Genomic DNA, 123,980 nt, shown 5'->3' with positions numbered 1-123,980 from the left:
TTGACAAAATCCGATGAGTATAACAAATATAAAATCAAAACTGAATACATGAATGTTGGATAGCAAAATATCGTGACACGTCTTATAACAATGCGAATTCTCACTCAAAACTACTAAATATATGCAAAGACTATGGACAGTCCAAGTGCCGATGGAGATTCTAGAGATTAAGGCCTAGGTCACTAAGGTTGTCAGTTACCGCACTGAAGTTGTCAATTACCGTTATAAGGTATAGTTTTACTGCGACGGTAAGTGGATACATTACAACGGTAAATGGTAACAGTGTTGCCAATTACCGTTGTAATGTATCCACTTACCGTCGCGGTAAATGAATACTGTAGTGGGGTAAATGGATACAGCTTTGGCGTAAATGATTTTTTTTTTGCAGTAGTTGGCTACTTTATTGCAGTAGTTTGCTACTTTATATGGGTAATTGACGACCTTAAGAAGCTTAATTTTAACCTACAAAAATGTTGTCCGTTCATTGTTGAAGACTTGATTTTCTTTTCAACGATAGTATGTTTGTCTTTGGCTATTAAGGGTTGGTGCATGTCCAACTTGCACTTTTACAATATATCTAGTGTTGTGTTTTCTTTAAACTGAAGCCATAAGGATACTGCTATTTTATGCATATGCATTCAAACTTTATTTCTTCTACCTTCATGGATAATGTGCTTTTACATTTCGTATAATGAGAAAAATTTACTTACAAATCTCTGTTGAAGTTACACAATCTCTGAAAATACTGAAAATGAATAAAAGCTATATCATATATAATACAAAGTTTAAATACATTGATGTTTACACCATAACAAATCAGGAAATCAAAAGAAAGGAGATATAACAAATTAAAACCTTTATAGCAAATCCGTACAGACGAACTAACAAACAGACAGACGGGCGAACATATGAAAGGACAGACGGACGAACGGACGGGTAAACTTAATATCGGGCATTTTATAACCCTTACATAGAATCAAACTTGTTAAATATCGCTTGGCTTTTAAAATCGTAAAACATCACCTGTAAACAAAAACCTTATGGAAACACTAACCCTTCGGTTCCCCTTACGACGCTCCATTGTGACGTAATCAAATACACTTTTAAAAGAATAGTAAAAAATGAAAAGTTCAATTTTATTTCTAAAAGAAATTTTTTTTTCATATTAATTGTTTAGCTGAAAAATTAGTCAAATAAATTCTACACATTTAAAAAAAAACCTCACAGAGATCTGTCCAGTAATAAAGAAGTTACTAAAAAAAGGGGACCTACCTTTTCAAGTCTGTACCCTTTGAATTTTCAGCATCAAAAGACTGAAATATGGAGGGCACCGAGGTTTTATGATAAATTAGTGACTAGAAAAAGGCATTAAATTTGCTTTTACCCAATACATTTCAAATCCCTGCAACTTAATCAATTCTTAACGGATTTTCATCATCTTGGCGTCATTTTAAAGCTAATTATTTCAGCTGTAATGCTATATTCATTATGTAGGTTTATCGTACTGTCAAAAAGAGTAAAACAAGATCGAAACAAAGGGTTAATAACACCTTTAAATATATCTTTCAAGGCAATAACCATCTTTCAGGTATATTTCTAAGGGCATGTAATCAAATAAACGTATTAAAATAGCAAATATATTGGGGTTTTTTAATCTAGTACATACATTTATGTGTATGTATGTATGTGAGTGTATCTGTAAGATTGTGTATATATGTGTATGTATGTGTATGTGGATATGTTTGTATGAGTATATTTGTATATATATATATATGTATGCATGTATGCAAGAGTGTATGTGTATGTATGTATGTGTGTATGTTTATTTGTGTAATGTATATGTGTTTGTTTATGTACGCGTGTGGATAAATATGAATATATATATGTGAGTTTATATATATATATATATGTGTATGTATTTATGTGTATGTGTGTATTTAAGTGTGTGTGTGTGCGTGTGAAAATATGAGTGTGCAGAGATGTGTGTATGTATGTGTCTATGTGTATGTTTGTGTATTAGTGTATGTACGTGTGCGTGTATACGTGAATGTATATGCCCGAATATATGTGTATGTCTGTATATTTGTATCTTTGAGAGTGTATATGTGTGAACGTATGTGTGTTTGTATGAAACAGTGTATGTATGATTGTGTGTATGTGTGTGTTTGCATGCATTTACATTTGTAAATGTGCATTTGTGTGTGTATGTGTGTCGTCCGTGTGTTGATATGTGTATACGCGGGTAGGTTAAGGAACTTTGAAACGTAAATGGTGGCTAAAATATCATATTTTGAGAATAAAATTGTGTAAACTAAAATTCAGGAATCTAAGTTGTTTAATTTATATATTTTTGCAGTAAGGATTCAGTAAACCGAAATTTTGGTCATGATCCCTTAGGTCACGTGACTACTACAAGGGTAAAATGCCTCAACCAAATTGGCAACAAACGGATGACTACACTGCATAAAAATCATCAAACTTTTTTTAAACGAATCCTTGTGCTTTCGCGTTAACTAAAAGTACTGCACTATTTTCCAGAAGTGAACATATTAAAAAAAATAATATTTTTAGATTACCCGGCAGCATAGGACGATAAATTTGTTCATAGTTTCGTTTCTATTTTGATTACAATTGCTTATTCAATAAGCACGCAGCACTATTCTATTAGGTTATATCTATAGCTTTCTATTTCAGTTTATTTTTTTTGAGAAAATATCGTCTCTGGTAACCCGTTTTTTGTAAATTTAGAATTGTAACTATGGTTTCGATAAATTTGTCTATGTTATTCAAGCGCACTGAAGACTCGTACAATCATCAAAGTTCCGCAACTCTGTGGTCACAGTTGACGATGCGGGAATATTGGCATTATTACACATCAACATAAATTGGCCTTATTGATGATATCTGTTGAAATTGTTTGACCTGTGTAGTAACCAGCAATAATAAAACAAGTTGTCTGTGTTTGATGCCCCTCTTTAGTCTTTAATTGTATGTAGAATGTTGAATTTACCCAAACACGGCTACAGTACAGGACTGTCAAAATATGTGCAGTTCTACCTTCAGCATGAACATAATTTGTACTATTAATCTCTATGCAAATTTGGTCGATTAAAATATTAAGAGTAGTCTTATGGTGTATAGTTTGGTGATCTGAGTTCTGTGTATATGTTATGTTTTGTCCTTGGTTCTTTTTATCAACCATTTACTTTCCTCCTTTAATTAACAGGTGATTATTAATATTCATGTCCGACTGTATTTATTTTGTGTATAGCAAGAATTTATATAAGATCTTGCTATATAAATCCTTGATCTCTGATCTCTGACTATATAAATCCTTGATCTCTGACTATATAAATCCTTCATCTCTGACTATATAAATCCTTGATCTCTGACTATATAAATCCTTGATATCTGACTATATAAATCCTTGATCTCTGACTAAATATATCCTTGATCTCTGACTATATAAATCCTTGATCTCTGACTATATAAATCCTTGATCTCTGACTATATAAATCCTTGATCTCTGACTATATAAATCCTTGATCTCTAAATCCTTGATCTCTGACTATATAAATCCTTGATCTCTGACTAAATAAATCCTTGATCTCTGACTATATAAATCCTTGATCTCTGACTATATAAATCCTTGATCTCTGACTATATAAACCTTTGATCTCTGACTATATAAATCCTTGATCTCTGACTATATAAATCCTTGTTCTCTGACTATATAAATCCTTGCTTATATAGGGTTCTGTAAATGCTAATCATGCTAATGGTATAGATGTTGGTATGTATTATACCCGGCATTATATCACAGAACTGTCAGAAGAATAAAAGAAAACAAGCAGTTCTGACTTATTCAGTAGCAGAATAAGTTTGGAAATGATTATGACATGTGCAATCAGAAGTCTTGAAAAGTGTAGAGAAACACTTTATTTTAAACTGAAGAGAATCTGGTATTCAGGGTGGGAATGGATTGGAATGTTCCTTTTCATCTGTTGCTACACAGACCTATTTTTTTCTGGGGTTTGCTGTTGTTCCAAATATAATGCATTTGTCCCCTTTTAAGTTAAAAAATCTAAGTTTTTCTTTTTTCTTTTCTAAAACAGTAAAATGACCCCTTGCCTGAGGGACAGTTCCTCATTTAGGGGATATCCCTCATTTTGGGGGTTGTTCCCAACCTGTTCTTACCAGGCCAGGATATTCATTTTCAAAACAGTCAGTACTCGTATACATATCTTCTATATTGTGTTATTGAGCATCGCATTTCATTTTGTGACAAATATAATGACTTTGTGTTGTTGTGTTACAGTATTAAAGGAAACATTTGTTCATTGGTTTCCTTTGGTTCATGTCTGTCATATTTGTTTTGTTATACATTAGGCCGTTAAGTTTCTCAATTGAATTGTTTTATATTTTTTTATGTCTGGGCCATTTATAGCCAACTATACGCCTCCCGGTGCGGGATTTTCTCGCTGTATTGAAGACCCATTGGTGGCCTTCGGCTGTTTTCCGCTCTTTGGTTGGGTTGTTGTCTCTTTGACACATTCCCCATTTCCATTCTCAATTTTATACGGTATGGATTTTCTCATTGTCGAAAGCGGTAGTTGCCTATAGAATCATTGGTAACATCCACTTCATTTGAACTTTGGTGGATAGAAATTGTCTCATTAACGGTCATACCACATCTCCTTATTTTGATATAATAGTAGACAAATGGCATTAAAGTCTTTGTGTGACCATGTATTGCTCAATAGATTTCTTGTTGACCCCTCTTGTAAACAAATCTGGATGTACTTATATATTATAATTACTAACACAAGAAAGTATTCAAAATGGGTTTTAACAAATATATATGTCAATTTTCAAAACTTTTCATTATTAAAAAATAACTTATTATTTAAAATAAAAAGTTTATCTATAAAATCAGGATACCCAGCAATTTTTCAAAACTGGAAATACTGAATTTTTGCGTGCATTTATTATTGCAATTATTCAAGAATGGACAAAAATACGTTTATCTATTGTGATTTTTGTGATTTCGAAAAAAAATGCATAAAGGTGTATGTTTCAGTTATAAGAATGTGAGTTCTTATTATTGCGATACTAACCTAGTCGCATTATTTGCATTTATAAAATCCTAGCAATAATTTCTGCATTAACAGTATATAATGTTTGAGTGGTTTGAAAAGGGCTATATGTGTAATGGAACTTTACGGAAGAAAAAAAAATAACGGTCTCATCTGTGTCCAATTTTGATAATTGAATGGCAATACTTGATGAATACATGCATCTGTAAGTTTTGCACGACTGAAAGTATGTTTTCTGTACAAATACAATCTAAAGGAGCATATTTGTACAAGTTCATCTTTTTCCCTGGGATTCATATGGATGTTACCAAATCGTCGATTTTATTTTCAATGTCTTTCAATATTTCTTTTACCATAGCTGATGTCCTTTTGTGTTTTTGACATCAATTTTGATTGAGCCATTGATATATTTATTTTTTTTTTTCTCTCTGTCCATGGAATTTGAATTTGTTAATTACTGGTATTCTTTGATTTCTAATCACCAGGGTTTTGATTATCGCTCATGTTGACAGACACTTTTCCCCTTATATTAGGTACTTTTAAATATATTACAAGAATACATGAATTTTGAGAGTAACACCCTCAAGCCAACGAAATCCAACTAAAATTTTCAAACAATTGAGCTTCGTGCTTGTGGACTCAAAAGTTAATCGTGAAGGCTGCAATCAAACCATATTTTCTTATTTTCATATGTACCCATCCATGATATTTAATGCCCTTTCTTAATCATGTTAATGTCACAGTAAAACTCTCAAAAACATGTTTACTGTGTCACATTTTATATGCCAGTATCTCAAGCCAGTATTGTTCATGTTCATGTTGATGTTGTTGTTTTTTTGGTTGCTGCCTGTCATTATTTGTTAATTTTTTTATTTTGTAGCATAACTCTGGCGATTAGAAAGATTTTTTCAAAAGAATTAATTTGTATCCACATTTTTTCATCCTGGGCCTCTTTAGCCAAGTACAATGTATGTTTTACTCATTGTTTAAAGCTGTACATTGACCTATCAATAATATAAATAAAGACCCAATAACTGCCATAAAAGTCTGCAATTGATCTGACTTAATTACTCATGAAATTGTATATACAGTGTATAAAAAGAAATATTTAATTAAATTAATGTCTTCATACACACGCTTGCAAAAAAAATAATGAATGAAGTTATTGTTTCACTTGAATAAAAAGTTCAAATGTTGATACTGCTTATCTATTTATAAATTTACAGATTTCGCCAATTTTCAGCCCTTTTATGTTGGTCTTCCATTTTTGTAATGACTTGCACATGTAATTTTTCAGCCATACATGTGCACAAATTATTTTCGATTCAATCGTACTTGTTTAGATTGATCTCTTCGTTCACGTTGAAAGTTACACATCAATGTAGATCGGTTCACTTTAGATCAACCCGTAGCCATCAGGTTCTCTACGAGGCTACTAGTAGATGTTGAATTAATCCATTAATTGGATAAAGTTCTGCTTTACACACGTATCCATCTGTAGGTTCCATTAATTTTACAATTAAACAGTCAGCAATTAGCCCTATCTTTCACAGGCAAGAAATGGTGAGTGTCAATAACTGGTTCGTCCTTTTTCCGTTAAAGCTGATAGTCTCATTAGATTTTTTTAACCAATTTTAACATGCATGCTGTTTGACATCACCATGATCACACTCTGGAATTTCTGGTCGAAGCGTTAACTGTTTACTCCATTTCAATAAGTTCTTTTGCCTTGAACACATTGTTTTCCATGTTTTCTGGATGACGATAAAATATGTGTTGAAAAAGAAGCATTTTGACACAAAGCTTATGGATTGACAATTGTTGATACATTCTGCAGTCACTTATTGTTATGTACATGTAAGGCTTATCTTTTACACTATTGTTTTCGTCATTGCCATCTTGAACCTGTAATAATAAAAAAGAAACAATATACAGTTATGTACAAAAAAAATTACTAAATTGTTGCTTAACATCCAGTAAGCAGTGTTACAGATACAAATATTTTTCATATATAGATATAAGAAGATGTGGTATGAGTGCCAATGAGACAACTCTCCATCCAAGTCACAATTTGTAAAAGTAAACCATTATAGGTCAAAGTACGGTCTTCAACACGGAGCCTTAGCTCACACCGAACAGCAAGCTATAAAGGGCCCCAAAAATGACTAGTATAAAACCATTCAAACGGAAGAACCAACGGTCTAATCTATATAAAAAACTAGAAGGGTTAGGGTAAGGGTTTAGGGTTAGGGTAAGGGTAAGGGTTAGGGTTAGGGTTAAGGTTAAGGTTAGGGTTAGGGTTAGGGTTAGGGTTAGGTTTAGGGTTTAGGGTTAAAGTTAGGGTCTTTGGCTCCGGCCACGGCTTCGGTTTAGGCTTCGGCTTAGGCTTTGTCTTTGGCTTCGACTAAGACTTCGGCTTCGGCTTCGGCTTCGGCTTCGGCTTTGATCTAGACTTAGTCTTAGGCTAATGATAAGGCTTAGGCTTCGACTTCAACTTAGGCTTCGGCTTCAATTTAGGCTTATGCTGAGGCTTAGGCTTAGGCGTCGACTTCGGCTAAGGCTTTGGCTGTTGCTTCGACTTAGGCCTCGGGTTTGATCTAGACTTAGTCTTAGGCTAACGTTAAGGCTTGGGCTTCGACTTCAACTTAGGCTTCGGCTTCAAGTTATGCTTAAGCTAAGGCTTAGGCTTAGGCGTGGACTTCGGCTTAGGCTTCGGCGTCGACTTCGGCTTAGGCTTTGGCTTCGGCACCGACTTAGGCTTTGGCTTTATCTTCGACTTTGGCTTCGGCTTCGGCTTCAGCTAATGCATTGGCGTCGGCTTTGACTTATGCTTAGGTTTTTGCTTCACCTTCTGCTTCTGTTCTGCTTCAACTTAGGCTTCGTCTTCGACTTCGGCTTATGCTCATGCTTATGCTTATATTAAGGCGAAGTAGGCTTAGACTAAGAGCTTATGGTTTAGTATTAGACTGATTGTTTAGGCTTAGACTTAAGCTTAGGCTCAGGCTTCGGCTTCGGCTTTTTTTATTAGTTCTTTTTGAATGTGATTAAGATTACGGTTATGGTTAAGGTAAGGGTTAGGGTTTCGGGCTAGGGATAGGTGGGGGTAAGGGTGGGGTGGGGTTAGGGTCCTTTGCTTCGGCCTCAGCTTCGGCTTAGACTAAGGCTTAGGCTTTGGCTTCGACTAAGACTTCGGCTTCGGCTTTGACTTATGCTTCGGCTTTGATCTAGGCTTAGGTTCCAAGTTAGGCGTAAGTTTAGGCTTCAACTTAGGCCTTGATTTAAGCTTCGGCTTTGCCTTAGGCTTCCAATTATGCTTCAACTAAGGCTTATGCTTAGACTTAGGATTAAGCCTCGACTTCGGCTTATGCTTTGGCTTCGACTTTGACTTAGGATTTGGCTTCAGCTTCGACTTAGGTTTCGGTTTTGGCTTCAGCTAATGCATTGGCGTCGGCTGTGACTTCTGCTTATGCTTTGGCTTCACCTTCTGCTTCTACTTTGGCTTCAACTTATGCTTCGGCTTCGACTTAGGCTTATGCTTATGCTTAGGCTTATACTAAGGCTTAGACTGAGGGTTTATTGTTTCGTATTAGGCTTATGGTTTAGGCTTAGGCTTAAGCTCAGGCTCAGGCTAAGGCTTCGGCTAAGGCTTAGGCGTACGCTTAGTAAACATTAACTTTTGAGACTTTTTTTACTAGTTCTTTTTTGGCTGTGATTAAGATTACCATTACATTCAATAAGAACACAATAAAAATTGGGTATTTTTATATTTACCAAAAGATTTAATAAGTTTTATGCTTTTGTTCTGTAAAATCTAAGTTTTAGTTTTGTTTACATTAAATTTTAGTTGCCATTTATTACAATAGTCTTTCAAATTATTACGGCTATTTGGCAACAATTCTTTTTTATCTGATAGTATCAGAAGATTGTTTGTAAACATAAAATAATTTACCTCAGAAGAAACTCCTTGCAAAGGATAGCTATCATATTTGAAGAGGTAGGGTTAGGTATATCATTTATAAAAAGATAAATCAAAAAGGGACTCAAAGAATCTCCTTGTTTACTCCTCTTTATATTTCAAACAAGAGGCTGTCAGAGTGACAGCAAACCGGATTTTCCTGCAGAGGTCGAACCCTGACCAGTTGAGCAAGTATGGACACTACATTTAAGCTTAAAACAGCTCTGAATTTGGATTGTGATTAAATATTTGACACAGCATAGGTTTGTGACACAAAATGAATGTGGTCAAAGAACTGAAATATTTGAAATTGGATATTTACCTATTATGATCATCCAAAATCTAAGTACATATTAGAATCAGCATATCAAAGAACCCCAAGAATTCAATTTTTGATGAAATCAGACAAAAGTTTAATTATGGACTCTTTGGACATCAATGTGGGCCAATTTAATAAAGGAGCCCACAATTCAAAATCTCTCAATACATGGTTAGGTTCAGCATTTCAAAGAACCCCATAAATTCAATTTTTGTTGAATCAAACAAAGTTTAATTTTGGACCCTGATTTGGACCAACTTGAAAGCTGGGCCCACAAATCTAATATTTAAATACAGGTTTAGATTCAGCATTTTAAAGAACCCTATATATATTTAATTCATGTTGAAATTTTATCCATAATATTTTCTGTGCAAAGGGAAATAACTCAAACTCAAAATAGTTCTCTAAAATAAGATATGATGCAATTTTTCAAATTATAATCAATAATATAATAACAACAACCAGTGATGACAAAGTTCTCTAAAATTAGATATGATTTAACACTCAAACATTGTTAGAATCAGCATATCAAAGAACCAAAGAATTCAATTTTTGATGAAATTAAACAAAAGTTTTATTTATGACCCTTTGGACCTCAATGTGGTATTATCTTATTAATAATGAAAAGGAATACAGGTTTAGATTAAGCATTTCAAAGAACCCTATATATATTCAATTTATGTTAAAATCAAACACAGTTTAATTTTGGACCCCGATTTGGACCAACTTGAAAACTGGGCCCAAAATCAGAAATCTAAATATATGTTTATTAAAAGACAATATAAGCTTAGTTTTTAAAGGAGTTCACTTCATCAAAAAAAATATATAGCATTCAGAAAATTAGTTTTTACAGAATAACAAACAAACTTGCCACAAAATTCTTCAAACAATTTACCACAGAAAAGAAGAAAAACATCCAAATTTTTATTTATCATTAATACAATGTCTTCTCAAAATCTATAAAACTAAACAGTAACAAGAAAAAATTGTAACAGGATGCTGTTACGAAGTCTCCCAAACAAAGCTAAATTAATTCGTCATTCCCAAGTCCAGTGCAAATTGGTTTGTGATATGCATAAGTGACGCCTATGGATTGACCCTGTATGTCGGTCAAATCTTCTTGAAATGACGAACAGGAATGTATATGGTTTAGGGGTGGAGATCTCGACCGTTTACAAGTTCTCAAAAAGGGGGGGGGGGGGGTGATCCCCAGGGGACTCGCCCTTTATTTCATATGATTTGTTTTTGTGCCATACAAGAATATATATGGTTTAGGGGTGGGGATCTCGACCGTTTACAAGTCTTAAACAGGAGGGGGTGGAGTGACCCCAGGGGACTCGCCTTTTATTTCATTTGATTTGTTTTATTGTCCCATACAAGCATATATATGGTTTCGGGGTGGGGATCTTGACTGTTTACAAGTTTTCAAAAAGAAGGGGGTGGGGGTTGCCCCAGGGGACTTCCCCTAAATTCCATTTGATTTGTTTTCTTGTCTCATACAAGAATATATATGGTTTAGGGGTGGGGATCTCGACCGTTTACAAGTTTTCAAAAAGAAGGGAGTGTGGGTTACCCCCGTGGACTTCCCTTATATTTCATTTGATTTTTTTTATTGTCCCATACAGGAATATATATGGTTTAGGGGTGGGGATCTCGACCGTTTACAAGTTCTCAAACAGGAGGGGTTGGGGGTGACCCCAGGGGACTCGCCTTTTATTTCATTTGATTTGTTTTTTTGTCCCATACAAGAATATATATGGTTTCAGGGTGGGGATCTTGACCGTTTACAAGCTTTCAAAAAGAAGTGGGGTGGGGTGAACCCGGGGACTACTCCAATATTTCATTTGATTTGTTTTATTGTCCCATACAAGAATATATATGGTTTAGGGGCGGGTATCTCGACCGTTTACAAGATAAAAGCACATTCTCAAATTGAAGGGGGTTGGGGGTTAGAATATATGGTGTAGGGAGACTTAATTATCTACAAAATGTCTAATAATGAACAGTAAATTTCAAACTTCATTTATACAGTCCTACTAGTAAATTTCAAACTTTATATATACAGTCCTACAGATCTTATCTGGAAACAGAAAATTTTCAAATAAATCTGTCACTCCAATTTTTATTGTGAGATAAGACATTATGCTTAGTCATAATATGATAACAAGAGAAAAATATTTTGAAATACCACTTTTGGATATTAAAAATGGCGATAACTCAAAAAGGAGAAATACCAAAAATCGTGAAAATTTAACTTAACCTTCATTTAGTCACAAGAAACAACATATCTAAATTTGAAAAAAAAAAATCATCACAGCGTTTTCATGTTATTGAAGAGACACTGTTTGGCAGTCGCCCGCCCGCCGTACATCCCCAAATCAATATCTGATATTTCCTTCGAAAATCCGGTTAAAACTTCTAACGTAAGTGCCGATTTTGCACTTTAATGGCTGAATGAGTTTAAATATATTGTTGTTTAATTATTTTATACAAAATTTTACCAACCCCCTAGGTTTGGCTCAATCATTGATAAAAGTGAAATATTGAAATAATAATTCGCTTTTAGCAGCCAGTTTGGTTCAATTTTGTCAAAGCAAGCAAAGAAACATCGCTGATGAATTATTCACTTGCAAGCAGACTTGGGGTAATTGTAATTGTAATCTGATTACATGTAATTTAATTTAATCAATTAGTTTGCAAGATACCTTGTAATCCTGATTACTTTTTGATTGCATTCTGATTACAACAAAAAATCTCAAATTGTGTTTATGGTCAATATATAATGTATTAAATGAATGTTTTTATTATTCATATTTTATAAATATATAACTCAGGGTTGGCAAAGTATTACTCAGACAGGAAACCCAGGGTTTTCCAGTGCTGGACAATACGCTCATAAATTGGTAATACTGTGCAATGTGATTTTTTAAGCTTTTATTTTACACAGAACAGTAAAGACTTGTTTCTGCTTCATATTATAATAGCTAAATATATACATTTTATACAGCTAACCATTGAAAGTAATTTTAAGGGGATTGAATATTCAATTTCTTCCTTTTATCCTATTATTCTGTGTAGTTTTGCACAATTTAGGATACCTTGTTCATTTCCATGCTTTGTTTTAAATAATAAAAACTTTGAAAAAATGCATCTTATTGTAGTGTTTAAGTGAATTGTAAATTTTGATTATTATGCAATCATATTGCTAAATAAACACCCTAAGGGGACATGTCATGAACAATTATATGAAAAGGCTGGTGTTTGTTATCTAAACTTAGAACATACTCACCCTTTCTCGTCTAATGAAAAGTCAGTTTTTTCCCTTCTAATTTTTATAGTACATGGCTTTCCATGCACTATAAAATGCTTTACATGAATGACTTTTCATTGTAGATTAATTATGAAAGTGAGCTCTTAATAACTACACTTACGAAGTGTACAATCTCCTTAGGCATTTTCCTTTGGAAAATAGCCTACTGATTAAAGATGACAGAGATTATAATTATAAAAAACATTTATAATTTTGCAAATGTTTATCATGGTACATATATATAACAAACAAAAAATGAAATGGGGACAAAGATGTAGGTAAAATACTCTTTTATTCAATTTTGATAGCAGACATTCGAGTCAATTTTTTTTTTTTTCTTTCAAGAAAACAATGTCAGACTGCTTATATATAAAGCAAAGGATTTTTTTTCGAGAAAAAAAACACAATACATGTACATTCATCAATAGAAAGTAAGCATCTGATGTTGAATGGTTATAATTCAAATATTTATAGAGTAAGTTTTATAATTATCAAAATATACAAATTTCAAAAAGCTGATTTATATATTGTGTGCTTTTTAAAATCAAGAAATTTAAGGTATATAAGTATTAAATTTTACCTGAAGCAGAAGAACAACTCAATGTTTAAACAATTTATCCTTTTTGTCCTCACAAAACTATGTTAGTGCTATTTCATTCCATCCATTGAAATGATCATTACTTATGTTATACATTCCTTTTATTAACCTAGTTAACACTTCATTATAAAAAGTGAATTCTTATTAAGGTTTGAATATTACAATGGGAAAGGATAAGTTTGTAAGGTCACTCGAAAGTGAATATGTTCTAAATTGGTCAGACAACACTTGGTCATGTTTTATGAACATTTAAAACCCTCGGCTACGCCTTGGGCTTTAAATCTTCATAGCATATACTTACAACTTTTCGTCCAATCAAATTGTTAGAATTTGCCTTCTAATTTTCAAACTACATACTTTTTCCGTGTACTAAGTAACTATGCATGAATGACCACAAGGGTAAAATTTCATTGTATCGTAATCAAGATATTAAAACAAAAATTGCCACTGGCTATTTTGAAATAAAGTGTTCCAAATTAAAATAAATAGTTTGCAATATAGTTTTCACATTGATTTTTAAATATTCTGCTATTAAAATCTTTGGATCTAAAAAAATTTTTTGACGATTGCAAGTTTCTTTCAATTAAAGAAAGAGTAACAAATATGGTTCTTTATACCTTGATTAGAGTACAACGCCATCTTAAAATTGTGATAATTCATCATCCATGCAATTACTTTGTGCATAAAAAAGTGTGTACTATGAAACCTTGTGAAGGGAAATTAAGGCAACTTGATCTATTTCGTCATGAATTGGTTGCTTAATGTCCAGTGGCAAATATTTCATGCATGTTCAGGACAATGTCATGAATTGAAAAACCGTAATAATGTCTGATACATCTTTGAGTTTTTACTTTGAAATAAAAAAAAACACATAAACCCTAGTATCTTTGATCTATTGGTAGTTGCTTTTAATGACTATCTATGGGGACATACCAGGGGCGGATCCAGCCATTTTTAAAAGGGGGGTTCCAACCCAGGATAAAGGGGGGGGGGGTCCAACCATATGTCCCCATTCAACCCCCCTACCCACCTCCCTTCCTGGATCCGCCACTGCATACTATCTATATGTTTCAAATTTATTATAGCTTTAGTTTTACTGTGAAATTGAAAAATGTTTTCAAGACATGTAAAGCTTCCACTGCAATTTAATTATTGCCTGCTTTTGGTCAATTTATTTTGTCATCTTACCATGTAAGGAAGTACATGTATAGTAAAACACCGCTTTATACCAATAAACATACTATCACCAGCAGCTACCATCTTTTCATTCAGGAGTCAAGGGCCTTTTGAATTCACATATTTTACAATGATACTAGTGAGTAGATTTACAAAACTTCGTTAATGAGCTCCGTTTTACAAACACCTGTGATACAAGTAGTCAGCCAAAATAAACTATCAATAGATCAATTAAAAGGTTACTCGAGTTGTAAATATGTGCTAAATTGGATAGTCTATGAAAAGGTATATACTATGAAATTAAGAGCTCGGGGCAAGCCACTCGCTCTAAATTTCATAGTATATACCTTTTCATAGACTAACCTAGACATAAAACATGGCCAAGTATTGTCTAACCTTTACAAATCTGTAATATAATCTGATAATTACTTATTAATTAGTGATGTACATATAAATATACTGCTTAGACAACCTTTTTAGTAATGAACAAAAATTGTTAACAAGCATATATGTTTAATATTTCTATGAAAACCTCATGTTTCACCATTGCTGTGACCGAGGGTGACTTTGTTACTATAGTTTTCTGATAATACATAGTTTTCTGATAATACATAGTTTTCTGTTAATTCTAAATTAATAGTAATATATATAGTTTTAAAAAATTCAAATAGAATTATTTGGCTTTATGTTAACAGTTTGACAAATCTTGACAGAATGTTGAATTAATAGATTTTTAGGGGGATTATTGAGAAATGCTTTTCAGATTTGTTTGTCTATTGTGTATTCGTGTACACTTGTCTTTAGAGTTGCTGGAACTATACTTTTTCAGATTTTAACATTTATAAAAGAAGTCTCTAACGAGTGAACTTATAAATTAAAATACTATGTTTTATTTTTATAAATATCTTTAATGTATTGCATTTGTGATATATCACTGAATCCTCTATTAAAAATCAGGCCAGTATTGCGCAGTATTACCAGGGTTTCCAAGTATTTCCCATTGGGCTGGGCAGTTGTCATAAAACCATGGTTTGTCAACCTTGATATATAACTTGTTAAAATAGTTTTTTTCATTCTAAGCATGTTAAGATTTTATGAAATACGAATATTATGCATGATATTTGATACAAACAAAATGTCATTTAACCTTTATTCATTAACATCATTCAAATGAGTTATTTCAAAATTCATTGTAATCAAATGTAATCATGATTACTTGCCAATGTAATCATTAATTTAATCAGCTACTTTGCGCAATGGTGTAATCATTAATTTAATTTAATCGTACAATATTGACAAAGTAATTGTAATTTAATCAATTACATTGAAAGTAATCGGACCCATCTCTGCTTGCAAGTGAAAAATTCGATCTCATTGAATCCGTATTCATGTGACCTTCAATCTAACCCATTAGCTAGAGATTGGTTAAGCATGTATTAGTCGTGTTCAGTCATTACAAGGAAAAGAATGTCAACATTGAAAGTGAAACAAAGGTGAACCATTTCGTTGACTGATTCGATCCATGAAAAAAAATATTCTGATACAGGTAAAAAAAATAATTAACTTATTTTTTTTTTTTGACTTATAAAGGCAATAGTATTATGTTTTCCGCTTTTCAATAGTCATAAATCGATCAAACTGAAACAAATCCGGGTCACAAATTAAAACTGAGGGAAACACATCAACTATATGAGGAAAAAAAACGGAACAACAGAAACACTGAACGCCTACAAAAACAAACGCAAACATACATAGAAACGGACTATGTGATAACTGCCATATTCCTGACTTGGTACAGGACATTTTAAGAATAAATGGTGGATTGAACTTGGTTTTATGGCTAGCCAAACCTCCCGCTTATGTAGCAATGTTAAAAATACCGCTGAAATGACAACATTACGTGACAGGAATACCGTACAAATAAATGCAAGAACATACAGGAGAGAGAAATACATAAATAAATAATATAATAGTACATTTCAACATGTAAACCACAGAATAACAACGAACACCTGAAATTAATTTACGACAGAACACAAATACAGCATAATAGAATAATGAACTATGCGTCACACGAATCTATCAACGCCACAAAAAATGACATCACAGGTACATTTCTAGAAATAAAATATAAGATTGGGATTAAGTTGGTAATGGTGTTATTGGATGTATTATCTAACCTTTACAGGAATATTGATATAGAGTTGTGCTAGTAATGGTGTAATTATTTGTAATTTACAACCATGTCGGTTTTTTTTCTAAATCAAACTTTGAAAAAACAAATAAATCATGTGCATATAGTTGATTTAAACTAACAAGATTGCACACAGACATGTACACCTTACAATCAATCTATGCATTGAATATAGTTGCACTATTGCTTATAGTATCTAAGAAACAAACGTAACCATGAAACTTGAATGTCCCCCGCGTTGCACTTATTTAATTATTTCCAAGGGGCTAACTCTTATAAAAAAAAAGACGATCGTCCACCATTTTAAAACTTGTCCGAGATATTGCTGATATAAACCTATAGTATCAGTTTTATAGAAATCTGGCAAGAATTGTACCCGTGAGAGCTCTAATAAGGCCTTTTTCCATAAATTTTATATTTTCAAGGGACATAACTCTTTTAAAAAAAGTCGATCATCCACCATTTTAAAACTTGTCCAAGATATTGCTGATTTTAACCTATAGTATAAGTTTTATAAATATCTGCCAAGAATTGTACCCGTGAGAGCGCTAACGAGGCCATTTTCCATAAATATAATATTTCCAAGGGAAATAACTCTTTAAAAATAAAATGCTTCGCTGAGCACAGCCTGATACGACCGCAGAGGTCCAACCCTGAACAGCTGGGGCAAATTTGGACACAATAATTCAAGCTTGATACTGTCTGAATTTGGATTGTGATCAAATTTTTGACATAATATAGGTTTCTGACACAAAATAAATGTGGTCAAAGATCTTATAAATCCATTGTGCAATACTGTGCAATTGAAGATTTCTTCTTGAAACTTTTCAAAAATTCGAAATTTTAAAAATTTTGAAAAAAAAAATATGAACATGATGAACCCCTTAAAAAAAATTGGAAAAAAAATCCCCCCAAACTTTTTGAACCCCCCTTGGAACAATTACCCCCACTCAATCCAAGCCTTCCCTTTGTAGTATGGAACCTTGTAGTACAATTTTAGAGAGATCCATGCACTTACACACAAGTTATTGTCTGGAAACTAGAAAAATGCTTGTTTTTGGCCTTTTTTTGGCCCCTTATTCCTACATTTTTGGGGCAATTAACCCCAAACTCAATCCAAGCCTTCCCTTTGTCATATGGAACCTTGTGGTACAATGTCAGAGAGATCCATACACTTACACACAAGTTATTGTCTGGAAACTAGAAAAATGCTTATTTTGGGCCCCTTTTTGGCCCCTTTTTCCTAAACTGTTGGCCCCATAACCCCTAAAATGAATCCCAACCTTCTACTTGTGGTATTAAACATTGTGGTACAATTTCAGAGCAATCGAAATACTTATACACAAGTTATTATCCTGAAACTAGAAAAATGCTTGTTTTGGGCCCCTTTTTGGGCCCCTAATTCCTAAACGGTTAGGACCATCATCCCCAAAATCAATCCCAACCTTCCTTTTGTGGTATTGAACCTTCTTAAAAGAGATCCATTCACTTAAACTAAAGTTATTGTCCGGAAACCAATGTGTCTTCAGACGACAACGCAGACGACGACGACACAGACGAAGACATCATACCATTATACGATCCCAAAAATTTGTTTGCGGTCGTATAAAAAGTCGATCGTCCACCAAACTTAGAACTTGTCCAAGATATTTCTGATATTGAATTATAGTATAAGTTTTATAACTAGAGGCTCTAAAGAGCCTGTGTCGCTCACCTTGGTCTATGTGCATATTAAACAAAGGACACAGATGGATTCATGACAAAATTGTGATTTGGCGATGGTGATGTGTTTGTAGATCTTACTTTACTGAACATTCTGGCTGCTAACAATTATCTCTGTCTATAATGAACTTGGCCCAGTAGTTACAGTGGAAAATATTTTGTAAAAATTTACAAAAATTTACAAAATTTATGAAAATTGTAAAAAATTGACTATAAAGGGCAATAACTCCTTAAGGGGTCAATTGACCATTTTGGTCATGTTGACTTATTTGTAGATCTTACTTTGCTGTACATTATTGCTGTTTACAGTTTATCTCTATCTATAATAATATTCAAGATAATAACCAAAAGCTGCAAAATTTTCTTAAAATTACCAATTCAGGGGCAGCAACCCAACAACGTGTTGCCTGATTGGTCTGAAAATTTCAGGGCAGATAGATCTTGACCTAATGAACAATTCTATCCTCGTCAGATTTGCTCTAAATGCTTTGGTTTCAGAGATATGAGCCAAAATCTGCATTTTACCCTATGTACTATTTTTTAGCCATGTCGGCCATCTTAATTCACGCGTGGGGTCATTGGACACATTTTTTAAACTAGATACCCTAACGATGATTGTGGACAAGTTTGGTTAAATTTGTCTTAGTAGTTTCAGAGGGGAAGATTTTTGTAAAAGATTACAAAAATTTACGAAAAATGGTTAAAATTGACTATAAAGGGCAATAACTCCTTAAGGGGTCAACTGACCACTTTTGGTCAAGTTGACATATTTGTATGTGTCAGATTTTCTCTAAATGCTTTGGTTTCAGAGATATAAGCCAAAATCTACATTTTACCCCTATGTTCTATTTTTAGCCATGGCAGCCATCTTGGTTGGTTGGCCGGGTCACCGGACACATTTTTTAAACTAGATACCCCAATAAATTGGTCAAATTTGGCCCAGTAGTTTCAGAGGAGAAGATTTTTGTAAAAGTTAACGACGATGGACGACGATGGACGACGACGACGGACGACGGACGCCAAGTGATGAGAAAAGCTCACTTGGCCCTTTGGGCCAGGTGAGCTAAAAATCTGGCAATAATTGTACCCTTGAGAGCACTAACGAGGCCATTTTCCATAAATTTAATATTTCCAAGGGACATTACTCTTTAAAAAAATGTCAATCGTCCACCATTTTAGAACTTTGTCCAAGATATTGCTGATATTAAATTATAGTATAAGTTTTATAAAAATCTGGCAAGAATTGTTACCATGAGAGCACTAACGAGGCCATTTTCCATAAATTTAATATTTCAAAGGGACATAACTCTTTTAAAAAAAGTCGATCATCCACCAATCTTAGAACTTGTCCAAGATATTGCTGATATTAACGTAATGTATAAGTTTTATAAAAATCTGGCAAGAATTGTACCTGTGAGAGCGCTCAAGAGGCCATTTTCCATAAATTTAATATTTCCAAGGGACATAACTCTATAAAAAAAAGTTGATTGTCAACCATTTTAGAAGCTGTCCGAGATATTGCTGATATTAACCTATAGTATAAGTTTTATAAAAATCTGGCAAGAATTGTACCTGTGAGAGCGCTAACAAGACCGGATGGATGGACAGACAGACGGACGCCCAGTATAACCATGTCCCAGTAACGCGTTAACACAGGGGACAATTAAAATGGATATTTTTTTAAGAACTTGTCCCCTGAAAATGATAATGTGCCCATTATCTTACTGAGGTTTTACACGAGGTGGTATAGATTCTAATACACGATGGTCTTGAAGTATAGATTCTAGGTACTGACGTTGTTTATCATCTTATACACTGTTAAAGTGTTCTTTTATTTGTCTTTGTAAATTTATACTTTAACTGTTTAGTCTAGTTTTGGTAATATTGATTTGACGTGGCTAGGTGCTTATACATCCAGTCATTGTGTTATTGTGCTATGGTCATTTTTTGTATTCATGTCTTAAGTTTTTGCTAATGTGCTTTGTCTATATGCCTTTTTGTTTTTCTTTGTTGACACATTTGTTGCTTTTTTTAGTAATTAAGATTACAACACAATGTTGACTGATGTACCCTATTTTTGACATTTTTACCTGATATGTCTGTTTGTTTTGTTCACACATTGTTGTCAATATAATGGAATTTTATGTGACTGTCATGCAAGTGAGAGGTTTAGCTAGCTATAAAACTAGGCTTAATCCACCATATTCTACAAAAGAAAAAGCCTGTGCCAAGTCAGGAATATGACAGTTGTTCTCCATTCTTTTGATGTGTTTTGAGCTTTTGATTTTGGAATTTCCATTTTGAATTTTCCTAGGAGGTCAGTATTTCTGTTATTTTACTTTTTTGGGGGGGAGTAGACACCTTCATGGAAATTTCAAGAGGATCACATTTAAAATGAAGGCAATTCTTATGACAACAAAGTGATAGCAGATGGAAGAATGAACGGATAGACTGATGAAAAGTATCATATCCTCTATAACATCATTGGTTGGGGTATAATAAGAACAAAATCAAAGGATAAATTGCTTCCTCATTAATATTGCTCAGGAGGACATTCTGATCAACAAAAGCATATTAAAAGTTATTATCAAACAAAAAACAAAAGACAAACTGCAATTTAATATTTTTATTCTTAATTGTCAGAAGCTCTTAAATGACAAATCCAACTTTTGTTTTGTCAAGTACAATAATACAATTCAAAAAAATGTGAACAAAAATATACACCAAAAAAAATCTGACCATTCAACGAGCTTCAAGTTTATCATCACAGTGTATAGAGCTGTCTACCATAGACACAACAGCTAAAGATTGAAATGTTCTAACACAATATAATTACATAATCAATAGTAGATAGTGCACCCTCAGTAAAGTGCCCCTTTTCTGATCCAAAAGCTATTTATCTGGTATGGGATAAAAACTAAAATGATAGAAAAATAACTTGACAAATTTCTATTGTTATATATAAAGATGTTACTTAAATAGTGGATGGTTTCAATAATTTGTTGTAATAGGAATTCTTGTAATTTTCCACCAACAGTAGACAATGGTGAATATCTAAGTAAAATAAAGCAAGCTGATATGAGGGAGCAGTGATTTATAAACATGACATTTCAATCAAGTATCTATTTTCATTTCTACTCTCCCGTACAAAAAAAAACTGTTGAACACGAGATGTCGCGCCTTAATGTAATTTTGATAGTATACCATGTAAATATGGAAGTTAAAATTGCATGTAAACTATAAAATTCATCACTGAAGGTACATGGCCAAATAATCTATTAAAATTAAAAATGCCAATGCTTATACCACTGCATATCATATACCATTGACTTATTATAAGTGGTTCCCCTTAAACCTGACCTAAGCACAACTTCAACATGTAAATTAAGGAAGTTTCAAAGTCAATAGAACATGACTGAGTGGGGGGCAAAAAGTCTACATGGAAATGAGGTGTGCCAATGCTAATACAACTGCATATTAAATATCATTGAACTACCACTTGTGGTTCCCCTTAAACTGATCTAATCACAAACTAATTCATTGTTGCCGCTGCAGCCAAAACCACCATGAACAGCATGCCCCTAAGTCTGGCCTTCTAGACTTGTTGGAGCATATGCCCCTAAGTCTCGTCTTTGAGACATAGTGGAGGCATGACAAAAACCAGGTTTCAGGACTTCACTTCAACTGAACCTAATTTTGTTTTTAATCATACTTTATGACTTTGCAAAGCACTTTCTTTAGTCTGTTAATGTTATACTTTTTATTTTGTGAATAAAGAAAATCAATGAAAAACATATATTAAAACCAACTCAAAAATCAAATATTGACCATATACAAGAAGTTTCCAACATGAAGTTTTTCTTTCCTTTCACTGTTCTTACTTTGTAAAGAAAATGATATTCATTATACAATTACTGCTTAAAAAAATAACAAAAATTCCTACTCCCAAAACACTGCTTATCAACTTTCCTCATCATTAATACCATGTATACAATGATATCAAAAAAAAATATTACACATACACAGAATATACAGTATAAATAGTAAACAAGTCTTGGTGTCCACAACAGGAATGTTCAAAAATGAACTGAACTGGGATGAAATATTTCTTATAGTAGTGATAAAATGTTTCCATTGGCCACAATAATTAAACCTCCACATTTCATCCTGATTTATCTCCCCTTCTTTCAATCTCATTTCATCCTGATTTACCTCCCTTTCTCTCATTAACTTGTATTGAACATCGTTTTTAGTTATTATTTTCTAGGTGGGACAAGCCTTTATGGTACTAACATGGCAACATAAAATGTAATTTTTCTGTGAAAATTCAAGATGAAATTATTTAAGTGTTAATTCATTATGGGTAAAAATTAAAATAAATTCTTATTTCTTTGTAAACTAATGTATATATTCATAGTGACATAATATTCATGACCAATTAATTCATATTCAACACAATTCACTTAAAATATAATGTTAACCTAAAGAATGGAAAAATGTGAATACGGTTAAAATTGTAACTGGTACCCAAATTTACAACAGGGAACAGGATGTCCGTACTCCACGTCAATACTACACCAATACTTCAGCAGCTCAATATTTATATATTTAGGCATCAATACTTTTCAAACAAACAAGATTGTTTTATTGTGTCAGTCTAGATTAAGGGCTGTTCCATTGAAATGCCTGATACCTAGGGTAGGCACTTTGAAAATTTGATTACCATCTATAATGGCAAGTTTATACCCTTTTCCAGTACAGACACCTTCAAGTAGATGAAACTTTGAAGTGACTTGTGAAGGTCCATGTATGTTTTTATGAAACAGCCCCGATTTTTCTGTGCAAAGACCATTTATTCTTTCATCCTAGCCCCTTTTTATTTTCCAAGGCAGGTCACATTAGTTTTTTGTGTGAATACCTTAAAACTATGCCTATATCTGTTGATGAAAGTAGAGTTGCACTACTTGCAGTAAAATTTAGGCAAACTGGAAGGCTCAATATTAATGACACATTTTAAAACTTTCATATTTGCATTGAGTACAAGTTCATAATTAATCTGCTTAAGTTCTAATGTAATATTAACACAACAAAACCGAGACTGAAAGCTTCTGAACTAACCCCTCACAGACAACGATCACTATATGGAAGTGAAATTATTATGAAATAGAATAGAATTTTTCTCACACTTCACGAGTGAACTCAACCTGGCAAACCAATCATCCGTCCATATTTACACAATCCCAAGCATACAAATTACAACATCATGAACCTGAGACAAATATCACAACTAAGAGTTCTTTTCTCAATCAAACTTCTTTTTAGAAAGTGTTGTTCCTTTCAAAACAAGCTACTGTGCGTCAGAAGACAAATCAAGGAACTGTGTGTCCGAAGATGCTTAGTTTTTCATGAAAATTTCTCTAAGAGAAGCCCAAAAATTATGGTTTTAAGATACATTTAATTAAACTGTACCCTTAAATTTCCCTCAAATTATCATTACCATTATACTGTATGCCATCATTTTTCGAGCAAGATGTTTCTTCTAGGAATTCAAATGGTGTTGTTTCTGTGGACAGAAATGACAATACAAACTTGTATGATTACAGTCTAAAATCCAAACCAGTGAAAGTTGTCCTGTCAAAAAATTTAAGGTTTATTAATTTTGTTTAACTTTTATTTACAGCTTATGAGAGCTTATAAACTTAGTAATCGGAATAATAATGTTTTACTTTTCTTAAAAATCATCTTGACGAAGTACACACAGTATCAGAGAAATCTATAGAACTCCATCAAAATATAGATTAATCCTAAAAATATTTTTTGTTAGATTGGGGAATATAAATAGAACTTCTGAAGAAAGAAATTTAGTATACATAACCTTTCTTAAATAGATTAAACTATGTATAATACCTCCCCTTGTTTCAGAAAAAGTTTAAATAAATTAAAAAAGAATATAGTACCCATTTATTAAATAATACTGAAATTCACTACTTGCATAAAACATATAAAATAAGTATTTTTCTCTTATCACCAAATTTACACAAACATTTTTACATTAAATATAAATCACATCTATCAGTAGAAGAAGTGTACCCTTCCCTTGTTAGAACTCTTTTAACAGAACAATTTCCATGCAGTAATTAATTTTAAGGATTTTAGTGTCTCTTTCTTTGATGGCAGAGATTAAAATGAAACATTTCAATGTTGCTTCCATTACAGCTTAAACATATCTGATGTCATGGAGTATTCTACATCATTCAAATATTTACAAGCATTTTAAACACCAACCTTCAGTTCTATGGTGTGCATTTTAGTGTATAAATTTACAGAACAAAAGTACCACTTTTTACATCAGTGAATGGCTAGGTATTTTACGACTGGATGAGAAATTTTATTGTATCGCCCTCATTCTGTTTTCTAAGGAAGAATTTTATTTTCTAACACTCTTGGCAGTCAACCTTAACCTCTACTAGAAGTGAAAGAATTTAATTTTTTGGAAAAATTATGATTTTCAAATTAATATTATTGATTGATTGTTGGTTGCTTAATGTCCCGTGTCTAAAATAATATTACATACCAAAGTTAAATTATTTGCATACTCTACTTATAGCATCAGGACAATCTTTCCTCATCAGTGGATTTATAAACAACATATTTACTCAAAATCATAAAATACTGCAAACACAGTCACCCTACTTGAACATTTTATTGATTTTCCTTTTTTTATACATTTTAAACTTTAATAAAAGATAAAAGACAAAATTACATTGCAAGCACTTTTTTTCATAAATACACAAATTTACTTTGAATATAACACTTAATACTAGATATGTCAACATAATCTGATAAAAACAGAAAAAAACACCATACACACATACATGTACACATACAACTGCAACTTCCTTCCAAAATCTCACATTGTGTACCCTTTCCTACCAAAAAAAACACACACAATATTTCACAAAAAATGAGTATAGGGGTATCTCAAAGTGTCATATGTTTCCTAAACTTGTTCTAACCAATTCCTGCTAGTGCTCCTTTCTATTTAACTTTTATTAAAAAGTATTTTAAAAAAATTTCACATGTTGAAATCAGAGTCTCTCCAACAGAACTCTGCTAAATCTAAGGTTCAGTCACCTGAATCAATATGTTCCACTTAAGCAGTATTGATTTTAATACCATGCTTGCAAAGTCCCAGAATTTGTAAGAATTGAACAAAAAACTATCTTCTTTTGCTAAAAGTTAGCCATTACTTTCCATTAAAATATGCCCAGTCAAAACAAGAGATGTTGTTACCTTTGAAACTTATAATCCATGTTAATGAGATGGCTATTGCAATAATAAAAGTTGTTTAAATGTTTTGATTGACTAATAGAGTAATCTCCCTTGAGCGTTTAGTATTCCCCTTAAATCTGAAAGATAAATACTTGGAGAGAAAAATTATTTAGAAAAAAACCAGATGTTTCAAAAGACTGAGAAAATCACAGCAAAACTTTATTATCTAAATGACATTTTGAGACACTCGGTACATATTGAAAATGAAAATAAATTCTTACATCGTCAAGTTTATAACATTTTTGTACTATTTACACACTATTTACAAGAATTTACTATACTGTTACAAAAGAAATATGTGCAAAACTGAAAATGACCAAAATGATAGCTTGTGATACTGAACTGTTATATAAAGGTATATCAATTGCACAAAACGACCTCCAATATAATATGCCATTTATTTTTTAGTATTTATTTATGGGCAGTTGACATTGATTTGAAAGGGGAAGACAAAAATATCTAACAATTTGAATAACAGTAAGGTATGACATTTCTATTTATAAACACCCATTTCTATTTATAAACATCCATTTCTAATTATAACACACACATATTATTTACACAAAACAGAGCAATATATAGACAATACATACATGTACAAAATAAACAAATAACAATAAATGACTATTAAGATGCACACCCAAGAAATACTTTATCTCTCGTCCATAGTTCTAAACAGTTTTATCTTCTTTATAGTATGTTTGAACAAAATGATCCAAGTAGAAACTTTTTTTAAATAAAAAAAATATATTTACAGTGAAATCATGGAAAAAATCTATACTGAATATTTAGAAACAATTCTAATAGTGAAATTAAAACACTTTTCTAAATTTCACAGAATTCTACTAGTCTATGTTACTCTCGTTCCAGAAGAAAAATGCATCTATCAATAATGAACTTGTATCATAGTTAATACGAAAAATGCCCCTAGTGTATTGTTACATATTGATCTTATGGTAATTCCTATGTAAACAAAGTTATCATATAAAGTTCAATGAAAGTATTGGAAAATAATATTTACAACATTATATAAAGGATAAAGATTCTATAAAATCTCAATTCTGTTAAAGAACTGGTAAGTCATAAATACTGGTGTTTGTCTTTGTGTATCTCTTGTTTCAGAGGCAAATTTCCTGAAGATGTTGTTAATTTCATACATTTCCAAATAAAATTGAGATTTTATAGAAACAGAAATGTTCTTTAAAACTGAGATCATAAGAAATATTCAAACAAGTTTCATCAGTTTTCTCTCAGATTTCTGACATTTACAAAAAAGGGAGTTTTCATAGGCCAAGCAGATTTATAAAATCAAGTATTCTCACAAACCCTTTTTTTTTTTAAATAATGTCATACATTTTGGCTTACTCAGGGATGTTTTTGTCCACAGAAATAAGAAATGGCACTACAGGAAGCCAATCACTGAGTTCAATAAATCATTGTTTTAGATAAATCATAAATGGCAATAGCAAAAATCTGCTGAAAAGTTCTGATTCGTGCTAATAATTGTCGTGATTGTATTAACAAGTCCATGTATACCTCTACTTAGTCTGTTTGTATGACATTCAGATAAACCAAAGACTTTGTATGACATTCAGATAAACCAGACTTTGTATGACATTCAGATAAACCAAAGACTTTGTATGACATTCAGATAAACCAGACTTTGTATGACATTCAGATAAACCAGACTTTGTATGACATTCAGATAAACCAGACTTTGTATGACATTCAGATAAACTAAAGACTTTGTATGACATTCAGATAAACCAGACTTTGTATGACATTCAGATAAACCAAAGACTTTGTATGACATTCAGATAAACTAAAGACTTTGTATGACATTCAGATAAACCAAAGACTTTGTATGACATTCAGATAAACCAAAGACTTTGTATGACATTCAGATAAACCAGACTTTGTATGATATTCAGATAAACTAAAGACTTTGTATGACATTCAGATAAACTAAAGACTTTGTATGACATTCAGATAAACCAAAGACTTTTGTTTTGTTATCTGCTGCATTTCTGCCAAGTATATGGCATTTAGGAGTGAGAGCAAAGATTTGTCTGAGCTGAATCACAATAATGTGTCCAGTTTGTTTGTACATAGCTGTATAAAACTATGTTCAGAAAAATATGTGACAGATTGAACATGGTCAGCTAGCATATTAAAAATCTTACCAAACCTGAGTCTAATACAAAGCAGGGTATATTTAGACCTGATTTTGCATATAAAAAGTAATTACTGAACATTATGCAGCTATCAGCCAATCCATCCATGTTTTGTTTTTTGTTAACTTTAATTTCAGGTGAAACAACTTTAAATAGCCGATATGAAAATAAACAAATCATTCATAATCTGTGCCTGAGAAACACAATTAAATTTGCTTGGCCTTTGATTTAACAGAATGTAAAAAATAAATTTTAACACAAGAAAAAGGTATCAAAATAAAACAACTGTTAAAACACAGTATTAAAAACTTTACTAGAAAACATATTCACAAAGAACTGAACAGACCAAAATAAGTGGATGTTATATAATATTAAGCACTGTACAACAAAAACATATCAAGTTCACTTATTCTCGTCCTGTGATCACATATTTATACATGTAAATACCATATTCCTAATGATAATGTAATTGTGAAATACTATCCCATGAAGAAATTATTGAATTATTTCAGGTTTAATTGACTATTCTTAATTTTAATGCCAAACCAATGGATTTCTATTGTTTAATTTCATTTGAAACTTAAATGTTTACTTCCCCATGCAATACTAGATTCAATTTTTTTTAATGTCTTAAAATTACTTATGACAATAAAAAATGACAAAAAAAAATTTAAGGTGAATTAATCTTAATGATAGTGATGTTACCAAAATTACACATATTGACTGAAACGTTAGCTTACATTTTCATAAAAACAAACCCTAGTATATCAATTTAAAACATTGCTTTTTATACAAAAATATAACAGGATTAATTTAAACACTGAAAACAAAAACAGAGTATCCTAAGGGTCTGAAGTCACTGCTTCAAGGATCATATATCTATTTCTGTAAGCATGCTTGAAGCAAACCACATATTCCTCAAAGCAAGCTAGAAGCATACAATTTATGATGGCTTTTTAATGTATTGTACATCATGTATGCTCGAAGCTTGAATAATGTTAAATATATGCTCCCTAATGCAGATAGGCCAAAAAAGTTTTTAACTGATAAAGGACAACTAAATACATAAAACATTAAAAATCTTGTATGCATGAAAAAGTTACTAAAATTTTTTCAGTGGAATAAGCTATGCATGTATTTATTTTTCTAACATACAAAAGTAAATATATAACATCATTCTATACAGCTATGTACATACAACAATGATTTTGTTTGCAAAATCTAAACTGAAATTTTATTTGTCAGATACATTTTGATGTCCATGTATCTTTTTTTAATTAAAATCCGCTTTTAATAAAAAAAATTTTAAACATGTAATTTACCGAACCTACTGTACATCTATCAGCCCCAATCATATTCAAATTCAAACTGAACAGGATTGTGTAACACATCATCTACTGTATAGAATACCATCAATTCAAAAACAACACTACCTTTCTAACACAGTTACATGTAGCTTATACTTGGCAGTGACTTTTTTTTTTTTAACATATCAAAAAGGAGGCTAACACCATTGATAAGACCTCTGACTTGCTTCAACATTTGTCATGTTTGTTGATACTGAGTACAGAGTAGAAATATGTTAATTCTTTTACAAACAAAATCAAAACAATAAATAACACCGAAGACTATTTACAAATGTACAGAAAGATGACTTTGTCAAAAAAATTTAATAAAACAAAAAATATATATATAAACATCTTTTACAAATGCCAAGCACTTTTCCTGTGTTCAAAAATAATGAAATGACTAGTACAGACTAAACTGGTCTGTCTTCCAATACAGAAACAACTCTCTAGCACAAAAATAACATTTAAGTTTCTAAATTACATTCGAAATATTCATGGAGGTTTTAACTGAGAGATGATATACCTATTATTTACAGTGAAACAGACGAGTTGATTGTGATATGTTACATCTGCCCTCTAAACGACAAAAAAAGACATTTTATTTACAAAATCAACTAAATCGAAAAGAAATTAACACATATATATACATACAGATTCATTTTAAGGATATACAATATTACATATTAATGGAAAGAAAAAAATATACACTCACAAAAAAATCTGAGCGATACAAGCATTTCTGTACACACAATTGATATTTACAGAGACAAAGAAAGTTTCCGAGTTGTAACTAAGCAATCGAGCAAAAAGTATGTATCACTGTTTCATGTATTAGGTACCACACTAATGAAAACCTGTAATTTAAATTGACAAAAAAGCTTATATAAAACCTTGTGCCAAGCTTACAAAATCGTTGGATTAGATAACAAAGTTGATGTAATTATACATAAATTTATAACTTGTTCATAGGAGTCCGTCTGAACACCACATGAATCCATCATCACTATGCAATTGTTCCTTTCCCTCTTCCAATGACAATTACATTGTAAGTAATGGGAAGTCTATTGTAAAATGAAGCCACCATATTTCCTGTTCATTAGGAAATAGTGCATCATTCCACTGAATTTAACACCGTTCAATTTCGTCAACAGTCATGACTCTGGTTCCCTGTTGAGGAAGCGGTGGCATGTTGGGAATTTGTCCTTTCAACACATCATTACCAAACCACTTGAACAGATTTGGTTCTCCTGGTTTTGTCAGGTTGTTGTTCCCATTATATAATCCTGGAGAAACAGGGCCACCCATTGCTGAAATTTTTAAAAATATATATGAAATTACTAAAACACAAAAGACCATTGCCATCTTAATAAATCTGAGGTAGAATTTTTTTTCTAGAACAAAACTTTACTGAAAATTACTCTTTTTCAAAAGTACATCATTAAAATAAGTTTGTTGATGATTAATTAGATGCATGGTAAAAAAAAAATTTCCTAAAGCATAAAATATAAAAAAGCTGCAATTTTCAGTCTATTGCTGTTGTCAGAGAAGACCTTTGACATAGTGAAGGTTGTCACTGACCTGAAAATCTTTAAGGGTTTTTTATTACCCCAAGACAAAAATTGTCACTAATGTCAGTTTATAAATTGCTATATTCATCTTGAGCTTTGAGTCTTCTTAAAATCAAGACATATTATCCAATAGAGATTGTTAAGATCTAATTTATGGCTCAGAAGATATTGTCCACAAACATTTCCCCCCAAAAAAATGTTGTCTATTATAGGCAGTGACCATGACCTTTAACTTACTTGCCTAAAAATCTATAAGACTTGTTCTTTCCAAGGTTCATTTTCAAACTAAGTTTGGTGAAGGTTGGATATATTTTTGAAAGTTATCATGTAAAAACAAAAAACAAAAATCACCCCAATATCAGTTTAAAATTGATATAATGACATGACCTTGACCTTTGATACAAATATCAATAAATGTGGTCTTTTGAAACCCATCGTAAATTATCACACGTTAGTTTGGTAATACATTTACATGATTCCAAAATTTTGTTTTGTTTAGGAACAAAAATGATGATGTATATGTAAGACAAGTTGGACTATGTACAAGTACCACAGAGTACAGAAATTGAAAGAAATAAAGCATTGAAATCCCCCCTCCCGTCCCCTCTTGAGCAGAAAAGTACCACTAACATTGTTTATGAGATGGTGCCTGTGGTGACAAAGCATTGAAATCCCCCCTCTTATACAGAAAAGTACCACTAACATTGTGCCTGAGATGGTGCCTGTGGAGACAAGGCATTTAAATCCCCCCTCGTAAGCAGAAAAGTACCACTAACATTGTTTCTGAGATAGTGCCTGTGGATACAAAGCATTGAAATCCCCCCTCTTAAGCAGAAAAGTAGCACTAACATTGTTTCTGAGATGGTGCCTGTGGTGACAAAGCACGGCTCATGGCAACGTTGACTCCCATTGGTAAAGAGTTGGGAATATTAAGTCCCGCCGACGGCAAAGAGCTCCGTGGACTCATTGTAGAAGGTGGATAGATTCCACGAATACCTTGAAGTCTAGGGTCCATCATCCTCTGCTGCTGTTGCTGTGCTTGTATAGCCATCTGATTCAGGTGGTTTATTTGGTTTATCTGATTCAGTGCATTCACTACAATGTTAATATAAACAACAATTAATAATACTGAGCATTCATAATTATTCCTGGGTACATATATTCCTTGATTTCATGGGTAAAGGTTAAACAATGATTAAATTGATCAACAAAATACAAATGTTTCTATAGCTTTGTGTGCAGAATTTCTTAAAACTACAAATTGTTATTTTTCCCCAACCTAGAAAATTAGTGCCAATGAAAATACATGAATATACAATTTCAGCTGGGTTATTTGGTTTGTCTTATAATAAAAATATACATATTTAATGATTAGAAATAACATTCTGAGATCTAGTGAATACATATACGCTCAGCTACAATTCTCATTAAAATATCTCTTTAGCAGCAAATCTCTGATTTTTAGGGAGAAAGATATGTCAAATCAATTAAAGTTAACTAAACCTATATTTAAAGTTCAAGAGAGAAAAATCAGCTAAAAAAGGGTCACCATTGTCAAACTGCAACAATCAAAATCAACCAAAATCGAATAGGCCAATTTTTAAAAACACTTGTCAACTCACCCCCTCTTGTTCAATAGAGACTCTTAATCCATAAAAAAGCACAAAATTTACTCTAAATATATCTGCAGAAATTACCTCTAGCTGTTGCCGGTGAGATACCTCCCTGCATCATCTGTTGTAGAACAAGAGGACTAGGAGTCATATTTACTCCTCCCGGTGGGATAGGCATCCGTCCAGTTATTGGAATGCCCATTGAAAAGTTCTGTGACACCGGTGTCCCAACAATGGGTCTCGTGAGTGGATTAGGAGATAAGTTGATTGGTCTTTGTGGCATGTTAGGTGTTGACGTCTGTAACGTATTCTGTCCCATTATAGCCCTCTGTTGAATACTTGCAGATGATAGTGGAGTATTTAGCTGCTGAGACACAGAGAACTGTCGAATAGGTACCTGGTTTGGTGTCATTACACCTGTTACACTACTAGTACTAACATTCACTGCTGCAAAGAAAAAGAGGAAATGATAGAAAGGAAAATGGAGTAATTTTATATCCATCCCATTCTTCCAATGCACTACAGGTAAATGCCCTACCAATAAAGTATAGGGACCCCTAAAATAAAATATGGCCATGGCCATTTAATGCATGGCCATTAAAATCTATAAAATATATTACCTGCTAGATCAGTTGGCTATATTTGTAATACTATTGAAAGGGCAATTAGATTTCATTAAAGGCTGATTAACTGGAAAAAAACTTCCCCACCGAAACAAAGCACTTGAAGATTAATGAATTGATGGGTGTTTAATGCCACTTTCAGCACTATTATGCTATTTCACGTCAGCTTTCCTTGGTGGAGGAAGCCAGAGTGCCACGAGAGAACCTGAAGAAAGGCTTAGCAGTAATGTAATTTTTGATAGACAACAATTCTGAAATCCAAATTATATCTTTACATTTCACACTACACAATCTTTAAAACATCATCTTAAGGTCAGGTTACAGTAAATGGGCTGCGTCACAATAATAATACAAAGGTTCACCTATTTTGAGAGAATTCAATCAGTAATATTTCAGAAAATAAAAGAGATAAATGCATTATTTTTTCGATTTTCTGTTACAGCTCAACATTGCAAAGTTGTATGCAAAATTTTACCAAAATCTGTGACCAAGCCCATTTACTGTTCCTTGACCTTAAATGACATTTTGTACTATTAGAAATATTTTAAACAGTGACCTATCATTAATGCTACACAATTTCTAAATTGGTCCCCAAAAAATAGGTCAAACTGTTCATTCTTGGTCAAGTCTTGAATGTAGAACACACCGTTGCCAGTATTAGTTTATTTTGAAGAATGTATGTTTATTCAGATAAACCAATTAGAACAAACCTTTGACAATTGGTCTGCCAGAAGTTGGGAACTAGTCAAGATATTAATGTATTAAAACAAACCTTTGACAATTGGTCTGCCAGGAGTTGGGAACTAGTCAAGATATTAATGTATTAAAACAAACCTTTGACAATTGGTCTGCCAGGAGTTGGGAACTAGTCAAGATATCAATGTATTAAAACAAACCTTTGACAATTGGTCTGCCAGGAGTTGGGAACTAGTCAAGATATCAATGTATTAAAACAAACCTTTGACAATTGGTCTGCCTGGAGTTGGGAACTAGTCAAGATATCAATGTATTAAAATAAACCTTTGACAATTGGTCTGCCAGGAGTTGGGAACTAGTCAAGATATCAATGTATTAGAACAAACCTTTGACAATTGGTCCTCCTGGAGTTGGGGACTAGTCAAGATATCAATGTATTAAAACAAACCTTTGACAATTGGTCTGCCTGGAGTTGGGAACTGAACTAGTCAATATATCAATATAATAAAACAAACCTTTGACAATTGGTCTGCCAGGAGTTGGGAACTAGTCAAGATATCAATGTATTAAAATAAACCTTTGACAATTGGTCTGCCTGGAGTTGGGAACTAGTCAAGATATCAATGTTTTAAAACAAACCTTTGACAATTGGTCTGCCTGGAGTTGGGAACTAGTCAAGATATCAATGTATTAAAATAAACCTTTGACAATTGGTCTGCCAGGAGTTGGGAACTAGTCAAGATATCAATGTATTAGAACAAACCTTTGACAGTTGGTCCTCCTGGAGTTAGGGACTAGTCAAGATATCAATGTATTAAAACAAACCTTTGACAATTGGTCTGCCTGGAGTTGGGAACTGAACTAGTCAAGATATCAATATATTAAAACAAACCTTTGACAATTGGTCTGCCAGGAGTTGGGAACTAGTCAAGATATCAATGTATTAAAATAAACCTTTGACAATTGGTCTGCCTAGAGTTGGGAACTAGTCAAGATATCAATTTATTAAAACAAACCTATGACAATTGGTCTGCCTGGAGTTGGGAACTAGTCAAGATGTCAGTGTATTAAAATAAACCTTTGACAATTGGTCTGCCAGGAGTTGGGAACTTGTCAAGATATCAATGTATTAAAACAAACCTTTGACAATTGGTCCTCCTGGAGTTGGGGTCTAGTCAAGATATCAATGTATTAAAACAAACCTTTGACAATTGGTCTGCCTGGAGTTGATAGTTGTGTTGACAACAGTGGTGGTGGCCCACTCATCTGTGGAAGTGGTCCATTGGCTGGCATCATGTTAGACATCATATTTGGCCCAGGACGAGCATTTTTGTTTGCACCTGCTCCCTGTAAGGTAAGATGAAGAATAGTTTAATTTTTCTGTCAGTTTCCAATGTGGATTTTGTGTCAGTATTCATAAAGATATGAATGAGCACAAGAAAACTTATTCAATGCCTTCTTTGCTGTTTGATTGACCATTCTTGGTGTAAAAGATCACATTGTAAAGTAGATTGAAACAAGCATTCTGTAGTCCCCTACCAGTTCAAAAATCATTGTACTGAAACAAAATGCTTACTTGATCAATAACTTGTCATGGTGTAAACTATATAACAAATATCAAATCAATATCTTCAAGCATGACGAAAAAAGTATGGAAAACTGATTACTTGCGCGAATATCCAAGGACCATAACTCTGCACAAAATCATCATACCAGAAACAAAATTCAAACTTGATCTGTAACTTGTCATGGTAAAACTGTATACCAAATATCAAATCAATATCTTTAAGCATGACGAAAAAGTGCAGAAAACAGATTACTTGCACGAATTTTTAAAGTCCAAGGACCATAACTCTGCACAAAATCATCACACCGGAACAAAATTCAAACTTGATCTGTAACTGGTCTTGATTAAACTATATCAAATCCATATCTTAAAGCACAAAGAAAATAAATAGGGAAGTGTCTATGGGACACAGATGATGCCCCCGCTTGCATATAATGTTATAAAGGGACATAACTCAAGAACGGTATTAGTGACGCAACCCAAATTCATATTTGATCAGAGCTTTGTGGTAATAACATTATGTAAACGTTTCATAACATTTGGTTGAGGCAAAGTAAAGTTCGAGAACGGAAATGAAAAATTCAGCAATTTGTCCATTTGTAAAGGGGTATAACTCTAGAACAGTAAAAGTGACACCACCAAAATTCAAACTTGATCTGTGTTTTGTGGTAATAAGCATTGTGTATAAGTTTCATAACATTTGCTTGATGCAAACTAAAGTTAGAGAACGGAATAGAAAAATTCAGCAATTTTTACATTTGTAAAGGGGCATAACTCTAGAACGGTAAAAGTGACCCCACTAAAATTCAAACTTGATCTGTGTTTTCTGGTTATAAGCATTGTGTATAAGATTCATAACATTTGGTTGAGGCAAACTAAAGTTAAAAACGGAAACGAAAAATTTAGCAATTTTCCATTTGTAAAGGGACATAACTCTAGAAAGGTAAAATTGACGCCACCCAATTTCAAACTTGATCCGTGTTTTGTGGTAATAAGCATTGTGTATAAGTTTCATAACATTTGGTTGAGGCAAACTTAAGTTAGAGAACAGAAACCAATTTCGGGACATACAGATGGACAGACGTATGGATGTATAGTCCGTAGAGATGGACAAAGTTACAACTTATTGCCCCCTCCGCTATGGCAGGGGCATAAATAGTGTGGAAAATTGAATTGCCGGACTGACGGATGGACAGACTACAAGTGGACGGAGTGCAAACCTAAAAGACCCCTTTGACTTTGTCGGTAGGGGATTAATAAGAAAGCAGAAAGACACCTTGCTTGATTTACATGGAAAATATCCAAATAATGATTATGAGTCAAATGCATACATGTACATGGACTCCATGTTGTAATAGGTTTAATGTCAGGTGAATTTAAATTTCATGACCTGTGTTTTTGTTATACATCATGTTGATCTTCAATAAAGATCAAATTCACATGAGCAGTCTATCTTTGTGATTTTATCTTGATTCAGAAAATTAGTGAAAATAAATCCATTTATAAATTTTCCACCTTCCAGTACAACTAGAGCTCCTGTAATGAATATCAGACTCCAAAATATGAACATGGAGGTTTTAATTTACCTGTTCAGTGTTTCCTGTACTGGACCCCATGGACCCTGAATATCCAGGAGGAGGCACATGAGTGTTGAACTGTTGCTCTGTCTGAGAATGAGGACCATTCCTCGACTCTTGGTACTTGTTGTTCAGGTGTCTATCAATTTCATTATTTGGACTGTTGTGGTCTTCATCATTTAACGATCCATCAGGTCGTATCAATTGTCTGATTGGTGGAGGTGGTGCTGGTGTTCCTAATAAATGGAGTGAGATCTTGATTAGAGAATGTCAACCCAAATGGTCAAAGATCACTCACTGCATTAAACATAGGGTGTCATGTTAATTGTTTAACTCCTATTTTTGACAAGGCTAATTACATACCAAAATTGCAAATGCATACTTTACTGTAGAACAAGGTTGGAGAAATTTCCACATTAAGACTAAGTTTATCTATTGATTTTTTTTGTCATATTGTATTCTCTTTCAGATGACTAAAAGTATAATTGCTGGAGATAAAACTATTTATTACCATAAAGAGTTGTAATAATGGAAAAGAAATTAAAGAAAATATGTAAACAGGAAGAATACTAAAGTTTTGTTGTCTGCTGGGACATTAAATGCATTCATGCTAATCAGTAACAATTCTATTATCCATTTAAAGATTATACTATAGTTTGAATGCTGATAGGCTAATTGAAGTCAAATATGATAATTGATCAATACTCAATGGTTTCTCAGTTCTATGGATTTAATATGTAGAGGCAGACCAAATTTTTCTAAGCAAGGAAATAAATAGTCCTAACAGAACCAATTATTCAAAAAACAAAATTAACAATCCTATACAAAGCATTGTTTCAAAATATAAAATCTGAAACATCAATAGGATTGCATATACATTTTCCCGTTATCTTACCTTCTCCCATCTCTGGTTTCTGTTTGTCCTTTTCACTTGCTTTGTCTGAATGCATCTTTCTCATCACTGAAGTTGGCGTAAAAGCAACTGAAACTGCAGGCTGAAACAATAATAAAAAATTGTTTTTAATTATGAACCCATCTTCCCTCCTATATTTGCAAAATCTTTATTTGGAGCAGGATAGGTTACGAAGAAAATATGTCTGTATTTTAATGTTAGATATTTTCATTTTTGGTGCGAACTTAACAAATAGATTTAAGAAAGAAAATGTATCCATAGGTTCAGTGATTTGGGAAATATGGGTCAAAACTCTTAATTTGGCATACGATACTAGCCTGTAATTTTGTCTGTCTTATAATTCCATTAATTTAAGATTAGGTTAACGAAATTGATGGACTTCTAGTACAAATGAAATTACAAGAATTGAGGGTATGATTTAATAAATTCACATCATAATGCACATGTGTACTAAATTTCAAATGAACTACCATAAACCTCACTTTTAGCCTGATACCTGACGGACCAAAAAACATAATGCCCTTACTATTGCAGGTAGGGCAAGAAAACAAAAACAAACAAGATAACTTTGATAATACCCACCTTAATCTTATAAGTCATTGTAGTAACCCTGTTTACAAATTATAAGGACATTTTCAGAACACAATTTAGCATAAAAAAATATATATAAAATTTATAAGTTTCAAAATTTGCTTAAAGTAACTAACATTTCTCTCGTATTTAGTGTTCATTTGTTAAAAGTGTGACAAGTGTGAAACTAAATACAGTGAAACCTGTCCAAATTGAACACCCTTGGGACTTGGTGTTTTGTTCAGTTTTCACAGGTGTTCGGATTGTAGAGGTAAACAGAAGTGGGTAGTTTAAAACCATTTTGAAACTGACTGACAACTGGTACCAGGTGACACAACAGCCGACAATCGGTTTATGATGATTTCAATGTTAAAGAAAATAAAATGAAAAATATGAAAAAATGTCCAACCCTGGTATTAATTTAATATTCCCGCAAGTCTACATTGTCGTCTGATTCAATTAAGTTTTCCCCCGTAATTTTACTGTTTAAGTCAGATTCATAATCCCTGTACATGTCATATTCGGATTCCGTCGTTTGTCATCAAAATCGTGTTTCTATTATCTAACACTCAGGTCCTTCGAAATGTTGAACCTCAGATATTTATGTTGAAATAATCGGATAATGGAACATCATCATCCGGGTCTTCAGACTCATTTGCATTCAATGGGGTTTCTAAAGAGTTACGAATTACGAAAACATTGAGCATGGTGTATTGTTTTGATTGCTATTGATCCATTTTGACAGGTAAACGTTCAATACACATTCACTTACGAGACTTCAAAAAGTGTTCTGAATTCAGTATCAGCAGGGTTTGGTTTGTTCAGGTTGAATTAACATTAATAGGGAAATTTCATAGGACTTTGGAAATTGTTCAGTTTAAAGTGAAATTCGGTTTAATCAGGGTTCAGTTTTCTCAGGATTCACTGTATGAAATTTCAAAATTAGTTCATAGAATGTCAGAGTTGTCCAAGACTTGACTTACCTTTGGTTGATTATTAACAATAACTGGATTGTTAGACATAGGCATTGACATCATACTTGGCGACTTTGATGAATTTGGTGTTGCTGTAGGGTTTGGCGACTTGGCCCTAGAAATATTTGTATTGTATATTATTAGAACTTCTTTTTGCAAAATCAACTATTATTTTTATTTTCATTTAATACAAGTTATATCTTTCATTACTGTTTTTATAGGAAGAACAAGATGTATATTTTCCTGTGAATTGATAAAATTAAACCAGCATAATCGAATATTTTGACAGTAGAAGTTGAAAAAATTAAAGTATGTTTTTTTCTTGTATCAAACATTGACAAGAACAAAATATTGAATAAAAATTTGCTATAAGACACAAGCTTGGTTCAATTTTGTCCCAATAAAAAAAAGGTTTCCCTGATACATTATTGTCTTGCAAGACATAAATATGACCTCATGTCCTCAGTATGCATGCTTAGTTATAGTACTTAGCCACTATTGTCACTGTAATTTGGAAAAAAAAAATTGAGAAGAAATAAAATCCTAGTTCTATAGAACCAACTTTCAAACATGCAAGTATAAAATTAAAAAAAAGCCCATTTAGAAATACTTAAACTCAAATTAAAATGCGATTGGTGGTAAATTTACATGTAATTCTGTTCAGATAGTTGTTAACCAGCTACTGCAACCTTTATCAATGTTCTTTTGAAATAAAAAATACTATTAGAAATACCTCTCTTGTTGTTTCTTCATAAATCTTTCTTTTTGATCTTCTAATTGTTTCTTAAGTAAAGCTGTCTGCATTATGGCTTGTGTATGAGCTATTAATTCTTGGGGACTTGGTCCACGGTGGACAACAGGTGGCCTTATTGAAGCAGTCGACTGAAAATGTATGGTTAGATATGTAAAATAATGCACTTGTTAAGCTTTCTTGAAATAACAAAATCAGACATTTTAAGCTTTTATTTGATCAACAGAACCAATATGACATTTAACAACTCTATTACAGGTTTTTATCATTGTTGAAGGCCGTACATTTGCCTATAATTGCTTTCATCCACTTCATTTGATCTTTGGTGGATAGTTGTCTCATTTGCAATCATACCACATCTCCTTATTTTTATATCTATTAATTATTTAACTTTAAAATAATTAGTAATGGAGTAACAAGTCTGTATATATTTAAAATATTTGGATTTCTTTCTGTGACAAGTGAGTACTTGCTTGAACATCTATCATTGTCTATGTACTGTGGATTCATTTATTTTCATGGGTGCAAATTTTTGATTAAGGAAAAATTGTATTTTTGTGGATTTTGATTTTGTGGTTTTCCAAAAGTTTGCAAACAACAAGCCTATAGAAATTTTGTACTTTGTTGAACATTTAAATTTGTTGTTCATCTGTCATCCCATGATATCCACGAAAATTAGGTATACCACGAATAATAATAAATGCACAGTATTAGTCTTGTTAAGAGTGGTTTACTTCATGTATGGAAATACTAAAACACCAAGGAGGTTCTTATAGACATGGAAATACTAAAACACCAAGGAGGTTCTTATAGACATGGAAATGCTAAAACACCAAGGAGGTTCTTATAGACATGGAAATGCTAAAACACCAAGGAGGTTCTTATAGACATGGAAATGCTAAAACACCAAGGAGGTTCTTATAGACATGGAAATGCTAAAACACCAAGGAGGTTCTTATAGACATGGAAATGCTAAAACACCAAGGAGGTTCTTATAGACATGGAAATGCTAAAACACCAAGGAGGTTCTTATAGACATGGAAATGCTAAAACACCAAGGAGGTTCTTATAGACATGGAAATGCTAAAACACCAAGGAGGTTCTTATAGACATGGAAATGCTAAAACACCAAGGAGGTTCTTATAGACATGGAAATGCTAAAACACCAAGGAGGTTCTTATAAGACATGGAAACTGCTGGATCATTTATGTACTTGTTTACTTTCATAGTTTTCTTAGACTGATTGATTGACTGGTGTAAAACACTATTGTGCTTTTTCGTGGAGGAATCCAGAGTGCCCAGAAAACCACCAACCTTCAATAAGAAAACTGACAATCCTAGTCAATTAAAATTGGCGCCGATCACACCTGCTACGTGAGGGATTCAAACTAACAACCTGTGTTGACAGGCTTGTGATACAGCAGTTTGACTTCTTAGACCACTTGGCTAACGAGGCCCCCAGGTTTTCTTATACATGACATTGGGTCGTGTGTTTGTCAACTGTAAAGGATTTACTTACCGACATAGAGACTGCTGGAACATTGATGGGTGATGTACTTGTCAACTGCGATGGATGGATCGGTGATGGTGCATTGAGATGCATTGGTGGTTGCTGACTGAACACTAAAATCACAAAGCATAAAAATAATAAACAACCATTTTTAGATATTTTCTTAACAATATATAGTAAAATTAATTGAACAGTTTATGAATTACTTAAAAATGTAAGACTAACCATTGAAGATATATTAACCAAATGTTTTAACTTCATAGTTATTTACTTCATGGTAGCTGACTGATATTCATCTGTATCTCTTTTATTTTGGGAAAGTTTTGATCTCTTCAGCATTGCAGAATTTGAAATTTGACAACCTACACATAAATATTTTTTGCAGTAATCTGCATTCAATATGTCACATTTCTGCATTGGTCGATAAAAAACAAGAGTGCACACGCTGAAATTTCTCGCCTTCTTTACTAACCATTGATTTTATGTTGATAGTCCTAAATATAAAGCTTTACTACAAGTAACACATAAACTTAACATGATCCAAGAAAATGAGGTCAAGGTCAGATAAACCAAACGAGAAATACATGTACACCTTACAATCATTCAATAAACCAAACATACTTGACCTATTGCTTATATTTTCTAAGAAACAGTCTTAACCAAGAAAACTTAACATTGACCAATGAACCATGAAAATGAGGTCAAGGTCAGATGAACCATGCCAGACAGACATGTACACCTTACAATCAATTTATGCATTAAATATAGTTGACCTATTGCTTATATTTTCTAAGAAACAGTCTCAACCAAGAAAACTGAACATTGACCAATGAACCATGAAAATAAGGTCAAGGTCAGATGAACCATGCCAGACAGACATGTACACCTTACAATCATTTTATGCATTAAATATAGTTGACCTAATGCTCATAGTATCTAAGAAACAAACTTAACCATGAAAACTTAATATTGACCAATGAACCATGAAAATGAGGTCAAGGTCATATGATACCTCCCAGACAGACATATACACCTTACAATCCGCTGCCGGATCACTATCCCTATGTCGAGCTTTCTGCGACAAAAGTCGCAGGCTGGACAAAAACAAATCATTAAATAAAATTGTGTGTTACTGAAGAGAAAGAACCATAACTATGGAGTTGCTGAATTTGTTAACCTGTTCCAAAAATCACTAACCATGCAGAATTCTGAGATTTCCAGCTGTCATTCATATTTTCTGATTTTTAAAGCTTTCCAATTCAATTGACACATCATCTTTGAATTTAAATACCATTAAGGGCTGTTCCAGAAATAAATACATGGGGGAAGGGGTCAGAAGTCACTTTTAATTATACCCTGCCATACATAAAATTTATTAGAATATTTCCTATAATTGGTCTTTCCAAAATAACCACCACTTATCATATTAAAATAAAAATGCCCTCCAAATATGCAATTGACATATTTGAAGTAAAGCCACCTAATTAAAATCGGAACTTTCTGCTCCTTCAGATTTGTTCTATGCAGCTTGTAAGATCTAAGACCTTCAATAACCGTACAAATTTTTGACAGTAAAAAACCCAAAAATTTCCGAAAGATATCTTCAGATATTACACATCTGCAACAAACAAGTCTAACAGAGTATAGTAAAAGATCTTATCTAAATCATATTGACAATAATGTGAAGTTCACTGTTATAAACTCTACGTGTTCTAAATCTATATTCCTCCATCTATTTTACATAAAATTAAACAACTTTCCAACTTACTGATTGGTGAAGGTACACGAGGTGAAGATGTTGGCTGTGGCATGAAGTTTGGAATGACTTGTGGTGTCGGTGATGGAGCTCTAGGTGTGGACGTGTTCTGTATGATATTCATCATGGTTGGAGCCTGTGGCTGTTGAGGGACAGTCTGAGGCGGAGGGGTTGGGGAGGCTGATTTTGTAATGATGGTTGGGTTCTGTTTGATATAGTTTGCCAATGATTCGGGCAAGGTTGTTCGTAAGCCACCTGGTGTCTGCTGACCTAAAGGTGTTGGCTGGGCAAGAGGCGTGGATTGTTTTGTCATGTAGCTCATCTTCATTTGAGCCAGAGCCTGCTGTCTTATCAGGTTCTGTTGTTCCTTGTTACGAAGTAAAGCCTGAAAAGAAACCATAGTACTGTAATAAAATCTTGTTAACTACGAAGTAAAGCCTGAAAAGAAACCATAGTACTGTAATAAAATCTTGTTAACTACGAAGTAAAGCCTGAAAAGAAACCATAGTACTGTAATAAAATCTTGTTAACTAACAGATGATGGTTGTCCTTGTGATGCAATTGAACTCCAATGAAACACATTAAAATTTGGACACAGGTGAACACATTTTAGTTTCAAATATGTTAAAGGGGACTTAAAAAAATAGACTTATATTGAACTGTCTACTCCAAAATCATATATACATTTAATCGAATAAATAAATTTTACACTTACATGCATGCATCTTCATTTTTCAAATGATTCATATATACCTCAGGCCAATGCCAGCCTGTGTATATCATTTAGAAGCCATATCCTGTGACTTGAAGAATGTTTTTTTCTCTCTCAAATAACTTGTGTGAAAAATTTTCAATTTACAGGCAATTTGACATGACCTTTGCCTATGACCTTGCAGAAAGTCTACCTACTATATTTGGTATCACCTAGTTCTGTATTTATCCTTAGGCTCCTCTATATATAGTTCTTAGTCTAAAATGTACATGAATGTCCCCCATTAGTGAACAGCAAATTGGTAGTTATGTAATAATGTTTAGTCAGTACCTAATAAACATAGTGTCAACAAATTGTGTGACTCCAAATAAGATTTTCTATAAATCTATTCAATCTGAAAAATAAAGCTGTCAAGAATAAGATTGGAAATCTCAAATACACTCCTTCCTGTTATGGTAAAAAATATGAGCTAACCTGCAAGAATTCATTTTGTGCAATTTGAGCTTGCGTCTGTTGACTGTTTGGAGTCTGAGGTCTAGCCTGCATCATCTGTTGTGGTGGGGAAGGAACTCTGGTCTCCTGTCGAGTCTGAAATAATAACAATCTGGATTGTAACAAATGCAGATTGTAAAAGTACTTTAACTTGTTGGGTATCAGTTTAAGTGCCATTCTAAGAAAAATTGTATGGAGGAAAACAGTATTTTATATAATATAAACTAGAACTGTGAGTAAACTCTCAAAAGGATACCCTCTGCCATGCAATACTTTAAGTATATTGAAATAAGTTAATTTGATTATCTCCCCTTCCACATTTTACAAAGATTATATCCGTTATGCTCATCCTCAGGTAGTGTTCATGTGTTAAGTTTCAATATCTGTCTAAAGAGTTACGCTTACAAGACATATGACAAACAAGGTGATTCTTCTAAAACATATAAAGTAAAACCAAAGAACAATATATCATAAGTTTTATCTAGTGGAGATAAATTCTCCTGTAAAATCACACTTCTTTAAATTTGAATACAGTTTTATTTAGTTTTTATAAATTCTGTTTCAGTGAGACATAGTAAAATGAATATCTTTGTTGTGAGGAAAATAATATTGAGACATATATTACAATATTTGGATTTCAAACGTTACAATATAACAGAAACTTACAGGAATTTTAGGAGATTCTACAGCTGCCGCTGCCCCAGCTTGCATCAGACTCAGTAACTTATTAAATGCCGTCAAATCTCCTTCATCCTCACTGGATCGTCTGGAAGAATGTTGAGACGAGGGCTGCTGATGTTGCTGATGTTGCTGGTGTTGGTGATGTTGAATCACAGTAGGAGGAGTCATTCTTACACCAGGAGGGGTCATTCTGTTCTGTCTTTCAATCTTGTGATGATTCATTGCCAGGGGATGGGGGATTGGCTGCTGTGGATAGTTATGTCCAGGTGTAGTCGTTGGCTTCATATCAGCTTCCAATTCCTGTACAGTCTTGATACTGTATGGTACATCTGAAAACACAATAAATGTTGTCAAAATTTCTCTTTTTCAATGTATAATTAAAAGATATCAAAGGTTATAACAGGATTAGAGCTATTTTCCTAATGCTTGTAGTTTAAAGGTTTGGCTTGCTTACTTGCTTTGTTTGTATGATTGTTTGCTCAAGCATTATAACTAAGATTGACATCTGCAATGAATAGATAGGCGAGGCTTCAGCTTGTATACATTATATTTAAATGTAATTGAGTATAATGTATACAAGCTGAAGCCCCGCCTATCCAAATCCAAGCCAAACCCTTTAAACAACAAGCATTAGGAAAACAGCTCTAAATTTCTGTGGAACATCCTTAACTTGATTTGTTGTTATTGTCATCCAGGTCTATCAATGGTGGATTCATTATTATTGGTGGGATATCAATTTCTGTGGATTTCATGTGTATGGTAAAACCACAAAGTTAAACGTACAATGAAGTACAAATTTGCTGTAGGCTTTGTATGCATACATGTACTTCTGTAAATGTAATACTTGTCATAACTAGATGTGTCGTAACGACACGAAAGACCCCGCTCACAAAAAAACTTGAGGCTTGAAGCAATTTTTAAGAGTGGAAATTTTGTTCAAAGCCTGTAAATCTGGCAAAAATCAGTGGAGCAGAACCAAACACAAACTCAATCTGTAACTATTCATAGATGACTCGCATACTAAAAATCAGCTCAATATGTGAAGGAGTTTAGAAAAAAAGTCTGTATAACTGTTATTTTCCTGAAATTTTCAAAGTCAAAGCCTGTAATTTTCGGCAAAAATCAGCAGAGCGGGACCAAACGTGAACTTGATCTGTAACTCATCATAGTAAACTCACATACTAAAAATCAGCACAATAAGTGAAGGCGTTTAAAAAAAAAGGGCTGTATAAATATTTGTTGCGGAATGACAGATAAGGGTAACACTATATGCCCCCTACCTAAGTCGCGGGAACCATAAAAATTTCTTTCAATTGTATAATTAAAAGGTATCAAAACTTGTTGTCTTGCTAAGCATACCTCCACTAACAATTCAAAGTATTTAGAAAAAAGGAAGTATGTGTCCAACAAACAAGAAAAGCACACACACACACATTTTAATTCATCACTGTTGAGGTGCTGACCAAATATGGAGTCATTCTGTTTAAGCACTATTGGAGAAAAATATGAAGAAAATTTTGATGGATAGATGCACAGAAGGACGGATGAAAGGATGGACAAACAAACAAATGAACAATATAGCCCCCCTTAGAAGAAAGTTGTGTATATTTTCTGTGTAACATCCTTATGTAAATTATCCAATGTAAAAAAAGTGGCCTATTTTTATTGATGGAGGTAGCCAGAGAAAACTATCGACCTTTATTAGGAAAAACTGGTAGTCCATGTTACTAAAGATCGAAGTCCAAAGCACCTTGCCATGAGCAGGGGTATGTACTCAACTTTAGTGTAGACAGATTAGTGATCATTGCAGTCAAACAACTAAGATCACTTGGCTACTGAGGCCCCATGTATAGATGTATATAATTTGATAACAAGAATGTGTCCATAGTACACGGATGCCCCACTCGCACTATCATTTTCTATGTTCAGTGGACCGTGAAATTGGGGTCAAAACTCTTAATTTGTCATTAAAATTAGAAAGATCATATAATAGGGAACAAGTGTGCTAATTTTCAAGTTGATTGGACTTCAACTTCATCAAAAACTACCTTGACCAAAAACTTAAACCTGAAGCGGGACAGACGGACGGACGGAAAAACGAACGGATGCACAAACCAGAAAACAATCGTAGGTGGGGCATAAAAAACTTCAACATGGAGTTTTACCACTAGAAAACTGAGGCAGTTGTGTTGTAAAAGATGGAGACTTACTTCTGGGAGACGACACAGCAGGACTGTTATTACCACTACTCGAAGCTGTGGAATCCTTCCTTCCAAACAATAAAGCCTTAAGCTGGGCCTCAACATCCTGCACACTGTAGTTACTGCTGTCTGTAAACAACAAAACACTTTTATGAAAAGATTTTGATCGAATTATGCTTATACCAACATTTCAGGATTTCCCTGTTTAATAAATAGAATTAGCACTCAAAGGATATGTCAGTTAATTACTTTTTTCAGTCTAATGCCAGGTTTCAATTCTAAGTATATGTTAACATGGAAATCATGATAAATTTATTTTAACTACTACTCAATCAAAACTTTTTTTCGTTAATGGCTGCTTTTATGTTTAAACTGTAAACATAGATTCCAGATTTAAATGCAACGACTTTTCATGCAGGGGTTAAATTCATGAATCAATGACTAATTTGCACTTTTAATATTTAAATATTTTTTACTTTTACAAACATTTCATGTGTTTGATGGACCTTTCCTTTCAGGATTTTTCTATCCAGTATAGGAAAGTATGCAAACTTCAACCAGGTTCATTACCTATGTTGCATATTTTGTTTAAGTTAAATAATTAAGTCCCATCATTTCTTGAACAATCACATCTACAGTCCATATAACCTTAGAGGGATTTGCTATCGAGGAGTCACCGTTTGTTATAGTGCATGTTCAAAATAAGCACAAAGCAGTTGCTTGGTGGGTACGAAGCGTTTACTGGATTTATTTCAAAAACCTTTTTTTACAACATATTTTTGCGATTGTTTGACATATTATTGGCCTTTACTGCCCAAGCAGCATGAAAAGTTTAATAGAAGTGATATGTATTGAACTGCATTCTCCCAACTCTTCGTGTTAACTTGCAAAGAACCATTTCTGGTTGACTGGGGCAAAAGCTCATCATTTTAACTACTTACTGCTATCATTACGCTTGTGATGTGATGATGATCCAGAATTCTGGAATATACTGTTCAACATTGGAGCTATAATGTTTTTCTGTGAGACAGACATGTCCATACTTATACACTGTGGTTTGTCAGAGAATGTGCTGTTGCCTGGTGTCATGAACACAGACTTATCGTACATTGAATTAATTGTGTTAGGTGGTGGTGATGGAACAATAGGACTTTTGGTTCCACTTAGTAGTTCTGAAAATACATTTAAAAGAGACTTACAATACAAATTTCTTACTCAAATTGATTCCAAAATTTTGGAAATCTAAAAAAAAAATTAAGGCCATTTCATGAAAACTTTTTGAATAAATTTTTAATAAAACATTAAAATTTAATAAATACACAGTAATACAGTGAATTTCCTTCCATGAACCAGCAGTACACCTATAAAAAATTTTGAACATCAAAAATTAAATATCACTGGAATTTTCTCAATTTTCAAAATAAATCACAAACTTATTATAAAATTAATATTTGTCTAAAAATAAACTGACCATTGAGATATCCAAAGTCTTCATTGATTGATGATCTGCGACTGTTCTCTCGGCTATTACCCATACTGCCTCCACCATGATGGGAAGAGAACCAGCGACTGAACCGACTCTGGAATCCAGTCTGTACTTCAGCAGTGGGACTACCCCCTTCCTACAAAGTCAATATGTACTATTGTAATACTACAATCAAAATAAAATATTATCAAATGTAAAAAACACAGAATTTAATATCAGGAGACAAAGCGGTTTATAAGCATGATTAGCCATGTTCCTTTACAAAAAAATCATGTCAATATTTATTAGATGCTTAGACCTGACAAACCAGCATAAAATGTTGATGAATTTGACCCATTTGTATGGACTTTCAACAATCTAAATTACAGGGGTTCTTTGCACAAAAAAACTTGTGACAAAAAAAGATCTTAAGTTATACTGAAATGCTTATGACTAACAAGTTCTTTTTCTCTAAGAGCTGTTTTCCTAATGCTTGTAGTTTAAAGGTTTGGTTGGCTTGCTTGCTTTGTTTGTATGAATGTTTGCTCAATCATTGTAATTTAGATTGACATCTGCAATCTATAGATAGGTTTTTTTTTTCCTTTTCCAATATCACTTTTGCAGGATAAGATACAAGGTAAAGCTACTCTTTTCCTTGAACATGACCTACCCAATTAGAATAATTTTAATACTTACATGAGCAACTCGACAGGTGCCACATGTGGAGCAGAATTTGATTACCCTTCTAGAGCACCTGAGATCACCAACTGTTTTGGTGAGGGTTCCTGTTGCCCAGGTCTTTGGTTTTCTATGTTGTGTTTTGTGTGCTGTAGTTTGTCTCTTGGTTGTTTTTTGTGGTTGTTTTTTTGGCATGGCAAGTTCAGTTTGGTTTGATGTTCAAATAGTGATTAATTATTAAGGAATCAGAGCTACATGTTTGATAGTTGATACCAGAATACATACATTTAAGCCTGGGAGATTTTCTATCTTGAAGAACTCATTGAAGTCAAACAAGTTTGTTGCCTGCGGTGATGGGACATGTAGACTGCCAGAGTTATTTGATTCCTCAGGTGAACTTGACTCGTTTGTCTCCAGACTTCCATTTCTTTCCTTCACATCGGCTACTTTCACTTCTGAACTTTCTGTAAAACAAAACAACACCTAAATTGTGCTTTTATAAGACAAAAAGATGAGAACTTAATGATTCATCAGACAAAAAGAACAGCACTTTCTTTTATTATTTTTTCTGCATCAAAGATTCATAGATTAGTCCTACATTAATTTTTATTATGATTGACTTTTTGGCTTTTTATGCCACTTTCAGCACTAATGGCTTTATTGAGGCGGTCAGTTTAAATTGGTTGAAGAAGCCTGAGGGCACAGAGAGAACCGACTATCTTCAGCAGAAAACTGACAATCCTAGTCAATTAAGATAAGAGTTAAATGCACCTGCCATGTGCTATTCTATTATAAAGCTGACCTTTTAAGAGCAGTAGTCTATCAATAGTCCATCATTACAAATATGCAAAAAATGCACTTTACAGAGCTTAGCAACACAATTAATGGTTTATGGTAATCAACAGGTATTTCTTCTTATTTCTACCGCTGCATGAAACAGGTCTTTCCGAGATCATATACAAAATTGTAAATGTCACTCTGTCTACTGCTGCTGTTCAAAGAATGGTCATAATATACCCTGAGCACTCCATTTTTCCAAAATTACTTTAACTTACTTCAATGATATTGTACATTGCATAAATGTTCTCCTTTCATACTTAACAACTATCACTAAATGCAACTAATCACAGGACTTTTACTTGTCATTAGCAACATGAAAAGTGCAATAATTGGAGCAGAAAGCGTTTATTTTTTAACACCTGAGTCCATCCCCTAGTTTTAGCGGAGTTTGCATTTCTCAATTTTTCGACTACTGTGTAATATTTTGTGGAATGTTTTTTTCTTAAATTGCCATGGTGTTGTCTTGTCCTTCTTCAACATGGTCTTTTCTTCTTGCCCCCTTGGTACCATATTTTTTTTTCAAAAAAATTCTGCATTATTAAAAACAAAGTTTCCTTACTATTTGATTCATCCTGTTGAGCCTCCTCGTGATATTCCTCATCAAATCCAGTATCCATGTTGTTATCTTCTTCTTCATCGTCCTTGCCCTTCACAATTTCCTCTTTGACCTCTCTGGGGCCTTCAAATCCATGAAGTTCTATGCGATCATTTTGACTGGTGGGCCCCTCCGAGAACCATTCTGGTTCCTCTTCTTCACGGTGACGGTAGGAATCGTGTCTGTTACGACCTACAATTGACAGAAATCGCTTAAATTAGTTATGATACTAGCCAAATTTCATGATCTGGACATGGTTAATTACATTACTTAAGAAGTACCTGCGTTTCAAACTGAAAGACTGACTAAAACCATTATACAAAAAACAGAATTAAATAAATGTGGATAGTGTCCACATGTGGACACAGATGATGCCCCCGCTTGCATATCATATAGTTATAAAGGGACATAACTAAAGAACGGTAAAATTGACGCTACCCAAATTTGAACTTGATCTGAGTTTTGTGGTAATAAGCATTGTGTGTAAGTCTCATAACATTTGGTTGAGGCAAACTTTAGAGAACAGAAACTAAAAATTCAGCAATTTTTCTATTTGTAAACACGCATAACTCTAGAACAGTTGTGTATAAGTTTTATAGCATTTGGTTGAGACAAACTAAAGTTAGAGAACGGAAATGATAAATTCAGCAATTTTTCCATTTGTAAAGGGGCATAACTCTAGAACGGTAAAAGTGACGCCACCAAAATTCGTACTTAATCTGTATTATGTAGTAATAAGCAATGTGTATAAGTTTCATTACATTTGGTTGAGGCAAACTAAAGTTAGAGAACGGAAACAATATTTGTACTTGATCTTAGTTTTGTGGTAATGAATATTGTGTATAGGTTTCATAATGTTTGGTTGGGGCAAACTTAAGTTACAGAATGGAAACTAAAAATTTTGCAATCTTTCGATTTATAAAGGGGCATAACTCAATAATGGTTAAAGTGACACTACCCAAATTCAACTTGATCTGTGTTTTATCAGTGGAAGTCAAAATTAAACATTGCATTGTATAAAGCATTGATTGTAGTTGATTCAACTATACCCTACTAACTTGTTATCTAAAATTAACACTAAATATAATATCAAATAAATAAAAAAATAATCAACAAATTTCTTCTATCATACTAACCATTGTCTCTGCTGAAATGCCGACTGAAGTCCCTCTGAAAAATGATAAAAAAAATCATCTTAAAATATAAATGAGATAGTTGGTTTCTTAGGTAAACAACAGGTTGACTGTCCAATCATATCAAATCAAATCGTGAGATTTAGTCATTTTGGAAGAATGAACTTTGTACCAGCAAAATTACAAAAATTTTAAAGTTTTTCCATAATACCTTATACATGTAGCAGGTAACTTTCGCATGGTGTTGATTTTTGAGAATTTTAGCCAATAAACAAACAAAAATATGTTCGGTACTTTGTAATTGTTGAGGGCTGTCGATTTGGGTGCCTTTAAGTTCTTATAGCAGTGTTTCTTTCACTTGACTTTTATGAAGATAAAGTTTGATTTGTCCCCATACTACAGTGCACTAATTTAACATAGAGTCAAATTTGTTTGTCAAATATGTTCTTACAATAACATACTTTATTAGTACATCAAGTCCTGTAATTTTTGTTAACTAATTAGCCAAAACAATTATAAGTGTTTTGTACACTAACCAGTGACAAACACCTAGGTAATCCTAAGATCAATTGTTTACACAACAACAAGATATTTAATGAATCAGATGTCAAACAGGTATTACTCAATCTCTATCAATCAATCATATAAAAGCTGTTCCAGATTAAATGCATGGGGGCACTTTTAACAAGAGTGCACACGCTGAAATGTCTCACCTGTTTTACTGACCAATAATTTTATGTTGATAGTCCTAAATACAGTCAGAGATATCTCTATAGGGTTATTACAGAAAATAACTTGTGTGTGTTATTACAGATACTTTCATGAGTTGTCTACTCTTTATTCCTTAAATTTTCTAAATCTGCAATAACATATGTTTGTTATTTGGAAAATAAATCAAAAATATTTTAATTTATAATATAAAATTAGCTGTAATAACATAGCTTAGTTATTAAAGGAATGTAACCTATTATATGAGACACTTGGGAATTACTGGGAAGCTTGCGCAGAACCTCATTACATGCTCTGGTCATTATTTCTTACAATAAATTAAAATACATTGTAATTAAGCATGATGTATGTCTGAGAAAATGCTTTGGAGTGATATAGAGAATCTGTGATAACACCCTTAAGTTATTACAGGCATATTTTTTCTGTAATAACATATAGGTGTACTATGCAAAATTGGCAAACTATGAACTGTTATATCTTTCTATAGTTAAGTATACATAAAGACAATAGTAATATCAATAGAACTTGTATGTATTTTAACCAAACTAGTGATGTATATTGTCCCTTTGAAACATGCAACATACATATGTTATCACAGTTCTTTGATTTTTTACACCAAATATAGTAGACCTATTGCTTATAGCATCTGAGATATGGACTTTACCACGAAAACTTAACCTTGTTCACTGATCCATGAAATGAGGTCGAGACTCGAGGTCAATTGAAAACTGTCTGACAGGCATGAGGACCTTGCAAGGTACGCACATACCAAATATAGTTATCCTGTTACTCATAATAAGAGAGAAATTAAAATTACAAAAAATCTTAACTTTTTTTTCAAGTAGTCACTGAACCATGAAAATGAGGTCAATGACAATGGACATATGACAGACGGAAACTTCATATCATAAGGCATCTATATACAAAGTATGAAGCATCCAGGTCTTCTACCTTCTGAAATATTAAGCTTTTAACAAGTTAGATAACGCCAACGCCGAATCACTATCCCTATGTCGAGCTTTCTGCAACAGAAGTCACAGGCTCGACAAAAACTGAAAACAGAACACCAAGAACTGAGGGAAAATTTCACAAAACCAAAACTGCAGTAAATTGTTTCCCCCTTATGACATGCTGCTTTCTCTGTTAAAAAGATATGCTAGAAAATCTTGTGTGTAGCACACATTTGAGTGTAAAATACACTTTGAAAACATTACTCTGTAATGTCATTGTTACCAACAACATTTTTATACAATATTGTAAAAACAAACTTTACCCTGTCATCATACTCCCTTCTATAGCCTCGATTGTCTCCTCTGTTATCATATCTCCTATCTCTGTCATCAAATCTATCACGGATGGCCCTATAGTCACGTTCACGTTCTCTCTGAGGTTCACGTTCTCTTTCTCCTCTATCTCGATCTATTTGTATTCTACCACTACCAATACGTCTCACATTTCTGTAAAAAAAGACACGTAATTGTCCACATTGTCTTTTATCTTTGGTCTTTAATTGATAATTGCAGCATAGTCAATTATACATGTATACAACATCTCATTATTTCTATAGAAATTTTATGTATTTATGATAGGACTTTTTGTAAAATATTCAGATCCATCACTGTCTACTAATTATCTATCCTTTACCTAAAATAATTTAGAACATCAAATGTTGAACAAATAGATCTTTTGCATTGTTAAGATATAATGTTGTTTTAAGAAGTGCATGTTTGGAAGTGTACAGGGATATCAATTTTAGAAAAATTGAAAAGATTATAGATAGAATTTTTTTTACCATAAACCACTTGCCAGAGAACATATCTGTTCAATCCAGCATTTACTAACAAACAAGGAAAATAGCAAAGCAACCAGAATATGGAAATAGTTCTGGACACAACATAAAGAATTTATGAACAATTTTGAACAGTGGTTTATCATTATTCTTATTTTCTTTGTTCCATTATTATGTACCTGTTGTCGTCCTTATAATCTGCAGGACAACTAACTTGTCTTGTCATCATAGGAGCTGTCACATGACATCCTGTCCCAAAACTCCTCCTCTGGGGACTCAGAACTATACCATCTTTTTCTTCTTTGAGTCTTTCTTTGGGATCTGTCATAATTAAGAATGAAATACATAATGTTGCCTTGTGGTCATAAAAATTATCACTCTCAAGACTCAAAATTCATCCAATAAAAATACTGGATTTGGTGTTTCGAGCACAAACTCTGTACTCTTTGAGTACTGAATAAAGTTTGAAGACCAAATGGCCTGGTCTTTATGTACATCCAAATGTAGAATCTTCACCAATGATTACATTCTATTTATATGATTAACTTGTAATACCATCATGGTTCCTAAAGTACATTTCAAGTAGTAAGTATCTTTACATTCAGGTACATCATTTACCAAAGAAGATTTTCAGTGCCAATGATAATCATGATAATGCTAGAAATAACGGTCACTTAATCCACTCCTCTGCTTTTTTTCGGTCATTAAGCCTTTTTGTTAACATTTGTAGAAAAGAAAAGAACATGATTTTAAATGATTAAAGTTATTGGAAATAGAGTAAACCTAATATTTAATATTAAATCTCTCAACTGAATAACATACACTGCATAACTCATTTCAGCCTCAGTTTCATAACATTAAACTGATTTATTTGAAAATTTGTGTCAGCCATTAGGTAATAAAATGTTGAGCAGAAACACCAACAGGTATTTTAATAGATAGACAAGTATCGGATTTATTCAAAATAGGGAATCTACTTTTTACATATCAATTCAACTTTTTACAAAGTGTCATAAAAATCTTCCTTACCTGATGGTCTTCTTTTGTTTAAATAGTCCGCTTTCTTTTCTTTGTCTCCTAAGTTCAGAGGAGACAACCTGTCTCCAACACCACTATCGAAAGATCGAAACCATTTCTCTGGATCCCATAAACCCTCTGTGCTGAAAACACAAAAAAAATCATTTACAGATTAAAAAATAAATGATGCCCCCGCTTGTAAGTATACTGCAAATTCTGCAATATTTTAATATACAAAGGGACATAACTCAAGAACAATGAAAGTGACGCCACCCAAATTCAATTTGATTTGTGTTTGGTGGTAATAAGCATTGTGTATAAGTTTCACATCAGTTGGTTGAGGCAAACTGAAAGAGAGCGGAAACAGCAAATTTAGCTATTTTTCCATTTATAAAGGGACATAACTCTAGAGCAGTGCAAGTGACACCACCAAAATTCAAACTTGATCTGAGTTTGGTAGCCATTAGCATTATGTTTAAGTTTAATACATTTCATTGAGGCAACATAAAGTTAGATTGCCGTAACTTCAAATTTTCCATTTTTTCCATTTATAATTAAGGAACATAACTTGAGACAGTGAAAGTGACGCTACCCAAATTAAAAAAAAAAGTAAAATAGCAAAAATACCGAACATTAAGGAAAATTCATAACAGAAAGTCCTTTAAATAAAAAGCTCAAACACATCAAACAAATGGAAAACAACTGTCATATTCCTGACTTGATCGATCTGTGTTTGGTGGTAATTAGCATTGTGTAGAAGTTTCATAACATTTGGTTAGGGCAAACTACAGTTAAAGAATGGAAACTAATTTTGGAAAGAACAAACGATCTTTAAAACAAAAGAGTTCTTTACAAAATCACTAGAGTTATCTTTCTTGATACATTAAATTGATCATCAATATACAAGGGTAAAACTTAATGGCCCCTCAGCCACGGCATAAAAATTTGGTTTGTCAGACTTTATTTTGTTATTGAAAGAACTATATATTTTCTGAAAGATTTGACAGATATAAGATGTAAATCAGTTGTAAAAGTAGGAGATTCTGCATGCTTACAACTAATGTATTTTAACTTATAATTATAAGTTATCGCTATTTTATCAATCTTGCTTTGATCTTTTTTTAAAAATTAATTTTTCATATCAAGCTTCTAAACTGAAATTGAGAATGGAAATGGGGAATGTGTCAAAGAGACAACAACCTGACCAAAGAGCAGAAAACAGCCCAAGGCCACCAATGGGTCTTCAACACAGCGAGAAAATCCCGCACCCTGAGGCGGAGAATGTTTTTTTTTCTATTGTAGTCGAGAATTCGAAACACCCTTTTGTTTCAAAACAATAGATCAATAATATATATTTTTCACCATGTTCATGGCAAGGTATTGTCTGTTTAAGATTTTACAATGAGTGTCATTACATTTATTTTAATAGGTTTAAATGTAGCTAGGGGCTGTTCCCTTTAAAATTGATGTGGGAGGCTCTTTTAGTTTATTTCTGGACATGGGTCCTACACATATATTTAAATGGAAAAGCCCTAATATTACAAGATATGATTGCATACTTATCATAATCTGTAGACAAACAAACTGGTCTTTTCTTTGCTGTTTTACTGTTGCTAAACTCATATAACTGGTCCTGTAAAATCAAGATACAACCAATCACAATGTATCATTTTGTTTTCAGTATTAACATTATTAGAGTGTTAGCAATTTTAAAGAACTGTTAGTCTGACAGTGAAAATATAAGAGAATATAGTTATATACAATTAGATTAAAAACAAACAACAGAACGGTTTGGGATGTCAAATTTCATTTCAATATTTGTTATGTGTGCCACTAAACATTAAGCAACCAACAATCAATCAAATTTCATTTCAGATATTGTCTTTTAAACTGGATATATACGTTTGAAGGATTCCAGTTTTAACAACTATCTCGGGCCAAAAATTAAATTTAAATTGTTTGATGTTGCCTAGCTACCTACCCAACAAATTTTATGACAGAAATCGTTTCAGATTTTATAAAAAAAATATTTTTTCTGCTTTGACATTGTTTTCTTGTATAAAACATGTATCCCATGTTGTTGGCCAAAAAAAAATTCCCTACCTACCTACCCAACACTATGAATTTTTAAGGGTGGCCTTGGCTTGCCGTCTGTTTTCATCTTAGAAATGAGTTGCCTAAAAGACATATTTGTTAAATTGTCAGCCATTGTGTGAAGTATGACTATGGAACCCTTGACTCAATGTATTCAATATACATATAAAAATTTAACATGTTCAAACTGTTATAAATTTGTTTTATGAGCTTGAATTCCATAATTTAGCATGTCCGTTTTGCCATTGGATGATAAACACAGCAAATTCAGGGCTATAAAAATTCTTTATAAAATCATGTAATGAAAAGAGCAAGTTTGTACTGCAAATCCCTGCACAAGATAAAAAGTCAGTTTACAATAAACTGCTTCGCTGAGCGCAGCTGGATACCCCCACAGAGGTCCAACCCTGAACAGTTTGGGCAAAAATGGACACAATATTCAAGCTTGAAACAGGTCTGAATTTGGATTGTAATTAAATATTTGACATATTATAGGTTTCTGAATAAATGTAGTCAAAGAACTTGAAATTGGTTATATGAATTGAATTTATATTCAATTAAAGATTTCTTGATGTTGTGCAATACACTGTGATGTTGCACAATACTTAGTAAATCTGTTGTCAGACTATAAACAAATAAGGTTCAATTAATTCTCAATGTCATATTAGAAATTTATGAAAATGTAAAGGGAGCTTACATCAATAAATATAAACAATTCACCAAAGTTTCATGAATATTGCTGACAGCATTTTTGAGTTATTATCCGAAAACTGGAAAATCCCCCCTTGTTAATGAATAAAACCCCATAACTCAGAAATGATAAATGAAAAATTTATAAAATTCTAAACGGAGCTTACATCAATAGATATAAACAATTCACCAAAATTCCATAAGAACTGGTGAAAGCATTTTTGATTTTTTGTCCGAAAACTGGAAAATCCCCCTTTTTTTATGAATAAAACCCTGTAACTCGGAAACATAAATTCTAAAATATATAAAAATCGAAAGGGAGCTCATGTCAATAGATATAAACAATTCATCACAATTTCCTGAAAGTTGGTGAAAGCATTCTTGAGTTATTGTCCAAAAACTGGAAAATCCCCCTTTTTTTAATGAATAAAACCCCTTAACTCGGAAACGTAAAATCTCAAATTTATAAAAATCGACAGGGAGCTCAAGTCTATTATCTACTATCATAGGCTGGGCATAAAAATACACAATACTTCCTAATTCTCTGACTTTGCCAGTTTGAGCTGTTACCATGTTTAATTCATGTTGCGTTTGTCTTACCACATAGACTACAAATATATACTAGTGCCTGGATTATTAGACCTTGACCCTGAAGATGTTCCCTAATTACCCTAGTACTTGACCAGTGTTCCTTGTTATTGGATTAAGGCTGCAATGGTCTTTCTTTTACATTGTTTTGCATATTGTAAGGAGTAAATACAATGTAAATTGTAATGTGTTTTGATGCAAATTGGTCCAGCAGTTCTGTACTGTACCTCTACCATTGTCTACTGAATTGTTTCTCTCAAGTTGTTCCTATTACAACTTACCCTACTGTAAATATATGTAGGTGTAGGTCCAGGAGTATCAGACCTTGTCAGAACAACCTCTCTTGGAGTATTCCTGCCGCTGTCATCAGAATTAAATTCTTTTTCCATTCTGAAATAATAAACACTAAACATTCACATTTCTCACTCAAAAAATTTAATTCCTTCAGAAGAGTACACAGTACATGAAAATGTCTCATGTTGAACTAGAAGCATACAGGACTTGAAGATTTTTTTCAATGTTCAATTTCCCATGCGAAAGTATAAATAAAATATTTCTGTTCAAGTGCAGCTGAATCAGCTAAGGGGATTAGATGGTAAGTCACTTTTGGATTGTCATCCTGTACTCTTATTCACCGACAGCTTATGTGTATGCAGTGACCGTAATGATAACACTCTCATCAGAACTTCTGCAACCTCACAACGCAAGTGCAAGAGAAAAACCATGATGAAAGATAAGTAAACACATGTTGTTTGTAGATAGTATTAATTGATTTTGAAATAAAAATTTTAATACATCAAATCATTGAACAACTGTTAAGACATAGTTTAATTAAAAATGCGAATGCATGGAAAATGTCAAAAAAAAAAATGGGGAATGTGTCCATGGCACACAGATGATGCCCCCGCTTGCATATAATGTTATAAAGGGACATTGCTCAAGAACTGTAAAAGTGACAATACCCAAATTTGTACTTGATCTGAGTTTTGTGGTAATAAGCATTGTTTATAAGTTTCATAACATTTAGTAGAGGCGAACTTTAGAGAACGTAAACAAAAAATTCAGCATTTTTTCCATTTGTAAAAGGGCACAACTCTAGAACGGTAAAAATGACACCACCAAAATTCGAACTTGATCTGTGTTTTGAGGTAATTAGCATTATGCATAAGTTTCATAACATTTGGTTGAGGCAAACTAATGTTAGAGAACAGAAACAAATATTTCAGCAATTTTTCAATTTGTAAAGGGGCGTCACACTAGAACGGTAAAAGTGACGCCACCAAATACAAACTTGATCTGTGTTTTGTGGTAATAAGCATTGTGTGTAAGTTTCATAACATTTGGTTGAGGCAAACTAAAGTAAGAGAAAGGAAACGAAAATTTCAGCAATTTTTCCATTTGTAAAGGGACATAACTCTAGAATAGTAAAAGTGACGCCACCAATATTCAAACTTGATCTGTTTTTTGTGGTAATAAGCATTGTGTGTAAGTTTCATAACATTTGGTTGAGACAAACTAAAGTTAGAAAACGGAAAGGAAAAAATTTAGCAATTTTTCCATTTGTAAAGGGCATAACTCTAGAACAGTAAACGTGATGCCACCAAAATTCAAATTTGATCTGTGTTTTATGGTAATAAGCATCGTGGATAATTTTCATAACATTTGGTTGAGGCAAACTTAAGTTAGAGAACGGAAACCATATTTTGGGACGTAGAGACGTAAGTACTGATGGACGGACGTACAGACGGACAAGGGTAAAACTTAATGTCCCCTCCGCTACGGCAGGGGCATAAAAATAACACTACTCTATCATCTCACTGATATTTCATGTGCTCTATGACTCTGTGCTGATTGATTATCAAGATCTGTTAATTTTGGCCCTGTGTTGGCACCAAAACCTTAAAGTTAACAAGCATTCCAAGAGTATTGCATGGCAATACATAGTCCCCTACCGGTTAAAAATAAATTGTACTGGAACAAAATGATAACTTGATCTATAACTTGTCATGATGTAAACTATACAACAAATATCAAGTCAATATCTTCCAGCATGACGAAAAAAAGTGACGAAAACTGATTATTTGAGTGAAATTTCTAAGTCCAAGGACCATAACTCTGCACAAAATCATCAAACTGAAACAATATTGGAACTTGATCTGTAGCTTGTCGTGATAAAACAATATACCAATTACCAAATCAATATTTTCAAGCATGACGAAAACAAGTGCGGAAAACTGATTATTGAAGTGAATTTTCTAAGTCCAAGGACCATAACTCTGCACAAAATCTACAGACCGGAACAAAATTCGAACTTGATATGTATACGATGATAAAACAATAAACCAAATATCAAATCAATATCTTCAAGCACGAAGAAAAAAGTGTGGAAAACTGAATTGCCGGACTGACAGACAGACGGAGTGCAAACCTAAAAGTCCTCGTCGGTAGGGGACTAATTAGCAGCCAAAATTTCCAAACAACAATAATTGAATGAAATATTTTTTGTTGATTATATATATCATGTATATGGATTCTTAAAAAATGTAAAAAAAAAATGAAAAAATTGCAAAGCGGCCTAAGTTTAGTTTATATGCACCCCTATATTCAATAATTTCCTGAACATTACAATTACAAGAAACTTGTTTCATAAAACTAAGTTAAAGTCACCTGATGATAAGCCCTCCATAACTAACTATCAACATACTATGAAATTCTGCATATAATTTGCTAAACATTATGATACTTTTCTCATGGAGTCTAGCATGCAGGACTCAATTAAATTATTCAAAGACTTGTTATGTCTTGAGAAAGAGAGCAAGATACCAAAGGGACATTCAAACTCATAACAAACAAACTGAATTGTTTAACATTGGGGCCTTTTATAGCCGACTATACAGTATGGGTTTTTCTCATTGTTGAAGGTCATACAGTTGCCTATAATTGCTTACATCCACTTCATTTGAAATTCTGGTGGATAGCTGTCTCATTGGCAATAATACCACCTCTTATTTTTATATTGATGACAACATGGCAAAAAATGAAAAAAGACCAAAACACAAACAACAGTATACAAATCACAACATAGAAAACCAAAGACTAAGTATCACAAATACCACCAATTGAGATTTGACTTACATGAATGAAGGGAAGTACTAAACACAAAACTCCATTCTATTCCACCTGATACTACTGGGTTATTTTTTAAAAGAGCAAAAAAACTTTCCTGAGCCAGGTCAAAATTATATGACACAGGGAAACTCACTGATGTTCCAGTTAAAATCAATTATCATGATATGATTATCCTGATCAAATTTTCTGTTTACATAAATGTCAGAATATACATGATATAGATTTAAAAATAAGAAGATGTGGTATGATTGCCAATGAGAATATTCTCCACCAGAGACCAAATGACATAGAAGTTTACAACTAAAGGTCACTATATGGCCTTCAACAATGAGCAAAACCCATACCACATCGTCAGCTAGAAAAGGCCATGAAATGACAAATGTAAAACAAATAACTATTCAAAGAGATAAACTGTTATCACAGAGATATGTCTCGCCTATTTGTTATTTTGATAATGCAAATATTGAAATTAAAATAGCAATACTTTAACATGTAAGTTATGCAAATATTCAAAGTCAATGAACCATGACTGAAGGTACAGGGCTAAACAATCTACATGGAAATGAGATGTGCCAATGCTAATACAACTGCATACCAAATACCATTGACTTTTCATAAGTCGTTCCCTTTAAACAAACCTAAACACAAACATTAACTTGTAAACTATGTAAAAGTTTCAAAGTCAATGAACCATAAATAAGGGGGTAGGGTTATATAATCTCCATGGAAATGAAACTTGCAAATGCCAATACATTTGCATACAAAATATCATTGACTTAACATTAGTGGTTCATCTTAAACAGACCTAATCACAAACTAATACATATGTAAACTAAGCAAAAGTTTCAAAGTCAATAGACCATGACTGAGGGGGCGGGGCCAAATATTCTCCATGTAATGAGATATGCCAATGCATATACAACTGCATACCAAATATCATTGACCTACCACTAGTGGTTCCCCATAAACTGACCTAATCACAAACTAATACATGTAAACTAAGCAAAGTTTAGAAGTCAATAAACCATGACTAAGGGGGCAGGGCCAAATAATCTGCATGGTAATGAGATGTGCCAATGCTAATACAACTGCATACCAAATATCATTGACCTACCACTAGTGGTTCACCATAAACTAGACCTAATCACAAACTAATACATTGTTGACACCACCGCCGCCCCCACTGGAAACAGCATACCTATGTCTCGCTTTTTGACTCTGTCAAGGCGAGACAAAAACTAACGACCTGATTAATGTACAAAACAATGAAAGAAAACCAAATACGATACATGTATACAGCAACAAACGACAACCACTGAATTACAGGCTTCTGACTTGGGACAGGCACATACAAAATGTGGCGGGGTTATTCATATTATTTTAACCTATTTACGTTTGATATACATGTACCTAATGCTGTGAACACTTCTGGTTTCGCTATATCTAAATTCTAAATTCAAAAAAGTACAATATGGAAATAATTGTGACTAACTACAGACCAATAAACAGTAAAAGTCTTCAATTCGTACAGTGTACGTAATATATTAATGGTGATATTAACGTAAAAAACACAGGTTTGTGGTGAGGAAATTGGTGAACATTTTCCTGAATAGACTTACAATTATGTACATGTGATGAGGATTAGGAATTCTGAGGGCGGGCAGACCTGCCAACTATACTGATTCCCCCATGAGAGGTGTTGATCTGAATTTTGAAATTCTTTATTATATAAACTGAACACCTGTAGCAAGGCTCAACACCGCCGCCAAATCAGAAAATCTCTACGGACACAGAATCCCAAAAGGGATAATGGCAAGTGTGACAGGATTATTTCCAACAGTAGATACTTGGCCAGCTGTAAGTGGTTGCACTAAGAACTAAGTATTTAGCTCAGGTGGTACTTCATATCCCGGGGGAAACAATGTGACTTTGTAATGCGAATCATGCTCTTCAGTTACACTTACAGAGGAAAAATAGCTAAGAGCTATATATATATTGCCTTACAGATTGGCCATGTAAATAGAAATAAGATGTGGTATGAGTGCCAGAGACAACTCTCCATCCAAGTCACAATGTGTAAAAAGTTAACAATTATAGGTCAAAGTACGGCCTTCAACACAGAGCTTTGGCTCACACCGAACAGCAAGCTATAAAGGGCCCCAAAATGACTGTTGTAAAACAATTCAAAGAGGAAAACCAACGGTCTAATCCACTACAAACCAGTAAAAGTCTGAAATGGCCTATATCTGTACTCGATTGTACTGATTTTTACTCGACCAGTCTGAATTGGTCTAAATTTTACTCGACATTACTCGACCCCAGTCTTAACCATACTCGACTGTACTGATTTGTACTTGACCCTTATCTTTGCCATTGAAAATAGTCTGAACTATTACTTGACCAGTCTGAAACAGTCTTAACCCATTCTCGACCTGTACTCGACCTATTTTTTTCAGTCTGAACCATACTCGACCAAAGTTCTGAACAATACTCGACCAGTCTGAACCATACTTGACCAAATAACCTCTACTTTTTCTAAATTTTAACTGTTAAAATAAATTTCTTTTTAACTGACATGACTAACATGACAACAGCCACAATAAAATAAAGATATATTATGAAAACAGATTTTTACATTCTTACATGATTCTCGAATTTATGGAGATAGTTAAATCAAATTATCTTATATAATAATTTAATTATATTAATTTTAAAGTTTTAGAGTTTTGTTAAAAAAAGATTTTCTTTTACCTAAAAACCACACCTATACTGAGGGTAATTAAACCTTATTAAGGTGCTTCTTGTTTGGCATGTGTTTTTTTTAATTAATTTTCCTAAATTCCTAAATAAAAACTAATAGGTTTCATGGTTACATACAAAAAATGTACAATAGTTATATAATTATCTTTTTAATGAGGTAACAACAGCCAACAAAATCACTGAAATTGTTTAACCTTATTTTAGAAAATATATCTATTATTATAATTTGGGATATATTATATACAATGTATATCAAAAAGGGATAAAAATTAAAGAAATTAATAAAATTATTCTTCTGATTAGTGGTGAAGTATAAAGTAATACCTCCTGCTTGGGGCAAACTCGTGAAAAAGATCACACCTGGTCAGAGAGTATTAAATTCTAAATAACATTCATTCAAAATTGCAACATCCTGTGAAACTTAAATCGCAAGGCCTTTTGAATTCACTAGATAAGTAATACACGAGTTTAAGAAAAATAGGGCTTTCTTTTTACCTGTAAAACACACATGTACTGAGGTAATTAAACCTTATTAAAGTGCTTCTTGTATGCCATGTCTTTAATTTTGACAAAAATTATTAAAATTTAATTGAAATAAATTTTTACTGTAACTTTGGAACACATTTCCTTTTTCAAAAGTTTATCACAGGATTACTATGGAAGTTCTATTATCATGATTATATTAAATTCTTGGTTTAACAAAACAAAGGTGTCATTTTTTAAATTTATTAAGTTGCTTTATATGCTATTTTATATATATTTTAATAAAAAAAATGTTCACTGCATTATTAACTAAACTCAACTGACACCATAAATCCATATGAGGCTAAGTTAATGGTGAAAATTATCCAGTAATCATAAAATATATCTGAAACATTCAAAAAATTTTGAATAACATTGAAAATGTTAGTACCAATTCAGTTTTGAGATTATTTGATCAGTTTGTTTTATTTTTATTTTAAAGGTGATATATATGTATGTATATAAGTGTTGATGAATATGGTGATGAAGTTATATTATGTTTATTGTGAAATTTTGGTTTCAATGCTATATTGAATACATTTTTAATTTCAAATTGTTGTTCAAATTTCTAGCCAGGGGAAATAGCTGTTGTTAAAAAACAGTTCCTAAATTGATGAAATACAATAGATAGATACAAAAAATAGGTCTAGGTTGGTTAAGACTTGGTCCAGTATGGTTAAGACTAGGTCGAGTATGGTTCAGACAAGGTCGAGTATGGTTCAGACTAGGTCGAGCATGGTTCAGACACGTATAAAATGGTTAAGTACTGGTCGGGTAAGGGTCGAGTACAAGTTCAGACTGTTAAGTATGGTTCAGACTACAGTCGAGTATTATCTAGTAAATTTCAGACCAATTCAGACTGGTCGAGTAAAAATCAGTACAGTCGAGTACAGATATAGGCCATTTCAGACTTTTACTGGTTTGTAGTGATCTATATACAAAACAAGAAACACTTATGAACCATATCAACAAACAAAACCACTGAACAACAGGCTCCTGACTTAGGACAGGTGCAAACAAATGCAGTGGTTTTAAACGTTTTTAACAGGTGCCAACCTTCACCCTAACCTGCAACAGTAGTGTGACATTACAAAATAGAAAGAGGTAACCTATACTACTGATATTACTGCCACAAATCTTTGTAAACTATACTCTGTGGTACTAGAAAGAGGCAACCTATACTACAGATATTACTGCCACAAATCTTTGTAAACTATACTCTGTGGTACTAGGAAGACTTAATTTGAAAACGGTAGAATGGCTTAAAAAATTCTGTCAGTTGTAAGTTGTAACCCTATCTTTAAATACTAATACTAATTAAATTTGTAAACAATTTTCAACACTTCTGAAAAAAAAACCCACGGAAACGAAACACTAAAAATGATGCAAGACTCGTGACATTAAAGACATTTTGACATTTTAGAATGATTAACCTTAAACAAAGAGTGAGAACAAGAGTATAATGTCATTGTTTTCATCTATGTCGATTTTTGATTGATGGCTTACCTTCAGCAGGGCAGAGCCCCGTTTGTGAAGATTTACACGAAAGACAATACACAACGAAAATGTTATATAATGGGAAACTAAAGTATATCTAAATATGGTCTGGTTAACTATAATGTCGCCCTAATACATGCTGAAACAGATGATACATAGTCCACTTTTGAACGGTTGCAGTACAACATCGGAAAATGTTGGAAATCGCCCGGATACTTGCATGCGCAGAGCAAGATTGACCTAATTTCCATTTATAAGGTCAAATTTTGCAAAATTTCACCATTGAATGCAATTATTGATTGAATAAAACGAGAGAATAAATAATATGCCTTCTTGCAAAAGCACCTTAGATTTGAAATGCACACGTTAATCTGTCTTCCAAATTTTTTTTCTATAAAAGTCGTCTTACAGACTGCTTCCGGGTCATTTACTGCATTTGGAAATCTTCAGACTTTTCCATCAACTATTATTCCGAACGAACCAAATTACAACACATTTTCCCTCAGTTTCTTCAACACATTTTCTCATTTTTTAACACTCTTATACATTGAGACACTACTGTAAACTTCATAATGGGTATATTGGAAAGAATATCAGAAATTGAGGCAGAGGTAATATGAGTTTTAGGCTATGTAAAATTCTGGAGTACCCCTTTTTTCATTCATTCTGATACCATGGTGAAATATTAACCCATAGAATGAAAAATCCAATGTACTTGAAAATCTCCTACTACCCATCTATAGGGTTAATCCTTTGAGTACACTAGTGAAATATATGTCCTTTGTCAACAGACTAGGCCTTCACGATAAACTTTTGAATCCACAAGTCCGAAGCTCAATTTTACAAAAATATTAGTTGGATTCTGTTGGCTTGTAGAGAAGAATTTTACAAGCCCGAAAGCAAATTTACAAGCCTGGGCTTGTGGTCTTGTGGTTAAGCGTGAAGACTGCAGACTATGTCCACTTGGAATGACCGATATATGCATTATATAGCACCTTAGTCTTAGATTGGCAAGCATAAAATCTCGCTTTGTAGCTACTAGTTCTTGATTCTCCTTTGAGGGAAATGATAAATTTTTTTATAAGTGTTGTTATTACTTCAACATGTTCAATAAAAATGAAAATCAGCTGATGACTTAGAAGATACTATTAAATATGTTGACGATTGTTGTTAACTTCTACATGTACGTAATTTGGTTTCTGGTGGAAAGTTGTCTTATTGGCAATCATTGCACATAGTCTTATTTTTTTGTAAAGTGTCCTGCAATCACTTAAATATTATGTTCTAGTCGGTTTTGAACAGGTTTTGCTTGATTTTGTTGACCGGCAGCCCAAGTACGCCTAATAGAACATGGCCAACATCTTACCCAGCATTCCCTGTCTGGATTAATTAGGATCCCATAAAATTGTGTTAATCTTATTAACTAATTAATAACTACATGTATCTATAAGAAAGTCTTGTATATTTTGCTTGTATTTGTTAAAAGGATCAAAAATCTTCTAAATATTATATTTAAACTCGTTATCATATTGAATATTCTCAGGTTAACATTGAGGACAATTTCTGTATAACATTTATTGATCTGTTGATTGGAGAGTACCACAAATTGGTGCTAGTATTGCAAGTAATTGAACTGTCAATTGGACGGGTTAAATGATTAAATATGTATATCACAAGCATTTTTTTTTACAAGTGGTTGGTTTTGAAAATAATAAAATGTTTATGGTCAAAACGAGTATTACCTGCTTCTTTGAAGTTCAGTTTTGCCTAATCATTTCATGCTTGTTATAATTAATGCTTCTCTGTCATGTATGTGGTGGACTGGTTGTCCTTAGATGATGTCTTAAAGGGACAATAATTGTATAGCTTTAAATACATTGTTAGCAAAATATACATAGTTTAATTGTGAAATAATATTAGACTCAACAATTTCTTATTTACAAAAATTTGGAGAATGAAAGAAATCGCTAAGTTTTCTGTTTATATTTTGTGCACCTTCAGTGTTAATATGCACACCGCTGTTGTCGGCTTTGTCAAACATAGATCTGATGATTGTGCCATTTTTATAAAACAGTTTCTCCAAATCAACATAATCTACATTATCTTCTCGAGCGCACAATTTTCTTATAAACTTGTTGACACTTGTTGCCGATTGGTTTAATCTGTTTATTTGCGCACTGTTACCTTTACGTGGTATGATGCTACAAAGACCAACATGAGACTCTGGATAGGCGGACTTCACTTTAGCTATGGCTTTTGTCACAAGTAAATTTATTTGGTCACTATTATCCTTATGTTTACTTATGTCATTGGTCCCGAGACAAATAGCAACTTTATCTACTTTGTAACTGTCTGTTTTCTGAACAGCAAGGTCTAGACTTTGTGTGAAATTTTCAAAATTTGCACCTGATTTCGAAGCATTTAATAAATTTTCATCGGTTTCTCCGAGTCTTGTACAATTGGATGTGCCAATAAGGACATTTAGAGTATCAGGAGTGTCATTTTTCCCACTTTCGGAAAAGGTATCGTTATCACAAACAGAATGTGTATCTGAGTGTGCGTCTATTTTAGTTTCTTGTCTACCCTCAATTATTTCCGGACCATGCTTACTATAATCTTGATTTTCTTGGTCTTGCTTGAAACTCTCACAGTCTCGTCTAGGATGCCCTTTTATGTTGCAGTAAGAGCAATACGGTTCATTCGGGCAAGCATTAGCTAAATGACCAATAGCAGCACAGTTATAGCACCTTCGCTCATTCATAATTTTTGGACGATCTTTACATTGATATGAGGAATGACCGATCAACTTACAATGAAAGCATGGTGTACGGCTATTGTCAGCAAATAAGAGGACTTCAAAGCGGCCTAGGCTAGTTCTGAGAGGAAGAACAGGCTCACAGTTCAAGATATTGATATACCGTGCCCCATTTTCTATTTCTATCGCTTTTATATAACCTCTTTTGACAGAACCGGGAACAATTTGACCGAATCTTATCATTTGTGCAACAATATAACGATCGTCAAGTTCGTATGGAGCGTCTTTTATGGTAACATATGTAATTGATTTTTCTACATCAAAAAAGTTAACTGACCTGTTTCTTACTGTTATTCCATTTACCGGTACTACCAACGTATATTTTGACTCTACATCTTTAATACAGCCCTTTTCTGTAATTTGTATAGATCCAACATTGTTTATATCGATTTGTTTACTTATTTCTGTTAACATTTCATCGTGTTTAATCCCTTTGAAATCTTTGGTATAAAAATGTATGGATAATTGTCTGCTTACCCTCGACATTTTTCAGTGAGTTGAAATCAGGATGTCAAAACAGGACACATAAACAAAGTCAAATTATGCATATACTGTGCAAAAAGTCATTATCTTTGTTTTCTAAATCCTTTTGAAGAACAAACATATGAAAATCTTGAAAAAATTGGCACCAGAAATATCCAAAACAAGGAATTTAAATTAATTTTCTGCTGCTCAAAAACTCACACGTCCATTTACAAAGGGACAGCACTCTATTCCTCTGGTCTATTGACTTTAAAACTTTTGCTTAGTTTACATGTATTAGTTTGTGATTAGGTCAGTTTAAGGGGAACCATTTGTGGTAGGTCAATGATAATTGGTATACAGATGTATAAGCATTAGCACATCTCATTTCCATGGAGAATATTTGGTCCTTACCCCTCAGTTATGGTCTATAAACTTTGAAACTTTTGCTTAGTTTACATGTATTAGTTTGTGATTAGATCAGTCTAAGATGAACCACTTATGTTAAGTCAATGTTATTTGGTATGCAAACGTATAGGCATTTGCAAGTCTCATTTCCATGGAGATTATATACCCCCACCACCTCATCATGGTTCATTGACTTTGAAACTTTTACATAATTTACAAGTTAATTTTTGTGTTTAGATTTGTTTAAAGGGAACAACTTATGATAAGTCAATAGTATTTGGTATGCAGTTGTATTAGTATTGGCACATCTCATTTCCATGGAGATTGTTCAACCCTGTACCTTCAGTCATGGTTCATTGACTTTGAATATTTGCATTCCTTACATCATGTACGTGTTAAAGTATTGCTATTTTTATTTCAACATTTGCATTATCATAATAACAGAAAGGCGAGACATATCTCTGTGTTAACAGTTTGTTTTTTATTGTCGAGCCTTCGACTTTTGTCGAAAAAGTGAGACATAGCGATCCTACATTCCGTCGTCGTCGTTGTCGTCGGCGGCGTCCACAAATATTCACTCTGTGGTTAAAGTTTTTGAAATTTTAATAACTTTCTTAAACTATCCTGGATTTCTACCAAACTTGGACAGAAGCTTGTTTATGATCATAAGACAATATTCAAAAGTAAATTTTGTAAAAAAAAAATTCCATTTTTTCCGTATTTTACTTATAAATGGACTTAGTTTTTCTGCCAGGAAACATTACATTCACTCTGTGGTTTAAGTTTTTGAAATTTTATTAACTTTCTTAAACTATCCTGGATTTCTACCAAACTTGGAAAGAAGCTTGTTTATGATCATAAGATAGTATCCAGAAGTAAATTTTGTAAAAAAAAAATTCCATTTTTTCCGTATTTTACTTATAAATGGACTTAGTTTTTCTGCCAGGAAACATTACATTCACTCTGTGGTTAAAGTTTTTGAAATTTTAATAACTTTCTTAAACTATCCTGGATTTCTACCAAACTTGGAAAGAAGCTTGTTTAAGATCATAAGATAGTATCCAGAAGTAAATTTTGTAAAAAAAAAATCCATTTTTTCCGTATTTTACTTATAAATGGACTTAGTTTTTCTGCCAGTTAACATTACATTCACTCTGTGGTTAAAGTTTTTAAAATTTTAACAACTTTCTTAAACTATCCTGGATTTGTACCAAACTTGGACAGAAGCTTGTTTATGATTAAAAGCTATAGTATCTAGAAGGAAATTTTGTTAAAATTTTGTTCCATTTTTTCCGTATTTTACTTATAAATGGACTTCCAGTTAACATTACACACAGTCTGCAGTTTAACATGTTTAAGTTTTTAAAACATTTATTAGATTCATAAACTATCCTGGATTTTTACCAAACTTGGACAGAAGCTACTTACAATCAAAAGATAGTATAGAGAGGAATATTTTTATTAATTTTTTTCCTCATTTTTGTTGAGCCTGCGATTAACAGCAAAAGTAGGCGAGACACTGGGTTCCGCGGAACCCTTACAAATTTTTTGATTATTTTCTGTACGTAATATATATATCAGTTAAGATGGTATCATGAAGTCCTCCTGCAGGTATTTTCTTTTTAGCTGTTATGAAAAACTCGGAAAGGGAATAGATTTGATGACGTAGACTTTTAAGTTTCCAAAGCCATAAGGTGCTTAATTCTGATCAATCCAAAAAATTTGGACTTTTCAAAATTTAGTCTCATTTTTGATGAATACTTTCGGAAAACATTGCAGGTAATATTTTTGGATTCTTTTTTGTAGATGGCAAGAACCCAGAAAAACAAAGCAACAATGGGACATCTTGGGTTACTGAAAGCTCGCCTCGCTAAATTAAGACGTGAACTTATTGAACCAAAAGGTGGAGGAGGTGGTACTGGAGATGGTTTTGACGTTGCCAAAACTGGTGATGCAAGAATTGGTTTCGTGGGTAAGAAATTACTTCACATTAGGCATAAGCATATAACATAGTCATGCTAATGTTTGAGCAGGTTGAATAATTTGTTATACATTGAAAATTAAATGTTAATCTGATTTTGAAGAAAAATTTAGTCCTTCACCATTGTTCATGTTGTTCACAAATAAGCATTTTGAAAACATTGCCACAGCTTTCAATCAGTTATGGGTAATTGATTTGAAGGTAGAGTTTTAAATGTACATGTGAGTAAAAACATGAAAAAAGTCATATTTTTCTTGTTTTCTTTCTCTTGACTACATTACTCTAAAAAAGTGAAAACAACACTTATATAATCTATAATTGTTTGTTGTTAATAATTGTCTTTACTATTCATGAAAGTATAATTCATGGACAATGAAAATCTCATTTATCTGTAGTCTAACTTATCTTCAAACTACTGTTCATTTACTAGCCTCCAGCATGTCAATGGGAGCAATTTGTGAAAGGCTTTGCAGAGTTACTTAACATCTTGTGCCGTATGCATAGATTCTTGAGATAAAAGGTTGAACATGAATTAAAAAAATATTAGCATTTTAACATGTTTAAGGCATGTTTTGACATCCCAAAATATGAGAATTTTAAGGATTGTAAAAAAATACTCTATAATATAATTATATATTAGGACAATAATTTTGGATTATTCGAACCTTGAAAAGAAAATTAAAATCTTTTAAATTTACATGTACAAGTAAATATTACTTTATATATCTTCAAGAAACATGACTTGTGTAAGTACTACCCCTTACTGAGTCAAATATCAGTTATATGTTTTTTCATCAATAGGCAAATAAAAAAATTTAATAAATTATCACAGCTATTCAATGAATGAGAATGATTGATAGATTGTTGTTTGCTTAATGTCTAGTGGCAAATATTTCATCTACGTTCAGGACAAGAACAAATTATCAATACCGATAGGTAGGTCCCGTAATAGGGGTCTACCAGGATGAAGGGCAGGAATATGGGCTGCCAATGGAAAAGGAGGTTATATATTGGATAGGGACAGAAATTTAGCTTTGCAATGCTACAGGCCATCTAAGGACCGTTACAGTTGTTGCAAGGGTTCAGAACTTGCTGAGACCATGGCACTCTCTGATTTATCTTCCCCATTGACTGAGTCATGTACATACTAGTTATTATTTGTATTGCAGGTTTTCCCTCAGTCGGGAAATCAACACTGTTAAGTAACTTGGCAGGAGTGTATTCTGAGGTAGCTGCTTATGAATTTACAACTTTGACAACAGTACCAGGTGTCATTAAATATAAAGGTGCTAAAGTCCAGGTAAGTTACATTGTATTATGTTTATCTTTTAATATAAATTTAAACTGTAATTATATAAGGTGAACCAACACCCGAAGTAAAAGAGAGGCGAAAGATACCAAAGGGACATTCAAACTCATAAGTCGAAAATAAACTGACAACGCCATGGCTAAAAAAGAAAAAGACAAACAGACAAACAATAGTACACAAAACACAACATAGAAAAATAAAGACTGAGCAAGTAATGATTGTGCGAAAGGGGAATAAACGAGTGGATTGTCTTTGAAGAAGTAAGAAATAATCGACTTACTGACAAAAACATTTTGTTTCACCTGAAGATACCAGGCTTTAGGATGAAACATGTTGACCAGTAAAACAATTACTTCATGGGAATTTAAGAGTTGTTTTACATGTTTTTAGTGTCTGTTAGATAATACAAATTTGAGTAAAATTAACACTCATTTCATTTTTATACTGGGATATCAAAATGTTATGCTTACGCCATTAAGAAGCTGATGTTTATTTGTTTTATCTGTTTGATGGAATTACCTGCTTTTCTATCTGATATATTGCCATCTGGCCTTTTTATTATACCTTCACTCATAGAGTTAGTGGTATGCTGCAATCACGTTGTTTGTCTGTTCATCCTTCCAATAATTTAGTATATATTACTCAGCTTCTTTATAAATATTTGGATTGATTTCATATTTTGCCGTGTTACAAACTTTCATATCTGCTTGATAATCCATTCTTTATTTGTAGTAGTTTGAACATTGTTGAATTTTTATTATATGCCCTGAGCATTGAATTTTTCGTCAATGTCTGATAATGAGTAGGGGAATTCTGTGCACTAAATTACATGACGATTTTTGTTTGAAGTTGCATAGTAATGACTTACAGATCACGTTAACAATTCATTCTAGTAGACCCACAATGTATTTTTGATGAAATTACAGCCCTTGGACTTTTATGGATCTCTATGTGTCCCTTAATTGAGTATTTGCTTCAGATTTTGGACAGACTTTCAATAACATGTCAATATCAATGGGGTACAGATCCCATTTATGCTTTTTCCTGAAATAAACGTCCTTGCTGACCTTATGAAGTTATGTAAAATCAATATTTATGTATAATCCTCACCCAGTTTTTCTTCATGACAATTCGCATGTTATTCACATATGGTTAACTATTATCAAACACTTTCATGGAATAGATTTGATCATTACAAAATTCTTGTGTAGAAATTGAAACAAGGAACACATGAACATGATAAAAGTGATATTTTACATTATTGTAGTAATTTAACAATTTTACCATGTTTCGGCCACTGGCATTCTTCTAACCTAAGCTGTAGACAATCCACTTTTCACAATCATTTAAATTTTGTACATTTAGATCCTTGGCAATGTTATGATGTCACAAAATTCACAGCACCGAGAGGGCCACATTTCAGCAATTATTTATTGTAAATTTTGATGTTTTTTTTCTAGCTCCTTGATTTACCTGGTATTATTGAGGGTGCAAAGGACGGTAAAGGGAGAGGAAAACAGGTCATTGCAGGTAAAATTACAAGCTCATTTCTTAAAATATATAAAGATAAGGAGAAGTGGTATGATAACCAATGAGACAAATATCAAATGGACAAAAGGACAAAGATGTTAACAATTATGGATCACCATATAGCCTCAGAGGCAGATTTAGAGGGTTTTTCAGGGGGGTCCCAGGCCCCCCCTTTTGTGGTAAAAATTTGGTTGATTATATAGGGAATCACTGAAGCATGACAGGAGCAGGCCACCTCTTAGGCAGTCAGTGGGCCCCACTTATGAAAATTTCTGGATCCGCCACTGAGCCTTCAAGAATGAGCAAAACACATCAGCTTTGAGATCCTGGATAAGAAAATGGGGATAAAAAACAAAATGCCTTATTTCAGCAGATAACATTAAATAAAAAACAATTAAGACAGACAGCAACCAAACACAACCACTGGGATTCTGGCTTTGAACAGGTACATAATATGGAAAGCTTAAAAAGTTTATGAGCGCTTAACCCTCCCCAATAAAAGGGACAGTGTTTTAATAGCACAACATAAGAGGTTCATAATAAGAAGTCTTGGTAAAAGAGATCTGGTAATATACATATTCTGACACTGTCTTTTACCGAATGAAGAATGTCACTTTATTGGAAATTTTACTTTACTGGGGATTCATTATTATTTGTTAATTTTTGCACATTTTAGGGATTGCTGCAGTAATTTTAATAATGAGATTTACATTTTAATTTTTATGACTTACATATATTTTATTTAACACTTTTGTTCAAGTTTACTTCCATACCTACTTCCACTATTTACATTCACCATGGTAACATTGCAACTGAATTTTATCACTTCCCCATTTTGCATGATTTTGTATATTGTTTTTATCCCAATGACAGTGCCAGAGGCACCGAAACATGTGGATCTCATTTAATTACTGCAGCAATCCCTAAAGTGTTATAACTGTCTTTAGGTTTATATACTTTAGGTCCTTTTTGGTTTGATCCGCACTTCAACATTTGTATTAGATTTTGGATATTCAATTTGGCCTCGAGCATTACTTATCGAAATGCACATTTGGTGCATTAAAATTTGTATCGTTAATGTTATTATCATCACATGTAATTAAAAAAGTTTCAACGAAAAAATAAGGTAGCTAGAAAAATATGTTTGATTCTTAATGTAGTTTCATGATAAAGTAGAACGGTGATGGATAGTATTTGTCTCGCCTTGACAGAGTCAAAAAGCGAGACATAGGTATGCTGTTTCCGGCGTCGGCGACAGCGTCAACAATGTATTAGTTTGTGATTAGGTCTAGTTCATGGTGATCCACTAGTGGTAGGTCAATGATATTTGGTATGCAGTTGTATTAGCATTGGCACATCTCATTACCATGGAGATTATTTGGCCCTGCCCCCTCAGTCAAGGTCTATTGACTTTGCAACTTTTCATAGTTTACATGTATTAGTTTGTGATTAGGTCAATTTATGGGGAACCACTAGTGGTAGGTCAATGATATTTGGTATGCAGTTGTATTAGCATTGGCACATCTCATTACCATGGAGATTATTTGGCCCCGCCCCCTCAGTCAAGGTCTATTGACTTTGAAACTTTTCATAGTTAACATGTATTAGTTTGTGATGAGGTCAATTTATGGGGAACCACTAGTGGTAGGTCAATGATATTTGGTATGCAGTTGTATAAGCATTGGCATATCTCATTTCCATGGAGATTATTTGGCTCCGCCCCCTTAGTCATGGTCTATAGACTTTGAAAATTTTGCTAAGTTAACATGTATTAGTTTGTGATTAGGTCAGTTCAAGGGGAACCATTAGTGGTAGGCCAATGTTAATTTGTGTTCAGTTGTATAAGCATTAGCACATCTCATTTCCATGGAGAATATTTGGCCCCGCCCCCTCAGTCATGGTCTATTGACTTTGAAACTTTTGCTTAGTTTACATGTATTAGTTTGTGATTAGATCAGTTTAAGATGAACTGCTAATGTTAAGTCAATGATATTTGGTATGCAAATGTATTAACATTTGCAAATATTGTTTCCATGGAGATTATATAGCCCCACCCCTGATCATGATTCATTGACTTTGAAACTTTTGCATAGTTTACAAGTTAATGTTTGTGTTTAGGTTTGTTTAAAGGGAACAACTTATAATAAGTCAGTGGTATTTGGTATGCAGTTGTATTAGCATTGGCACATCTCATTCCATGGAGATTGTTTAGCCATGTACCTTCAGTCATGGTTCATTGACTTTGAATATTTGCATAACTGACATGTTAAAGTATTGCTATTTTAATTTCAACATTTGCATTATCAAAATTACAAAAAGGCGAGACATATCTCTGTGATAACAGTTTATTTTCTTTTCTTATTACAGTGGCAAGGACGTGTGGTTTGATTTTTATTGTGCTGGACGTTTTGAAACCTTTACAGCATAAAAAACTGATAGAAAAAGAATTGGAAGGCTTTGGTATACGACTAAACAAACAACCACCTAATATAGGATATAGAAAGAAAGAAAAAGGAGGAATAAATTTGCAAACACTTGTAAGTAGCAGAAACTTAAAAAGTGTCTCTTGGTATTTGATTATCTCAGAAAAATTGTAGAAATGTTTCTGTTGGGAGTTTCTCAGAGTGTAATTCCTAAAAAAGTCATTTGTAGTTTTTGATTCTCTTAAATAATTAAATAAATATATTAAACAATAAAAGAAATTTTCTAATTCTGCCTAGGGACATTCTCAATTTGAAGTAATTCCAAAAAAGAAACCATTTTTGGTTTTGGATTGTCTCAGAATAATGGAAGAACTTTTCTAATGTTTTGCTTTCAAAGTTCTCACAATGGAAGTAAATCCGTTCAAAAGAAAACAAACTTATTATCCAAAAATTTATCAAAATTGATACCATTGGCAAAAAGTAAAAGTCAAAGGATTTTGGAAAATGTTGTAGTTTACTTTTACAGCATAATGAAAGGTATTGTATATGAAAAATAATAATTTGGTATGATTGCCAATGAGACTACCGGTACTCTCCACCAGAGACCATATGACATGGGGTTATCCACTGTCTGAATGCTGTATTTTTCTAAAATATAGTTTAAAAGGTTTGTAGAGAGTATTGGTTATAATTTTATTTAAAAAAATGGATGCTTTAGAATGTTTAAGAATTTAGGACAAATTTATTTTATAAATGTTTGTTGTGGATGTCATTTTTTTCTACAGAAAAAGGGTTCTGTAGCTAGAGAAGGCAAATTATTTTGCAGTCGTCTCCCTTATACTGTGTAATATAAAGTTATAAAAGTTATTTACATACAGTTTTTGTCTCACCTCAAAGAAGTCAAAGAAGGCATGCTCTTTCCAATCAACTTTGACTCATAAGTCCGAAGCTGATAAGTCAATGTCATGATATTTGGTATGCAGCTGTATTAGCATATGCTATCATTTCCACAGAGATTATTGGCCCTGCTCCTTCAGTCATTGTTCCTGAAATTTGAAGGTTGTGCATAGTTTGCATGTTCTAATGTTGCAATTTTAATTTCATTTTTAGCTCACCTGACCCGAAGGGTCAAGTGAGCTTTTCTCATCACTTGGCGTCCGTCGTCCGTCGTCGTTGTCTGTCGTCGTTAGCTTTTTACAAAAATCTTCTCCTCTGAAACCACTGAGCCAAATTTAACAAAACTTGGCCACAATCATCATTAGGGTATCTACTTTAAAAAATGTGTCCGATGACCCCGCCAACCAACCAAGATGGCCACCATGGCTAAAAATAGAACATAGGGGTAAAATGTAGATTTTGGCTTATATCTCTGAAACCAAAGCATTTAGAGTAAATCTGACAAGGGTAAAACTGATTATCAGGTCAAGATCTATCTGCCCTGAAATTTTCAGACAAATCTGACAACCTGTTGTTGGGTTGCTGCCCCTGAATTGGTAATTTTAAGGAAATTTTGCAGTTTTTGGTTATTATCTTGAATATTATTATAGATAGAGATAAACTGTAAACAGCAATAATGTTCAGCAAAGTTAGATCTACAAGTAAGTTGTCATGACCAAAATTGTCAGTCGACCCCTTTAGGAGTTATTGCCCTTAATAGTCAATTTTTAACAATTTTTCGTAAATTTTTGTAATCTTTTACAAAAATCTTCTTCTCTGAAACTACTGAGACAAAATTAACCATACTTGGCCATAATCATTATTAGGGTATCTAGTTTAAAAAATTTGTCCGATGACCCCGCCTTCCAACCATCATGGCCAACTTAGTTAAAAATAGAACATAGGGGTAAAATGCAGTTTTTATACGACCGCAAAAAAATTTTTGTGGTCGTATATTGGTATGACGTTGGCGTCGTCGTCGTCGTCGTCCGGCGTCGTCCGAAGACACATTGGTTTTCGCACTCTAACTTTAGTTTAAGTGAATGGATCTTTATGAAATTTTACCACAAGGTTCAATACCACAAAAGGAAGGTTGGGATTGATTTTGGGGGTTATGGTAATAACAGTAAAGGAATTAGGGGCCAAAAAGGGGCCAAAAATAAGCATTTTTGTAACTCTCAGACATAACTTGTGTGTTAGTGTATGGATCTCTCTGACATTGTACCACAAGGTTCCATATCACTAAAGGTATGCTGGGATTGATTTTGGGGGTAATTGCCTCCAAATTTTAGGAATTAGGGGCCAAAAAAGGGGCAAAAAACAAGCATTTTTCTAGTTTCATGACAATAACTTGTGTGTAAGTGTATGGATCTTTCTGAAATTGTACTACAAGGTTCCATATCACAAAGGGAAAGCTGGGTTTGAGTTTGGGGGTAATTGCCCTAAACATTTAGGAATTTGGGGCCAAAAAGGGGCCAAAAAACACATTTTTTTCTAGTTTCCAGACAATAACTTGTGTTCAAGTGTATGGATCTCTCTGAAATTGTACTGCAAGGTACCATACCACAAAGGGAAGGCTGGGATTGAGTTTGGGGGTGATGAATCATAATGGGGGTTCAAAAAAATTTGGGGGGGGATTTATTTTTTTTTCCTTTTTTGTTTCTTTTAAAATTTTCCATTTTAAGTTGGTTATTTCTGATTTATATTTAAAATCAAATAATAATGATATGGTAGGAGATACACACCAAACAGGATGTGTAAATTATTATATAATAAGTATTGTGCAATAGCAAGAAATTTTCAATTGCACAGTATTGCACAATAGCAAGAAATCTTCAATTGCACAGTATTGTGCAATAGCAAGAAATCTTCAATTGCACAGTATTGCGCAATAGCAAGAAATATCCAATAGCACAATATTGCGCAATAGCAAGAAATTGTCAATTGTACAGTATTGCGCAATAGCAAGAAATATTTAATAGCACAGGATTGTGCAAAAGAAGATACTTCCTATAAATTGCTTATTTCTTGACCAATTTCAATGGGGTTTTATTCTTGATTTCATGGGGTTCTTTAATATGCTGAATCTAACCGTGTATTTAGTTTTTGGATTTTGGGCCCTGTTTTTAAATTGGTCCACATTGAGGTCCAAAGGGTCCAAAATTAAACTTTGTTTGATTTCATCAAATATTGAATTATTGGGGTTCTTTGATATGCCGAATCTAACTGTGTATTTAGATTCTTAAATTTTGGTTCCGTTTTCAAATTGGTCTACATTAAGGTCCAAAGGGTCCAAAATTAAACTTAGTTTGATTTTAACAAAAATTGAATTTTTAGGGTTCTTTGATATGCTGAATCTAAACATGTATTTAGATTTTTGATTATGGGCCCAGTTTTCAAGTTGGTCCAAATCGGGGTCCAAATTAAACTTTGTTTGATTTCAACAAAAATTGAATATATGGGGTTCTTTGATATGCTGAATCTAACCATGTATTTAGATTTTTGATTTTTGGGCCCCGTTATCAACTTTGTCCACATTGAGGTCAAAAGGGTCCAAAATTAAACTTTGTTTGATTTCATCAAAAATTGAATTATTGGGGTACTTTGATATGCCGAATCTAACCGTGTATTTAGATTCTTAATTTTTGGTTCCGTTTTCAAATTGGTCTGCATTAAGGTCCAAAGGGTCCAAAATTAAACTTAGTTTGATTTTAACAAAAATTGAATTCTTAGGGTTCTTTGATATGCTGAATCTAAACATGTATTTAGATTTTTGATTATGGGCCCAGTTTTCAAGTTGGTCCAAATCGGGGTCCAAAATTAAACTTTGTTTGATTTCAACAAAAATTGAATATATGGGGTTCTTTGATATGCTGAATCTAACCATGTATTTAGATTTTTTATTTTTGGGCCCCGTTATCAACTTTGTCCACATTGAGGTCAAAAGGGTCCAAAATTAAACTTTGTTTGATTTCATCAAAAATTGAATTCTTGGGGTTCTTTGATATGCTGAATCTAACCATGTATTTAGATTTTGGATATTGGACCATAATAGGTGAATGTCCAATTTAAAATATTTAAGTTCTTAGACCACATTCAATCTGTGTTAGAAACCTATGGTGTGTCAAATATTTAATCACAATCCAAATCCAAAGCTGTATCAAGCTTGAATGTTGTGTCCATACTTCCCCCAACTGTTCAGGGTTCGACCTCTGCGGTCGTATCAAGCTGCGCCCTGCGGAGCATTTTATTGGTTTATATCTCTGAAACTAAAACATTTAGAGCAAATCTGACAGGTGGCAAAAATGTTCATCAGATTTAGATTTATCTGCCCTGAAATTTTCAGACAAATCTGACGACCCGTTGTTGGGTTGCTGCCCCTGAGTTAGTAATTTTACTAAAATTTTGCAGTTTTTTGTTATTATCTTAGATATCATTATAATATCTAATATCTAATACTGTTAATTATGATTTTAATCTTATTTTACATGATTTCCAAAGCATCAGTAAATACAGGTGAGCGACACAGGCTCTTGAGAGCCTCTAGTTATATACCTGTTTACAGGACGTATTATTGTATACTGTTGTCTGTCTGTCCGTCCGTCCGTCCATCCCTCGTCAACATGTCGGACTCAAAAATGCTTAAACCAATTTTTCATGAAACTTTGGTGAATTGTATATATATCTCTATTGACGTGAGCTCTCTTTTGATTTTTATAAATTTTATGTTTTACGTTTCCGAGTTATGGGAATTTATTCATAAAAAATGGGGGATTTTCCAGTTTTCTGACCATAAATCAAAAATGCTGATCAATCTTCATGAAACTTTGGTGAATTGTTTTTATATCATATCTGTCAACCTATGAAAATGAAAATGCAGGTCATAACGCATACAAACTTTTTTCAGCTGAATTTAAGTATTTTGGGCACATTTTTTTTATATTTCAAATCAAACAGTTTCCAAAACATGTTCACATGGTTAAGTATTAACTGAAAATAATTTAAAACTTTAATTTTATTTTTATTGTCAGTGAATTCTTGTTTTTAGGTTCCGCAATCTGAATTAGACATTGACACAGTGAGAACAATCCTAAATGAGTACAAAATAAATAATGCCGATATTGTGTTGAGAGACGATTGCACAGCAGATGATTTGGTGGATGTTGTGGAAGGAAATCGTGTTTTCATTCCATGTATTTATTTACTCAACAAGATTGACCAGATTTCCATAGAGGTAAGAGTCTTACATTTTATTACACCCCTGCTTTGAATGAGTGGTAAAGACAATTTTTTTAAACTCTAGGGGGATACAGAGCTTGGCATATTGTATAAGCACTTTGACATTTTTAAGACTGTTGAATTCCAAATGTTTTTTTTATGTAAGTTACTATGTCCTTGTTGAACATCCCACATCTCCCTTTATTTATTAATATTCACAAAACATTTCTTCTAGTGGCAAATTCTCTTTCTTGTCATACATATAATTCATTTCCTACTTGATATTTTTTAGGAATTGGATATCATTTATAAAGTTCCGCATTGTGTTCCCATATCAGCTCATCACAAATGGAATTTTGACGATTTACTAGAAAAAATGTGGGAATATTTACAACTTGTTAGAATGTAAGTATCTAAATATAATTAACAAAGAAGAAGTCCTGTTCAAATTTCTTTGCCTTTGAAACACTCATTTGATTATTTTCAAGCTTTATAGCAGTGATGATCATGATTATTTGAGTACCATCTAAAGATCATCTGTATTTTATGATGATCAGGTAATACATGTGATAGAAATGAAAATTTTACTTTAGATTTATCTCCCTTTGACTTCTAACAGCATATGCAAAATTGCATTTTGATTTAAGTCTGATTGTCAATTTTCAATTTTTGTCTTCAAAGTCCAATAATTATCTTCATTTGCAAATGCTAGAGGAGAATGTTATTCCTTCATGTATATCTACATAAGGTATACAAAGTTTCATTAAAATCCATTGAACAATCTAGGAATAGCTTACAGGAATACTACAACAAATTGCAATATTAAATTTAGTAAGTTCAATTATCTCCCTTTGTAACATTTAGGAACAGGATTATCTTCCTTCCTGCACTTCTGCAAGTGGTACACTACAACTTCATTAAGTTTTATCAATATCCAATCAGCCAGGTACAGGACAAAATCTTTTAAAGCTTAATGGAAATAATGAATGAGAGACTCCATTCTGTGTCATTCAGAAGACACACTGGTGTAAGATGGCTATGATGCTGCATGGTTTCCACAATCAAAAACACTTATTGGCCTTCTATATCTTGAGGTGTAATACCACCAAATCATAGTACGTCAGATCCAGTTTCATACGAAAAAGGGTCGAAAAAATATTCCCTTGAATTTGACAGGTGTATGAAATAATTTGAAATTAATCATACATTTCATTGCAGTAAAAAATTTCTGAGTCATTCTTGGGTGTTTCAAAGCACCATTCTTTTTTTATTTGTTGTTTTTTTTTAAATATTTTGGAAACTTGAGGTTACATGGTTACAAAAGGTTGTAAACAGGAAAAAAATGGGTGAAATTTGATTAGTTAACTTCCAGTGATGGTTAGTATCTTATGTGCAATGAAATGTTATGTGAAATTTTGTCTGTAGTACTGGACAGGATAAAACTTTACTCATGTCAAGTATTTATTTATTTGAAACAAAGATAAATTCTGTGCAATCTTTGAAAAGTGCCAATTTAACAAAGACTAATAGGGGAAAAACAATGGTGGTATTACTCCTATTTAGGGAAGCTGCACATGCACCCTTGACCTTGTATGTACTCTCATTTGTTAAAATTTCATGCTATTTCAGTGAAATATAGCAATAATGAAATATTCTGAGTGGATTGAGTCAAAAACACATTTTAAGAGAAATAGGGCTCTACCATGACTATTAGTAGGCTGAGCATGCCATACTCAGTGTTTTGGGAAGCTTTTTCTCCTTATTTCCTATATTTTGCTATCAAAGAAAACTTTTTCTTCAGTTATACTTTAAGAAATATTCAGTTAGAAGTAAATGAAATTATTTTTGATGCAGTAACAACAAATTATTCACTAAAGGGAAGCATTTTATGTCCCTCTCTGGAGCGTGGCGTAAACTTAAGTTTTACGTTAGGACTTATTGAAACCTCAATGGAGTCAGTAAACTTTAACATGGATAGTTTATTCAGCTTTAACACTTCAATTCCTCATTCATTATCACATTTCTTGCATAAATGTGTGAAAGTTACCCCAAAATGTTGATTTATTGGCCTTAAAAGTTAAAATTTTGAGAAAATGAGAGGTATAAATAGACCAAAAGGGACTTTAAAATTAAGCCAAAGAGGTCCATTAGTGGTATTTGACATCTTAGAGTCATCTTTTGTATCATCATCAACTATTTGTATGCAGATGAGATGAATATTTGATCATTTATTTGTTCACACTATATTCTATCATGATGCATCGTGATTTGGATTTTTCGAAGAAATTTTGCTCAAATCGCTGTAGAAGTCGTCTTACATTATACTAGATTTCTCTCAAACTGGAACTGATTATGACAAAACTTGACAGTTATGCTTGAAATAACCAGTATTAGAAAGAAAAATAATCACATTCAGTTTGTTCAACAAAAAAGTCTTCTTTTGATAGAAATGAAAATTTAATTTTAGATTTATCTCCCTTTGACTTCTAACAGCCTATGCAAAATTACATTTTAATTTAATATGTTTCAGTCTGATTGTCAGTTTTCAATTTTTGCCTTCTTTTAGCTACAAGACAAAATCTTTTAAAACTTAATGGAAATAATGAATGAGAGACTCCATTCTGTGTCACTCAGAAGGCACACTGGTGCAAGATGGCTATGATGTTGCAAGGTTTCCCAACCAAGGGGACTTATTGCCCTACTATAGTTTGACATGCATAATGTAAGGACATTTTGTATTGCATATCTTCATTTTACTTTGATGGGATAAAAAACATGGCCGTCATAGGCAACTCTTGATTCTGATTGGTCAGTTGTAAAAAATTGTCTCAGCTGAAAATTCAAGGACAAAACTTTTCAAACTTTATATGATGTTTTGAATGAAGTTTACTAGTTGTGTGTAGGTTTGATAGAAGACAACTACAGTGTCAGATAATCACCATTCAATACTTAATTTTATAGGATTTAAAATGATGCAAATGTGAGCTATTCATGCTATTGATGCATGATTTTTTATTATTAATTGTTTTGGCTTTTAACTAGCTGTCAGTAACTGCGAGTACTCTCAAATCGTACTTTCTTGTTTATTTGACCTGTTGATACTAATTGTATTGCTTTTTTGTTATTTAATGTTATTCAGGGTTATATCTGGTCTATATACCAGCTTTTATAAGTGTTTGGTATTACTATAAATTTTCACTTCGTACTATCATGACTATGAACATCAATATTATTTATTTTGTAAAAATATTTCCATTCTCTATTGGAATTGTGCACGTATACCTAACAACAAAATTATTATCATTTACCTGTGTTTAAAGTTATTGCAAATGGCTGATATTTTTGTTCGAGCATATTGTCTTTCTTTAATTGTTTAACTTTTCATACCGATATAACATGTTACTTTTATTATTCTTCCCTTAGTTTATTTTTGTATTTACATTGTATCATAGGTCAAATTTATTTGTTCAGTGTATGTTCAATGGTGTTAATATGTCCTTTGATTGAGTTAAGCTATTTCAGTTGATATTTTATAGTGTGTCTTTCTATGTTGTGATGTTACACTATTGTTTCAAAAAAAGGGTGAAGGTTTGGTACCATTAAAACGTTTAAACCCGCTGCATTTGTTTGCACCTGTCCTAAGTCAGGAATCTGATGTTCAGTAGTTGTCGTTTGTTGATGTGGTTCATAAGTGTTTCTCGTTTCTCGTTTTTTATATAGATTAGACCGTTGGTTTTCCCATTTGAATGGTTTTACACTAGTAATTTTTGGGGCCCTTTATAGCTTACGGTTTGGTTTGAGCCAAGGCTCAGTGTTGAAGACCGTACTGTGACCTATAATGGTTTACTTTTATAAATTTTGACTTGGATGGAGAGTTGTCTCATTGGCACTCATACCACATCTTCTTATATCTATTGTTGGAGCCTAAAGAAATTTGTTATCAGAATTATTTTTACTGATTTTGTTACAACATGTACCCATTCCTCTTACAAAAACATAAGGACCCTAAGTCAGGTTTATTATCTTTAAAAATCTGAAAGGTTGAGAGAAACTGTAATAACTGGAATAACTGTAAAACTGGAATAACTGATCAGCATGATCAGCAATGTGATATCTACAAATAAATTAACATTACCTTAATTTTCATTTTACTCTCCTTGTAGGAGCTATTACCCTTTAATGACAATGTTTACCCTTTATTGCATATTTGGATATTTGTTTGAAAACTGTAAAAGATAGAGTGAAAACAGCAAAAACAAACGGTTGAAAAGATCGTAAAATAAGCAAACATAAAGGATTGCACTCAAAGTGAGAGTAAATATCAAAAATGCATAATGTTGCCAGGTGTGCGAAACCATTTTGCCACTGTTACCAAATATGCAAAATTTGGCTATATAACTAAAGACAACCATTGATGAGGTTCCTGGCATGGGATAAGCATGCTATCTTTGTCATGGTTAAACAAGTTTTATGAGTACCAAACCCTCCCCCTTTTAATATTGATCTATTTTCATTTTTTATGACTTTTATTTTATTTAGATACACAAAACCTAAAGGTCAGTTACCCGATTACACAGCACCTGTTGTACTGAAAGGTGGAAGGAATTCAGTGGAAGATTTCTGCAACAAACTACACAGAAGCATTATGAAAGAATTTAAATGGTATGTTTAAATATGATTTGAAAATTCCAAACTCTCAAAAAATGGATACATGCCTTTCATAAAGAGTTGTTATTGATTACCTTTATCGTTCAAAATTACTGCTGTATTTTATGTATTTTACTGTGACTACTGGTAGGTTTTAATTGTTTCTCTATTGCAGTTCATTTAGAATTCTTACTTGTTTCCATTTGTCTCATCAAACCAAACCTTTCAACTGGTTAGAAATTTTAACCAACTGCTGTAGAAGCACTCAACTCCTCCTTAAGTCTTAAGGTAACTGTCATATTCTGGAGGAAAGGAGTGATGACTCGTATAGGCGAGATGCACAAAACATAACACTGTTCACAATGAAAGATTATATTAAGACATTTGTACTTATTCCATTAAAAAAATGATGACGATAAAATTAAATTTTCTTACTGTTGTGGCCTGTTACTATTTCTTACATGAAAAGATATTTCTGGTATCGCACTGTAGGGAGTGTGATAGGAAAAAGTGATACGAATAATGAATTAATTTGATTGGCTTATCCAGCTTCATAAGACTATATAACAACATTTCCATTGGCTATTCGTTAGGCTATTGATGACTTTCAGAGGTTAAGGCAATTGAAGGCAACAGACAAATGTGATTTCTTCAATGATATAAAAAAACACTCACACTTTTCACCAGAAAATCTTCTTTTTGTCAAGTTTTATTACATTCTGAAGCGAACAAAAAGTTTTAAAATGTCTGATGTTTAAGCCAGAACAGGACATATGATGTCATTTTTGTATGCGCAAAAGACTAGCACAACGATTCACAGAATTTTTTATTTAACACAATAAGAGCGTTGACCATAAGAGAAATAGGTTTAACAACTCATGAGAAATGGATACCGCTTAATATCAAATCTTGATTTTTTAATTTAGATAGTAATAATAATACTAATAATATATAATAGGCTCATTTATTATTATATTGAAATTAAATAACTCAAGTTGATGTCAAGCGATATCTAATTCTCACTCGTTATGAAACCTATAATTTCCACTTGATTTTATTCATTTGTTGAGTGTTATAAAAATCATATTACCATACAGCAGGATTTTTTTAATAGTTGGTATAAAATTTGGCGGTTTAGGTAGAAAATGTATACGAAAAATTATGGCAGATTTCAAAATTGTAAATAGTTATGGTGGATGTGGGACCAAATGTAAGTCAATATTTGTAAAATAGATTGTCAAGTCCTGTCAATCTATGATATAATTCTGTATGAATTAATAAGTTAATTAAAAATATTTGTTATGATTATAAACAATAAAAATAAGTATTAAATAAAAGAGTGTTACTTGATTAAGTAAATTTCATGAATTGTTAAACATCTAATTTATTTACTTAAAGTCACTTATAGAAAATCAGAATAATATCTGATTCACTGATTATCCTGTTATTGTGTATACAGTGATTTATAAGATTACCAAGGTATTTGTCACAGGTATACAAAAGGCTTACAATTGTTATGGTTAATTATTTATGAATCTTACAGGACATTTGATGTACTTATAAAATGGTGTTTTTTTTAAAGATTATTTTAATTGACAAACAAACTGTATTTTATATATGACACTAATTAATAATTTGACAAATAATATTTAACTTTATATAAGTCAAGTGAAAGAAACTCAGTTATTACTGAGAGGGGGATTGCTTGTTTAAGATGTTTCCTTTTGAGTTTATATTGTTTAAACTAACTTGTACCACATCATTTGGTCTCAGATAGAGAGTTGTGTCATTGGCAAATGTACCACATGTTCATATTATTTATGTACCATTGTTGACCTGCTGCCTTAAAAAATGTTCAGAGTGTAAACCAACTTATTTTTGCTGATACTTTATTTCCCATTTAGTCCTTTTTAACCTACAAGGCGACGATTTACTTTTTAACAATTTCACATTTTCCTGATTATTTATTTTTTGGGAATACTTATATTCATCATGTTCATGATTTATTATTGTATAATTTTCCCATTCGTGAAAATATAAAGGTGCTTGTAAAAATTAGTTAGTTTACTGTATATATATTGGCATACTTTAGTTTGGCAAATCTGGATTATGGTACTAGTCTAGATGGCAGGTGATGCATGCTGTAAGCGATGCACCAACTGTTCCCTCATTCCACACCTTTTGGAATTCATCCAGTTACCAACTTTAATGATATGGAAAGAACCTCAAACTTTACAATACTACGATGACTACACTAAAAAAACTACTTTTTTAAAACAACTAACACATGTGCATCTTTCTCAGAACTTTTCACGACTACACTTAAAAAACTACTAATACATGCACAACTTTCCAAGTGCTTTTTTGTTTATTGATGCAGCAGCTCAAAATGAATGTTATAAAGTCTAGATAGGCAAAAGAGGAGGTCGGTGCATACGTAAAACTGGTTTATTCCACCTCATTTTGTGCCTGTACCAAGTCACGCTATGTGTGGTTTGTTGTTGTTTGTCTTTGTTGGTTTGTCTGTTTTTTGGAGAAGTCGGGTGTTGGGGGGTTGATGTACGGCAAAATATTTTTTAGCACTCTTGTTCCTTTTTTATGAATCAACAATTATCCAAACAAATCATCATGTTTGGAAATGTTTTCATGGATAGGATTTTAACCAAGATTGACATGCTTGGATGTTTTCAAAAATATTAACATGATTATAAGCTGTTTGTGAAGGGACACTTTTAAGCATCCTACCCAAGCTAGATATGTTTGGGCATACAGTGACAATAAATAGACCCTCTTTATGGATTGGACAAGTTTGAGGGGATGGACATGTCTCTGAATGTTACAGATTTCACCCAATATTAGCCAGTTTAAGCATTTACACCTTTTCAACTGTCTTCTTAAAGTTAAACATTTCCCTTTCTGGAGCAAGAAATCTCCCCTGCCATCTCTTAAAGTTATGAGACAGTTGGTTCAATATTTCTAAAGTTGTAAAAACTTTTAGAGTTATTAAATGTTTGTAAAGAACTGAATTTGCAGAGAATTTAACATGTGAAACTAGGGACTTTTTATTTGCTGAAGCTGCATCACATTGGGGCTTGCAGGTTTCCCAATTATCCAGAAATTTTTAACCACATCTGTGAAAATGTCATAGCTTTGAAACAAGCCATCATGCATATCCAAGTTTATGATATGGACAGAAGGTTTGAAGACAAGGCTACTATTGTCACCTACCTGAAATGAAGTCAAGTACATCTTGACCCAGTTGTATATTTTAAGCTGTGATTGTCAAAACTCATATTTGATATTCATTAATAGCTACATATCGTAAAAGAACTTCTTGAGATAACTGATATTTGATACCGAACTAAGAAACCGATGTTTGTTAATAATTGATACAAATACTATCAAGGAAAGGCTTGTGTTGTCTATAGTTATAATTGTATGACAACTCTCTGGGCATAGGAAGAGTGAGTGATCTTGAGTAGAAGCCAGCCTTTGTGAGTTAAGTTCGGAGAGTTCTTCTAATTCTCAGTTGGTTAGAGGGCTTGTAAACTTCAAACACAAAATGGGGCCTTGGCGGCCAAGTAGTCTTAAAAGTAGTTCAACAACTGTACCACTACCCTGTCAACTCTGAGGTTGTGAGTTCTTACCCAGCATGTTGCAGGTGCTTTCAACTCAAATCTTTATTGACTAGGATAGCCAGTTTTCTTGCTGAAGGTAATAGGTTTTCTCCAGGCACTCCCACTTCCTCCACCATAGAAATTGGTCGTCATGAAGTAGTTAATAGTGCTGAAAGTTGTGTTAAATTCCAAAAAAGTAAATCAGATCAAGCACAAAGTTTCTTGATTTTGATTATCTTAGGTGACAATGTTGTAATTTTCTATTGCGATTCATTCTCACCTGTATTATACATAAAGGACAATAAGCTTCCTATCTACCAACTGAGATAAAGGATTACTTCACTCTCACTGATTATTGAGGGCACTTTATGTCTACCATTTTTACTTGACTATAAGTCGGATCCCCTTTTCAGCCTTAAAATCTAAGGATTCAGTCTTGACCCTCATATAAGTCGGTCAAAATTTGGGCAATTTTTTTTGCAGTAGTCGGTAACATCAATGAAAAGTGCAGGAATCATATTAATTTATAACTCCCAAACTTCCGACTTATATGCGAGTACCTATGGTACTTGAACAGGGGATGGACCACTACACTTTGCCAACCTATGTCATTACTACACCCAACCTTGGCATTTTCCTGCCGAAGGTTTTATGAAAATAATACCGGTACACAAATACAGATGCAATTTATGTGCATATAAAACCCATTTTTGAAATAACATTGCCTAGATTTATAACTGAACATGAACAGTGACCTGAAATAAATTTAATTGAACTGTAAAACAGTTTTGAACATGTTGAACAACACAATTGATCAAAACCAAAGAAAAACAAATTTAAGATAAATGGACAAAAAGTAACCAATATCCAACCCAAGCCAAGCAAATATGACACCTTTAATGTGATATTCAACCTCATTGGGCAATATCTTTAACAGACGACTATGCTTTGATAATCATTATTTTATAAATGATTTGTTTATATTGTAAAACCATTCAGACTTTATGAAAATTAAAATTCATTCATATTCACTTCATACAAAAAGACTATTATATGTGTATATATTTTGAGATATTGCAAAATTTGCACTACCTTATTCATGAAAATAAGTACACAAGAAAAAAGTACAATTGCTGTTTTTTTCTCTGGTTACTTATTTGGTTATTTAGTAAGTCTATTAACTAAACAATTTGTTGAAGATATCAATAACCATATTTCCAAAACGTAATAGATTTCTTTATAAGTATTAGTATTTAGTTTCTGAAAAGCTCCTTTGTTAATTTCAAAGGCGTTGTCAGTTTCTGATGTCAATATACAGTCAGGATATACAAATGAATACTTTATTTGACATATTCAAATCAGGTTTTTATGCCCATACCTAAGATAGTAGTAGAGGCATAATGTTTTCTGGTCTGTGCGTCTGTTCGTTTGTTCGTCCGTCTGTCCTGCTTCAGGTTAAAGTTTTTGGTCAAGGTAGTTTTTGATGAAGTTGAAGTCCAATCAACTTGAATCTTAGTACACATGTTCCCTATGATATGATCTTTCTAATTTTAATGCCAAATTAGAGTTTTGACCCCAACTTCAGGGTCCACTGAACATAGAAAATAATAGTGCGAGTGGGGCATCCGTGTACTATGGACATATTCTTTTTAGTTCAGAATTTATTTTTTTTGGAAATAAAACTAATCAACCTACACAACACAAAGTTTTTTTATTTTTAGTCTGGACCAGATATTGATAGGGTTGTTTTTCCTCAGATTCAACCTGATTTTTTTTTTGTCTTCATTTTCTTTCTTACATGATCATCTAAAATAAAACATGTAAAAAGGGCGAATGAAGCTTCAAGAAACACATTTATAGAGTTAATGGGTTCAATATAAGTGAATTTGGGATTAAAATGAAATTGAATAATGCATATCTATAACTGTACATGAAGGTATTAAATCATTTTTAACACATATATATAAAAAAAAATTCAATGCAGTGAATACATTGCTTTTTCTAATTTTATCAATACCTGTACAATTCTGAAAACAAATTTAAATTTATTGACTTTGGAAAAAAAATATATATTAAAAAATGATGATATTAATTTTCAAAGTTAATGGTAATATCAGTTTTTTTTTTAAAGTTAATTTAAACACACATTGAATGAATCAAAGACTGAGGTTATTGTTTTATTTCACACAATTAAAAAACATTTTTGAATAACTAACTATATTTGAATAGATTTTAATAATTTAAAAGTAAAGCAATTGCATGTCATTCAATATAGAAATATACATCACAAGTGCAGCATATGGCTTTTAGCCAAGTGACAACCCTTTCATCCTAGCTCCAGTAAGCAAGGAAAAAAGATTGTTTAGCATCATTCTGCAATATTGTTAAAAACAAAATTTGTAGGAAGTTTTTGACAAAATAAAGGAAAATATAAATAAAATAAAATTTTCTGTTATAAAATATGTTATATAGATCTAAATGAAAAATGTATTGGTCATGAAGTTTTTTCAGTGTCATTCTGCAATTTTATTCAAAATATAATGTGTAGGAATTTCCTTATGATTTAAATGAAAATACAAATAAAGTAAATGTTTTTGTTAAATATGTTGATACAGATCTATATGAATTATTCATATTTATTTAGGAGGAAATTGAAGCTTATATTTGATGCAATTGATATGATTGATAAGCAAGGAAATAGTTTGTTCACCATTATTCTGCAACATTATCCAAAATATAATTTGAAGGATGTTTCTTACGAAATAAATGTAAAAATAAATTAAATAAAAGTTTCTGTTTTACATGTTATATAGATCTATATGAAAAATTTATGTTTATTTAGGAGGAAACGTATTGCAAATAAAAATTGAGACACTCATTTATCTGTGTGATTAAAGCTTTATATTTCACGTATTTGATCTTCATTTCATACAATCTGATAAATGCATTTTATCATGCATTCAAATTGTTTGACAGAACTATTGAATTTAGGAATTTTAGTTTTATTTCGATCAACCATTGGCACATGAATTATAATTAGTGGTAAGATGTTAAGAGGTCAGACAAATTAGACAAAACAAATAATATAATACAACAAATTACGTAATTATCAAACTTAAATTGAACTTCTATAAGACACATTCATATAATATGAATGTATAGTACAATATAGCAGTTTGACCTGGGCAAAAAGAATAATAGGTGCATGCTCAAATAACAAGGGATCTGAATAGTGTGAAAGTTACTGTTATATGCCCTGTTGCCTTTAGAGAAAAAAACAATTTAAGCATTATTACTTGGCCTTATAATTATACAATATATCTTCTATATGAAATGTAATAGCGAAGTAAGCTTTGACGAATCAAAATTCAATTGAATATATTACAGGAGTAATAACGGGGTGTGGTGGGGTTCTGATCCTGGATCCCACTTATTTATTTTGTCAGATTCCCATATCCCACTTATCATTGTAATAATAACGCTTGTAATTTCATGTTTCCTGTTTTCACACACAATAATTTTACTTTCAAGAGTCACGCTTACAAAAAAATAGGTCAATCCCGCATCATGCTTAGACTGAAATGAGACCCACATAACACTGCATATGTCAATAGTGGAGCAGAAATTGCTTACCCTTCCACAGTACTTGGGTTCATTCTTGGATTCTGTTGCTCAATCTGGTTCTCTGTAGTGTTTTGTGGACTATTACTAATTTTATTTTTTGTTCTTTTTCTTTTTTGCCATGGTGTTGTCTGTTTTTATGCCCCCGCCGTAGCGGTGGGGGCATTAAGTTTTACCCTTGTCCGTCTGTACGTACGTACGTACGTACCTCCCAAAATTGGTTTCCGTTCTCTAACTTGAGTTTGCCTCAACCAAATGTTATGAAACTTATACACAATGCTTATTACCACAAAACACAGATCAAGTTTGAATTTTGGTGGCGTCACTTTAACCGTTCTAGAGATATGCTCCTTTATAAATGGAAAATTGCAAAATTTTTAGTTTCCGTTCTCTAACTTGAGTTTGCCTCAACCAAATGTTATCAGTCAGGGGACTTATTGAAATAAGTGATTTTTAAATCACTTATTTAAGTAGCAAATTCGAAGTTTTGTCACAAATTGTGATTTTGTAGTTTTACCAAAATTTTAAACACATAAGTTTAGATATTATCTTTTCATTAGTAAAATTGAAAAAAATGAACTTTTTGCTTCTTTTAAGCAGCAAGGTTTATGCTTTTGATGCAATCATTTAGCTGCAAATTCTATTTTAGTTGAAAAAATGCTATAAAAATGGCTTTACATAATGAACTGATACTTTCTTAACAGATTTTTCCCAGCAGTGGGAGTATTTTTCCTGTAAAATTCAAGGTTTCATCTTATAGATTATGTAATAAAATTCTACTGTTCGCCATCAAAATTTCACTGTTCGGGGGTGTTGAAATTAGTGGGGGTTATTAAAATAATGATACTTAAAGAAGTGATTTTTTGGAAGGAAATTGAGGTATGATACTTAAACAAGTGATTTTTATGTCATTATCCTAGATTTAGTACAAGGTCATCACCTGACATGACCCGGTCATCCTATCAACACAGATGTTGGTTCTGATAATTTTAGCAACATAAATAGTCCCTGGATCATTAGTATTCTATATTTAAAGCTACAAAAAAATTAAATCACTCAGTCTAGTGATTAATTTGTACTACTTAAATAGGTGATTATTAAAGAAAGACAACTCTTACTTCCAACCTTTATGGACATAATGTTACTTGAATCAGTGATTTAGAAAATCACTCATTTAAGTAAGTCCCCTGACTGGTTATGAAACTTATATACACAATGCTTATTACCACAAAACACAGATCAAGTTTGAATTTTGGTGGCGTCACTTTCACCGCTCTAGAGTTATGCCCCTTTATAAATGGAAAAATTGCAAAATTTTTATTTTCTGCTAAATATCAAGTAATTTTTAAAATTGGAGTTATCTTCCTTTGTCCATGATTATAGTTGAATCAACTACAATCAATGCATTATGCAATGTTTAATTTTGACTTCCACTGATAAAACACAGATCAAGTTGAATTTGGGTAGTGTCACTTTAACCATTATTGAGTTATGCCCCTTTATAAATCGAAAGATTGCAAATTTTTTAGTTTCCATTCTGTAACTTAAGTTTCCCCAACCAAACATTATGAAACCTATACATAATATTCATTACCACAAAACTAAGATAAGGACAATTTTTTTGTTTCCGTTTTCTAACTTTAGTTTGCCTCAACCAAATGTTATGAAACTTATACACAATGCTTATTACTACATAATACAGATTAAGTACGAAATTTGGTGGTGACACTCTTACCATTCTTGAGTTATGTCCCTTTATAAACATAAAAATTGCTGAATTTTTCATTCCGTTCTCTAACTTTAGTTTGTCTCAACCAAATGTTATAAAACTTATACACAACCGTTCTAGAGTTATGCGTGTTTACAAACAGAAAAATTGCTGAATTTTTAGTTTCTGTTCTCAACTTAAGTTAGCCTCAACCAAATGTTATGAGACTTACACACAATGCTTATTACCACAAAACTCAGATCAAGTTCAAATTTGGGTAGCGTCACTTTTACCGTTCTTCAGTTATGTCCCTTTATAGCTATATGATATGCAAGCGGGGGCATCATCTGTGTCCACATGTGGACACTATCCACATTTATTTCTATTGCATATGGTTCTGTACTGCACCCTTGCTATTTTTACCCTCCTCTTATGGTTCAAAGGTACAGTTTTCCCCGGCACAAGAAGGTTTTGATAACTCTGGTTTCACAATGTTATACATATTTACCATATAATATATATATTGAAATTCAAGGCTATATTTATTTTTCAGTGCCTTGGTATGGGGAACATCAGTAAAACATCAGCCACAAAAAGTAGGAAGAGATCATGTATTATGTGATGAAGATGTAGTACAGGTCATAAAAAAGTAAGTATCTTTACTATAAAACTCATTCACTATTATAGATGATTGCAAGTTTCAACTACATAAGAAAAGTAACAGTTCGCAAAGAATGAAAACTTAGTAAGTGGACAGCGTCTGTCTAATATAAAAAGGATGAGATGTGGTATGATTGCCAATGAGACATCTATCCACCAGAGTAAATATTTTAGTCGGTTAAAAATTAAAAATTTTGGAACTATAAATTTCACCTCTTTTGATAAAGGATTACAACACTAATAACATTTGTTGTTTTTATACTGCATTTAAAAAAGCATTGAAAGTTTGTTTTTAGGAGTAATACCACCATTGATTTTCCCCTATTAGTCTTAGTTAAATTGTTATTTTTCAAAAAATTGTGCAGAATTTATCTTTGTTTCAAATAAAGAAATACTTGGCATGAGTAAAGTTTTATCATGTCCAGTACTACATTGAAAATTTCACATAACATTTCATTGCATATAAGATAATAACCATCACCGGAAGTAAACCAATCAAATTTTCAGCCCTTTTTTTCTCTGTTAACAAGCTTTAGTAACCATGTCACCTGAAGTTTCCAAAATATTTTATAGGAACAGCAATTAAAAAAAGAATGGTGCTTTGAAACACCCAAGATATATGTTTATGACTCAGAAATTTTTTTCTGCAATGAAATACAGGGTTTATTTCCTATAAGTTTCAAATTCAAGGGAATATTTTTTTCAACCCTTTTTCGTATGAAATCGGATGTGACGTACTATGATTTGGTGTTATTACACCTATTGGTAAACAAATCAATATAACTAGATTGTACTCTTGGCCAGTCATTGCAAGAGTAATAGAAAAGGATATATACTGTATCAATTCATGGTACAAAATCACTTCACACTCTTGATAAACTCAGGCTAAGGAATAGCACTTTTATTGATGTTCTTCATCTAAATGTTATCAGTGTGGCCTCATCATGGATAATACCTCACACCTCACTGCAAGCTCTGGTCAAGAAAAAGTAAACCATTGCCACCTGATGATCAACTGAATGAAAATAAAAATGGAAAAAAAAGTTATGTAAAGATGTACTGAGTAAAAAAAGTTTAACAAAACACATATTTTTTAATTTCATATTTCAAAATTGGAATAAACAATACTTCTAAACATAACAATAAATATATTTTTAAAAAGAAAGTAAACAATGAGGTACATGTTTTACTTTACAAAAACAGTTATTAAAAATTTATTTCTGCAAAATCTAACATTTGCATTTAAAACTTTTTGATTAAAATATATGTTGCTAAACTTTATGTACTCAGTATAGATATTTGCAATACAGAGATAGAAATCTCTAATTCAAAATACAGTAAAATAAAAAAAACAAATATTTACACTTATTTTCCTTTTTTTCAGGATTTAAGAAGATTCAAAGCTGTCTGTGTTTACTTTATCAAATGGAAGATATATAAAACCGCCTTAAATTGAACTAAAGCAAGATCATTACCCCATAAAATTACTGACATGTTATTTGTGTATAGTGAACTTTATATTTTTATGAGGAGATGAGAGCTCAGTGTATATATTGATATACGGGGTAAATTGGACTTGTGTACATTTCTAAACTTTCACTAAGTTAAATGATTATGTTGCTATGACTGCAATAATATTCATTTACTAGTTAATTGTTCTGTGAAAATATTTTCTGTTTTAAACCAAATGTTCGGGTTGACTCTAAAATAAAAAAGTCAGTTTCTCATGAAATGTAAATTTTCATCTGAATTCAGTTATATCAACAAAATACAAAGTGCTTGAATGTTTGTTATTTGTAATACCCATATTAATGAGTTCAGTGAATTTTCTATTCATTCTTCATTGTACCTTTCTTATTCAGCTAATTGGGGTAAAAGGGGGAAGGCTGAGTACTCATGATGATGGGTCTGTCCTAGGAATTATTCCCTAAAGACATACATGGGTCACAAGGAAGCACTTAGAAATCCCAACTATGTGTTGTGTTGTTTAGTGAAAATGTAACAGTAATTTTAAGATTGCCTCTATAGATGATAACCCCATTTTCTAAGTGCCTTCCCTGGTTACCCTTTATGTTTTAATAGAACAGCCCCAAGTTGGAAACCAGGTCAGTGGTTGCCTTTGTTTATATTTTAATGAATTTGTTATTGATGATAGATCTATGACATGTCATCTTTGGTAGTCTCTGTTAAATTTAGAATCTGGGAGCTTGTCAAATGATATAAACCTTTGTATAATGTTGAACATTGTATGTTGCGCCGGCTGGGTCAAACCAAAGACCTGAAAATTGGTATTTGCTGCTTCTCCGCTAACGAAGCTGCATTTAGGAGTAAGAGCAAAGACCTGTTGGCTCAGAATCACAATGATAGTGTATCGTGGTAGGGTGACATGTCTTGCTGCGGATTGTTACCTTGTGAACTATAAATAAGAAGATGTGGTATGAGTGCCAATTAGACAACATTCCATCCAAGTCACAATGTGTAAAAAGTAAACAATTATAGGTCAAAGTACGACCTTCAACACGGAACCTTGGCTCACATCAAACAGCAAGCTATAAAGGGCCCCAAAATGACTAGTGTAAAACAATTCAAACAGGAAAACCAACAGTCTAATCTATATAAAAAACGAGAAACACTTATGAACCACACCAACAAACGACAACCACTGAACAACAGGCTCCTGACTTAGGACAGGTGCATACAAATGCGGCAGGTTTAAGCGTTTTAACAGGTGCAAACCTTCACCCTAACCTGAAACAGTAGTGTAACATTACAACATAAAAAGACACTATAAAATATCAATTGAAATGGCTTAACTCGATCAGCACGTTAACAATTTTGTTCATCATGTCAGACTTGTACAAAGCAGGGTCTATATCCAATTCACTTTACATGTATCTTGTTCTCATCCTGAATATGCATTTAATTTGCCACTGGACGTTACACAGAAATCCATCCATTATCTTGTGACAGGGTCTTTGGCGTGCAATTGTTAAAGTTTGTGATTATGGTACACAGAAAAGCCATACCTATGTGTTAATTATTAATACAGTTAATATTTTTTAATGTAAATCCAAATTGAATGACATTTTACACTATATTTACCTTAAGTAAACAAATTAAATGATATTGATTAAATATTATTTCAACTCTTTAACCTTGAAAATTGTAGATTTTATTTAAATTCAAACAAATATTGTATAACTTTTTATTGACAAATCTACAAAAACAAATAATAAAAGTATTATTTCAAATTGAAATTATATTCAAATATGGAATTTTGCTTATATTGAAGTAAGATGATTAAAAGTAATATGAGGTTTACATGAAATACATTAACACATTATTGAAGTGACTAAGTTCTGATGAAATTTGCTTTGCAATACACATGCTGTCATTTGTTCTTTAGTGTGGCACACATAATTTTAGGCACTTTTTTCTGCAGGTAAATTTATATACATGTTCCTGTGCAGCACACACGATTTTACGAAAACTAAGTGGGATTGTAAATGGAAAAATTCCATAATAGTATCCCAAGATGTATGTAATACCTTGTTGAAATCCACATTATTCAGCAAATAAGGAGACCCTTCCTATTCTCACCCCCTTTAAACAGTGAAATAACTGTTATGTTAGTTTAAATAAGACTTGCAGAACCTCTGTCTGAGCAGTTCCCATTTCAACAGCTAAGAATATTAAAAAGTAAAAGTGTTTGTAACAATCCAAATAGAATTGGCCCCTTGAATGTAGAAATCCACATAGAATTGGCCCCTTGAATGTAGCAATCCAAATAGAATTGGCCCCTTGAATATAGCAATCCAAATAGAATTGGCCCCTTGAATGTAGCAATCCAAATAGAATTGGCCCATTGAATATAGCAATTCAAATAGAATTGGCCCCTTGAATGTAGCAATCCAAGTAGAATTGGTCCCTTGAATGTAGGAATCCAAATAAAATTGGCCCCTTGAATGTAGCAATCCAAATAAAATTGGTCTCTTGAATGTAGGAATCCAAATAGAATTGGCCCCTTGAATGTAGCAATCCAAATAAAATTGGTCCCTTGAATGTAGCAATCCAAATAGAATTGGCCCCTTGAATGTAGCAATCCAAATAGAATTGGCCCCTTGAATGTCGCAACCCAAATAGAATTGGCCCCTTGAATGTAGCAATCCAAATAGAATTGGCCCCTTGAATGTAGCAATCCAAATAGAATTGGCCCCTTGAATGTCGCAACCCAAATAGAATTGGCCCCTTGAATGTAGCAATCCAAATAGAATTGGCCCCTTGAATGTAGCAATCCAAATAGAATTGGCCCCTTGAATGTCGCAACCCAAATAGAATTGGCCCCTTGAATGTAGCAATCCAAATAGAATTGGCCCCTTGAATGTAGCAATCCAAATAGAATTGGCCCCTTGAATGTAGCAATCTAAATAAAATTGGTCCCTTGAATATAGCAATCCAAATAAAATTGGCCTTTTGAAAGGAAAATCTGGAGCACTTGTCTGCTGTAGAAGACATTGGGTTGTTGTCTTATTTAGGTATTTGTACACACTATATCTTTTATTCATCTCTGACACCAAAAAAATGAAAGTTTTTGAAAGAATCCAAATAGTTATGACATTTTGCAGAAAAAATTGTGACCGGCAGTATATGTGAATAAACCCATGAAATTGGCCTATCTGAATAAAGATCACCAGTATGAAATTTAACTATGTCACCATCATCAAGTATAAAACGTAGCTTGTCACCATCACCAAGTATGAAACATAACCATGTCAATATCACCGAGTATGAAATGTAACTATGTTACAATCACTAAGTATGAAATGTAATTATGTCACCACCACCAAGTATGAAACATAACTAGGTCAACATCACCCAGTATGAAACATAACTACGTCACCATCACCCAGTTTGAAACAAAATTAGGTCACCATAAGTATTATGCCCATAATAGATATATGTCTTATTGAACCTCCTGAATTATTATGCAGTGGCAACGGATGGTTAATCTGGTGATTAATCTCAGACAGCAGAGAGCCATTCAATCTTTTCTTGGGAACTAGTAACACAGTTGATAAGGTAAGATGATAAATTTTCATTGGTATTTTCACATTTGTTGTAAGACATAGGAAATATTACTGATTGAATTCTTCAAAATAGGTGACCAATTGCGAACTTCTACTTCATTTGGTCATTTGGTCTCTGGTGGAGAGTTGTCGTATTGGCAATCATACCACATTTTCTTATTTTTATATTTGTATAGAAAACATATAAAATTGCAGAAAACGTTCTTAAATATGTCTTAAAATCATCAAATCTCCAATTTCAAATCCATAGATTTTTCTTAAAAACTGATATGGTTGTTGCTGCATACATTTTCATTTTAATGATATTGATTGATTAACGCCACTTTCAGCACAATTTTGCTATTTTGTGGCATTTTTTTTTTATTGGAGGGGAAAGCCTGAGTGCCAGGAGAGAACAACCTACTTTCGGTTGGTAAGCTAACAATCCTAATCGATTCAGATTGGAGTCAAGCACACCGGCCACGTGCGGGGTTCGAACTCACGACCTCAGTGTTGACAGCTAGGCCACCGTAATTATTATTTGGTTTAAATGCACACAGAACACCACTTTAAATGGTACGTACCGCAAAAACAAAGTCGGTGACCCTATTTTTGTCTTACATTATTAAAATGGAAATTTATGGATCAACAACATATCAATATTTAAGAAAAATCTATGCATTTTAAATTGGAAGTTTGTTGATTTTAAGACAAATTTAAAAAGGTTTTTTCAAAGATTTTATGTGCTTTCTACTTTTCGATTTTCAATTCTAGTTAAACGAGCCACAGTTGTATGGAAAATTTTAGCAAAATCTGTGACATTTCCCATTATTGTACCTTGACCTTAAAATAACGTCATATTTACCAAGTCTGCAAGAAAGTCATATAAACTAGAATATTTGTTGGTTAATCAAATGAAGATTCAAGTTGGGATACAGTTTAATAATTTAATAAACGGTCTATCGAGAATGTATAAAATGTAACATTAATAGCTGTTTACGTTTAACGTTCTTTTCCTAAACTGAAATACATCCTCGGGGCTTCGTGGTAGCGTGTTCGACTCGAGTGCGGAAGGTCATGGGTTGAAACCTCTGCCGTGTCAAAACAAAGATTTTAAATTTGGTATTTACTGCTTCTCATTGCTTGTCATTAAGGAGTAAGAACAAAGACTGGTCGGCTCAGAGTTGGAATAATGTGTCCTGGTAGGGTCACATGTCTTCCTGTGGACTGTAACTTGTGAACTACCACGTTAAAAATCCGGTTCAGCGTGTTGGTCTAGTACAAAGCAGGATATATATATTTAATATCACATAATGACGTTCTCTTCCTATATATGCATTTAATTTGACGCTTGACGTTAAACAGCCATCCATCATCCTCCAAACCTAAATAAAAAATATTGTCAAAAAGTACTTAAAAACATAATAATAAGATATTATATTTATGGATTAAGTAATTACTGTCTTTTGTTAAGATAAATCAATGACATGTAGATATAAAATCCATTATCGGATTTATAGTAGTAACATGCTTTTCAATTAATAATTGATGGTGCGTCTTTATATGTTGTAATGTTACACTACTGTCTCAGGTTAGGGTGAAGGTTGGCGCCTGTTAAAACTTTTAAACCCGCTGCATTTTTATGCACCTGTCCTAAGTCAGGAACCTGTTGTTCAGTGGTTGTCGTTTGTTGGTGTGATTCAGAAGTGTTTCTCGTTTCTCGTTTTTTTGTATAGATTAGACCGTTGGTTTTCCTGTTTGAATTGTTTTACACTAGTCATTTTGGGGCCCTTTATAGCTTGCTGTTCGGTGTGAGCCAATGCCGTACTTTGACCTATAATTGTTAACATTTTTGTTTTCTATTTTGATTTTGATACACGAAGTGTTTCTTTTACATTCCTTTGAAGATTTACAAGATATGTTCTACCTCGCTCATTATGATTAATAGGATAACTATATTTGGTATATGGGTTCCTTGCAAGGTCTACATATCCGTCAGACAGGGTTCACCTAGCTTCGATCTCATCTCATGGATCATTGATCAAGGTAAAGTTTACGTGGTCAAGTCTGTATCTCTGTAACGTGTACATGTCCGACTGGTCTTCTTTCAGATACTATAACCAATAGGTAAATTATATTTGGGGTAAAGAATGATTGCAACGTGCATATTTCCTTCTGGCAGGATTCATCTAACCTTGACCTCTATTTCATGGTTCATTGGTCAATGTTCAGTTTTCATGTTTTTTTGTCTGTTAATCAAATACTATAAGCAATATGTCAATTATATCTGTGTATGGAATGATTGAAAGGTTTACATGTCTGTCTGGCAGGGTTCATTTGACCTTGAACTCATTTACTTGGTTCATTAGTCAATTTAAAGTTTTCATGGTTATTATAAAAATAAGAAGATGTGGTATAATTGCCAATGAGACAACTCTCCACCAGAAATGTTTGTTTTTCAGGTACTGTAAGCAATGATCAACTATCTTTGGTGTAGGGAATGATTATATGGTGTGCATGTTATCTGGCATGGTTCATCTAACCTTGACCCCTATTTTCATGGTTTATTGGTCAATGTTCAATTTTGTAATTAGGTCTGTTTCTCGGATACCATAATCAATAGCTTAAGTATATTTGATGTATGCTATGATTGTAAGGTGTACCATCTGTCGGGCAGGGTCCATCTGACCTTGACATCAATAACAGTGACCATAAATGATGCTAATTGTATTCAAATAATAGTAAAACCTTTATATGACATACTTTCAACATAAATTCTATAACAATAATTAAAGCAGGCGAGACATTTCAGCGTGTGCACTCTTGTTTAATCATCGTATTTGGTATGTAACGCTGTTTTTGTCGTCTGAAAAACCGAATTACTGAAATTAATTCTTTTCTTTACAGAATTTTATCGTGTATTTCCACTTCCTCTAATCCATATAATATAATGCTGATGATGGATTGATGCTAAATGTCCAGTGGCAAATAATATATGCATATCAGGACGAGAATATGTTGATGTGATCTGGATATGAACACTATTCTTTATATTAGACCGAAACGCTGAACTGGATTTATAACGTGCCAATTCTCAAGGCAACACGTGGTATAGAAGAAGATGTTTTATTTCCATCATATGCGCACAAAGAGCACATTACAATATGACATTATTTAGACAACAACATCAAACAATAATGAAGTATACATACAAAGAAGTTTGACATGAATGAACTACACACACATATAAATAAATAAATATGTATATACGCTTATACGTGTAATACCCTATTCACAGACATACCTCAAGATATATGAGTAAACTGCTCCCCCTCGGCTCCTATGCCCTTGTTAACAGTCCTCAACCAGATATGTTACCTATCTGGACACATTATTCTGACTCCGAGCAATCTTTGATCTTACTCCTACTGAATGCCACGTCCTCAGCGGAGAAACAGCAAATACCAATGTTTTAAGTCTTTGACTTGACCCGGCCGGGGTCGATATCTCGCAATCGAGGCCAACACTAGACAAAGACAAAACATCTCGTCTATTACACTGATGTTTATGTCCCTTTAACCTACGGAATTAAGAGTTGTCAGATCTTATAGATGATCGTCTCTGTTGAATATCAATTAAAGGAATGAAATAAGCTAAAAAGGGAAAAGATTATATGAACGAAACTGATAAAACTGATTCATAGTGAAAACAAACAGTTTTGGCATGGCAGGTGTTTTTGTCACCGTTTATAGACACAAAACCCATTTACGAAATAAGATACGAAATAAAATAAATATTCATTTATAATGGACATAAACATGCAAATTTCTGTTAAATATTCTACAGAAATTGCATTCCTGAATTAGATATTAGAATATAACAAAAGGACAATTGCGAATGAATGATTCATTAACTTACATTCAAAAGGTTTTAAATGTAATTAGGTATAGAGTTCCTTATTTATACTCAACAACTAAAACTAGTACACCACCTTATAAGAATCAATTATATTAATTTTGAAGACGTGATTTAAATGAGAATATTTAATAAAAAATTTCTGCTACACGAAATATGTAACCGTCCCCAGGAATATATGTCACTCTACAGACACACGTTATTAGTCCGAGCCGACCAGTCTTTCCTACAACTGGTTTAACTGCTATTGATTATAAGAAGTTTTAGAGTATTTGATTTGAGCTGGTTCTAACTAATGACCCCACTTTTGCTAGCACTTGATAAATATATTATTACCATGAATCCATCGCGTCGGTCAAAACGAAAAAGAAAAACGTTTTGTAAAGTTGTAATTGAAATCCTTTTGGGTCGTCCAGTATTTTTCATTCTTCTCTACATGCTCAAAAGCGTTTTTTTTTATTTGAAAGTAATTTCAATTGACGTACGAGTTTTTTTTCTCCAGAAAATACATGAACTACTGTTGACAACCACCGATCAATGAATTACACAAACAATTGTTTTAATAAAAAAACAAAAACAAAGAACAAAATACGCATCAAGTACAAACCTAGTGCAAATATTTTTTTCTGTTTTATAATCTATTCTCAGATAATTTGAGGAAGTTTAATAAAAATCTACGAGAAAGAAATGGTTTGTTAATCAACCTGCTGAGTATAAGTCTGATTGACAATAGCCAAGTTTGAATGTGTTGACAAGTTTGTATCTATATGCACAAAGATCTTATAGTATATTTAAATCGAAGGGTGATTCAAAGCGTAAAAGCTTCACAATATTCTGCCCTGAATTATTCATCAAATCTTCACAGAATCACAACACGAGACATTTGAATCCAATCTGATAATCAATGTTATTTGCTTTAATTTGGAGTTTAGAATTTTTATTTGTGGAAAAAATCTAGCTTAAAAGAATGAACGTTTACAAGCTATGATTGTAGATTCTTAAACACGACTTTGGAACTACATAAAATAAAAAGGTATGTGGTATTAATGGGGAAATATTATGGAGGGACAATTTCGGATTTAAGCTGAGATGGCCTTTCGGACGAAGAGGGAAACAAATTTCATATATAGTGTGCACAGCAATGTAAACTAGGTTAAAATTGTTTGCATGTCTTTTGTTGGGGTGTTGCTGCTTTAATGGCTTGCATCTCTTTTAATTGTTAGGTTAGTTTCATTGGTGAATACCCTATTTTCTGGTTGAGTTGTTGTCAAATTAACATGCTGTCTTGATGGTCTTGTGCTGGTTTACACATCTTGAGTGAGTTGGGTTGTTGGTTTGATTCACGACTCGATAAAACTAAAGACTTTTGTATTTACTACTTCTACGCCAATTAAGCATGTAGCATTTAGGAGTATGAGTAAAGACTGGTCGGCTCGGAATTAAATAATGGGATGAGTAGGGTTACATTTCTTCCTGCAAAATGTTACATTGTGAACTATTACGTTAAAAATCAGACAGCGTGTCTGTTTAGTACATATCTCATTTACATGTTATCATCCTGAACATCCATGTAATATTTGCCACTGGACACTAAGTAACTATCAATCAGTCCTCAATCTTAATGGCATTCATAATATTAACTGTTGAAATACTTCCCCATTTTAACACATCGCATGTGATTGTTGGATTTTATTTTATCCCACTGACGTGTATACTGTCTTTATTGTTGGGTTGCTATCTCATTGACACGTTTCCTACATTTTATTGTTGTGTTGCCATCTTAATGACATATAACATGTTTTGGCAGTTTGATTGATGTTTACACTATATATAATTTCCATAAAAACGATTGTAATTATTCACTCTTCGTTTCGCCCAATTTTCTGTATAAATGAAATTATTTGCTTGAGTATGCAATAATCAATCAGGCAATAGTTCTTGCTCTTTTGTGACATTAAGAAGTATCTGAAACATATGAACCCTTTTCCTTACACTCTATTACGAAGGTATATTGTGGACATTTGATGTGTTGCATTGTCGTCTGCCTGTACCCCAAGGGTGACTGCGGAATAGAAATATGGTCACTTGGGTCTTCTTCCTACCGACAGTAACACACTTGTCAATGTGGGGCGTCCGTTAGGCTATGCGGGATTTACAAGTACGAACTCACGTCTGGTCAGAATGGGGATGTTAAATCCGATGCCTCGTGTACCGAGAGAGTGCCACGCTCTTTGCACTTTAAGAATCCTTGCAATAACTCTTTGAATGGTCCGTAGGTGGCCTGTTGCAAGGCTAAATTTCTGTCCCATCCAATATACCCTTATTTAATAGTGGCAGTCCATACTTCCCCGACCATCATCCCGGACGGGCTCTATTACAGGACCTACCTAATGTATTTCTTGTTAAATTGTTCTTGTCCTGAAATATTTGCCACTGAACTTTAAGCAACCAACAATCAATCAAACAATCGTCTGCCTGTAGATATAATAATGGTTAATGGGAGATCTCTTTGTTATCGATGATCAGTCTTCCTGATATTTTAGCACTGGTTAATGCCACTGAAGACGGGATGGTTTCGCATATAAAATTTTTGTGCCTATCAATTTCAAACAATATCCAAATTTATTAGTATGAACTTTTTCTTTTATTTTCATATCTATCTAAAGGTTTATCGTTCAATTGGTTTTAGGAGCCTCGGTGGCCGAGTGGTCTGAGTAGTTCTCTAGTCTATTATTTCACTAGCCTGTCAACATCGAGGTTGTGATTTCGAATCCAGCACGTGGCATGTGCGTTCTACTCCAATCTTAATGCCAATGTTCCTGACGAAGGTCGATGGTTCTCTCCGGCTTCATCCACCAATAAAACTGGTAAAAAGTAAACAAATCCTTGATATCTTTTCCATTATATTCATTTATAGACATATCATGCCTGTAGTTTTTTCAACAATTCACTGATGTTTTTACTGAGAAATGAAAGCGCTAAGTCATTACATTGACATTTTTTATTAATTTTCCACAGGATCCATTGCATGTGAATTTTGTTTGTGAGATTTGACTTAGCCATTATGGATTCCAAGATAAGATGGATTAGATTGACTAGTAAACGTATACGTATAAAAGATTCATAGTGTGGCCATTTTGTACTGTCCATGTATTTTGTTTAATATATTTACAGTATATGTTACCGTTACTATATACGAGGGTCTGGATAAGCGTCCATCAATTCTGTATTCCTAAATATTTGAAGCCATTTCTCTATTCTTTATAAATTTTGCCCATTACTTTATTCTCTCCCCACCCCCACTATTTTTCACTATTCTTTATTTTTGAGCCCATTTTTTTTTTGTCTTATTATTCTCTATTCTGTAAACCCTATCAAGACCTTTATACATCGTCATTAAGATATACTTATAAAGGATTTAAAAAAATATATGAATTTGAAGTTCTTTGAACTTTTCTCGTATATCATCCAAACACCCCTCTTTTCGGTATATAACATGCTCGTCATGGTTTTCAATCAGATTTGACCCCGTTCTTGTCGTTTTTGAATGAAGGGAAATGTTTGTAGCATAATACTGTACCCGTCCCGTTATATCATGTGTATCCGCATATTCCTTTATAAACTTGTTGTATTATCCCTTGTCGTTCTTCTGCATTGGTGATTAGATGAAAATAACTTTTCGATTCGTCCATTTTTTGCAGTGTCTCTCATCAATGTTGTATTGGGACCAAGATGCAACATTTCGTCACTTCCCCATTTTCTTATTTTCTGTTAAAGCGCATCTATATCTTATCATCTTGTATGTATAAAGTAAATACAGTAAATGTTTAACCGTCAAAAAACGATGATACACCGCTATAAGGCCTAAAAAAATGTATTGTAGATACATTTTCCTATCGCTGGCCATTGGTATATCACGAGTTCACAGTCTTCCATGTTTTTTGTTTTTTTGTTTGACATAATATGTATTTAGATGTATTTATATATTTGTGCTAATCTGTCAGTTAAATCACAAAGGCTACAGTTTACATTATTCAAAATTATTCAGATTTGGCCCCCAGTCGAGGTTTCTGTACTTTTAAATAAACCAGGTACAGAGTATGATGTGAATCCCCCATTATGTATGCAGTTGAGTATTACAGATTGTATAAGTATGAATAAAGAATATATTAAGTGAACACATGCTTGACACATTTCAATTATAATTTGAAACATGATCATTTAAATAAAATTACAAATAAATGTAAAGATATCTAAAGACCGAAACAACTTTTATGTAAATTCAAAAGATAGGCAATTCAATTGTCGGAACTAGATATATATCATTATTGTTAAACGCATAATACCACACTGCCTTAACAATTAAGGCCAATAAAAAATTTTTTAACGTCCAACCATTTCACCTCTTAAACTAATAAGGGAAAACAAAGGTCTTCCGCATGTATATCATTAAACTGTTTGAGTTTTCACCATTTGCCATTGGCGAAAAAATCAAGTGCATAGATGAGTGATATGTGATATGTATGAGAAAAAAATGTCCACATTTATAAATGTATATATATTTTCTCAATTTTTTTTTTTTTTTATGTCATTTGAATATAGCATTGGGAAAATATTTTATGTAACAAAGATTTTTTTAACATTTTCTAATCTGTATATTTAAACCAATCGAGTAAACCTTACCTTGATTTATTTCATGACAATTCTACTAATTTTTGGATTGCCACTGAAAAAGAGGAACGAAAGATAGCAGAGGGACAATCAAACTCATAGATCGAAAACAAACTGACAACGCCATGGCCAAAAATAAAAAGACAAACAGACAAATAATAGTACAGATGACACAACATAGAAAACTAAAGACTAAGCAACACGAACCCCGCCAAAAACTGGGGGTGATCTCAGGTGCTCCGGAAAGTTATACAATTATCTTAAATATCTAAACTCTACCCGTTATAACTCGTGTTTCGTCAGAGATCTTATGATGGGTCACAAATTTGATCCACTAAGATGTCTCATGGGATAAATCTTATGATGGGTCACACATTCGATCCACTAAGATGTCTCATGGGATAAATCTTATGATGGGTCACAAATTCGATCCACTAAGATGTCTCATGGGATAAATCTTATGATGGGTCACACATTCGATCCACTAAGATGTCTCATGGGATAAATCTTATGATGGGTCACACATTCGATCCACTAAGATGTCTCATGGGATAAATCTTATGATGGGTCACAAATTCGATCCACTAAGATGTCTCATGGGATAAATCTTATGATGGGTCACACATTCGATCCACTAAGATGTCTCATGGGATAAATCTTATGATGGGTCACACATTCGATCCACTAAGATGTCTCATGGGATAAATCTTATGATGGGTCACAAATTCGATCCACTAAGATGTCTCATGGGATAAATCTTATGATGGGTCACACATTCGATCCACTAAGATGTCTCATGGGATAAATCTTATGATGGGTCACACATTCGATCCACTAAGATGTCTCATGGGATAAATCTTATGATGGGTCACACATTCGATCCACTAAGATGTCTCATGGGATAAATCTTATGATGGGTCACAAATTCGATCCACTAAGATGTCTCATGGGATAAATCTTATGATGGGTCACAAATTCGATCCACTAAGATGTCTCATGGGATAAATCTTATGATGGGTCACACATTCGATCCACTAAGATGTCTCATGGGATAAAGTTTGATATAAAAACGAAGTGAAATAACAATGACAAAGACGAGACAAATTCGTTAATTCAACATAGTACTATAAAGGGATCAGATTATACCATGACCGAAAATCCAGACCATTTTATTGAGGTTGTTCTATTTGTACCTGTACTTTTTTTCGCCAAACAAATCCCGCTGGAACATATGTTTGTCATAAGACAGGAAGCCTTTTGTACATCTTAATATCTTGTCCTTAAGAATTTGAAGATCATTCACATTGTACATTTGATGCAGAATTGTCGTTTCAATAACAATCGACCCTAATCTCCTTCTATTTGATTCCAATTGCCTTTGGTCATGAGATGGACCTTGGACTAAAATGAAAGGAGGGGGAGGAGAGGGAGGAATATAATGGGAACATTTGTATAAAATTAATTTATTCCTAAATGTCATGAAACTAAGGGGACCAACATTTGTTGTTGGGTTGTTTTTTTTTGGGGAGGGGGGGGGAAGGATTTGATCTTTTCGAGCTCATATTTATTTTCATATCTGTTGCTACTCATGCTTATTTATTTTCACTTTCGTACACATTTGTTTCCTTCATTTTGTGTTGCAGAATATTCATTTGCATCCTGTCTTTCGCAAAGTTATTTAGTTTCAGTTGTTACCAGACCAAGTTATTCATTTATAAAAATCCTCCTATCTTTCCTGGTTGTACATGATTTAAAACAGAACCACAGAAAAAGAAACCCTTAGCCTTGGGGTCAGAGGTGACTTGTCAGTGCATGATTGATTTGCAATCAATCAGATATTGTTACTGAACGAGGACTTCGAAAATAAGACTGTCCCTTTAAATTCTCATATGGTTAAAGTTAATTTAAATTTTCATATGGTTTTAAACATACACAAATGCTTGAGGATTACTGCAATTTGTCATACGTATACAAAGTTATATCATTATTCGGGAATAAATATAGTCAATTTAATGGTAAGCTTGTGTTTTGTAATCACTTTTCTTTAATAATTTTTTAATCTTACGAACAACATGGCTTCAGTGTAGTCTAACTATTTTCTCAAAGCTCAACATATAAGGTTAGTTGAATACATTTGAAGTATTGGGTTTCCGCTAGGAACGAGACCACGGTTTTAGCTTAAGAGATAATTATCAGATAGCTTCAGTTCTAAAACTGTAATTTAATATCATTTCAAACTGCATAGGAACGACAAGTTTACCTCACTCCGTACCGATTGGATAGCTTACAAGGCAAATCTTATCCAAATTTGGAAAACAAATTAAGTGCAATATAAGAGGGTATGTATTCTTTAAATTTTTAGGGCATTTTTCTTTATCTTTAAAAATAACATTTATTCTGTAAATTTTCATGAAAACGATTTTACTGTTAATTTTTTTTTGTAATATGATGATCTCTTTATTAATTACATCATTCATTTTTGTAATCAGTATTTATATTGTATTACCTAATTCTTTTATTTTCCATAGCTATGCTTTATACTCTTTCTTTATTATTTTATTCACTCATTTTTTTTTCTCTATTCATTATTTTTGTGGGATTATTATTCTCTGTTCTGTAAACTACACCAAAACTCTCATATAAAACCGTTCTCGAATAAAGAAAAACGTAACTATCTAAAAGCAGATTCTACAATTTAAAAAACTCGATGTCTATTAATGTGATGGCCGGTTACAAATTAGCCATATTCAATACTGTCTTTATTTATAAAGATTATTATCCTTTGACAATATTCAAACTTTTGTTTTGTCATAGTTATAGATATATAGGTTATTTTTATTTTATTATCATTTTTGTGTAAATACTGGTAATACAAAAAATTGAGGTGCGTCGGATAGAAATCGACCTTATGCAAGTGCACGTTTTCATGTACATGTGTAAGACTGTACTTGATTTTCAAACATTCAAATATGAAATAAGAGATGAATGTTGGTCTGTTTTGTAGGGTTCTTATATTAACTCAATTTTCAAGCAGTTGTAGACTTTGCATTGAGGTTTTTTTAACCCGAAATAGGTTAACAGATGTATTGATATTTATTTGCATAAGGTCGATTTCTATCCGACGCAGCTCAGTCATAGAACATACGCTCTTTGATTTTCTATTGTTTTTAAACAAGAGCCAAACAAACTTGTCATTTGAAATGTATGGAAATGTCCATCGTGGAAATTCCTAGTTTATGGTTTGAAAATAAATAAATGGGGAGAAACTACAATTAATTCAGTAAAAGAAAACATTTGTCGAAGAACGATAGATGAGGGTCTGGATGGAGGTCTTTCATTTCTTTATGCTTTAATTTTTATACCATTTTTCTCTATTCTTTAGTTATTTTCCCCATTATTTTCTTTCCGTATACTAGTGATTTAACATCCCAGTATTCTCTGTTCTTTTTTGTTTATTCTTTATTATTTTAACCCATTATTCTGTAGATTTTGCACACTATTCTCTATTCTATAAACCCACACTCGTAGACAATATCAAGAAATAAAAGAAAAAAAGACGATCAGACAAACAAACATCAGTCCACGAAACGTTACGTGGGAAAGTAAACATTGACCAGCAGGAACCCAACTAATCAAAAACCGGGGGTGAACCCAGGTGCTCCGTATGGGTCGACAGTTACTGCTCCACTAACTCCCAAGTGTCCCCTCTCCTTGAGATCTACACACGGTTGTAGGGCAAGGGCTTGTAATTTACAGTTCAGTAGAATATATTGAAGACTAACCGTATTAAGAGACAGTTGTGATTTATTTTTGTATAGCAGTTGTCGAATAAAGATATCGATATTAAAATGTTTTAATCAAACACATATAATATATTATTTCAAAGGATTTAATTTAGTTTTCTATTTATTTTCAAAACATTTATAAATGTAGTGAGTAAGTAAGTATATATGTACTAAGTGAAAAATAATTACAATCTATGATTTCCAGCTGCTTATTATATTTGTATAGTATTTGTTTAACAAATGGAGCTAGGGTTCAAATGCATATTAAATTCAAGTATCGTCAAAATATGACAATGACCAAGAGTAGTGTTTGTTTTGTCATTTACTTATAATCAGTTAATCATATATTTTATTTAAGACTGAAGGACGGCGTGTAACAGCTTTAATATCAATGTTACAGATTCTTATAACATGTGCTCTCAACATATACAAAGAGAATATACCATCATGATGACTTAATGTCTTTTCTTGACACATGATTTCACTCTTCAATATCTTTCCGATTTGAAAAATATTGTTTTTAAAGAAAGGACATATTTTCATGCGGTTTGTTGTTGTACATTGTTCCATGATTCATGGACTTTTAGGTTAGGTACTGAATTGAAGGTTAAATGTCAGAAAACTATCGTGGAGTTACTCAATCATTGGTGCACTTAGCTGTAGCTGCAACTACAATACTAAAAATGCACAAACGAATGTTTTTTTCTCTCTTGCAATTTGGACATAACATCTAATAATTCAATATAATCGATTGTATCTATATAAGGTATCCATATACACGATTCTTGTTGTCATTTGTCTTTTTGCTAGTTGCCTTTCTGCTCAGCACCGACCTGATTAGTCCCTTCCAACTAATTTGTACAGCTCTTAAAACGTTGTGCCGTTGCGCCACTGTTCCAGCTTACAAACATGCTTAACCGCGCAATATTCTTTATATTCAATTTTTTTATCATTGACGGATTAAATAATATCTCCATCGATGATGTATCATTCACGATTCATTCTTTTGCTGGTTAATTTAAGTGTAGATTCTGGTCATTTGTTGTTCTTTATGTGAGCAAACAGTTCTGTTTATTTTTTGACATACTTCAGAAAAAACAACAACGAAAACAACACCACAAAAAAATACTTAGTGTCTCCATTCGCATTTCGTTTCCTAATAACAAAATGTGATTCAAACTATCAGTTATATACACTTATTTGCAAAGCATTTCGATTTTGCTTGATGAAGTGATTTTCAGAGTTGGAAAACACTAAATTACCAATTAGAAAAAAAATATTTGCTGGCCTTCAACATATTCTACAATAGAAACACTTAAAGGTCCTTACCGACTAGACTAACTAACAAATAGATAACAAAAGACGAACCAGAAACTCAATTCTTAAGATAGAAAAAGAGAAAAGTAGATAGATGAGGTATATGAAAATAAGATGCTGTGGTTGATTTTCAGTGAGACAACTCTCCACAATGACCAAAATGACGTAGAATTTAACAACTATATAGATCAATATACGGCCTCCAACAATGAGCAAAACATATACCGCATACTTAACTTTAAAAAATCCCGAAATGACAAATGTAAAACATTTCAATCGAAAATGGATTGCAGATATAACAATATAATATAATAGTTATTAAATCAAATCAAATCAAATCAAATATTTTATTATAGTCTCACCTCTCTTCATGTACAATACAAACATGAATACAATATCTATAGCATGTTTTAATTAAAAGTACAAAACAATCTTAAAAACATTCGAGAGCCACTCTCAAAAGAGTTATGAGAGACTTTTACATAAAAATGGACAAATCGATATTATAGCTTTAAAAACAAAACTTTCACCATTTCTTTTTTTTTCAGTCAGTTGGTATACCTGAGGCATGATTTCATCGACACATCTGATTAGCAGATTATGTAAATAAGCTGTTTACCTGAGGAGTGATTTCATTAACACATCTGATTAGCAGATAATGTAAATGAGCTTATGGAATCTGTGAAAACACCACACATTCTTCCAAATATTAACAGAGAAGATTTCACTAGGTCTCACACGCAGGTATTCAAGCAGACGATTGACAATCCACGTGATCATGACCTCAAACGAAGACAAACTTTGTGGTCGTTTCAAAATAGGAATCGCGGTGTTCAAAGAAATTTAAAAGGACAAGATATTAATGAATCTTTAAGTGATGCCGATTTAGATGAAACTAATACTACCGAAGACGAAAACAAGGGAAAATCTCAAAAACGAATAAACTTTCCAAGACTCAAACAGAGAGTAAAAGAGGCTTTCGCGTCGCCCGTTTCAGATGAAACAAGCAATGTAAAAAGGGAGTATTCTTCCGCATTACGAATAGGCACCAATTTGTATGAACAGCTGAGGATAAAACAAAAGTTAGATAAAAGAAACAGTTTTCCAAAAGATAGGCCTTTATTAAAATCCGTCGATAAATTTCCAGAAGTGACTTCATCTCTAACAAAATTAAGCTACCTAAAGGCAGCAAAAAATGTAGTTCACTATGGCGGAGGATTCTTTGGACGGAGCAGTTATGCAGACAGGAGATACATGGACTTCCGTCGTTCACAGACAATGCTTAGTCCATCAGAGTCAAAAACAGGGAACAGCGAACCTCATTTGGTTAAGAAACCTATTTATGGATCCTTAAAACAATTAAATTTGGATGATAAAAAGAGGTTTAAGTGCAAGACAGACATTGAATCATGTGAGGTACTGAAAGTTAGTTCACATGAAATTAGCGAAAGAGGCTTGGAAGAACATCGGACGTGTCATCATTCGACACAAAAAAGAAAGTTTGAGAAGGAAAATGAAAATAAGTCCAAAAAATCAAAAGAAGATATCATAGAAATTGAACTTTTGTCAGAAAAATATTCGATAGATTTTAGTAAGACTTACTTAGAAGATCTTCAACAAAAACCTGTAGATGTAAGTATGGAAGAGGACGTCATTCGGAACGAAGCATGGCAAAAAGATATTGATTTGATCGTTGCCAGACACGATGTAGAAACGCTAAACGGACGAAAGACTACGAAAGGAAATATAATGCTTACCAAAGCATCTCAAACAGGAAAATCGGATACATCCGACGGACGGCCCGAATCGAACGTCAGTTTAGATATGCCCGAAGACCAGTTTGGTCCGTCTTCATATAAGCCTGATGAAGGCACACATAGGCTGTTAAATGCGGCGTATTGTATAAATCCATACAAATGGACATCGAGGTCATCTCTTACTGCGGGTGATAGGACATGGGTTGAAAAAGCCATGGAAAGAACGGACATAATTGACACGACCATTTATGACGGCTTTGCGCGTAAGAAGTCCAAATCCATGATAAAAAATAGTGACCATTTAGGAAAAGAAAAATCCACAGTTTCTTCGAAACCACCTTAACAATTTTGTGTGGATGTTTTTCTTGTGCAATGTATTAACATTTTGTTACATATTGGATAATATATTTATTGTGATATGTTGTAACTATATATAATTTTAAAAATAATAGCTGAGTTGTGTCACCCACGTCGAAAGCATTGGAAAAGTCGATAGGAGGTCGCTAAAGGTCAACGCTTAGATTCGACTACTCTCAATTTCATACCCCATTGTTTAATGATGTGAGACAGTGTAATTAGGAGTTTTGCTCAGTTCTAGTTATTTCGGACACACCGTATGGGAGCGACACCGGATATCGGTGGTAGCGGAGAGAGGTTGCAAAATGGAAGCTGCCGTACATATCAGTACATAAGTTACCGTACACTTTCGAAACTTTGTCTTCGTGATTTTACATAACGTTTAAAGACAAGTTATGAAAATTATGGTCTAGTGTATTTAAAGAGGGTCATAATTGAATAATAGGAAGAAATATCCAACCTGTAGAACATTAGACCGTCTATTTTACCTGATCTGAAGTAATCGATGCCTCGTTTTTCCGGTACTAGATGGTAGTTTTTTGTTATCTCCAAATTTAATTTACGCTGATGTCTGACATTCCTACATGATTTGGTGAACAGATCAATTCACCACATGTAATTATACAAATCTTTAGACACGTGCAATATAATTACAAATGCATAAAAAATTGGAATTCTTACACAATTTTACAAATTCTCTACGCTTTAGCTAGTACCAATATCCGGTGTCGCTCCCATACGATGTGACAGTAACTCTTTAACAACTGACAAACAATGAAAACTTCAGAGAATCTTAAGTATCTATTTAATGACATGATGTACCTCTTATTTAACTTTTTTATCCAAACAGAAGAGCAAGGAGTTTGCCAAATCTCCAAACATATACATTTTGTATATGTGACTTCTCCGAAACAACAGACTAGAATTATCTGACATTTTATAGAAAAATTTACGTACAGGTAACCTAGCTAGCATTAACTTTTTAAAATCTGAATTATTCCTCATGGGTTTCAAATGGCAAAACATGGAATTCATCAGTTATCACCAAAAGGGAATAGGCATTTTTATTCTCTCTTATCTTGCACTAAACATGACGTCAAAGGAAATTTCTCAGAATCTATCCTATATTATGACATTTTTAAACCCGTCGAAGACAGGCCGTATTATGGTATACCGTAGTGCGTCCGTCCGTCCATTCGTTCATTCGTCCGTCAACACTTCATACGATAATTCAAATTTGCTTTAACCAATTATTCTGTAATTTTAACACAACATTAAGATTGACGGTAGGAAGCTCCAAATCGATTAAAGAATCGCCTATGTTGTTCCAGAGTAACGGAACTTTTAACTATTAGATTTAAGGCAACTTTTCACATATCATGCACTCCATAATGATTATGCATTTATTGATTACTTACATTATTGTTTGGACTGATACAAGCTTTCTGTATTTGAAATTGCCTGGTTTGTCGTTCCAGAGTAACGGGACTTTAGTTGTCAGATTAAACACACGTTGTACCATAACTTGAGATTGCTTGGATTGTTTTACATAATTGTTGGAATTAGTGAACATAAGATACCGTTTGATTTAAAAAAAAAATCCAATATGTCATGCCAGAGTTACGGGGCTTAGACCGTTAGAAAGATAAGCGGTATTGCACTAGCGATCAAATTACTACAAACTGGGAGTGGTAAACGAAGAATAGCTATTGATTTTGAAAATTTTCTGGTTTGTCTTTCCAGAGTAACCTGACTTTTAACAGTCATATTTGACGCAATATTTATACGTCCAAGGGTATCCTCATGCATGTTTTTTTTTTTACTACAGAGCCATTTTATTTGCTTCTGATTAAATGCCTTCTAAATATCTCATTTTCTTCTTGCAACAATTTCAACATGCACAATAAGGGCATATCATGCGCCCTTGGTGCAGCTGCTTATTTTATTGGCAATCATTCGTTAGGTAACCCATATCAATACATTACCTCTACCATGCCTGCAAACACCAACCCCTAAACCGCCGAATGAAGTTTTTTCTATAAATCTCATTGAAGTTAAGGAGTAAAAAAAAATTGCAGACAAAAAGTACGGACGAACAAACGAAAATGGCCACAATGATTGCAATACATGATTCCGTTAACCAAAAAAGTTAAAAATATCCGAGTCAAATTTTTTGGGATTAAAACGGTAAGAATCAAAAGTTTAGCGCTCCAAAATCCAAAATGAATAAATGTTTTCAAAATTTTGCCAGGGAGGCAGACATTTATAAGCACTTAAACACATAGCTGTTATCAATAAATAAATATATATATATATACCACCGAAAGCTATACTTTTATAATGGTTCTTCTTTCAGCGGGATTCGAACCATTGCTTCTGTGACATCGTGGCAACACCGCCTGCACCGTGTCCAGCGCCCTAAACCACTCGAACACCTAGGCCGACCATGCAAGACCCTCATGGGTAGTCAAGGTCGTTAAAAACCACCCTCATCACCAATTTCATAGTAATAATGCATACAAAAAGGACATGACAAAGTATAAAAGAACATCTTAAAAATATTTATTTTGATATTCTTGACTTTACGACTGAAACAAAGTATATTTGTATTAAGCTTATAAAATATAACTATGGCTTTTTTAAACGTGGTGTGTTTAAAGCTGAAGATTCAGCAATGCAAGAATATTTTGCAAAGGCTACAACGATTCTTGTGAAATTGCTTAAAAGTGTTTCACCCTTTGATCTTTATAAAAATAAGAGATGTGTTATGATTGCCAATGAGACAACTATTCATAAGAGACCTAAACACTATAGGTCACTGTACAGCTTTTACCAATTAGCCAAACAAATACCGTATAGATAACAATGAAAGGCACCGACTATTTTATATTCATTTTTTCTCGGATTGAAAATGTGATTCAATGTTTATGTATGTATGCCAGGGCTGATATGCATAACACCACTTAAGTTAAGATATCCAATCGTAGTACTAATTTATCGTAGGACATGTAGAAAATTCCGTCCGTTCGGAACAATTCTTAACTTAAGTAGTTTTATGCATATCAGCCCAGGTTTTCATATACCAATCCTATTTCTACCCAGATTTTCCTCTTTTACATATTTTTAAAAAGTATCAAATATTGAGGAAGTAAGGAGAAGAATCTAAATTAAGAATTAATGTTATGTGTTCTTACACCACGTGTGTGTGCGTTGATTGATTGATTAATTGACTGATTGACTGACTAAATTGATTGATTGGCTATTAACGATTCAAATGTGCTAAGTCAAGAGATAAATGTGTAATATTATAGTTAATTCCATTTTCTATCAAAAACTGAAAAACGGTTTCGCTCGGTGTAGTAAATATAGTTGATATAAACATGATCAAACATATGTGTACGAGTGTATACAAAATCTTTACATTCTTAAAACGCATGTTTGATTTACTTGCAATTGAGAATACATGTATACTGATTTTTAACGTATTTGTGTAGAATAAAGAACAAGCATTAAGCATTAGATTGGCTTGTGGATACTTAGAGACGATTTTGTGTTTGAACTTGTTTTATTTTGCTGTGCTACCATATAATTTTAGTGATTTTAAATTCAGGTGCGGATAATAACTACAGATTATAGGTTTATCTATTACAAGGGAGGAAACTATACGCTCTAGTCAAAATATAGAACTTTTTGTTATAAACTTTTTTTCGTATACCTGCAGAAAATATTGGGGCGAATATCAGAAACGGTAAGAAATCGATTTTTTTCCAATTCAGTCTCCGTAAAACAATTCAAAAGTATGTAGTTATAATACGTATCAATATTACAACAATGTTTTAACACAAAGTTTTCATTGAAATCATCATTTAAATTTTCACCAGGTGAGTGACCTTATTCAATTCAGCAAGATAATATCTCCCTTTTTATATAGGTCAAATAAATATCGCATGTAGTTTCCTGTGCACTCTAATAAGACGAGTGATTTTTGATAAGGTATGGTATATTTTATTTTAATTTTTGTTTGCATTTGGAGAAGGGGGGGGGGGGGGGGGGGGGTCTACATGTGGTATTTCTATATAATGTCTTAATGTTAATTATATATTACACTGTGACAGGATTTTAAAAAATGTCCAGCTACTCATAGTAAATAGTCCAACATTTAAGTATCTTATATATGATTAACCGTCACACATTAGGAATTTCATCCAATATTTAGTTTATATATATATTGATAAAACCTGCTGACCATGAAAATGTTCAATTTGTTAAATATAGCTTTCCTCTCCTCTTGAAAGTCTAGAAGTGGCTTAATAACACATTCGAAGGTTGAAAAAAATGCGCAAATATTCCATTTTGGATTGCAGACGTTTAATTGTTTTGGAAAAGTGCTACGAACGCTATATGAGGGGCGTAAAGGGGGGTATCTGCACGGAAGAACGCGAAATAAAATTGCCATTTCACGATGAACGAACAATTAAAAATGTATTGCACGTTGATCTTTTAACCGATTTCCCGAAACACGGTGAATAACGACCCTTTTTCACGGCTGCACGTGAAATAAAAATGGCTAAACACGTTGCACGAAAATAACCCTTTACCACCCTCCTATATATAACACAAGTAAAAACAAACAGTCTTGCAGTAATCTTTTGAGGGGCCACGTGTGTTCTGTTAAGTCAAAACATTGTCCTACAAAGCAACTAACAGCTGGTAAATAATTAGGTTGTACTCGTTCCGAATATGCATATTTTCCACTGGACGTACGTACGTTAAGCCGCAGCCAAACATTTATCATGCATGCAATGGTAAAGAAATGCACATATCGATTATTTCTGTTTACAATCTTTCGATTTACGTCTATTTGCTTAAAAATTCACTGACAAATATTTCGTGCAAATATTAAGAACAAAAAACCAATTAATTATATGACAAGTGAATATAGGAAGTCCTGACAAACATATAAAGCACTTTGGAAATTTTCACCGTCATAGTGTCAGAAAACAGGTTTATAGTTGATGTCATCACTTCTACGAGACACATCCAGTACAGTTAAATACACCCCCTTACGTTATCATGGAGAACTGACATGAACAATTTTGTTCGACGTACTTACAAAAAGTACATATACAATATATGTACATTGTCGGAACATTTTAAATTTATTTGTACGGGCGTTAGAAACAGGACGAAAAGCGAATATCGCCGACCATTTCTCTTGTTTCGTAGCGAGTACAAATACATTTTATATTTCCGACAATGTACATTTATTGTTTTTATCCTGCAATTTACACCCGGCATTGTAAGGTTTAGTTGTTCAAATCTAAATAGTTGTCTTTGATTTTTTCAAAGAAATCGGCATAGTTTGAACGCGGACCGCGAAGAGGACCCCAAAATGAACTGTCACATCAAAAGAAATATTCACATTACCGTTTGTTCAATATGGAAGAGGGGTAACAGGAGACTTTGTTCGTACAAGTATTTGTACAATATCTGGCTCATTGCAGGATAAATCAAATTACGGAAGTTGTTAAAACCTACTGGATTCTAGTATTAAAAAGTATAAATAATACATATTGAGAATTTTGCTACAATTCCACGCATTTGGATAAAATCAAAATCGGTTATTCGATGCTATCTTTTTGTCAACTTTCGCATCGGACATCTTTAACCAACATGATTTAATTTGTAACTGCAAGATAAAACAAAGCCTTATTTTTAACAGAATTTTTGTTTTTGGTTGGGAATGTCGTTCCTATTCGTATTTGCTATTGGTGTGGGTATACGTCAACGAGACGACGAACAGAAACACGATATCTAGAGGT

The 123,980-nt window shown here is 32.9% G+C and overlaps 3 protein-coding genes and 1 long non-coding RNA gene across 7 annotated transcripts in view; 3 read left to right on the top strand and 1 right to left on the bottom strand.

The window, feature by feature from the left end:
- Positions 1 to 20,981: 20,981 nt before the first annotated feature.
- LOC127712335 (eukaryotic translation initiation factor 4E transporter-like) lies at positions 20,982 to 67,168 on the bottom strand. 2 transcript variants are annotated; one of them, XM_052218705.1, is made up of 24 exons: positions 66,965 to 67,168; positions 59,329 to 59,437; positions 57,235 to 57,308; positions 55,688 to 55,818; positions 54,838 to 54,979; positions 54,143 to 54,326; positions 52,144 to 52,177; positions 50,972 to 51,199; positions 49,858 to 50,036; positions 48,901 to 49,051; positions 48,371 to 48,601; positions 47,439 to 47,558; positions 45,214 to 45,557; positions 44,530 to 44,643; positions 43,356 to 43,728; positions 41,597 to 41,700; positions 40,060 to 40,208; positions 39,336 to 39,441; positions 37,765 to 37,864; positions 36,879 to 37,105; positions 34,928 to 35,072; positions 32,491 to 32,853; positions 31,643 to 31,888; positions 20,982 to 30,532 (listed from the first exon to the last, which is right to left on the bottom strand). In XM_052218705.1, the coding sequence occupies exons 2-24, from the start codon at positions 59,434 to 59,436 to the stop codon at positions 30,351 to 30,353; spliced, it is 4,035 nt and encodes a 1,344-aa protein (XP_052074665.1). In that variant the 5' UTR covers position 59,437; positions 66,965 to 67,168; the 3' UTR covers positions 20,982 to 30,350. The 2 variants fall into 2 exon arrangements, with proteins under 2 accessions (XP_052074665.1, XP_052074666.1); XM_052218706.1 differs by having other exon boundaries at positions 31,790 to 31,888.
- Positions 67,169 to 67,395: 227 nt separating this feature from the next.
- On the top strand, positions 67,396 to 99,022 carry LOC127710636 (GTP-binding protein 128up-like). The gene is made up of 10 exons (XM_052216576.1): positions 67,396 to 67,566; positions 72,447 to 72,612; positions 73,791 to 73,921; positions 75,391 to 75,460; positions 77,828 to 77,997; positions 82,868 to 83,053; positions 83,330 to 83,442; positions 87,577 to 87,699; positions 97,184 to 97,279; positions 98,675 to 99,022. The coding sequence occupies exons 1-10, from the start codon at positions 67,528 to 67,530 to the stop codon at positions 98,679 to 98,681; spliced, it is 1,101 nt and encodes a 366-aa protein (XP_052072536.1). The 5' UTR covers positions 67,396 to 67,527; the 3' UTR covers positions 98,682 to 99,022.
- An 8,039-nt stretch (positions 99,023 to 107,061) lies between these two features.
- On the top strand, positions 107,062 to 118,250 carry LOC127710668 (uncharacterized). 3 transcript variants are annotated; one of them, XM_052216618.1, is made up of 2 exons: positions 107,062 to 107,304; positions 116,593 to 118,250. In XM_052216618.1, exon 2 carries the CDS (start codon positions 116,717 to 116,719, stop codon positions 118,142 to 118,144), a length of 1,428 nt encoding a protein of 475 aa, XP_052072578.1. In that variant the 5' UTR covers positions 107,062 to 107,304; positions 116,593 to 116,716; the 3' UTR covers positions 118,145 to 118,250. The 3 variants fall into 3 exon arrangements, with proteins under 3 accessions (XP_052072578.1, XP_052072580.1, XP_052072581.1); XM_052216620.1 differs by lacking the exon at positions 107,062 to 107,304 and adding an exon at positions 112,794 to 112,957; XM_052216621.1 differs by lacking the exon at positions 107,062 to 107,304 and adding an exon at positions 113,010 to 113,281.
- A 3,335-nt stretch (positions 118,251 to 121,585) lies between these two features.
- LOC127710669 (uncharacterized) overlaps positions 121,586 to 123,980 on the top strand; it is a 3,277-nt gene continuing 882 nt past the window's right edge. Inside the window, exon 1 of the long non-coding RNA XR_007986262.1 lies at positions 121,586 to 121,906. This is a non-coding gene — a long non-coding RNA (uncharacterized LOC127710669). The remainder of the gene's footprint in view (positions 121,907 to 123,980) is intronic.

Source organism: Mytilus californianus, unplaced genomic scaffold, assembly GCF_021869535.1.
Source record: "Mytilus californianus isolate M0D057914Y unplaced genomic scaffold, xbMytCali1.0.p SCAF_8, whole genome shotgun sequence".
NCBI lineage: Eukaryota > Metazoa > Mollusca > Bivalvia > Mytilida > Mytilidae > Mytilus > Mytilus californianus.
The sequence above is the reverse complement of the archived record's forward strand: the minus strand, read 5'-3'. Positions and strand labels throughout refer to the sequence as shown.

Excerpts from the sequence above, each read along its gene's own strand:
- LOC127712335 (XM_052218705.1), bottom strand. The coding sequence starts at position 59,436 with ATGGAAAAAGAATTTAATTCTGATGACAGCGGCAGGAATACTCCAAGA. Across the intron at positions 48,602-48,900 it reads AGACTTTGGATATCTCAATG|AACTACTAAGTGGAACCAAA; the intron begins GTCAGTTTATTT and ends ATGTATTTTCAG. Across the intron at positions 44,644-45,213 it reads TAGAATCTCCTAAAATTCCT|ACTCGACAGGAGACCAGAGT; the intron begins GTAAGTTTCTGT and ends TTATTATTTCAG.
- LOC127710636 (XM_052216576.1), top strand. The coding sequence starts at position 67,528 with ATGGGTATATTGGAAAGAATATCAGAAATTGAGGCAGAG. Across the intron at positions 72,613-73,790 it reads TGCAAGAATTGGTTTCGTGG|GTTTTCCCTCAGTCGGGAAA; the intron begins GTAAGAAATTAC and ends TTTGTATTGCAG. Across the intron at positions 77,998-82,867 it reads GAATAAATTTGCAAACACTT|GTTCCGCAATCTGAATTAGA; the intron begins GTAAGTAGCAGA and ends TCTTGTTTTTAG.
- LOC127710668 (XM_052216618.1), top strand. The coding sequence starts at position 116,717 with ATGGAATCTGTGAAAACACCACACATTCTTCCAAATATTAACAGAGAA.